The sequence below is a fragment of the Sus scrofa genome, chromosome 8 (assembly GCF_054392235.1).
Source record: "Sus scrofa isolate SSC_HxYL_T2T_F1_AM1 chromosome 8, Sscrofa_HxYL_maternal_Yorkshire_Landrace_v2.0, whole genome shotgun sequence".
Classification (NCBI taxonomy): domain Eukaryota; kingdom Metazoa; phylum Chordata; class Mammalia; order Artiodactyla; family Suidae; genus Sus; species Sus scrofa.
This window is the reverse complement of record NC_139390.1, coordinates 42,363,466-42,507,644: the sequence shown is the minus strand read 5'-3', so window position 1 is coordinate 42,507,644 and position 144,179 is coordinate 42,363,466. Positions and strand designations below refer to the sequence as shown.

Genomic DNA, 144,179 nt, shown 5'->3' with positions numbered 1-144,179 from the left:
TGAAGGGAAGTTTTAAAATGTTTAATCATGATGATATTTATATATTCGTTTATTTTGGAACATTCAACACTTAACTTTCTTTCTAAATTCAAGTTTATTCTGGAGTATTGTTAAATTTCATGAAGAAATGCTAACAGTGATTTTTCAAGCTGTTGGTGCCCTCCTAGGGCAAGACTAAGAGGCTAGGTATAGCAATATATATAGGAAGCATGGACTAGCTTCTCTTATTATTGGTGCATTTGCCAGGGAGGTTGCTGGAACTCATCTTTCTGTTTCTGTTCACTTTGAGTTCCTCCAGTTGAGTGCTGTGGTTTAGGGTGGTGCTCACCCACAGGAGTTTTGGGCCCAGTGAAAGACTTCTGGAGATGGAAGGTAGCTTGTCTTCAGCTTGTTTACTGCTGCTTGACAGAACTATCTTCCCTTTTGTTTGTTTAAAGCCTCATGAATGTGTTTTGAGTATACATTCTTTTCATTTCCTCGGTGTTAAAACTGGATGGATCTGATTACCTGGCTGTCAGGGAGAGTTACGTGCATTGCGGGTGCTCTCTGCACTCTACCTAGCAGCCCAGGTCTGCAGATGAATAAGCCACCTTGCTTCCTGGGCCGGGTCGAGTAACTGCTGTGGCTCCTCCCACTGCTCTTCCTGCTCTGCATCCTTCTCAGGGTAAGAATGGCTGACGGAGAGCTTCCTGCTTCCTGTTTGCCTCTGGGAGAGCACAATTCTAAATGGTCTGGTTTCTCTGCCTTTGGAAAGGCAATTGTCCTCTGCTCTTAACCAACCCTCCTGGGAAGTCACCTGCAATTCTTCGGAGGGCCTAGCCTTCTTGAGATAACACTCTGGTTAAGAATTCCCCACTGTGCTACTTGTTAGAGAAAAAAATGAAAATGGTCAAATTGCTGGTAGATTACAGCTATTGTTACAGCTGATTTGAGGAAGATGTTCTGGAGTGAAAATATAATCAACTAATCCTTTGACTATTTCTGTATTTTATTTTTTTATGTAGAAACTTGTCTTTCATCTGGAGATCCCTATAATACATTTTGGATTTACATTTTTAAAAGGAAAGAAATTATTTTTCTAGGTCAATCTGTTAAACTCGTGAATTTGAACAGACAAATTTTATGCCTGAGGTGATCAATGAGGATTCTCGTTAAATAATTCACTTTGTAAGAAGCCCATCAAAGTCATATTTGGAGACAGAAATTTACCTGTGATGGAACCCTTCTCCTGAGATGCCAGGCTCTCTGTACTCTGATTCCATTGTGTTCTTAGGATCTAGGAATCCTCTGTGCCTGTGAAGTCCATCTACTTACAACCTGCTTTGCCTTTTCCCAAACTCTCGGGCAATGTCCCTCAAAGTGGTTTAGTGTACAGCTGAATAAGCTGGAGGACTTCGTATAGCACAGGTTACTGGGCCTCACCAGAATTTCTGGTTCAGTAAGTCTGGGGTGAGGGCTGAGAATGTGCATTTCTAACAAATTACCAGGTGATGTTGATGCCGTGTGGTTCAGCAGCCACACTCTGAGGACCACTGCATTGGACCTTTGCTGAAACATCCATAGTGGACAGAATAATGGACCTCTGAATATGTCCACACCCCAATCCCCAGAACCCATGAATATGCTAACTTACACGACAGAAGGGACTTTGCAGATGTGACTAAGTGAAGGATATTGAGATAGGGAGATGATCTTCGATTATCCAGCTGGGTCCAGCAATCACAATGGGCTTGATAAAAGGGAACCAAAAGGATCAAAGGCAGAAAAAGGAGATGTGATGACAGAAGCAGAGGTTCAAGTGATGTACTTTGGAGATGAAGGAAGGGGTCCCAAACCAAGGAATTCAGGTGACCTTAAAAGATGGAAAAGGCAAGGGAACATTCTCTCGTGAAGCCTCTAGAAAGAACAGCACTCTGCCAACATGACGATTTTAGACTTGTAAGACTCATTTCAGATTTCTGACTTCAGAGCTATAGGATAATTAATTTGCCCTATTTTAAGCCACTAGGTTTTTGGTAATTGGTTTCAGTAGCAATTAGAAACTAATACAACATCCTACTCCATATTGCAGGCTACCTAAATTCTATCCACTTTGGCTCAAATGTAACAGAAGTCTACCTCAACCTTCATCTTCATGATGTTTTTTTTTTTTTTTTTTGTCTTTTTGCTATTTCTTTGGGCCTCTCCCGCAGCATATGGAGGTTCCCAGGCTAGGGGTCGAATCGGAGCTGTAGCCACTGGCCTACGCCAGAGCCACAGCAACGCGGGATCCGAGCCGTGTCTGCAACCTACACCACAGCCCACGGCAACACCGGATCGTTAACCCACTGAGCAAGGGCAGGGACCGAACCCGCAACCTCCTGGTTCCCAGTCGGATTCGCCAACCACTGCGCCACAACGGGAACTCCTTCATGATGTTTTTACTCAATGATTTCAGTTCAGATTCTTTTATCCTCCTGGGAATTCCTAGGGCATTTATTGTCTCAACTAGTTGTATAGATTTAAAAGATCTTATTCATTTAACAATTTGCTGTATTATAGACCTCAAGCTGAGGCTAACAGTGAAAAGCCAGAATTCCCACCCTTATGGACTTCCTAATCTATCAGGGGAGACAGACGTAGTATGACTACCTTAATCATATATATCACACACATGATTATGTTACATAACTACATGTGATAGCATATACACAGAGACTGTAAACTTCTGGTGGGAAGTTATACTGCTAATTTTTATACTACTAACTTCCTTAGTAATGGGTCTTTTTTGAGCTATGTTCATAATTTTAAAAGACTGATGGAAGAATTATGCTGTTCTTACATTAAGGTTACATGAATCATCATTTCAGAATTACATTTTATTTAGTGAAATCTTTTAAAATTTGAGAACAATTACACCTCAAACCAGAAATATTCCCCCTCAAAACAGTTGTGATAGCATTATATCACTGTATTTTTTTTTTACTAAGAACACATTTACTGGAGTTCCCGTCGTGGTGCAGTGGTTGACGAATCCAACTAGGAACCATGAGGTTGCGGGTTCAGTCCCTGCCCTTGCTCAGTGGGTTAATGATCCGGCGTTGCCGTGAGCTGTGGTGTAGGTTGCAGACGTGGCTCGGATCCCGCCTTGCTGTGGCTCTGGTGTAGGCCAGTGGCTACAGCTCCAATTCGACCCCTAGCCTGGGAGCCTCCATGTGCCGCAGGAGCAGCCCAAAGAAATAGCAAAAAGACCAAAAAATAAATAAATAAAAAAATAAAATAAAATAAAATAAAATAAAATTTGAGTCCATAGTGACATAGTGGAGAAGGGGAGAAAGATAAGAGGAATCTTTTTTTTGTTTGTTTTTGAACCCACAACTATACTTCATCATGAAAAGAGCATGGAACAGAAGTTAAAAAGCCAAAGATCTTGTTTTGAGGCCAGTTAAGTCTTCCGTAAAATGCATAAGTCTAATTAGATGATTCCTAAGTTTCCTTCGGATCTAAACCTCTGTGGTTTATAATCTTTTCTCGAAACCTAAAGCACAATGCCTTGCAGGTGAGAGGGACTAGATAAATGAAGTTGATCTGAGTGCTATTTTAGAAATATCAAAATGCTTTATAGTCCACACATTGCTAATGCATATCATCTTTGTTTCTAGAGAAAAATGGGATTCTCATATGCAAGGTAAAATGAATATTCAGACTTAGGATAAAATGACTTATTTGAAAATTAATTCAGGTGTGTTTATGTCCTGTACCAGATTAACATATATGTAATGTCTTTTGTTCTCTTTTAACTAAAAAAAGTAACAATGTCCTAAACACCTTACAGAATGAAGGATAAGCTGTTTGTGAAGTGGAGATTTGGCAGTCAGTGTGTCAGTTTGACAAATACAGGTTTCAAGAGATTATTATTCACTCTAGGGAAATTCTAGCATAAATTTGGATGCTTCTGGTAAGCTGAACTGTAGATCAGTTCCCTAAGTGGCAACAATTAAAATGGTGGATAAATTAAATATATATATATATATTTTAAGGCAACTGATACTTACCAAGACAGAGGTTAAGGTGCCAAGAGAGGAGAGAAACACAAAAATGGACCCAACTTTTGCAGCCAGTTTCTCTCTGAAGGTATTTGGTGATTCACAAATGGGGGATGAAACATGAACAAGTTGAAAAGAAAATGTTTGCTGAGAGGGTGAGTTTCTACCAATGTTATATGGCTGAAGAAACAATATTGGAATCTAGGGCATATGAAGAAAGAGGAGGGACTCTCATAAATAAAACATTCTAGGAGTTCCCACCATGGCTCAGTGGTTAACAAATCTGACTAGGAACCATGAGGTTGTGGGATCAATCCCTGGCCTCCCTCAGTGGGTTAAGGATCCAGCATGGCTACAGCTGTGGCGTAGGCTGGCAGCTGTAGTTCTGATTTGACCCCTTGCCTGGGAACCTCCATACGTCGCAGGTGTGACCCTAGAAAAAGATAAAAAAAGACAAACAAACAAAAACATTCCAAGCTTTCATTGAATCTTCAGAGTAAGGATTATGTAGAAAGAGATCACCTTTACAAAAAAAGAAATCCTTTTTCATGCCAGCTCAATTGGATTAATGTGATCTGCTCTTACTCTGAATACCTACTAGAAGCAACAGTAAATCATCTTTAAAGGATTATAATATCACACAAAGCCTAATGTTATCTCTGTAGCTTTTTATCCCCAATGTCTGGCAGTTTACCAGGCATACTAGCAGACAAAACCAAACGCTCAAGTCAAGGGGGAAAAAAAAACCCAAATAGATATAGACTGACAAATTATCCTGATATTTGAGGTATCAGACAAAGACTTTAATATGTTCAAAATATTAGATGATGTGTGGTCAGGTCACTAAAGATGGCTATTCTCATGCTCTTTGCACATTCCTGTTTAATTTAGTCCCTGGTAACTGATGAGCCCACCTGACATCAACTCCTCCTATAAATGGCAGCTTTCTTCTCCCCCAAGTAGTTAAGACTGCTACACTTGGTGGGGTGTCACTCCAGGATGCTTTGTATAAGACCCCCTGTCCCATAACCATTGTCACTGTCTTTGTCGCTGTCACTAGGCTCTTTGTTCAGTCTTGAGGATGGTCAGCTAGAAGGCTTGCAGGCCTGTGGGGTGCAGCCCAACAGATGGCAGGGTAGAAAATTTCAGCAGAGAACTGGAAACCATGAAAGAAAGTTAAACATTATTTTTACAATTGAAAATTTCAATAATTGAAATTAAGAATTCAGTAGATGGGTTTACAAAGCACATTAGAGCAAAAAAAAATTAGAAGAGTATATTTGGACTGAAGAATCAGGAGAAGATAGTATGGAAAATACAAAATTGAATGTAAGAGAGACATTAGGACATAATGAAAAGATCTAACACATGTATGATTGGAGTCTCAGGAGTGGAAAGAGACTAGAGCAAATGCAGTATTTAAATAATAATGAACATTCCTTGAAACTGATGGAAGATATCAAGCCACAAATGCAAAAATGCTATGGATCCCCAAGCAAGATAAATGTGAAAACTCACTCTGGGTCCTAGATTATCAGAATTAGTTACTTTGGCAAACTTCTTGCTTTCCCAACTAAAGTATTATAAATTCCACCTGAGTTGTAAGCAGAAGTTGTTGATTAGGATTGCTAGGAAAATTCCTTGAGAGAAATAGACACTGTTTCCTACCCTTTGTCTTTGCCCACTTCCTTCTGCTTGCAATGAGGCATGATGGCTGAGTTTCAGCTGCTGTAATTTGTTCATTATGCCATTGTAGTCGTTCACTTTATGTGACAACTTGGCCACAGTAACTAGCTTTTTGGTTAAACAGTAGTCTAGATGTTGCTGTGAAGGTATTTTTTAGCGGAGATAATATTTAAATCAGTAGACTGAGTAAAGTAGCTTGCCCTCTATAATGTGGGTGGGCCTCATCTGATTCAGAGAAAAAACCCTGGCATCTTTCAAAGAGTGGATTCTGCCTACTGTCTGCCTTTGGACTTAAACTGAAATATCATTTCTTCCCTGGGTCTCTCTCTACCTGTAGATTTTGGACTTCCTCTTTTTCTCTCTGGAGGTATAGATATACACATCTTATTGCTTTTGTTTCCCTGGAGGACTCTAACAGACACAGCCATGAAAGTCATGTGCAAAGGACAGTGGGGCAGAAATCTAAGTCTCTGATGTGTGTTATAGTCTCATACCAGATCTATACTGCCTCCCTTTGGACTAGATAACACTGTGTAAACAGCGTTTAAAAAATTACATGAATCATAATCAACTTTTCTTTTTACTCATACAATAGCAATACAAGGCAAAGGTCCAAGCTAATGCCATTTTCTTCTCTTGTTTGTCTCTGTCTCTATTTATTTTAACATATGCAAAGGGACAAGGAACATGGATTCTCTACTAGGACTTATTAATAATGAATGCCTGGAGTTCCCACTGTGGTGCAACAGGATCAGTGGCATCTCTAGAGTACTAAAACACAGGTTCCACCCTCTGCCCCGCACAGGGAGTTAAGGATCTGGCATTGCTGCAGCATCAGCATAGGTCACAACTGTGGCTCAGATCTGATCCCTGCCTGGGGAACTCCATATGCCATGAGGTGGCCAAATAAATAAATAAATAAATAAAAGAATAACCATGAATCTGTCCATCTGGCCAACTGATTCCTTCAGATTTGCCTGGTCCTACCACATTATGAGAAATTTCTCCTAATTGATATGGAATGCTTTTTACATGTAAAAAAAGAATTGAATACAATTCCCATCCATGACAAATGAAGTAAGGCATTAAAAACACATATAAAATATAGATAACATTTAAAACTATGGCTCAGGTATTTATTTTCAAATTCCTTTTAAATAGAAAAACCAAACTAGTGGAATATCACAAAATGAAACAAAGATATAATTCAGACAAACCTAAAACAAAGGAAGATTGATTAAAATCATTTAATTCACTCAGAGACAAAATCAAGGCTAGAAATTAAACTATATGGACTAGACTGTTTCATCTCTGTAGAATCAAAATAGTGTTACTGAACATATTTTTCTTCTTTCATTTCCCCTTGCTGTAGCTGAGTTCTTAATTGTATCATTAATGACAATGATCTTTTTTCTTGCTTTTAAGGAAAGATTTGGTCATTCCTGTAATGACATTTTTTTTCACAAAGTCTGTTGGAAGGACTATATAGATTCTCTTGTGACAGGTTTTTTCTGGATTCTGCAAGAAAATTCCACTACATGAACTCTGATGTTGATTAATGCTGGTCTAATAGAAATTGTGTTAAACTTTAGCAAAGTCACAAATAAAGGAGATGCTCTGTGACTAATTATTAACTATATGAGCTAAGCTTTATGAGATGCATCATACCTAGGACTGGTATGACTGGGAAAGGATTGTTGATTTTTTTTTTTCCAACAGACCCATAGTAATTTTTTTCCTAGGCTAACTATAAAAATTTTAAAGACTTTCTTTGAAAGCAGCACATTTTCTCTACTTGGGAGCTTATTTTACTGTTGTATGCATTATCTTAATCTTAAGAATTAACTGGGAAGTTCAAATTGCAAAACCACAGTGCTCAAAAAGTGTGAAGGCCTGGAGTAGAAAAGACTTTGAAAATCAAATACTGACCTGAAATTGGATTTCTTTTTTTTTGGTCTTTTTAGGGCCCCACCCCTGGCATATGGAGGTTCCCAGGCCAGGGGTCTAATCAGAGCTATAGCTGCCGGCCTACACCACAGCCACAGCAACTCGGGATCCAAGCCGTGTCTGCAACCTACACCACAGCTCTTGGCCACACCAGATCCTTAACCCACTGAGCGAGGCCAGGGATCGAACCTGCATCCTCACAGATGCTAGTCAGATTCGTTTCCACTGAGCCACGATGGAACCCCTGAAATTGGATTTATTTATTCTCTTTCCTTTAAATCTATTCATTAAAAATATTTGTTTTCTGGAGTGCTTGCTGTGGCATAGTGGGTTAAGAATCCAGTGTTGCTAAAACCATGGTGTAGGTCAAAACTGCAACTCAATTCAATCCCTGGCCCAGGAACTTCCATATGCTGTGGGTGTGCCGAAAAAAATGTTTTGTTTTCTGTTCTTTTATCTGTGATAAATACCCCCTGAAAGCCTTGTAGGTTGACAGGCCAAATGTACTGGTTGAATGAGATATCTTTACATTCACTGGCTCCATGGCATATTTTCTCACTTTTATGTATGTCTTATTCTACTATACCTTTCAACTCTTCCCATGTTACAGATAATCAGCTGATCTGCAACCCCCTTCAAAAATTTCCCTCTTACTGTGTCTTGTTGTTTTATCTTGAAAAACAGCATTTTAATAGCTTGAAAAAAAAAAAAAAACAGGAAGCAGAAACCATTATTACAGTTAGGAGAGACTGTGTCTATTTTATTAACTTCCTTTGTGTTTTTCCTTCAATGCTTGAAGTACGTTTTACTTTTTGACTTATTAAAATTATTTAAACTAAATTTTTTGGAAATTCCCTTGTGGTACAGTGGTGAAGGACCCAGCATTGCCACAGCTGTGGTGCAGGCCACAACTGCAGCTTGGGGCCCTGGGAACTTCCACATGCTGTGGGTGTAAAAAAAACAAAACAAAACAAAAACAACTAAACTTTGTGAGATAATTGTACATTCACACACAGTTATAGGAAATAATCACAGCAATCTTATATATTTTTTTTACCAGTGTTCCCTAGTGATAAAATCTTACAAAACTGTAACATAATATCATAATCAGGATATTGACATTGATAGTCAAGATTCAGATTTCCATCACCATAAGGATCTCTGAAGATGCCTTTTATAACTAAACTACTTCCTTTCTGCCCCAATCTCTGCTTACCCCCTGGCAATATTAATCATTCTATATTCCTGTAATTTTGTCACTTCAAGAATGTTATATAGATGGAACCATATAACGTAACATTTTGGGGTTTTTGTTTGTTCGTTTGGTTTTTTGCTCAGCATAATTCTCTGGACTTGAACATCTTTTCATGTAGTTACTTGTCATTTGTATATTTTCTTCAGTGAAATTTATCTTCATTTGCTTTACCCATTTTCTTATTTCCAACTTACTCATTTCTGCTGGTTTTGACTTTTGAGTTTTGAGAGTTATTTATACATTCTAGCTATTAGTTCTTTTTCAGACTTGTGGTTTGGGGACATTTTTTCCCTAGGCTACAGCTTGTCTTTGCATCCTCTTAATAGGGTCTTTCACAAAGCAAAAGTTTTAAATTTGATGGAGCCTGAATTATCAATTTTTCCATTTATGGCATGTGCTTTTGGTGTTTAGTCTATGAATTCTTTGCATAGTCCCAGATTCCATAGACTCCTCTCTTTTCCTGTAAGTTTAGGTTTTATACATTTTGAGTTAATTTTTATATAAGGTATGGGACTTAAATCAAGGTTTTGTTTTTTTCTTTTTTCTTTTCCTTCCTCACTCCCCACCCCTCCATCCCTCCTTCCTTCTCTCCCTCACTCTCTTTTTGCCTATGGATGTGCAATTTATCCAGCATCTTAAAAAGGCTAACTTTCCTCTACCAAATTGTTTTACTTCTTTGTCAAAACTAATTGGGCATATTTATGTGGTTCTATATCTGGGTTCTCTATTCTGTTTCATCTATTATATGCCTGTCCCTTTGACAGTATGTCACAGTCTTTATTACTCTAGCTGTATATTATCTCTTGAAATTGAGTAGACTAAACCTCCACTTTATTCTTCTTTTCAAAATTGTTCCAGCTATTCTAGTTCCTTTATAAACTTTAAAATTATCTGAATCTACAAAACAGTCTTGCTGGGATTTTGCTAGGAATTTCATTAAGCCAGTATATCATTTTGGGGACAATTGACATATTGACTGTAGTGAGTCTTCTAATCCGTGATCATGATATATCTTTCTCTTTATTTAGATCTTTAATTTCTTTCATCATTGTTGTGTGGTTTTCATTATACAAATTTTGTACACATTTTGTTAGATTTATACCTAAATATTTCATTTTATTTGAGTGATTGTAAATGAAACTATATTCTTAAAGTTTTAGTGTGTTTATTGCTGGTATATAGAAGTATAATTGAATTATTTTGCTTATCTTTTATCCTATGACCTCTCTGAACTTATGCATTAGGGATTTTTTTTTTTTTGGTAGATACATTGGGATTTTTCTTTTTTCTTTCTTTCTTTCTTTTTTTTTTTTTGTCTTTTTGTCTTTTCTAGGGCTGTACCCGAGGCATATGGAGGTTTCCAGGCCAGGGGTCCAATCAGAGATGTAGCCACCGGCCTACGCCAGAGCCACAGCAACGCAGGATCCAAGCCACATCTGCGACCTATACCATAGCTCATGGCAATGCCAGATCCTTAACCTATTGAGCAAGGCCAGGGATTGAACTTGCAACCTCATGGTTCCTAGTTGGGTTCGTTAACCACTGAGCCTCGACGGGCACTCCCACATTGGGATTTTTCTATATTGATGATTATATCATTTGAAAGTAAGGACAGTTTTATTTCTTCCTTTATGATATATGCATCTTTTATTTCCTTTTTATGTATTATAGCGCTGGCTAGAATTTCCAACATTAGGCTGAAAAGGAGTGCTAAGAGTGAACATCCTACCTTGTTACTGATCTTAGAGGGAAGGCATTGTCTTTCACCATAAAATGTAATGTTAAGGGTTCCCATCATGGCTCAGCAGAAAGGAATCTGGCCAGCATCCATGAGGATGCAAGTTCAATCCCTGGTCTAGCTCAGTGGGTTAAGGATCTGACATTGCCATGCACTGTGAAGTCATAGACACGACTTGGATCCCAAGTTGCTATGGCTGTGGTGTAGGCTAGTAGCTACAGCTCTCGACTCCTAGCCTAGGAACCTCCAAATGCCATGGGTGTGGCTATAAAGAAAGACTAAATAAATAGATAAATAAATAAATGTAATGTTAGTTGCAAGTTTTGAAAGATATTATTTATCAAGTTGAGGAAGTTCCTGTTTATTCTTATTTTTCTGACTGTATTGAATTTTGTCAAATGCTTTTTTTGTTTTGATTGATTGATCATGTGATTTTTCTTCCTGAGCCTGTTAATATGGTGGATTACATTGATAAATTTTCAAATATTGAACTGGCCCTCATGCCTGGAATGAATTCCACTTGGACATGATGAATAATTATTTTTATATATTGATGAATTCTATTTGCTAATATTTTGTTAATAATTTTTGCTTTTATTCATGAAGAATATTGGTATGTAGTTTCTTTCTATTGTACTCGTTTTCTCATTTTGATATCAGAGTATTGCTAGCTTTGTAAAATAAACTGGGAAGAATTACCTCCTTTTCTATTTCCTGGAAGAGGCTGTATATAGAATTTATATTAAATATTTTTGTAGAGTTCTCTACCAATGAAACCATCTGGATCTGGAGATTTCTTTGCTGGGAGTTTTTAAATTGTGAACTGAATTTCCTTAATATTTATATGCTATTCATATTATCTTTTTCATATTCTGTGAGTTTTGGTAGCTTATATTTTTCAAGGAATTAGTCTCTTTTGTCTAGGGAGTTAAACACGCACGGGTTTTTTTGAATATACTCTTCTCTTATTCTCCTTTTGATGTCTACAGAGTCTGCAGTGTTACCACTTTATCATTTCTGATACTTTTATTGTCAAATTTGTGTCCTCTCTTTTTTCTTTGTTAGTCTTAGTGGAGATTTGCCAATTTTGTTGATCTTTTCAAAGCATCAGCTCCTTATTTTATTGATTTTTCACTACTGTTTTTTCCATTCTCAATTTCATTGATTTCTGCTCTTTAATATTGCCTTCCTTCCTCCCAATCTACCTTCTTCTCTCCACTTTTCAGAGTCTCTTTATTTTTGTTTTATATGTAAATGTCTGGGGTTTCAGTTATAGTTAATAGAAGGAATAGGAAAAAGTATCTCTCCTCCATCTTCCCAGATTGTACTTTTTGTTTTCATGCAGATAATGTCCTTAGGTTTTTCTGACCTTAAGTCAAGTTCAAACTTAGTCTTTTCTGTGTTATGGGACAACCTTTGAAAATATGGATGTATTGGGAAATAGCTTTTTGTCATTTTTTTTTCATTCTTGTTGTGATGATGTTCAGTAATTATTGGAAATGAATAAGCCACAGAACTTAGGGCAGGGGGGTTCTAATTCAGTGCATATTTACAGGATTTAAAACTTTTCCTACACTTCTGCTTGAGGCTGCTGCTATCAGGACCCCTCCCAAATAGCTGTCTTCTTGGTGGGGAGAGGAAGGAGCAGTAGGCTCAAAAACATTGTTGTCAGCCTCTTTTCTCCTGGCCTCTTCCTTTCCTTCAGAATGATCTCAAATCTGGAAAGAGAAAAGAAACACCCTTTCATAATAGAGATAAAAAAATCATGCTTGGCTTTATAGAATTTATATATATAAATATATGCTGCAATAAGCATATATATATTATATATATATGCTGCAATAAACAGTTTTATTGCACTCATTTAAAGTTTTACATTAACTGGGGGTCGGTTTTGTACTACAGTGGTTCTTACTTTTTGGTTACCTTTTATCTTCTGACGTGCAAATCATGTCAAAGAGGAAGTTGTTTTTGCATATAATGAGTATAACTTGTATCCTAGGGGCCTTGAAATGCAGTTTACTAAACTAAATACAAAAGACAAGAGTCTAAACATAGATTTCTCCAGAGTCAAGCTCCTTCCTGTGAAGGTTTTAAAAAAAAAACAAACAAAAAAACTTAGGGAATTGTCACACTTCCCATTGTTATTCACACGCTTGTTTGGGATCTGATGGTGGCAGCTGCCAGAGGCCTGACATTTCAGCAGGGAGGAGAAGCAGGACAAGAGTTGAAGTCTCTGGGTCTGAGAAGCACTCTCAAATTCACAGTAGCCCTTAGACTCTCTTAAAAATGTGGTAATAGTTGTAGAATGTGGATAGATGATTCCTATAGTAGAACAAATTCAGTTACCTAACAACATGTCTGAATATTGCAGAATACAGAATTAAAATTCCACCAAATCCCATCAGTTACTTTGCACTCTGCTTCTCAAATGGCTTGTTGGCCATGGCTACAAGTACTATGTATCATGAAATGACACCATGTGCTGGGCACTATGCTTAGGAACTGTTGAGGATACAAAGATGAGCAAGACCCAGTCCTTGAATTTAAGGAGTAAATCATCTAGAGGGGAAATAAAAATGTGTACAAATGACTGCTGTAATGTGCTTGCAGTGAGGTTTCATGACACAGTTGTCACTTGAACTGAATCTTGAAGGATTGGTTAGTGGCTACAAGCACAAGTGTCTCTGGCTAATTGAAAAGGAAGGGGTGGGGGGGAGGAAAAGCAGGGAATCTATTAAAGACTGTGGGAGTAGCCCCTGAATTGAAATCAAAAACTGAATCTCCAAGGAAACATACCTTTTAGATTGATGTGTAGACATGGGTAGCTGGTTTTCTTTTTCAGAGCATGGTATGTAGGATGGGTCAACTCCGACATTATTGGGTTGGGTCTCTCCTCTCCAAGTACAAATTTCAAGGCAAGAGGGCCTGGTAGGTATGACTTGGATCATGTGTCCACCTCTTGGCCAGTGCAGTGATGAGGAGTCATTCCTTAGAGGATGATCAAAGACCAATGGCTCAGATGTTGGGCGGCATGAACCACAACCCAGTCAGGTGGAGGGAATAGCTGAGTTGCAGAGGTAGGGAAATAAGAAGCATGTTTGAGCAACAGAGAATCTAGTCTGTCTGGGGGGTGTAAGGCCAAGGAGGGGACTAAGGTAGGAGAGATGAGGAAGGAGAGGTGGATTGGAGGTGAGCAGTGGAAGGCCTGGGTCACTGTGTTTGGAAATGGAGACAGAATCAATGGCTGGGAGTGGGAGGAGCAGGTCTCTTAAGACCTAGTCTTTAAGAATAGTTTTCAGGGAAAGACTTGAGTTGTAAAGAAGGACTGGACTTAGGAAGGTCAAAAGGGGGTTGCTTAGGTGAAAAGGAGGAGAAATACAGTGTTGTTATACCTTACTTACCACTAAATGACATCAGCAGTGAGGACTTTCACACGTTTTCCCAGCAAAGAAGACAGGGCAGGCCTTATTTAACCCCTTTTAGTACCAGAAGGTAGGGAATCTAAGGGTCTGTTCTAGATCCCATGGTGGGAATGGGGGGCCAGGGCTCACCCTTGGGCCATCTGCTGGGGCCTCTGCAACACGTGAGATCTTGCAGCCACATCCAGCCGACTTTGCTTCCCTGCACCACAGGCAGGGACCCTTTTTTCCCACCACTAGGATGGTGCTCTTTGAGGTTGAAAAAACAACTCCAGTCCATCTGAATCATAGCTTGTGCCTGACGTGCTTATGTGGCCTGAATGGGGTTTTTCTTCCTCCCCCCTTGAGAGAGAGGATTTCCCAAGAGGAGTTTCAAAAATAACCCGTGGTCGTATTGAACCTGTGCTCAGCAGCTGAGCGTCCGGAGGATGATACCGTGGGAGGAAGCAGAGCAGCGGGGCGGGTAAGAACAGGAGGCTATGGAGAGTTGGGTTGCCTATATTTAAATCTCTGCCCTGCCTCTTACTAGCTCTTCCTTGACATTCGTCAAGATAGTTGCCTCTCTAAAGCGCAGTTTCTTCATCTGTGACATGAAATTAGTAAGGGATCGACCCCAAGGAGTTGCTGTGAGAATTAGATAATGCTTGTAGAGGCATAGTAAGTGCCTAATAATTCTGCCATCACGGGGATTGTGGTTATTATCTTAATTAAAATACGGTTGGAGAAGGAATCCAAATAGTTTTGTGACGTCTGAGCTCCAGTGCCATCTTGTGGCCAGGCTACCTCAGAATGTGCTATGGGCCTAGGTGTTACACCCTCAAATGACAAAGGGGCCTGCTGTTGTAGAGCTGGATGAATTGCTGCTATCCTGATTCAAAGGTGAGTCTTGGGCATGCAGGCCAGGACTGGGAATTTAGTGTGATCTTGTTACTGGCCTGAGTTGCATAAAGAGGACAACTTTGTTTCTGCAGACTGAAAAGGAAGTCAAACACTGGAACCTCTGGTGTCTTCTCTTTGCTGGCCTGGCCACACATGGGTACTCTGTGTTTCTAACAGGTGTAGCAGCCTCTCAGAGCAATGCCTGCTCCGGGGTGACTTGCTAGTGAGGAATGTGACTAGAGCAGTCATGTGGTTTGTAACTCATAAGTAAAATGACATCAGTGAGTTACTTAACCTCTTTAAGCCTCTCAGGGTGTGGAGAGAAGTAATACCTACCTCACAGGAGTTTCTTGCAGATGCACATCTGTGCTTAGCATATGGCCTGATGCATAGAAGTTGCCCAGTAAACATTAGCCATGCTTAGTTTTCCCTTTTTTTGATAGTTTTTTTATTGAGGTTTGGCTAATGTACAGTATTATATGTTGTAGGTGCACAAGGTATTGATTCACATTTTTTAAAAGGTTATATTCAGTTTATATATATTACCCATGTTATACAATATGTCATTGTAGCTTATTTATTTCATACGTTAATAGTTTGTACTTCTTAATCCCCACCCCTATCTTGCCCTTCCCCCCTTCCCTCTCCCCACTGGTCACCACTGGTTAGTTTTCTGCATCTGTGAGTCTGTTTCTTTTTTGCTATATTCACTAGGGTTTTTTTTTTTTTTCAGATTTCACATGCAAATAATATCATACAAACTTCTCTTTCTCCCTCTGACTTCTCACTTAGCATAATACCCTCCAAGACCATCCATGTTATTGCAAATGGCAAAATTTCATTCTTTTTTATGGCTGAGTATTATTCCACTATATATATATAATATATATATAATAAATATATATATACATTTACCACATCTCCTTTATCCATTCATCTATTTATGGACACTTAGGCCATTTCCATATCTTGGCTATTGTAAATACTACTGTTCTGAACATTGTGGTGCATGTATCTTTTCAAATTAGTGTTTTCATTTTTTTATATATACCCAGGAGTGAAATTGATAGTCCTAGGGTAGTTCTATTTTAAGTTCTTTGGAAAACCTCCATACTGTTTTCCATAGTGGCTGCATCAATGTACATTCCCCTTAGTTTTCACTTTCACAGTGGATTCTTACGTTAAAGGAAGACCTTTCACTCATTTATTCATTCAGTCAGTCAGTCGTTCAGTGTTTACATATTGAGAACCTACTCTGTACCAGGAACCCAGCCAGCTGAAGCTATGCATAAAACAGACTCAGCTCCTCATGGTTGGGGTGATGGGCATTACACAAGTGATGCCCAGGGGAGTTGGGTGTCACTGAGCTTAAGTTGTAGATTGAACAAAGGACCTTCCATGGAGCATCGTTCACATCACATTGTACATTTGTGCAAATTTACATGCCACTTAAAGTAGATGGCAGGTAAGTTTCTTGTTCTTAAAAAAATCAGCACATTACAATGATTTTTTCAGAAGATGAAAGTCAAGTGCTTTGAGGAATGAATGTGCTTTCCTAATTTGCCTAAAGACACTGTGTGGGCTGCTGGTGGACCTGGCAATTACATTAAAATATATTTGGATTCACCCATTATTAAAGCTTTGGTGGCTCAGGTGACCACTTTTATTTTGTTGAGGGGCTAAAGAGCATCCTGTTTACTTTTTTTTTTTTTTTGGTTTTTAGGGCCACACCCGTGGCATGTGGGAGTTCCCAGGCTAGGGGTTGAATTGGAGCTGAAGCCACCGGTGTATACACCATAGCCACAGCAATGCATGATCCGAGCCATGTCTGTGACCTACACCACAGCTCATGGCAACACTGGATCCTTAACCCACGGAGTGAGGCCAGGGATCGGACCCGCAACCTCATAGTTCCTAGTTGGGTTTGTTAACCACTGAGCCACAATGGGAACTCCAACCTGTTTACTTTTCACCTGTCTATATAATCGATGTAATTCTCCTCCTTTGCTCTTCCAGCTTTTCTCCACACTTGCTACATTTTCGGCCTTCAGTTCATAGGAACTTCACAAGCTGCTGAAGTCCTGCTTCCTTCAGAAAACCACTCTGCAGTGTGTATTAGAAACGGGATAATATTCCTAGGCTAAGTCCTAAAGCGGTGATTTTTTTGTGAAGGGCTTGGCGACGGGCATTGGGGAGAGGAGAAAAGAGCTATGCATGCTTGGGAAAAACATTCAGTATGATAATATATTAAGCAATATGTAAATCAGTATACTACTGTATACATGCAATATTCTGTATTTACTGAACAATAGAAAGTGTGCATTCTTTTCATTATACAATCAACAAAATGCAAAGCTCAACAAACTTTTCCTGCCTGGATGATAAATAGACTCTTAAGGGATTCTCAGAGAAATTCCCATACAAGGGAACATACTAAACTCAAAATATTTTTTCCATTTATCAAAATGGAAGGAACATGGATTAAAGTAAAATTGGGCAGGAAACCAAAGGCTGGAAAAGGTCTGTTTATCTGGCTTCAACTGTCTACTAAATGAACATCGCTTAGGAATTTCCAACTAAATAGCATAGCAGTGATGGTGATGACACTGATTTTTGTGCTAGGAGCATGCAACATGGTACCCTGTCTACTCCCCACCTCATCAACCAGGAAGGTAAGAAACACTTTGGTGGTAAGTCTGCAACTGTGGCTGCTTCTGCCAAGCTTGGTGACTTTCCTGGGTCAGTTACTCTTGTCTCTCTGGGCCCTGCATGCCTGCTTCGGTGCTGTTTGCTTCCTGAATTGCTGGCACCTTCCTTGATCCTACTTGGCAGCCTTTTTCATAAATTCATTTCCCTTCATTTTAAGCATGTTCTGCAGCCCCTGGAGAATAATTAAAAAGTTAATTTTGTAGTAGTTAATATTAGTGTAGCTCTTCAAGGTCAGAGTCTTCTACCAAAATCCTACTCCTTTTATATTTCCTTTTCAGCTTCCATTGTTGAGAGGTTCTGCAAAAGAGATTTCTGTTTACATACTGCTGGCAGGGCGAGAGCAGAATCTTTCCTACATAGTTGTGTTTTTTTTGAGGTGTTTTTTTTTTTTTTTTGACTTTAAAAAATTTGGCTGAAAATGTGTTTTGGTGAGATCTTCCTTTTCATTTTATTCTATGGGACTGGATTGTTGCTACTGGTCAGATTTTGCCTCAAAGTTATTAATTATTACTGACTACATTTTCAGTAAACCCTAGACAGAGATGCTATACTTTCAGAATTTCTTTTGAGGTAGTTAGGGAAGGAATAGTCACGTCTTTAAAATAAAACTGTTTAAGCGTTGGCCTTCAGCTTGTGTTCTTCACAGCATCACAGTTGTCTGAAACCTCACTTCCCTTCCAGCTCTCAATGGGCAACTTTGGTTGCATCAGATGCCACACTTAATCTCTCCTTCCTGAACTGTAACTCTGGTTTCTTGATACTCCGACACATCACCTCTTTATTCTCTGAAGGCTGGTGTTTTAAAGGACTGTACTTGAATCTATTTTTTGGTGGGGGTGGTGGAGGTGGGGGTGGGGGTGGTCGTTAATGTTCCTGTTTCCCCCGATGGCTCACACAGGAAGCTTAAGGCGTAATCAGACTATAAAATCCTGACCAGAGAGGCGATCGTAATTTCAGCTACAGACTAAGCAGATAACAGACGGGCGGCTATTCACTAATCAGAAAGATAAGGGAATGAGTTTGATTCCTCATTAAAAGCTTCATGGTTTAAGTCTTTAAAAAAAAAAAAAAAAAAAGGCCCTGGGGCTTTGCTTATTAAGTTACATAAACAGAGTGAAGTGCCATGGGGGAGAATGGAAACTCTCGGGGTGACCTATAATTAGAAAATTTCCATACAGAGAATAAAAACAGAGACTGTATGCCACTTCCTGACCCCACTCACCAATAGAGGCTAAGCCATTGGTGGGAGACAGATAAGAAAACACCAAGGAAAGGAAACCCGAGACATCGGCAGCTGGTTTGCTCTGACTTGACTCGGCCGGAGATCCGTGCACGGAACGTGCCCTTGTACCTTAAATCACCTCCGAGGCCACAGTAGCAAGAAAGGCTTCCTAATGCCAAACTCTATGCTAGGGAAGAGCCGGTTGTTTGCCTTGTGATTCCTGGATGTATGGGAGGGAATCAGAATCCTGCTCCCCCACTTAGGCATTTCGTGCCTTTGGGAAAATATCTTCACTATTCTGAGCCCTCATTTCTTCTCGTGTATCTATTTTCCTGCTCTGTGTCCCCAAAGACCTTAAAATGGGATGAGACTATTGACCCTACTGGTCTGTGGTAGGTTGCATGTGGCAGTAGATTGGTGAACTCTTTGAGGACTGGGATTGCAACACAGTGGCTAACATATAGTAAATGTTCAATTAATATTAACTGATAAAAAATATGTTTAAAGAATCCTAGTATGTCCGGAGAAAAAGGAACCCTTATGCAGTGTTGGTGGGAATGTAGATTTGTGTAGCCACTATGGAAAGCCGTGTGGAGATTCCTCAAAAAGTTAAACATAAAACTACCATAGCAATTCCACTTCTGGGTAGTTATCTGAAGAAAATGAAAACTTCAGTTTGAAAAGATATATGGAGACCTATGTTCATGGCAGCATTATTTACATTACCCAAGATACGGAAGCAACCTAAGTACTCATTGACTGATGAATTTATAATGAAGAATTGATAATGTGATAATGGAATATTACTCAGCCATAAAAAGAATGAAATTTTGCCACTTGCAACAACATAGTTGGGCCTAGGGAGTATTGTGGTAAGTGAAGTAAGTCAGACAGAGAATGACAAATACTGTATGACTCCATTTATATGTGGAATCTAAGAGACAAAACAAATGAACAAACATAACAGAAATAGAAGTCATAGATACTGAGAACAAACAAGTGGTTGCTAGAGGGAAGAAAGATGCAAGAAATAGGCGAGGGAGATTGAAAGGTACAAAGATTCGGTTACAAAATAAATGAGTCACAAGTATGAAATATACAGTGTGGGGAATATAGTTAATAATTATGTAGCACCTTTGGTGACAAGTGACAATTGGATTTATCACAGTGATAATTTTGAAATGTATAGAACCATCGAATCATTATGTTGTATACCAGAAACTAACATAATGTTGTAGGTCAATTATACACCAAAACAAGCAAAAAAAAAAATTCATCAAGGGAGTTCTCCTGTGGCTCAGTGGTAATGAAACCAACTAGTATCCATTAGGACATGGGTTTGATTCCTGGCCTCACTCAGTGGGTAAAGGATCCGGCATTGCTCTGAGCTGTGCTGTAGGTCACAGAACATGGCTCAGATCTTGTCTTGCTGTGGCTGTGGTGTAGGCCAGCAGCTGCAGTTCTGATTCAACCCCTAGCCCAGAAACTTCCATATGCCTTGGGTACAGCCCTAAAAAGACCAAAAAAAAAAAAAAAATTCATAGAAAAAAGTGATGGGGTGGTGGGGTGGGGGAGAGGAATGGATGAAAGTGGTCAAAAGGTACAAACTTTCAGTTAAAAGATTATTACTAGAGAAGTAATGTGCAACATGATAAAGATAATTAACACTGCTATATTATATGTGAGAGTTGTTGAGAGAGTAAATCCTAGGAGTTCTCATCACAAGGAAAGAATTTTTTTCTCTTACTTTCTTTCTTTCTTTTTTTTTTCTTCTGCCATCACACTGTACAATGGTTTATTTGACAATTGCTCTGTCCCTCCCAGGAGGGAGGGGATCTCCCATGACCCACAGCCTCCCCAGCTGCTCCCTGGATCTCCCAGCCTGGAATGGGCACTGGGGGGCCACCACTACAGTGGCTGAGTGACTTGGGACAGGTCTCCTCGCCTTTCTGTGTCGCCATCTCCTCTCTGCTATGGTCCCTCTGGGTTCCTAGGAGGGGCAGCTGAGGCCTTTGTCTCAAAGGCCTCCTGAGTATCCTGACCCCAGCAGCCTCCTTGGCCAGAAAGATGCTTTCAGGTTCCCTTCCAGGTCAACAAGAGCCATGCCTGGTGGGGGAAGGAAGAGACAGTTGCTCCCAGCCTCCTTCTTTCCTGGGGTCCTGGGCAGCACAGTACAAAATCTGGGCTGCTAAGGTGAGAGCGGGAAGGAGGACCAAGGGTGTCACAGGAAGTTCAGGGCCTCAGCCTCCAGGATGGTCAGATCCTCGGAGGGACTGAGGCCATTATTGCTGGGAGGTGAAGGTCTCGAGAAGGGTCCCAGGTGAGGACACCGAGGTGGTAGATTGGTTGAAGCCAGGGCTTGGGCTTCAAAGCCAGTGGGGGTCAGTGCAGGGCAGGGATAGCCAGCCCCGTCAGCAAGGGGGCACAGGCGGCCAGCCCAGGGTGCCCGGTGGTGGTGGGCCCAGAGGGGGGCAGTAAGTCACAGTCGGTGGTGTAGGGCTCCAGGCAGGCAGTGAAGCTCATGACGTGCGCCACGAAGGTCTTCTCCTGCAAGCTGTGCAGCAGGTGCACCCGAGGGCTACTTGTGAACTCCGCCACGTCCTCACCTCCGTGGGTCTCGCCACCCAGGGGCACAGCCGACTGCTGCCGGTACACCAGGCCCCTGCTCTTGGTTTCATCAACATCAGGCCTTGAGCCTCTGTGAGTTGTTATCCTGGGCCATTGCCATAAAGGATGGAGGTGTAGGATTTGCCATCAGAGGCTTTGCCCTCTGCCAGCCCAAAAACAGAGCTTCCACGCAATGGGTAGCCACCATAGGTGAAGACATAAGGGTGGTCGGCAGGGACCAGGGTCAGTGTGTCCTCTTTGCTAGTGAGCAGGCCAGCCTCGTCGATGGCGGTGTTGAACACAACTGCCTGGCTCAGTGCATGTAAGCTACGCCTCCATGGTGTCTGTGTTCACTGCGGCCTCCCTCCATAAAGATGTAGAAACCACGGGGATTCCTGCTCAGCACATGCAGGGCCACCTCCATCATCTCCACCAGGGATGGGTCCCTAGTGAGATTTCAGTCATTTTCATACTTCATGCCTCCTGGCTCAAAGAGGCCAATGAGGTGTGTTAAGCGGGGGTCCTGGGATGCCTGAATGAGCACTGTGTGCTCATTGGTGCTTGGCCTGCCACTACTTTCTACTCCTTAAATATTGTATCTCTTTGAGATGATGGGTGTTCACTAAACTTACCATGCTAATCATTTCATGATATACATAAGTCAAGTCATTATGCTCTACACCTTAAAATTAGACAGCACTGTACCTTAATTACATCTCGATAAAACTGGTAAAAAAATTCTGGTATTGTGACTGGCACATAGTAGGTGCTGGTTGGCCTTTTAGTCCTATTTCCCCAATAGAAATTACATTTTTCTCCCTTAAAAATATGTTGTCAATGAACTGAATGACCTTCAATACATTTCTTAACCTCTCTGGGCCTAATTCTTAATATGTAAAAAGAATTTAGATTCAGAAATCAAATCTACCCCCAATGGGGGCCAGTTTGTCTCTGATGAAGAAATTATGGCTTTGGAGATTAGCTGAAAAGCAGTGGGTATGAAAAAGAGAAGGCTTGTCATTGTAACTGACTCAAACTTTTGCTTGAAAAATTCTCAATTCCACCTTGGATAGTCCTGGTTTCTCCATACCCCATCCAGTTGGTGTACTTTCCACTCTCAAAAGTGTTCAGGTGTAAAAGGAAAGGTCCCCAAACCATGAATGACAAGGGAAACTGGCTGCCTGGCACACAGGCAGGACTTCTAAGCTCTCTGGCAGGAAGTAAGGCACGGTCTCCTATGCTCTGCGCTCGCCCGAGCAGCTGTCCTGCGGACCCAGAGAATCTCCAGCGCATTTAGAGGTTTCTAGGCCCATGTTATATGAGGAACACCATTAAGCTCTCACGAGATAGCTTTCAGATGCTTTACAATCATCAAGACTCTTCCAAGGGGCACCAGAGGGCCAAACAAGGGCCAGTGAGAGACCCACGGATAACAAGCATGTTAAGTTAATCTTGGCTCATCCATGCATTGCTGTCAATCCTGTGTTAGGATATGGGACTGTATCCACAGTGCACTGCCCACCTTTTTTAATCTTTTTTTTTCCTCGTCTTTTTAGGGCCACATCCATGGCATATGGAGGTTCCAAAGCTAGGGGTCCAATTGAAGCTGTAGCCAACGGCCTATACCACAGCTACAGCAATGCTGGGTCCTTAACCCGCTGAGCGAGGCCAGGGATTGAACCCGCAATCTCATGGTTCCTAGATGGATTCTTTTCTGCTGTGCCACGACGGGAACTCCCAGCACAAATTTTTAAAAGCTAGTGGCAGAAGGATAGAGAAAATCTGATCCCTTTTATCTAAAAATGCATCCATGTATGTAACTTTGTGTATAAACAGAAAATGTCTGAGTACTCGAGACTCTCATACTAAGTGAAGTAAGTCAGAAGGAGAAAGACAAATGCCATATGATAACCTTTATATCTGGAATCTAATATATGACACAAATGAATCTTTCCACAGAAAAAAAGCAAACTCATGGATGTGGAGAACAGATTTGTGGTTGCCAAGGGGGAGGGAGAGGGAATGGGAGGGACTGGGAGTTTGGGGTTAGTAGATGCAAACTATTACATTTGAAGTGGATAAGCAATGAGATCCTGCTGCATAGCAAAGGGAACTATATCTAGTCACTTGTGATGGAACATGATGGAGAATAATGTGAGAAAAAGAATGTGTGTGTGTGTGTGTGTGTGTGTGTGTGTGTGTGTGTGTGTGTGTGTATGACTGGGTCACTTTTCTGTACAGCAGAAATTGACAGAGCGTTGTAAGTCAGCTATAATAGAAAAATTCAAAACAAAGAAAATGAGTAAGTAGAATGGAAAAGCCGCTGTTAAGAGGAGATACTTCTGCAGAGTAGAATGTGGTAGAGTGGAGGGGGAGAGCTTTAACTTTTCACTTTGCAAACTTTCACACACTTTACATCACAAGCTGCTGTGATGTTTGACTTATCATGGATTTTTTTAAGAGCATAAATGAGAGAAAAGTTGTAATGATGGACACGTGATGTAAGGAAGAGAATTCAAACCAGCAGAACTCAAAGGAAAAAATGTCAGTTGCCTTTGGAAGCAGCGAGCTCCTCTTCCCTGGAGGGGCTTACTTTAATGGTTGCACTTATAACAATTTTAAACCATAATCCTTGGCCAAAAAGCAAGAATTAGCCTATTACCAGTACTTTCTGTTATTAGATTTCCTCTGCTTGCTGTTGTTTTATTATTCTTTTTCAGTCGAGGATTATCATGGGATATTTCCTGAGTGGCTGCTGAGTGTTGTAGAAATCATATTTACATACACAATCTCATTTAATTTTTACAATAATGCATGATGATATTATTATTATCTTTATTTTATTTTATTTATTTTTTTTAATTTTTTTTTTTTTTAGGGCTGTACCTGTGGCATATGGAAGTTCCCAGGCTAGGGGTCAAATCAGAGCTGCAGTTGCTGGCCTATGCCACAGTCACAGCAACATGGGACCTGAGCTGCGTCTGCAACCTACAGTACAGCTCACAGTGGTCCCAGATCCTTAATCCACTGTGTGAGGCCAGGGATCGAACCCACATCCTCATGGATACTGATCCTATTCGTTTCCACTGTACCACAACAGGAACTCCAATAGTTTTATTAATAGTTCCATTTTATGCATGAGGAAACTAAGGCCAGGAGAGGTAAAAGAACTTGCTCAGTGTTACAGAGCTAGCAGTGTGGTGAAGATTTGGGCTGTCAACTCTTTAACATCCATCCACCCCCCTTCCCTGTTAAAACCAAAAAAGTGACTTTTGTAATTGTCTCCTCTCTAAAGACAGTTTCTGATTAGTTTAAGCCAACAATCATAATAAAACATTTTAACATTTTCCTCCTCATTGTAACTGGTATGATGATTTAGAACTTGTCTGTGTGCTATTTGGGGGTTAATCTTGCTGAGAAAATGACCTTGACCCTGATGGGACAGGCAGGGTATTCTTTTGCCTGGGTGGGTGGAGTGGGAAAACACGAGGGGAGGGTGTAGAGATTGGAAATCTTACATATAGAATGCAAAGACAAAGGCGCCAGTAACAATCCTTCCTGATGTTGCAAATAAAATTGTATTCTGCCTGAAGACAGCTATTGTTCTGAGGAGGGCTTTTCTAAATTCCTTCGTTCCCCCCTAAAATACACAAAGGAAGAGGCCTTGCTTTCTTGACTAGGGATGAAAAAGCCTGGTTACTAGGTTTGTGGCTCTGCCATATACTTTACTGGGTAGTAAAGGAGTATTCCTGCCAAGACCCAAGGAGTGACAGGAAGAAGAGAAGTGGGCCAGAGAGAAAAGGGAGATGGGGAAAGGTAAGAAGCTGGCACCTGTCACCCTCTGGGGCTGAAATTTTTGAGGGACGATATGTGTTAAAAGCAACCAGAGAAGTTTCAGGAGTCTGAGGGCCGCGGACCTGTCCCTACTTCATGGGCACAGCCTAGGACAATTGTAGGCTCCCTAGGGAGGCCCTTGGTCCATGGAAAGACAGGGTGGCCTTTGGATGTAAGATCTGAAGGAGGCTTCTGATGGAACAAAGTTCCCAGTGCCCTGAGGTGCTGAGGCTGGCATAGCAGTGGTCCAGAGAACCCCATGGGCCGAGGCTGCAGAGTAGGTCACAGAGGTGGTCGACGGAGGCAGGCTGGCTGGCTTCCTCCTGACTCCTCATGCCTGTTCAGGGGCTGGAGGACACGTCAGTGGAAGGAAGAAAGACTCAGGCTCTATAAGACCCCTGAAGGCAGGAGTTGAGGGAGAGATGTTTGTACTCAAGATTGCAGAGGGAGGAGTTCCCATTGTGGCGCAGTGGTTAACGAATCCGACTAGGAACCATGAGGTTGCAGGTTTGATCCCTGGCCTCACTCAGTGGGTTAAGGATCCAGTGTTGCCACGAGCTGTGGGGTAGGTTGCAGACATGGCTCAGATCTGCATTGCTGTCACTGTGGTCTAGGCTGGCAGCTACAGCTCCGATTAGACCCCTAGCTGGGGAACCTCCATATGCCACAAGCATGGCCCTAGAAAAAATGAAAAAAAAAAAAAAAAAGATTGCAGAGGGACCCCAAAGTTGATGCAGTTTGAGCCTACTGAAGGCAGGTACCAGGCTACAGGGCTCCTACCCACCTAAGGAGAAGGAGAGAAACTCACCTCTTTCCCACTCATCTAGACCCCTCCAGCCAGGGAGGGACCCAATAGCTGAGAAACCTGAGGCTGAGCATTATCTGGAGTAGCACTGTCCGAGAGAACGTTCTGCAGTGATGTGGGCGTTCTAAACGTCCAGTATGGTGGCCATGAGCCATGTGTTGCTGTTAAACATCTGACATGTGGCTAGTGACCCTGAGGAAATGATTTTTTTTTTCAATTTTAACCATTTTTTTTTACTGTAAAAAACAATCTAACAACATGAAAAGAGAATTTAAAATAGAAAATATTTTATACTATAGCACAGGGAACTATATCTAGTCACCTGTGATGGAACACGATGGAGGATAATGTGAGAAAAAGAATGTATATATATGTATGACTGGGTCACTTTGCTGTACAGCAGAAATTGACAGAACATTGTAAATCAGCTATAATAAAAAACTTAAAAAATAGAAAAAAATACTGCTCATAATCCTTACACCCGTTTATAAAGTTATTTTTGTATTCTCTTTGAGTCTTTAGTCTCTTGTGTGTATATGTATATATATTTTACACTTTTTTCAATCATAGAACACATGCAAGATAAAAATCAACTTTTAATTATTTTATCTCTAGGGACATCTAGGAAGAGTGCTAAAATATTTCTGACTAAAGGGAAGTGAAAATAAATCCTATACCTGTGTAGGGATCTGATTTTAAATGTGAACTAATTAAAATTTAAAATTAAATAGCCTTGAGTGGCTAGTGACTACCTACCGGAGAGTGAATATATTAGAGGGGCAATTTAATGTACTGAAATGAACTATGTTTTAAAGCAGAAATGATGAAAAGGTAATGTTTCCCCTCTAGGAAGTGGTTATTGTAAAGAAGAATGGGTTAATTACAGATCAAATAAGGCACTTACCTCTTGTCTGTGTATCCAATGACTGTGAGATCCATTTGTGACCCCACTCAATATTATTGCTAATGAACATGCGCTCACTGTTGAAAAATCTGCCAAGTACAAATGAGCTAAAAGGAAAAATTAACATCTATAGTCCCACCACTTCCCTTTTTATTTGAAAAAATATCCATGCAGTTCAGTCACATATCTGTGCAGGTGTATACATATATGTGCATAATTATTTTAAAGCATGGCATCATAGTGACCTATTGTTTTGTAATTTGCTTCCCCCCCCCCCCCCCGATTATAACACAAATCATCCCCAAATGAAAGTGCTGGGGCTATCTTCAGTGTTTCTAGGTCATGAACTGTGCTTTGAATCACGTCCTGGTGGCTGAGTCTTTGTGCATAGTCTTAACCGTGTCCCCCTGCCTTTTAAAAATATCTCCACGGCTCATTCACTGTCAATGCACCCTGCTCTTTCTCTCCCTTAGGAGCCCCACCTTGCCCCTCAGTGACGGACCCAAAGGAGGATTATTTACCTCACCGGAGCCTGGTTGAGTATCTGTCTACCAGGATTGATTAAGCCTGGTGCGAGAAGGCAGGTCTCCCTCCTGGTTGGAAGTGGGGTTCTCCGTTTGTGTCCACATAAGATGTGAGAGGTAAAGAGGCCATACGGTTGTTTCCTGTTTATGGAAACCTCATCTTTCTTCACCTGTCCTTCCTGTTCCCTGCTTCCTGTTTCTGCCTTCTCGCCCCCCCAACCCCTCCTCCCCCGCAATTTCCTGCCCTGTGACTTGCCATGAGGCTTTTCTGAGCTCGTAGTGGGAATGTTTGAGAGGATTCCCACAAGGTAGGCTCATGGCGAATCCCACTTACTCAGCTATAAATTACTTACAAACCCCCCTCTCTAATCTGACCGATTTCCGCAGTTTAGAAATATCTCCCTGGGCTGACTCCATCCTCTCAGTGGCAAATCATGGCTATACCGTCATCTCTCTGAGACGGATCCATTAAATTACTAAACCATGACAGGAGTAAAAGGAATAGGAAAGAGTCATTCATTGCTGATAATTGTCTTCGTGTCGTATGAATCATCCGTCCCTATTTGTATGCCAGGGTGATTAAGAAGTTACTGTAAAGAATCACCATAAACATTATTCATTTTACTTTGAGAAAAGCAAGACATGCACAAGGCATGACGTTAAGAAAAACACGAAAAGGTACATGAAACGTAATGGTCTCTTTTAGCCTTATCCCCAGAGGTTTTTCTTTCCAGAGGTGACTGTCTATTGTTGTTATTGGTTTCTTGTGGAGGTAATTGTACCCTCCTGCCAATGTGTACACCGCTGCACTGCGCACGCAAAAGGCAGCTAGTCCAAACTGAGATGTGCTCTAAGTAGAAACCACACACCGTGTTTTAAAGAATGATGAAGAAAGCATGTGAAATATCTCATAAATAATTTTTGTATTCATTGCCCATTGAAGTGATAATATTTTGGATATTGTTAAGGGTACTTGTTTCTTTTTACTTTTTTTGTAACAACTAGAACATTTTATTATTTATTTATTTATTTATTTATTTATCGGCTGCAGTGTTGCAGTGGCTCGATGTGGGACTCAGTCCCCAGACCAGGCTGCAACAGTGAAAGCACTGAGTCCTACCTAACCCCTAGACCGCCAGGGAACTCCATAGAAAATTTTAAATTAACACATGTGGCTCACACTTGCAGTTTGCATTATATTTCAACCCAACTGGTGGATGCTGAGGTTATTTCCAGTTTTTTTCCCCCTGGTTTTCACAGATGATGCTGTAATAAATAGCCATTTAAATATCACAATGATGCACTTGGATAACTGGATCAAAGAATATTTTTTGTATTTTTAATTTTGACAAATGTTGTCCAGTTTTTCTCTTTAGAGGATGTGAGTTAACATACCCACAAGCTGTGTATGAGCTTGCTTATTCATACCCCTTACCTCCCTAACACCTGTATCACTCAAACATTTGGATCTTTGCCAGTCTGGTAATTGTCAGATAATATAGTTAGTTTAGACTGGTCATGTATGTTTAAAATATAGCTGAGAATCATAATTACTAATTTTACATAGCAGATTAGCATTTTCAAAGCATTTTCATGTTTTCTCATACAATTCTCATAATAACCTGGTAAGATAAGCATTTTACCTAGAAGCAAACCAAAGCTGAGATGAGGAGGGGAAATGAACCTTCATGTGTATGCCAAATGCTTTCTATGCATAAATTCATTGAATGTTTTTTTTTTTTTTTCAGGGCCGTGTCCACAGCATATGGAGGTTCCCAGGCTAGGGATCCAATTGGAGCTGCAGCCGCTGGCCTACACCACAGCCACAGCAACACGGGAACCAAGCCATGTCTGTGACCTACATCACAGCTCATAGCAACTCCAGATCCTTAACTCTCTGAGCTAAGCCAGGGATCGAACCCTCATCCTTATGGATCCTAGTAGGGCTCGTTAACCACTGAGCCATGAAGGGAACTCCATAAATTCATTGAATTCTCAACACAAAATAGAAGCAGCTTTTATAGGCTTTGTTATTCTCATTTAAGAGGAGGACACTGAGTTTCAGCATGACTAGGTGACCCATGGAAATCACACAGCAAATAGAGAGGGGTTAATGGTACAACTTTGCTGTCAGACAGGCGTGAGTGAACTACTTTGCTGGCCACAGAACTTGGACAAGTGTATTAATATGTACAATTAGGAGAATACAAGTACCTACTCTACTGAGGGGGTGTATATGCATATCTCACAATTAATTGAGATAGTGTATATGAATAGTTAGCACAGTGCTTGGCACACCGCAAGCCCTGAAACAAGTGTGTGTATGTATGTGTGTTATGTGTGTATATGTGTTTCTGTGTATGTCTGTATATATGCATGTGTATGTGTGTATATGTGCATGTGCGTATGTGTGTGTATACTTGTGTGTGTGTATGCATGCCAATGTTCAAACCCGGGTTCTTGGTTTCCTGAGCCCGCACCTCTTCATTTTCCCCTTTCCAGTGACTCAGTCCGTCTGGGCGGTAAGATTCAGGTTTCTGACCCAGTTATTCTCTTTGTGCCAGTTGGGGGAAGGGCAGGGGCAGAGGGGAGGGGAGGCATTTCCAGGTTTTCATGTGCCTGCCTCTTCCTCGCCAGCCAGGGGAGGCGTTGACCTTTTCTATACCTGATTATCTTCTTCATCACATGGGTCATGGGGAGGGTGCAGTATTGATAAGATGGAGACTCTTATGAGCTTTCTTTGATGTCTTGGAGCAAAACAAGGTGCAAGCCACGTGGACTTGTGAAAGAAAAGGTGTCACTTACACTGGGGGCTCAGGTGGACGTTGCCGATGGCTGAGCGACACTGTTGTTTTAGGGTAGCCTGATCATATGTAATTTAGATGGCTCCCCAATCAAGTAAATAATAGTCATCCAATAAACCACAGTTGTGAAATTGAGCAGAACCCTCTGTGAATTTAGAAGGGGCTTTATTCTTTCCCTTTAAAAAAAAAAAAAATGACAGGAAGTAGGTGATCAGGAAGTGCAGGAACAATAGCCTTTTCCTGGAAGAGTGGCTCTGAAGTGATGACTAAACGTTCAGACATGCTGGGCTTAAGCAGCAGAGGCTGAGGCCATGGCCACAGCGGAGAGGGGCCAGAGGGAACTTACGAGATGGGCAGTCTAGTTGAAGTGTGTTATTGACTACTCCCTACTTGGTGAAAATAAGTGAGAGATTATGGCAAGGTTACACTGGACCCAAAGAGCATCAAGTTGTTACTTGGTGAAAACTGCTACCTGGACAGAAGCCTCTAAACCGTTCTTAGTATCAGGCAGGAACAGCCAACAGCCTTTGTTTGCTTCAGTAAACATCCTAGAGGTTATTGAAACCTCTTAAAAATGATCGCTCCACCAGAAGACAGCGCAGGTCCATGGGTCTGTTGGTCTTCCGTCTTTTAATCCCCTGAATTCTGTGTTTTGAAAGACTTTGTGTGACTAGCAGCATTTATTAAGCCAAGAGTTGTTTTTCTCTTTATAATGAATCAGAATTTATAAAAGAAATAAACCTACCCCTCTGAATGTCTTATCAGCCTGACGTAACCAGTGTTATCACACTGTAGTTTGGGGCATGAGCAGATGCATAATGTTAAGCTATGCAAGGCCACCTTCTCATCAGCCAACCCATGATTTTTCCTGGGCCTTGTGAAATGCTGAAAAACCCTCTGAAGCCCCTCTTTCTAGCTCCTCAGACCCTGTAGTGAACCAGGAGCCTCTGTGTCTGTTTTGCAGGCATTCCTAGGAAAGGAGGAGATTCTTTTCTAATGGAGCATCAGATTCAAGGAACATTAATGTTTTTATTTCTTTGACAAATATTTAAAGATGAGAAAGAAGAAAATATTCATATGACCATTTAGACAAATTATATAAGAAGAGTGCCTTCTTTACCTCTCTCAATCCAAGTCCTTGAGGTACGGCTGTAAAAAAAGGTATATATTCTTCTCATTTATTTTTTGATTGTGCAATACACACACACACACACACACACACACACATATATCCCTGTTTTCTTAAACAGAGTAAGATACAGTTTGCTGGTTTTTATTTGATTTTCTACATCAGCACTTAGAATTATTCTTTTATAAAAATGGTTACAAAATAGTTGACATTGAGCAAAGTTTATAATATGCTGTTTATTCTTCAAAGCATCTCCAAGCCTTAACTCACTTTAATCCTCAAAACGACCTCTGAGGTCACCACTTTTCTCATTCCCATTTTACAAAGGGAAAGGATGAGGCCTTCAGAGGCCGAGTGATTGGCCCAGGATCATACAACATTCATGCAGCCAGGACCCCAGCTCAAGTAGTTTGACTCTGCACATAGTATTGCCTTGCTCACATTCGCAGCCACTGTGCCATGGAGGGACAGCCTAGTCAGCCTTTCCAGTTGTTTTCTTCTTTGTTATTTCAGTGCTTAATGAATACCTCTGCATACATCTTTCTGTCCTTTTGCTTTTCTGCTGGAGGTGTCATCTCATAGAAATGGGATTTCTGGGTCAAAGAATAGATGTATATAAAACTTCATTTAGTTTTTTAAGCACCTGCTAGGTGACAAACATATTTTCTCATTCACCATCAAATGGAACCTTCACAGCAATCTCATACATGTGTATCGTGATTGTCCTCCTAAATAGTAAAGGCTAAGCGATTTGTCCTGAATCCCACAGCTAATCAGTACATGAAATCTTAACCCTGGTCTCCCAGTTCCACATCTTGTGTGAATTCTACGGTACACAAATTTTTAGTGCTATAATCACAATGATTTTTTTTTATGTGTTGATTTCTTCTTGGGAGCCAGAATTTAAGATTAAACTTACACCAAGCCAGTCACTGCCATAGGGTCCCTGTTGTCTCTGTTAGAGAGGGGTTTGTGCTTCTAGAAAAAACAAGTATTTCTTTCGAATTCAATATTACTAGAATGTGTTGATCTTGAAAAATGATTCCTATAGCTTTTTTTCTTCTAGTTTTATTTATGTTTTATTTTTATTTTTTGCTTTTTAGGGCCACACTCGCGGTATATGGAGGTTCCCAGGCTAGGGGTCAAATCGGAGATGTAGCCACTGGCTTACACCACAGCCACAGCAATGCAGGATCCGAGCCAGGTCTGCAACCTACAGCACAGCTCACGGCATGCCAGATCCTTAACTCACTGAAGGGGGCCAGGGATCCAACCCGCAACCTCATGGCTACCAGTCGGATTTGTTTCTGCTGTGCCACAACAGGAACTCCTCTGGTTTTATTGAGATATAATTGACATACAGCTCTGTGTAAGTTTAAGGTGTATAGCATAATGACTTGACTTACAAATGAATGATTTGAAGTGAAATGATTACTAGAAGTTTAGTGAACATACATCATCTCATATAAATATAAAATAAAAGGAAAAACATTTTTTCCTTTTTTTTTTTTTTTGTCTTTTTGCTATTTCTTGGGCCGCTCCCGCGGCATATGGAGGTTCCCAGGCTAGGGGTTGAATCGGAGCTGTAGCCACCGGCCTACGCCAGAGCCACAGCAACTCGGGATCCGAGCCACGTCTGCAACCTACACCCCAGCTCACGGCAACGCCGGATCATTAACCCACTGAGCAAGGGCAGGGACCGAACCCGCAACCTCATGGTTCCTAGTCAGATTTGTTAACCACTGGGCCACGACGGGAACTCCCATTTTTTCCTTATGATGAGAACTCTTAGGATTTATTCTATTAATGGCTTTCATATATAATATATAATAGTATTGATTATATTAATCATTTTGTACATTATATCCCTAGTATTTATCTTTTAATGGGCAGTTGGTACCTTTTGACCACTTTCATCCAATCCTTTCTATAGTCATTCCTTTTTCTAATGTTTTAGCATGCCTTAAAGAGTATAGTCTATAGAATCTTTTCTTAAGTGTTTGCTAAGTGGACTTTCTAAAAAGAGAATCCTAGCTTTACTTAAAAATATAGTCTGGTCAAGGAACAACAGGTTAGGCAAAGTATGGATTTTCTAGGTTTCTTCTTTCTTCTCTTCATTTTTGTGTCATGTCACTGCTCTGCTATTTATCAATAACTTAACCTTGGGCAAGTTAAGCCAAATTTCCTCATCGGGTAAATGGGGATAACAGAAGTATCCCTTTCTGTGGAATTACTGTAAGGATTGAACCAAACCTTGCCCAGCATTTGACAGTGCGCCTGGCACATGAGAGGCCTGAATCAATGTTAGCAGGGAGCAGTAGCAACAGCCCAAGACGTCAAGAGTGGATAGTCTGTTAGCAATCAAACTGGGCTCAATATGCAAAAGTTTTCTGAAAGAGTTATGGAGAAGGCTTCTAATGATTAAAACAAGGTTATTTGGCAGCTGGAGCGAATAGGGTGAGAAGAGTCTAACATGAAATAAAACTGATCACCAAGCGGATGCCACAGGCAGCTCCATCTCAGTCGCCTTCCTTTGGAAAACTCCCTCCTTGTCCCCCTCCAGCATCTCTGACCAGCTACCATCCTGCATCCTCCTGTCGTCAAGGGTCTATCTTCAGCCTTGGCCATTTCTCATCAACAGCCTTTCCCTGGGGAATCTGTTTATGCTTGGGCGGTTGCAGAAACTTACAGAAAAATTAGGATGGAGAAGAAAGAAGTGATTTTATGTTATGAGGATGGGAGGGAAGTAGGTTGGGAATGCTGGCTAACTTGGAGGTGGGGGTAGAGCAGGAAGGCATTCAACTTAAAACGTCACCTTGTGGACTTGATTTTCACCATTGGCTTTTTGAATTCTTGGTTAATTGCGTCTTTTTGCCAACATGATAAAATGCTCCCCTTTTGCATTGGGGGGTAAGTTGATATGAATTAATCAGACTCTGTGAAGTGTGTTGAGGAGTATATGACCTATCTAGGTATGTGTGGGAGCAGTTCCACCAGATGTGAAAGTCAAATTCGTCAGTATAGTTGCTCCCTGCGGTGGTGGGGAAGGTTTATCTGAGAAAAAGGCCAGGTCTGTTGGCTGAAACAAGGCTTTGGGTTTTATCCATGGTCCCATATTCTGTGCATTTAATAATTAAGACTTGGCTCTATACCAGCAATGTGGAAGCCTCCGAATTACTATGTGGGAGTCTGGGTGAATAATGTTTTGATGCTTACTATTACCTGGAGATAACTATTGGGTCTGTAAGACTAGCCAAGAAATCTCATGAAGAGTGTTCCTTTGATGATATACTGGCTCCTGTTTTATTGTATTTGGTGCAATGATCTAATGAAAATAATTTTTACTTTTCTGGTTTATTTGTGAGTTCGACTGAGAAACTAAGGACCTTAATACTGATGAAAGGACCAGAGAAAAAATGAATGAATAAAAGCCTCCCCAGGCTCTGAGTGAAGAATGCTTTAGAGACCTCTGTGGTCTGGCCTGCCCAGTGCCCTTCTCTATAGAGTCCATATTTTTGTTTTGGAAAATCACATCTCCCTGACACTGATCCTATGGTTTGGATGGCAATGTCACTACCCTCTGGCTCTAGTGGGAACTCAGTTTCAACCAATGAGAACACCACATCCCTCCAGTCATAATAACTTATTCTGGGATTGGCCAATGCCGGAGCGAACAGAGACAACCCTGAGCCTCTTGCTCAAATCCTCGGGAGATCATTTCTTTCTGTTGGGGTAGCTAAGCTGGCAGCATATCCATCCAGAGCTGCTGGAAGACATCTTGCTACCACAGAAGGAGAACCTGCCAGAGAAGAAAGCCATCATCAAGGAAAGCAGAGCCTGGGATGGCTACTGATTCCTGATGACACCACATGAGTGACTGGATCCAGCCACACCTGAAGCCAGAACTGCTTGGATGTTTGTTATATGTACAAATAAAAAGCTTTTTGTTATTGTTGTTCAAGTCAGTAATACCTGGAGTTCTTGGCATTCTATACCTGGAAAGAAAGAATCTATCTATATACAAATGTATAGCCTAGAGAAATAAAATGTCAGACTATTCTGTTACTTTTCAGGGTGTTGGAAAAAGAGAAATATCTGAGAGGTGAGATTGTTTCCCTATTGGCTAGTTTCCAAACTGTGTCAGGATGAGGAATCATAGTCTTTTTCTTGTTCCCAAATGTGTCGCTGACAGCCACATGGTGTTCAGATAGCCAGCGTTCATGTAGAAATCCCATCTGTCCGGCCTCATTGCGTTCAGTGGATCTCTGTTTTGCAGAGACTGCTTGTCCCTTCCCTCTTTTGTCTTTGCTCAACACATCCTATATCTTGTCTGGAGCTCTGTGGGAGCCAACTTTCTCTTTTCACATGAACATCTCCCCACGTTAACGCATGAATCATGCTGACAATACAGGCTACCCTTATCCGCCAGGTCCTGAGGGAAAGGGAAAGCCTGGGAGGCTGAAGTCGCTGTATGACAGCAGTCTGAGAGGAGGGAAATCAAGACTGCCGAGACCGCAAATGCACACGGAGGTTGCCGATGTTAGAGGAATCATTTCCCCAGACAGCAGGGTTAGTGCCACCCATCTGTTGCCAGGAACCATCTCTTAGACCCTTGATGTGGGATTATAAAATAGAGTTGGCCTAAGGACAAGGGGGCATAGAAATTGGAACTTCCTCACTCCTCACTCTTTCCACTGTAGAAAACCATGCTCAATGGGTAAGAATGTATTTCATATCCTGTGCCAGGCGGCAATAGTCAGAGTGGGACCCAGCACTGGCCTGAGCATCTCTAGATTAAAGATGGAGAACTCAAGTGCCCGCAGGTGCCAGGCAGCTGGTAGAACTGGGTGAAGTGGCCTGGGTGGGGCCTGAGCCCTCGCTTGCATGATTAAAGGGAGCCGTCACTGTTCAACTCCATCTGAGGACCAAGGGCACGTACAGCATGAGCCCTGTGTTGCTGAATCTTATACATTTCACCAGAGGGCCTGGAACCCAGAAGTCATCAGTTTGTAACCACTGATTTGATAATAACATCAGTGATTATTCCAGGTGGCTGGATGTTGGGTTGATGTTTAAACCTAATTTAGTTTACTTTGAATAGAACCCAAAGTGTCGTGGTTTAAAGCATAGACTCTGGTGTCAGGCCGACCTAAGTTTGTGGCCTGGCTTTGACACTTACTGATGTCATGCCCTTAGCTAAGGAATTTAATATCTTGGAGATGCAGTTTCTGTATTTATAAAACAGGGTTGCATCTGCCTTGTGGGTGGGCTTGGGGGAAGCAGAATTTGAGGTTAAAGGACATGATATTCTTAAAGCTCTTATGCAGTAGTTTTGTAAAAGTGTAAAGCTTTCATAAATGCTGGTAATTCTCTGACAAGGACTGACAGAAATCCATGTAAGATGTTGTTTTTGTACTCTCCAGAAGCGTAAAGTCAGAGAGTATTGTGTAGTGATTAAGAGTGGTATAAATCCTGGAATCAAATTTTGCTCTCTTTCTAGCAATAAGCCTTTAGCCTCAGGTTTCTCATCTGTAAAGTGGACATCTAAGCTTATCTATTCCCAAAGATTCTGAAGATTACATGACCTCACACTTATAACCGAGTTAACATTTAGAAAACCTTAACATTTCTAAAACGTTTATAACAGAGCCTGGCACACAGTAAGAGCTACGGGAGTGAAATGTTACAATACCATGATTACAATGAAGTTTTAACAGCTCTTATAGGATTGTCAACTGAATAAGACTGTAAACATACCCTGAAACTTGTGGTTTACATTGTACCAACTTTAAAAATACCCAATGAAATTATTTTTAACTTAAAGAGTTGGAAAAGTTTACTATTATGAGGCCCACTTCAAATCCACAGTGAAAGGTATAAGAATGTAGAGCATAAAAAAAGAATGTGATTATGGCAAATTCTTTAAAAGCAGGTTTTACAAAACTCACCTAGAAAAGAGGTAGATTAGAAAAAAAATAACACTTTGTTGAGAGCCTGTTTTGGGCAACAGACATGATTAGGCCTAGACACAAAGCTAGAACAGTAAATGGGGGAGTTCCCTTTGTGACTCAGTGGCTAAGGAACCTGACTTGGATCCACGAGGTTGAGGGTTCGATCCCTGGCCTCCCTCAGTGTGTTAAGAATCTGGCGCTGCCCTGAGTTGTGGTGTAGGCTGGTTCAGATCCCATGTTGCTGTGGCTGTGGTGAAGGCTGATGTTCTGATTTAACCCCTAGCCTGGAAACCTCCATTTGCCCCTAGTCGGGCCCTAAAAATAGCAAACAATAACAACAAAAAGCAGTAAATGGGGAAGGTAAACCCCTCTATTTTAAGCCAGAGTCCACATACACTTCCCTATGGTTGGTGTGGGGCCTTTGCCTGAGATCTTTTTCTACCCTTAGAGGTTACCTGGTTGTGCTGGTGTAAAGGGGATCAGTACTGAGTTCAAAAGGCATGTAGGCTGGAGTTGCCCCTCAAGGTAGGAGGCACAAGAACACACCAAGGCTGGTTTGGGGAGCAGGCCAAGCAGGGAAAGGTGCTGGGATGGGGGTAGGTGCACTTGCTCACTGGGTTCTTCTTCCCAAAGCCTAGAGTGAGAGTGTGTCTCCAAAAGATTTTTTTTTTTTTTTTTTTTTTTTTTTTTGCCTTTTAGGGCTGCACCTGCAGCCCATGGAGGTTCCCAGACTAGGAGTCTAATTGCAGTTACAGCTGTCAGCCTACACTGCAGCCACAGCAACACCAGATTCGAGCATTTTCTGCGCCCTGCACCACAGCTCACCCGCCATGCGGGATCCTTAACCCCACTAAGCGAGGCCAGGGATTCAACCTGCAATCTCATGGTTCCTAGTAGGATTAGTTTCCACTGAGCCATGATGGGAACGCCGTCCAAAAGATTTCCATCTGAACTTCTTGGGTGTCTGAAAGTAGGAGAGACTGAGACCTACTGCCCTGGCCAGAAGCGTACGTGGGCCACGCAGCTCCGGGAGTGGGTGCAAAGGACTAGTGGAGAAGCGGAGTGACCTCGGGGCCTCAGGGTAAGGGGTTTGGAGGAGGCTCCCGCCCAGGTGAAGGCTGCTGGGTCCAGCGCTGGGACGCTGAGGAGCCCTGGCTGCCTCCTTGCAGGGCAACACAGACGCCAGATGGGAGAGGTGCTTTTCCTGGCCCTCGGTGGCGCTTGCCACAGAGATCAGATCAGGCTCCGGGACGCCCAGTTGGGACGCTCAAACAGAAACCCCAATATCGAGGCCTTCACGAGGTCACAGCGACCTGCAACCCTGCTGACCCACCAGAGGGACCTCCACCTCACCGTGCATGGGCCAGGGTGCCCTCCTGGCCCCTTACTGTATGCCCCAATTCCAAGCCCAAGGTGAGCTAACTGAAATGAGACTTTTATTAACCAAAAAGGGATGGAAAGTTAGGGAATTGGCCTGAGGTGGGCTTAAGGGAGGCACTTTCCAGCTGGAAAAGGTGAAAGGGGATTGTCTACAGAGCAGCTGGTGACACTTGTATGAAGAAGTAAGAACCATTTCATGTGTACGCACCTCTGATGAATGGAGAGACTTCATTCATCAGTTCCCAGGCACAGGCAGGGCTGCTTTTGCAGCTCAGCCAGAGTGGGTGATGGGGTAGGAAAGCTGGTTTACTTGTGGGGTGACCCCCGGAAGCAGAGTCATTTAACTTCCCTGGAACTCAGTTTCTCATTAATGTGAGAATGATAATGACGCCCTAACTACTGGGGTTCTGTTTAGGGACAGTGGAGGCAATTTCTGAGTGAAAGTTCTTTATGAACAATCAAGTACTGTATAAACCTTAGCTATTATTACAAGAATTTCAAATTCACTCCCCCTCGTGGTGTCTGATTCATCTCATAATTTAGGGTATAACTACGTAAAATGGAGAGCTGAATAGTCTGCTCAATTTAATAAATATTTATTGAATGACTCCTGTTGTAAGGAGCTGTCTGTAGGATTTGATCAGTGTGGATAGCTGGTCTGAATAATGTGAGCCTCCTTAATAATTTTGTCAGTGGCTTTTGGGAGGTTTAGGTATGTATTATTGACATGTCATCTTCGGCTGTTCAATTTGTTTTCTCCATGACTGCCTATTGACCTTCCATTTTTTTACTATGGAAAATACCTGTTATGATGATGAATAAATTGGCTTTGTTTCCATGTTATTTCCTAGTTCACTCTTATTTAGAACTGTAATTAAGTATTATTGAATGGTTTAATGTGAGATTTCATAATTCAGGCTAAGACTGACTTTATTCAGGGGAGAAATATAGTTTAATTATTTATGTTATTTCAGGTAGGATTATTTTTAAGTAGTTGAATAAAGTTAAATATATTGAATGTGTACATAAACTTGAAAACTCTAAATAGAGAAAAATCCTTCCCCAAACAACCCTATAACAGTTTGGAGAAGGAAAAAAACCTGAAGTTGTATTTTAAGGTGAAGGAATATACTCTAACTAGAATAATTTGTAATTTAAAGAGCTGACCCTGTAGCTTCAGTTCTACATTATAACCTCATTACAATTAAATCTAAAGAACTGTTTTTGCATATTGGAAGTCTAATTGCATGTATGATTTCTGCATAGTTTTAGAAGTATAATCATATATTGCCTCAGTATTATTCTAACAGGACTGACAGTCCTTAGAGCAGAGATTGTGCCCCACCACTCAGTGTCTTTCATAGAACTAAGCCCCAAACAATTATGTAATATATATCCTTGACTGGGTTAACTATCCAGATGCTTTTGTTGTACTGTGATTTGTTTCTGTTGGACCAGATACTGTTATCCCTAATTTAGCCAGATATTCCATTTTCAACTTTTTATAAATTTAAACCTCTTATTAATGACCCATGGTGTTGTCAGGCTTCTATAACAATTTCTAGGGGGTTATCATTCCCCTTCTTTGATCTTTATAAGATTAAGAGGATAAAGTTAGAATAGTTCAAAATGGCACTCATTGTGAATGACTTTGAAGAAATAAAGCTGGAGAAATATCTTGTAATTATGCCCAGCCAACACAGCCACTGTTCTCTGCTTCGGGTTGGTTTGTTTGGTTGTTTTTTTTTTGGTATTAAAGTATAGTTGATTTACAGTGTTGTGCCAATTTCTGTTGCACAGCAAAGTGTATATATGTACATTTCTTTTGTTATATTATCTTCCATCATGGTCTATCTCAAGATATTGGATATAGTTCCCTGTGCGATACAGTAAGACCTCGTTGCTTATCCATTCTAAATATAATAGTTTGCATCTACTAACTCCTAACTCACAGTCCTTCCCACTCCCTCTGCCCTTCCCCTTGGCAACCACAAGCCTATTCTCTGTCTGTGAGTCTGTTTCTTGCTTTGGGTTTTGATTTGAGGCTCATAGAACATCATCTCCTTAAAAGGAGTCATATTGGATGATATTTAGCCTCCAGGTTCAGTCTAGGGAAGGGGGCAAGGGGAAGTAAGAATAATGCTTCTTTCATCACTGATCACTTTGGTGACATCAAAGGATTAAGGGAAGTGTTTTTTCTTAGGCCTCTCACCTATTTCTCTGGTCCCTTCCTTTTCACTCTCCATAAAACTTATCTTAGAAGCCAGGCACCATTTGCCATGTGACAGCAAGGTGTGTGTAATACATGCTTTGATGGGTTTTGTGTTTATAACACAAATACATGGAGTTGTCATTGAGGCAAGGATTGCTTGCTATCAGGAGGTGCATCATGAACGGGGATTACCAAGGCTGGCCTGAGTCAGATTGTCTTGGCTCAGCTTTCTCTCCCCCTGGATATCTCTACCTTTACTTATGAGATTCCCACTTTTTTGTTGCTTTTTTTCTTCATTTTCTTTTCTAATCTCAACACTTCTCTGTGTAACTGTTTGTTTCATCCCAAGGGAAAAAAAATCTCTTCCAATTTCAGAGGGGTAGAGCTAAAAACAAAATGAAACGGAAAGCTGTTCAGATAACCCAGGAGGATTTTAAGACCCCTTTGTTATAACAATCCTTTTATGTTTGAAATATTTATTGGGCCTCTTCCTGGTCACGATCGGAAGGGAAACCTGAATTGGTGCCCTGTAAGTTGCTCAAGCAGACAGAAGAGTACATGTTTATAGTCAAGATGGTGCTTGATCTTAGAACGACAGGAAATGATTTTGCAAATCCAGATAAACTATTTTAACCTAGAAAGCATACATGCCAAACACAGTTTAAAGTAAACATAAAAATCCTTGTGTTGTGCCCCGTGGGTAGGTGGTTGGGAGAGGTAACACTTCTCTGGATGAAGGAAAATTTTGTGCTTTGACAGTTGCCTCTGAGTGACCTGTTTTGCCTGCATGTCCTCTTATAGGTGTGAGCTTTTAGATTTCCACAGTGGAGCAATGCAGAGCGAAAGAGTGGAATTTGTTTGAATGAATGAATGAATGAGCAAATGAGTGGGATTGCTCCTCCCCCACCCAACAACTTCTGAAGCTTGCATCCTATGCCAGAAATTGCGAATGCCTTCAAGTAGATCATGATAGATCTCCACTTTTCGTAGCAGTGTTGTACTGGTTTGGTATTAGTTCCCTTCTGAACAGGGTGAAGCAGGTATCTTAGTTACATTCTGCCATTCAGAAATATACTTTTTTTAATTTAAAGTTTATAGAGATGAATATTATAGGACGATATTATTTTTTTTATAGATGAATACTATGGAAAATCACTTAGAAAATTTAGAAAAAGAAGATTAGGGAGGTCAGTCAAGAAGGCTGGAGGAGGTGGTGACGGGTGCGGCATTGGTGGTGACAGCTGCGGCTGCAGTTGCATCTGCGAGTTGGGTTGCAGGGGCAGAGCATGCTATTAAAAAAAGATAAGGGAGAGGGACTTGCTCACCATATTCTAAAATTTTCTGTAAGTTAGTAATAAAACAATACACAGTATTCGCATATTGATCACTGGAACACACGAGAATCTGGAACAGAGCCGTGTTTATGCTGACTTTATACTGATAAAAGGGCATTTAAAATTACAAAATAGTTTTTTTCTTACTGAAGTATAGTTGATTTACAATGTTATATTAATTTTAGGTGCACAACAAAATGATTCAGATACGGATATACATGTGTATATGGATATGTATTTTTTCAGATTCTTTTACCATGTATGTTAAAATAAGATATTAAATATAGGAGTTCTCACTGTGGCTCAGCAATAATGAACTCAACTAATATCCATGAGGATGCAGGTTCAATCCCTGGCCCCACTCAGTAGGTTAAGGATCCGGTGTTGCCGTGAGCTGGGGTGTAGGTGGAAGACGTGGCTCGGATATGGCGTTGCTGTGGCTGTGGTGTAGGGCCAGCAGCTGCAGCTCTGATTTGACCCCTAGCCTGGGAACTTCCATATACAGTGGGTGTGGCCCTAAAATGACAAAAAAAAAAAAACAACAACAACAACAAAAAAAACCCTGTGCTATACAGGAAGTCCTATTTTTTTTTAAAAAAAAAATCTGTTGTATATATGGTAGTGTGTATCTGTTAATCCCAAACTCCTCATTTATCTCTTACCCACTTTCTCCTTTGGTAACCGTAAGTTTGTTTTATGTCTGAGTTTATTTCTGTTTCGTAAGTAAGTTCATTTGTATCCTCTGTTCAGAGAGTCGGGACTTCTGGGTGGAGGGCTGTTGGTGTCTGGGGAGTGAGATGCTGGAAGTGCATGCTTGAAAGCTACCTGGTAGTGATTTCCTGCTGCTCTGTTTCCTGGTCCTCTGAGCAGAAGATATTTCTCCTTTCTACTTTGTGACCTGGGATCCTTTCCATCCCTTTCTCTGCTCCTATTTAGGATGGACCTTCTGCCTCCAATTTCCATCTTTAAGCTAGAGTCCTATCTAGCCTTTGGGAGTGGAAGTCTTCCTTTTCTGCACTTGGGCCTGAGGCTTTTTTGAGTCTTTGTTTTAGCTTAGAGTGGGACTGGGGTGGGCTGATAGAAAAATAGCCATCAGAGTTCAAAGGTACCAGCGAGAGAACACGGAAAATGTGTAGATTAACATCATGAGATATTATCTTGCCAGTGATCTATGTTTCTAACTTCTCTAGTACTCAGGAAATGCAAATAACAATGAAATGACTTTTTCTTTTTTTTTTTCTCATTAGATTGGCCAAAGTTTAAAATATTGATAACATCCAGGAGTTACCATCATGGCTCAGCAGAAATGCATCTGACTGGTGTCCATGAGGGCCAGGGTTTGGATCCGACATTGCCGTGAGCTGTGGGGTAGGTTGCAGAAGTGGCTCAGAGCTGGTGTTGCTGTGGCTATGGTGTAGGCAGCTGTAGGTCCAGTTCAATCCCTAGCCTGGGAACCTCCATATGCCACAGATGCGGCCCTAATAAAACAAAAAATAAAATAAAATAAAATATTGATAACATCCAATATAGGCCAGAGCTGGGGACAGAATATCCTTATATATTTTGGGAGATGAATTGCTGAAACTTACTAGAAACTGTTTAAACATGTCTGTACCCATTAAAATTTAACTTGATATAAGCTATAACCTAGCATACATTTATGAAGTGAACCCAAAGAAACAAAAGCACCAGACGTGAATTTACTTACAAGGTTATTTGTTGCAGAATTATTTAACAAGGGGCTTTAGACAACCCAAATGCCTATCAAGAAATAATTAAATAAATTATAGTGCATTCATACAATAGAGTATCATACAGCTACTAAAAAGAACATCTTAACTCTATTATACCTTTCATTTTGTAAAAAAAAGTTAAGAGCTTTAAATATGGCAAATATGTTTATATTATATATGGGTATGAAAGTATGACAGATACACACCAGAGTGTTAATTTAAGGCAAATGTCATAAACTTCAGTGACTCCAGGGTCCAGGCAGAATAAATATGAAGCAGAGTGGACGCTGAAACATCTGAAGGCATAGGAATGGATTATTGCTAGTGTTATGGTCCTAAGACAGTGGCAGAGGTTGGGTTCCTCAGAGGAAGGGATCATTTTGGGGTCAGAAGAAACAAAATAGAACAATAAGTGGACATGATAGATAATGGGAGATGAGGTATCCCAACTGATGGCTTTTCTTTTTTCCCAAAATATTGGAGGAAAGGATTCAAAGGAAATAAAGAAGGCTTGGAGAAAGTTTTCTGCGGAACAAGAAGGAAATAAGTAGGATTGCCAAGGTCCATGTACAGCTGAGCATTAATTTAGAGTGGAACCATTACTTTCTGGGGTTTTTTTGGATTGGTATGAGCACCAGAAACTGTATTAAAAATGCATAAAAATTCCTGGTAAAGTAGAAGTTAAGATTTTTTTTTTTTTTTTTTTACTTTTCTAGCAGAAAAATTTGAAAGTCCAACATTAGAAAAAAATCTCAAGAAGTAGGAGTTACTTGCTCTTTCATATTGGAACATTTATTTTTAGTCGTAGAATTTTTAAAACAGCTTTATTGAGGTATGATTAATATACCATATACAATTCAGCCACCTAAAGTGTACGGTTCAGTGGGTTTTAGTATCTTCACAGATATATAAGCAACCACAGCCTCAATTAATTTTAGAACATTTTTATCTCCTTTAGCCATCACCCTCCCCTCTCCACCCCAAGTTTTTTCCCCCCTCTGGTCTTTTAGGGCCGCACACGCAGCATATGGAGGTTCCCAGGCCAGGGGTCGAATCAGAGCTGTAGCCACCAGTCTACACCACAGCCACAGCAACGTGGGATCCGAGCCTTGTCTGCAACCTACACCACAGCTCACGGCAACGCCAGATCCTCAACCCACTGAGTGAGGCCAGAGATTGAATTTTCAGCCTCATGGATACCAGTTGGGTTCATTAATCCTGAGCCACAGTGGGAACTCCCCCAACTTTTTAATCTTCCCGTCCCCCATCCCACTCCCTGCCCTGCATCCTCCACCCCAGCCCCTGGCAACAATTAATCTACTTTCTATCTCTATAGATTTATCTTTTCTGGACACTTTCTATCAATGGAATCATACGATATGTGGTCCTTTGTGATTGACTTCTTTCATTAAGCATAATGTTTTCAAAGTTCATCCAGGGGGTAGCCTGTATTAGTACATCAAAGGGGGATACCCTTCCCTGCCCCATTCTCTTTAGCCGTGTTGATGTGGAGAGTTTTGAGGAAATTTGCTCTGATAGGAGCATTTCGGTTTTATTTGATTATTTCCCGTATAACTGAGCACACTATTAATAAGATTGTTATCATTAGAATAGCACCAATTTCAAATTTTGGATTTCCAAGTCAAATGATAGAAGGAGCAAAACACAAAAAAATCACTAGAATAAAGATGCGACTACTCTAACAGCAAACTTTTCTCCTCTTCTCCAAACCTCCCTGACACAAACCTGAGGAAGTGGGTGCCCAGAATAGTGATCACCTGACCAGCCGGATGGTGATAGTGCCTTTTCACACTTACTGACAACCTTTTCAGATACACGTTTGGGAGAAAAGTCAGAACACAGTAAAGGTTTGCACCAAACCTGCTCAATCTCAAAACTAACCTGGGAATTGTAAATTAAATAAAATACGGTATATTGTCAGAGATTGATGAGCAGATTTTAACATATGAACAGTAGTCAATGTGAGTAAAGGTGTAGAGAAACAGAAGTTCCTGTCCTGGTGCAGGAGAAATGAATCCGACTAGGAACCATGAGGATGCAGGTTCCATCCCTGGCCTCACTCAGTGGGTTAACGATCTGGCGTTGCCGTGAGCTGTGGTGTAGGTCACAGACAAGGCTCAGATCTGGCATTGCTGTGGCTGTGGTGTAGGCTGGCAGCTGTAAGTTCTGATTGGACCCCTAGCCTGGGAACCTCCATATGCTGCGGGTGTGGCCCAAAAAAGCAAAAAAAAAAAAAAAAAAAAAAAAAAAAAAAAAAAAGAAAGGTGTAGAGAAACAGCCAAACTTATAAACTGTGGAAGGGGATATAAATTGATTCAGGGAATGATATAAAAATGTGTATAAGACATTTCAGTGCACAAGCCTTATGACTCAGCAAGATAGGACTCTGTCTTACGGAAATAATCACCCATGAGAAAAAAGACATGTTAAAGGAGGTGCATTGAAAAAATGTGAGACAACTTAAATGCCCATCACTACCGACATGAATGAGCATATTTTGATGTGTTGATAATATCTATATCTGATATGAAAGGCTCTGCAAGGCGTATTGCTAAGTAAAAAAAAAAAAGTCAAGTCTCAATGTATTTTGTACAATCCACTTTTGGAAGTGATAACACAAAAGATGTACAAGTTTGTCTACGTATCTGTATGTATAATAGAAAAATACAAACCAAACTGCTAGCAGCACTTATCTCTGGGAATGTATGTGTGTGTGTTGGGGGGGAAGGAGGATTGGTGGTTGGAATGATGGTGAAGGAGTAACACACATTACTTCCTAAATAATAACAATAATAATTGTTAACATTTATGGAACATTTAACTACATGTCTGTCAATATAACAAAAACTTTATATGAATAATCTTAATCCTGACAACCACCTGATAAGGTAAGTATCATCATTATTGTCTGAATTTCACCATTAAGTTAACTGCATCACAAATAGGTGAAATAATTTGCTTGAGTGATGCAGCCAGGAAGTTGTGGTGCTGTAAACTGAACCATGGTACCCTGACTCTAGTGACCATATTTAGAACTTCAGTTTTATCTATTTACCCATATATCCATGTATCCATCTACCCATCTATCCATTACCTATCCACCTATCATCTATGTTTATCTATCTATCTATGAATCTATGAACCTCTCTCTCTCTCTCTCTCTCTCTATATATATATATATATATATATATATAAAATCTATCATCTATCTACCTATCTACTTTCCTATATGTCTACATGCCTATTTATCTGATACCTTCCTACCTCCTACCTATCCTCCTCCATCTGTCTTTTCTGCCACCCTAAGATTCTTGAGCTGTCATAGAGAAAATTAACCCAGTTTTCTACGTATATCATTGAGGGACAATGTAATTGATGAGAATGTGCTGAGTTTTTCAGAGAAGAGCACAACTGACAGGTGATGTAATTGATTCTGATTTTTACCACTGTGAGGGAGAATTGCCTCATTCAAGGACAGTTGTGTGATGGCCCAGTTGGCCATAGATCACTGGATGGAAGAGAAAATGCAGCCCAGTATAATCCATCCCCCTAGCTGGCCACTGATCCACAGAACCAAACATTTCATAACAAGGAGAAAACATTAGTGACCCTCTCCATTATTTCTGCCAGAATCTTTTAGTGGCAGATCGGTATTGCAGTCAGGTTTTCTGACTCTGGGTTCAGAATTCTTTCCACTATATTATGATTTTGGATTGATGACACACACACATATCTTACTTCCTATAGGATGTAACAGACAGATGGATACACAGTGCTGACCCATTTCTGTATTTGGAACCCACAAACTTATGTATCTTTATCTAAAAGGAAAGAAAGGACTGAACTGCTGGTGTTGAATGATGTTTTATCACCAGCTTTAAAGGTTTGGGCATATATCTCCTTAAAAAAAAATAGAGAGAGTATGTCTCCTGAAAAGTTAAAGAGGTCCAGCTAATTCCCTGGGGGTTACCTTTGACTATGTAAATTAGCTAGTTGGCTTTTGTAGAGACTGGCTCCAAAAATTTGTTCCTGTTAAACAAGAAAACCAGCTTGGTGGTATGTTAGGTGCTGGTGTGGTCAGACGATGGCTGGACATGGAGTAAATCATCTGCAGAAGGCATGGGCAGCTTGATGGAAGCACGGTGATGGGTCCAGGACATAGAGGTGGGCAGGATGTCATTGTCAGCTAAGCTCATGTGCAGGTGACTGCCCCTGGGCAGAAAAAAAGGTCAAGGGTCAGGAAACATGTGGACCCTGAGGAGAGCAGAGAAAGTACTGAGTCTAAAACACTTTTCCTGACTTTATTCAAGCCAAGAGGAAGGCAAAGGGCTGTGTCAACTAACTTTCCCTGAACTGGTGCATCAGCAGAATGGGCTAGCCTCTCTCACTCCACTCCTGATCCCACACGCAGAGTTCATGGCTGCCCTGTTCGGAACTCCAGCAGGCAAAGGAGCGGAAAGGCCACTTGGACACCTGGAACCCTTCAGTCTTGCTCAAGAATGGCAGCTATCACAGTATGTCATCAACTAATAGAACGTCACAGCAACCTTTGTCCTCTCGCAGTGTATGATCAGTTGTATGAGCATATTTCTTCAGCTTTGGAATTCTAAGACCTTGAATTATGTATTAGTACCAAGAAGTCAAAATATTCAGCGATGTGTTGTTTGAGGAACTTTTGATTTTCTGTGAGGGAATGACCAATAACCTTAATTTAAAAATCTCTATGTAGGGACCATTCTTCATGCCTAATGGTTCATTTTTATGACCCTTTTATTAACATTCCATCTCACTTTGAGTGAATGTCATTAGGTCATTTGTTGCCAAAACAGAGTATCTGAGGAGTTCCCATCATGACTCGAGGTTAACGAACCTGACTGGGATCCATAAGGACTCGGGTTTGATCCCTGGCCTCACTCAGTGGGTTGAGGATCCAGCATTGCCCTGAGCTGTGGTGTAGGTCACAGACATTGCTCAGATCCTGCATTGCTATGGCTGTGGTATAGGCCAGCAGCTACAGCTCCTATTTGACCCCTAGCCTGGGAACCTCCATATGTAGCAGGTGTGGCCCTAAAAAGACAAAAAAAAAAAAAAAAAAAAAAAAAAAAAGAGCATCTGAGAAACAAAAACAAGATGTTCACCTTATATGCGCACATGTAAATTCATTAAACTATTTTTAAAGCGTAAATGTGATATATTTTTAAAAAGCTCCACCAGCACAGAAAATAATAAAATGAAAAATAAAAGTCAGCTATGATTTCACACCTATCACATTGTTAAAAATTTCTCACATTGCCTCCTGGGATTGCTTCTTGTGTGGGTTGCATTCATGACATGCACATGTCCTTTTTTGTTTTAACTAAATGGGATCATACGAGACATTACTGCTTAGCAGTTTATTCTTTTCCATTAGCAACGTATTTCATTCTTCCTTATTGATAGATATTAATGTTGTTTCCATTTTCAAGACCTTTTTAATTACCTAACGTTGCAATGAACGTCCTTGTTATAGGCAACTTTGCAGACTGTGCATGTGTATCTTCAAATCATGACATTTTGGTGCTTGTTACCACAGTTTTCAAAAGCAAAGTTTTGAAAACTGGAAACAGAGCCTGAAGGCAAAAATAAAGAGTATGACATATCTCTGGATTTCTCCTCTTTAGTCTCTATCCTCAGTGGCTATAGATGATTGAAAGCTGACTTTAGGAAAAGAAGAAGAAAAGAAATATATTTAGGCAATATGGACAAGGACTTTCTTGGGTGTCATTTCTTCAGCTCTTAGGAGAGATGTGACTTGGTATTCTTTATCCTGGAAAAATATTTAGAAGAAAGTGATTTCATTTGTCACGAAATAGGCTATTTTTTTTTCTTCTTCACGTCTTAGCACCACTGAAGTTTTCCTTCCCTTCCAACCCTTGGTTTTTGTTCCTTCTAAGGAATGCCTACAATGCTTTTGGCTTGTTCTGGAAGTTTGACATGCTATGTATTTAGCCTTATAGATTTGTTTTCTGATGTACATATTTTGACTTGTGAATCTTATAAACTCCTTCAAGACAAGCTTGGTACCTTGCTATATTCCTGTAGCATCTCGGCAGCAATGTGCAGTGCTTTGGGAATGGTAGTGAATACTTAAGTCATTTTATAACATGGTTTCTCTAGACTCTAAAGTCCTACTTTATTTTTTATTCAGTACCCTCTGATGCATAAGGGAAATATTTTTTCCACAGCCCCTTCCTAAGGTGGACCGGTGCTTGGCATCCCATTTCCCAATCTGTGTTTTCAAGGTCTGGGTGGACCCAAACACGACATTGTGGTAGACAATGACCATGAACCTTTGTTTTGTTTCCTCTCCCAGGTCAGGTGGCCTTCGCTGGCACATAAGTAGAAACAGATGTCGAGAAGGGTAAGGAGGTCTGCGGTGCCAATGCCCCAGTTCTGGGAAAAGGAAACACTTCACAGAGAATAGGTGCCACCTGTAGGGGTTATAGTCTGCCAAGCGAAACCAGTTTGGCTAAAGATAACTAAAAACAATTCCCAAGAGTATAAGGTAATGTTTGTTTATGCATGACATTGAATGAGGGTGTGTGTGTGTGTACGTGTCTGTGTCTGTGTGTGTACCTGGGGCTCCACTCCAGTGAAGCCTGTTGACCTAGTTATGAATTCCAGTTGTGGAAAGAACACTTTTTATTTAATATTTCACCTGTTTGGAAGAACAGAGTTGTTAAATCTATTTCTAAAAGGCCTAGAAGACAGAATTTTAAATTTCCTTCTTTTCAGCCATCTCATTGAGATTTGTTAAACTATCCAAACAGGATTTGGGGTTTTGAACTATGCAACTTTACACAATGATTAAATATTGCTTAAAACTTCCTCCTAGAAGAATTTAGTTATATTTGGAGGATGAGTTTTACCCAAGGCCATTAGATGGAATTTAGTGTAAAAGCCATGTCTCTTTGAACAAGTTACTAGGCTTCTTTGGGCTTTGGTTTCCTTATCTGTAAAGTGGTCTTAATAATTCTGCATATCTCGTGGGGTTATTGAGAAAGGGGGATGCTCTAAGATAGTCACTGAACGTAGCACAAAAGAAGTCATCTATTGGAATGCTCATCGTGGCTCAGCAGAAATGAATCTGACTAGCATCCAGGAGGACACAGTTTGGATCCCTGACCTCGCTCAGTGGGTTAAGGATCCAGTGTTGCCACGAGCTGTGATGTAGGTCACAGATGTGGCCCAGATCCCGTGTTGCTGTGGCTGCGGTATAGGCCGGTGGCTACAGCTCCAGTTCAACCCCTAGCCTGGGAACCTCCATATGCTGCAGCCGTGGCCCTAAAATGACAATAAATAAATAAATAAGTAAATAGGAAGTCATCTATTATTGCTACACCTTACCACTAAGACCATTGCGACAGCAACCACCACCACCACTCCAATTGTTCATCTTTTTCTCTCCACTTTTTCTGCTTTCGTTCACAAAGACCTTCAATAATTTAATGTAATCACAAAATTCCATTGAAATTTGTGAAATAGTCCTAGATACAGGCATCCATAATTTTCCTTGTTGCTAGAATGTGAATCCTGAGGCCAGATGCCATGGGACAATCACCATATTCAGAGTCCAAGGACTTGGATTTAGTTCCTGCTGTGTCACCTAACCAGTGTCACTTAGCGACTCTGGGAAAGTTGCCACATTTTTCTGGGCTTTTGTTTCCTCAACTGTAAGATGCAGGTGAGGGAATGAGTGAGATGATTTCTAAGGTGACTTCTGGGAGCCGCTTGGGAGGACTTGGACTATAAGATCAAGCTGTAGAAAAAAAAGCACTATAATATTTTATATCACCAGCTGAACTCAATTGTTACTTTATTTACCAAAGAAATTTATCTATTACAGAGATACAGTTTAGATAAAAATTAAACAAAATATGCTGCTTCACTCTTTGCTGAAACTCTAGGGCATTCTTTTCTCTAGTATATGCATTGGCAAGTAGGATAGAGCTGTGGGAACTACACATTTATATCTAAGAGATAATATGTTATAATTGAAAATTCCAAACATATACAGAGGGCAAAGTTTCATAAATCCTTATTTACCTATTGCTAACCTTCAGTCATTATGAACTCCTGGCCTATCTTTTTTAATCTATATTCACATTCATACCTCACTTCATTCCAAATTAATTTTAAGCAAATCCAAGATAATGGTATCATTTCGCCTATAAGTATATATATGGTACAGAAAAATAAAAGAGAACAGAACAATTCCCAACTAATTTTATGAAGCTGCCATGGCCATAATTAAAAAAAAATAAAATAAAATGATATTGCAAGGAAAGTAAGCAATGGACCAATATCCCTTCTAAACATAGATTTTTAAAAATCCTTATTAAATCAAATAAAATCTAACTATATATAGAAAAGATAGCACATCATGTCCAAGTGGAGTTTATCCCAGAAACGCTTTTGGTGCAGCATTCAAAAATCAATAAATACAGCTTGCCAGTACAACCATACAATTGTCCCAACTGATTCCGAAAAAGTGTTTGACAAAATTCTACAAGCATTGATGCCTTAACCCACTGAGCGAGGTAAGGGATCCAAACTGTGTCCTCATGGATGCTAGTCAGATTCATTTCTGCTGAGCCACGATGAGCATTCCAATAGATGACTTCTTTTGTGCTACGTTCAGTGACTATCTTAGAGCATCCCCCTTTCTCAATAACCCCACGAGATATGCAGAATTATTAAGACCACTTTACAGATAAGGAAACCAAAGCCCAAAGAAGCCTAGTAACTTGTTCAAAGAGACATGGCTTTTACACTAAATTCCATCTAATGGCCTTGGGTAAAACTCATCCTCCAAATATAACTAAATTCTTCAGCCTGGTTAAAGGAATCTATGAAGTCTTACAATTTCATACTTAATGATGAGGGTCTGCATGCTTTCTTCTCAAGCGTGGATATGAGGCAGGGGTTTCTACTCTCATCACTTCTATTTGACATTACATTGGAGATCCTAGCCTACATAAGAAGACAGCAAACGAAAAGCATACAGATTAGAAAGGAAGAAATAAAATTGTCTTTGTTCACAGAAACGTGATTAACTACAAAGAAAATCCTAAAGAATCTACCAAGATGCTACTGGAACTTCTGTGTTAGTCTAGCAAGAGCACAGGTTACTAGGACAATACAAAAAAATTTAATTGTATTTTTATACAGTAGACAAGAGCAATTGGAAACTAGAACTTAGAGTGGCATCAAAAAACATGGAATCCTTTGAGGTTAATCTCTCAAAACATGGCCAAGATTCAGATGCTTGGAGTTCCTGTCATGGTTCAGTGGTTAATGAATCTGACTAGGAACCATGAGGTTGCAGGTTCAATCCCTGGCATCGCTCAGTGGGTTAAGAATCTGGTATTGCTGTGAGCCATGGTGTAGGTCTCAGATGTGGCTGGCATCCCACTGCGTTGCCATGGCTCTGGCGTAGGCCAGCGGCTACAGCTCCGATTGGACCCCTAGCCTGGTTATGCTGCGGGTGCGGCCCTAGAAAAGACAAAAAAAAAAAAAAGATTTGAATGCTGAAAACTATACAGCACCAAGAAGAGAAATTACAGTCAAATCTTTGATGATTCCCAGCGACCCCTGTCTTTTGTATATAAGCTCTGAGTGTTAATGTCCTCTGAATGTGAATGAGGCTGAAATGTGTAATAGGATATTGTGGACATGATAGTGTATGACTTCCAGTTCCAGGTTGTAAAAGACACTGTGGCTTCCACCTTACTATCTTGGGTCACAGCTCCCATGTCTGAGGACACAGGCAGCCCTGAGGAGACTGCCAGCATTCAGTGAGGATCTGAATCCTTCTGCCAATAGTCATGTGAATGAGTTACCCTAGAGATGGAGTTTTCAGCTGCAATCAAGCCTTCATATGACTGCATCCCAGGTTGACCTCTTGCCTGTAACCTTCTGAGTTGGAATTAGAACAACACAGCTAAACTGCTCCCACACCCCTGAACCACAAAAACTCTGCCGTAATAAATGCTTATTGTTTGAAGCCACTAGGTTTTAGAGTAATTTGTTATGTGGTCATAGAAAATGAGCACAGGTTTTGGAACCTGGAAATTGAGGTGTTGCCACAACAAACATTTTTAGAGGTGGGAATGGCTTTCAAATGGGGCAGTTGGTACAGGCTGTCAGAGCTTTGAGAAGTGTATTAGTGACAACCTGCGAAATATTGAAGAGATGATTGGGTGCTTTTTATGTTTCATTCTGTTAATATGGTGTATCAGATTAATTGATTTTCCTATGTTGAGCCATCCAAGCATCCCAGGGATAAATTCACTTGGTCATGATGTGTGCTCCTTTTAATGTGCTGCTGAGTTTAGTTTTCTAGTATTCTGTTGAGGATTTTTGCATCAGTGTTCATCAGGGATATTGGCTTGCCATTTTCTTGTGTTGTTTTTGCCTGGCTCTGGTGTCAGAATAGTGCTGACTTCATAAAATAACTTTGGAAATGTTCCCTCCTTTGCAAATTTTTGGGAAAAGTTTAAGAAGGATTGGTGTTAATTTCTTCTTTAAATACTTGGTAGCATTAAATTTAAGTTATGCCACTGAGTAAGTTCTAGAGATCTGTTGTATAATATCATGCCTGTAGACAGTATTACTATATTCTACACTTAAAAATATTTGAAGAGGGTAATCTCATGTTATGCGTTCTTACCACAATACATTTTTTTTAAGTAGAATAAAGTTAAAAAAAGAGAAAATTGGAGCTGAGCACAGTTAAAATTGCCTGTGCAGCAGAACTGAGATTCTAATCTTGGTTCATCTGGCGCCAAAGCTCCCACTCCTCGACTACATCACTGAACTTCCCCTTCAAACAAATATGGGAAACTGGAAGAGGAAAATATCCTTAGAACAAGCCATTTGAAACTAAATACAGTACGTTACTCCATCGGAAATCAGTTTAAAGAAAACAATGGCAGCCTTTACTTGTAAGGTATTATTTTACATATGTATGTAAAATATAGTCCCCCTTCACAGTTTTTGGGAATATATTTTGAGGGACTTTCCCCCTTTTCAGTCATGGGGTTAGTTATTTAGGAGCTTATTATGAAGAAAGGATCTATGCTGAAGAAAAGAACAGGCATCAGTGAAAAAAATGGCAATCAATATAAAATAAAAAAAATGTAATATGGACCGGGAGTTCCCATCGTGGCTCAGCAGGTTAAGAGCCTGACTAGTATCCATAAGGATGTGGGGTCAGTCTCTGGCCTTACTCAGTGGGTTAAGGATCTGGCATTTCCCCAAGCTGCAGTGTAGTCCTCAGATGCGGCTCGGATCCTATGTTGCTGTGGCTGTGGTGTAGGTCGGCAGCTGCAGCTCCAATTTGACCCCTAGCCTTGGAACTTCCATATGACACAGGTGTGGCCTTAAAAAGAAAAACGTAATATGGACCAAACCCCATATATTAAATTCCACAAATTTTTTTTATTAAATTATTACCGCGTGTGTGTGTGAAGAACTATATAGAACTATATATTAAAAAGGAATACTGGAGTTGCCACTGTGGTGCAGTGGGTTAAAGGATCCTGCTTTAAGCATGTCAGGATGGCCAGGTGGTCTAAGGTGCCAGATTCAAGCTCCTGCTTCCCAGGATCTGGCTTTGTTGCAGCTGCGACATAGGTCACAGCTGCAGCTTGGATTCAGTCCCTCACCTGGGTATTTCCATATGCCAAGGGGTGCAGCCATAAGTTTTTTAAAAAAGAATATTGATGAACTTACTAGCAAAAACATAATGACATTTGAAAAACCTGCCAGGTAGGGCTTAAATTAAGGAAAATATAATTGAACAGGAAGGGCAGAAAGTTTAGCAGAAAGATCAAAGTTGTTGCCTCAGAAGACTATTCACTCAAACAGTAGAGTTTCTAAGAAACCTGGAGGTCACTGTTCCCTAGCAGTCTCAGCAGAAGCCCAGGGGAGAGAGACACTGACCCCAGAGAAATTTGCGGATGTGGATTTTGACTAATAGAGTGAATCTCAAGAAGAGCTGTAGGAGAACTGGGAAGTTTCAGAGGATTCGATCCACAGAAATGTTACCAGTTTAGATGGATACCCACTTACTGGTCCCATTTCCTCATCGTTCCACAGTTTTTCTTCCTTTCCCTTTTAAGACTGTGATTTGCAAAGCCAGAAAGATAGAGATTTAAATCCTGGCTCTTCCATTGACTGCGTGGGCTGTCAAGGAGACTTAAATTTTCTGAGTCTCCTAGGATTGTTTTGAAGAGAAAAGGAGATAATGTATAAGAAAACATTTTGTACAGCGGGTTCTTAATACACTTTAGCTTTTAAAAAATGAATTATTCTTGATAATTTATGGCTTCTCCTAGGTCAAGATCCTGCTTTGGCACAAATCCATGAGGAAGAAGGGATTCCAGAAAAACTACTTCATGCTGTCTGCACAGTACAGAGAAGGGCAAGCACTTCTATTTGTATTCTCTTGCCCACCTGGCAGATGAGATGTTCTTAAAGACATCTCAAAATTAGAGAAGATGTGCATGGCCCTAATAACTTTCTAAAAATCTGAAATTTAACCTATTTATTACATCATAAATTTTCAATGAAAATCCTAAAAAATATAAAATAATATAAAGTTATAAATGAAACCTCTTCTATTTCCCATTTCAACCTGGTCCTCAGGAGTAATTTTTTTTTCTTTTTCTTTTTTCTTTTTTCTTTTTGCTTCTTAGGGCCACACCCTACAGTATATGGAAGGTCCCAGGCTAGGGGTCGAATCAGGGCTGCAGCTGCCAGCCTACACCACAGCTACAGCACTGTGGGATTGGAGCCCGGTCTGAGATCTACACCGCATCTCACGGCAATGCTGGATCCCTGACCCACTGAACGAGGCGGGGGATTGAAGCCACATCCTCATGGATCCTAGTCAGGTGTGTTATTGCTGAGCCACAATGGGAACTCTAGAAGTAATTATTTTTAAGTTTCATGGGTACCCTTCAACAATTTTCTTTTCTGCATATATGTATAAAAAATATTCTGTGATTCTTGGGAATTCCTGGGTAGCTCAGTGTGTTGGGGATCGGGCATTGTCACTGCTGTGGCATGGATTCGATCCCTGGCCCAGGAACTTCCACAAGCAGGTGTGGCCAAAAAAAAAAAAAAGTATACTGTGATTACTGAAGAACATTTAAGTCATTCATATTTTTCTCACTAAGGAATAATCACCGTTAATTCTGTTGTGTATGTATGAATCTACTTTCTGTAAACAAGACATTTCAAACTTTTGGAAACTCAAGCTCATAGAGAATTTTAGAGATGCTGGTACTCTGGAGTCTTCATCTTAGACCCTGAAGAATTCTTAGAACTGAATACAAAAGCTAGGACTGCATATTTTTCCAAGTCAATGGAATTTGGCCTTTGATTTTAGGAGCTAAGGAAGGCTGAAAGATGACGTCACCTACCACATTGTGTTCAGCGGTGTTTCTAGATCAGAGAAACTTTCATCTTTCTTGAAACTCAGTTTCAGTGTCTTCCCAACCTCCCCCAAGCAGTTCTTTCATTCAAAAATAGCATTTAACAAAAAGCATAACTCAGAAAGAATGGAAGAATTGCTTCAATAAACATAAAAAGCTTATCTTCTGTTTGAAGCTATAATTCTTTCTATCAAAACAAATTGTTGTTCCCAGAGTATTGACTTCAGACTCGTTCACTTCCTTGACATTTTCTTCAGCAGCAGATAGGGAACATTTCGAGTTGTAAATATTGGATTGTACTTTGACATTCTCTATTGAGGAGGCTTTAAAATATTTTTATGTTATAGAGTTTCTTACTTTTGGAAAGCTCACTGTGAATCATGGCAAACACCTTAAAATATACCGCCACCTCATATTAAATAGATGTTTTTGGTTGAAAAGTATTTAAAAGTATTTTTAATAATTTTGAGTTTGCTAAGAATTATTTTGTTCTTATGAGCTACACTTGTTAAACTTCTCACATATTTTTTGTACTCTTTAGAAAGCTTACTGTGACTATAGTACCCGATGCATGAAATAGTCCTGAAGATGTAATATTTTCATTTCAAGGTTTTGGAGGAATCTTTTCTGTTCTCATGAATAAGAGTTTAACACAATGTATGTCTACTCCGGATGCACATTAGAATTACATTTGAACACACAAAAAAGTATCTGTTGGGCAGGTTTTCCTCTCAGAGATTTTGATTTGATTGAAGTAGGATGGTACTTGACTAGTATTTGTTTCAAAGCTCCCTGGACCCACAATACTGAGCCAGGATTGAGAGCCACTCTTCTTGATGCTCATAAACAAATTCTCTAGTAAATACAAAAGTAAATAAACTAATTTGATAAATTCAAAAATAAAAATTAAATTATAAATGCACAATATAGCCTCTAATAAAAACCAAACAGTATATCTAGATCATCTACTTTTAAAAAGTCTAAAATTTTGTTTGCATAAATATGTCATAATACCCTGGCTATTAAAAAGTGAATTAATAATATGCTGAATGAATAGGGATCGCTCAGAAATCTTCCACTTGTACTCAAGGAGAAGGTCTCTGGTACTACAGAGGGTTTCCTGGTACAGAGTGTGGGGTTAGATCTCATGGTGTTGACATCTTGGGAAGACTCTGTTGGTCATGTGCTAGGAGAGATTCTGGCCTGCTGAATTTGGTTGTGGAGAATCTTTTCAATACTTATTCAAGATGCAAATAAGCAAGCTCTGTCTTTACTGGCTAATGACTTGTAGACTGCAGACACAGAACTGGGGTGAATAATGTCATAAGGGCCCGTAGAGTTTTATGAATTCCGTCTTGTGGAAAGGACAGCATCAAGGAGTCAGTTGACATGCTGTGTCAAGAATTATTGTTGGGAGCATCTCCAAATGTGACTCAGCATCAGTTCCTCGTGGTATATGATTATGAGGTGGAAAACATTAAATATTTGATCAGGTCAGAAAGATGAGTACTGAGACCAGGAGGATAGTTTTGGGTGAACACATGACATTGATGGATTTTTGAATATATTATTCAAGAAATTGAGCCAAGAGATGATCCAAACTTAATGGACAGTTTAATATAAGAATAAATTAGAAAAAACAAGTATGGGAGTTCCTACTGTGGCTCAGTAGGTGAAGAACCGGACTTAGTGTCCATGAAGATGCAGGTTTGATTCCTGGCCTTGCTCTGTGGGTTAAGGATCCAGCATTGCAAGCTGCAGTGTAGGTCACAGATGTGGCTCAGATCTAGTGTTGCTGTGGCTGTGGTGTAGCCCTCAGGTGCATATCTGATTAGACCTCCAACCCTGGGAACTTTCATATGCTATGGGTGGGGTCATAAAATAAACAAAGAGAGAGAGAAGAAGAGGGAAGAAAGGAAGGAAGGATGTTAGGAAAGAAGAGTTGACAATATTGAGTCATGCCTGGCATGGGAGGACTGAAAGACAAGAAGTAGCTTTTTAGTGACTATTTTACCAAGAGGTGTATATTATTGAGAGATGAACTAGCATGAATCTACTTTAGAGTGTTGCTTTAGATTCACTCTACCTTGGCTCAAATCCTGGCTCTGCACATGGTAACAGGCAAGTTACTTAAACTCTCTGAGCCTTAGTTTCTACCTCTATGAAGTGACGATAGTAATAATACCTAGTTTGTAGGACAGTGGTGAGGATTAAGGGAGTCAACACATGTAAAGTGCTTACAACAGGGCCTGACTTAACACATATTAGTTGTTTTTATGATGTGTTATGATGATAACATTGGATGAAGAGGGAATGCTTCAGAGGAAGAGTAAAAAAAGCTTGTCTTCGGTTTATTGGAAGGTAAGTGAAAGCAACTATGAAAACTACTCTCAACTTATCAATGTCACAATATACTGAGAAGACAGATATGCATACTCAGATAATTCTGATATCAAGCAGGATGCCACATACACTACAACTGATGTAGAATAATGTGTTCTGGAGTATGAGGGGGCAAAGGTGTCATGAGTTGGTTGTTGCCTTGATATTCATATCCTTTTCCTTTCTACAAAAACCTTCAGATTTTTCTTTGAGAAACACTCCCTCCCATTTCGATGGTGTGGTTTTGATGTTATAGACTTCACTCTTCATTGCAAGGGTGGACTCTAGTTAACTTAAGCCTTTTGGCATCCCTCCTGTCTACTATGGTCTGAATGTCTGTGTACCTGCTGTGCTCCCCCCGCCCCGCCCCAATTCATATGTTGAAATCCTAACCCCCAAAGGTGATGGCATTAGGAAGGGGGGCATTTGGTCAGGAGGGTAGAGCTCTCACGAATGGGGTTAGTGCTCTTATAAAAGAGACCCTCACAGAACCCCTGGCCCTTTCTGTTCTGTGAAGATACACTGAGAAGTTAGCAGCCCCCACAAAGGCCCTTACCTAACGAGTCTGGCACCCTGATCTTAACTTCAAGCGTCCAGAATTGTGAGACATTTCTCTTGTTTGAATGCCTCCCAGCCTGTGGTGCCTCGTTAAGCAGCCCAAATGGACTAAGACACTGCCCCTTGTAATTGGTGTAGAGATGAGTAAATGAGATGCAAAGAGATGTTTGCTGAGGACAAAGACTCTCCCTCATTATTTCTCAAGAACTTCTGGCAAAGAATTTTCTCTTTCCATGGGCAGGGTTCACACAGAAAAATAGGACGACACACTGTGATTTTAGATAAAACCATCTGCTATCAGCCCCTAACCAACAGCAACATGACATACATTTAAGCCAGATTGAGGGTTTTTTTTTTCTTTTCTTTCAATCTAAGACATCCTTAGAATTGCAGGTAAGGAAAGAATTATTCATGTGAGCAGGGAAGGAGTGATAGGGGTTGGGGAGACTTCTTCAAGCCTGGTTTTCAAGGGACCCCTGTCTTCTATAGGCTGATATTGGAATAAACTACATTCTCAGCAAAGAGAACATTTTATGCACAAGCCTGGAGACAAAAGAGTATAAAGCAATTTTTTTGGCAGTGGCCAGTGGACTCTATGACTGGAATATATGGTATTTCTATGGTATATGAGATGATAAGCTGGAAAAACAGGAAGCAGGCAAAGAATGCAGCCCTGAACACCAGGCTTAGGATTTGGGGCTTAATGCCGTGTGCAAATGCCAACTGTCAAAGATAAAGGACAGATGAACCTTGTGGTTTAGGAAGATAACTTTGGCAGCAGAGAGATGGATGGATTGGAAAATTCCAGGAAAAAGGAAAAATGGTCATGAATCAGGGAAGCTTGATGAATGAAACTAGGGAGTGGAAATGAGAGATGTAAAGAATGTAGACGAGATTGGGTTTGGGTGGAAGAAAGAGGACAGGGGAGTAACACGGCTGCAAGGTACAGAGCATAAGCATTTAGAAGGACTCTGCAACTGAGTAGGCTACAGGAGGCAGCATAGAAGTGAGTAGACAAAGGATTCAGTTTTATACACTTTGGATTTAAGAGATTGGTGGAACATACACATGGAGATGTCCAGGAAGGGCTGGAGACTAGAGTCTGGAGCCAGCGTAGGGATTAGAGCTGGAAGGCATAACTTTGCATGTTATCCCCATAAAGAAAGAGTTGAGGCACAAGAAAGGTGGGGAATGAGATCCCTGAGAAAGTCATGGAAGAGGAAAAGGGATGACAACCAAGAAGGATTTAAAGATTCTCTGTGTTTAGGGTTGAGCAAAAGAGCTTAAGCTGGTGAAAAGCGTTGGCTGGAGAGGTAGGCAGGTACAATGTCATGAGCATCAAGCAAAGAGAGCTTCAGGTTGGGGTGGACAGTGGAATGGATGTGCTGTAGTTGCTGGGCAAAGTCGGGACAGAGAAGAAGCTATTGTATTTGAGAAGAGAAGAGGAGGGATGATCTCTCCCACTGCACCACTAGGGAACTCCAACATCTCTTTCCAAAAACCTTTATGATGAAGAAAATGTAAAAGTAACCAACAACTAAGTAGCTTTAGGAAGAAGCAGGGTCAAGGTCCTTATTCTTTAGGATAAGGAAATATAAGTGCTTTTATAAATCATCTAAAGACCATTTTGGTGTCTGATATTTTTGATGTGTTGCTTTGTTACTAGACTCATTTTCTCCACATCTGGAACTTCTATTTATATTATATGGTCAGATGCATGAAATGACTCCCTTATGGCCTTTCATCTGCCTGTAACCAGCCTGACCAATTTTTGGATGATTATCAGTTAGATCTGAAGTTGTATTTTTGTACTTTATTTAAAACTTTCTCTCTGTGTGAGGTGTTCCTTGGTGAGTTGATCTGCTTAGTTTTATTACATACAGCAAAGCAGTGATGTATTAGAAATGAATGTTCAGAAACACACAGAAAGAGCGTTTTTATTTGTGCCTCAAGGGACTACTCACCAATGTTTTGGAAACTCTGGAAACCAAATCTATATATCAAGAATATAGAACTTTCCTGCTGTCATTGATTAGCTCCCAGTGCTGGTAAAGCAACATTACTGAGAAACGCTATTCTGTAGAAGTGTGAACAGCACTGAAAACTAATTCATCTAAACTGGAAGACGATAGAGTCTTCTTTTGAGGGATGAGTGACTTACATCAATTCTCCAGGGAAAGAAAGCATTTGTTTTTGCACTATTCAGTTCTTTGAAAATTTGATAAGTTTTTAAGAGAGGAGATGGTATTAATTCACTCGAAAATGGTTACAGTCTGCAAAGGGCACAGACATGGAATGAAGGTCACACATTTTTTTTTTTTTGGTTTTTTTGGTATAGCACATGCAAACTTTATAAATGCTCTTTTTATTTTTCTTTGTTACTCAACCGCCCCCCCCTGCAAACTCCAGTCTTCACTGATTAATAAATTAAGAACTTCCACCCTGTGTCTATGTTGACATTGCATGTAGTTCTATTTATTCCAGCAAGTTGCTTTCTGTAAATATGATTGTGATGGATCCCTAAGAAGCTTGTGATCCTGACGGGTTAAAAAGTGAAGAAGAAACAAAGAACGGCAGAAAGGGAAATAATAAAAAATCATTTGAACTTGAGCGTATTGAGAGGAGAGGATGCACAGAGACTGTGCTAGGCGTTGAGAACCCAAAAAAAGATTTAACCCAATTCCTGCTTTTGAGGAAGAAATATTTACATAAACATAGTCATATTATCATATAAGTGCTGTGTTTAAGAAAAGGAAAGTATTTACCTAACTCTGTGAATAACAAAGTAGTCTAAATTAATTTGTCTAGGATAAAGTATACATTCAGCATAGCTCTGGATATATATATATATATATTTTTTTTTGTCTTTTTTTGTTGTTGTTGTTGTTGCTATTTCTTGGGCCGCTCCCACGGCATATGGAGGTTCCCAGGCTAGGGGTTGAATCAGAGCTGTAGCCACCGGCCTATGCCAGAGCCACAGCAATGTGGGATCTGAGCCGTGTCTGCAAACTACACCACAGCTCACGGCAACGCCGGATCCTTAACCCACTGAGCAAGGGCAGGGACCGAACCCGCAACCTCATGGTTCCTAGTCGGATTCGTTAACCACTGCGCCACGACGGGAACTCCAGCTCTGGATATATTTATTAAGTGTATGGCTATTATTTAAATGTGACTATAAGAATGATTTGTAAGAAACATTTTACATAGCTAGCCCACTAATTTGAACTCCCATAGTATCTTTGATAACAGCTCTATTTAATTATATATATCATAAGTATAGAAGGTACAGGGTACATGTTATTAAATAAGTATCAACATCATGCATTAAACCTTAACCATCCTTCTACACTCAACTACCTGCTCAGTAAGATTTAACCTCTGCCTATGTCTTTGGGGGAGGAGCTCAATTCAAGAAGACAATTGAATGAAAAACTAATAAAATATATACTTGGGAAGGACATTTAAGCTGGGTATTGAAGAACAAATAAAAGTTTTCTAAAAGACTAAAGGACAAAAAAAAAAAAATACCCCAAGTGCACAAGTGATTATGTGTGTAGCAGAAACTGATTTTCTTTGAAAGGGTAAGAATCCGGCTGGGTTGGTGGGAAGGGGGGAATAGTTTCCTGGGGTGGAGGAGATCTAGTTACCTGCCTTTAATTCTGCCTTGATTGTCCATTGCAGAGTGAGTTTCCTGAATCACCCCTGGCCTTCCATCCCCCTTGGGAAAAGGAAGCTATCATCTTGGAAAAGCTGAGGAAGCCAGTGATATCAATTGACTCAGCTTCATCCCTTGAAGAAGACAAATCCTCAATAAGAAACTGTATGTGCTTGGAAGAGTCCTCGGATGTTCACTACTATCTGTTTTTAAGTCTGGGAATTGTAGGATTTTGGGAAAATTACTTAAACCTTCAAATCTCAATCCCCTTACCCCCAAGGAAAATAATATCTTCTCCTCTGAGACCGTAAAGATGACAATAAGATAATCCACGGAAAACACCTGGCACATAATAAGTGCTCCAAAAATGGACTTCTTATTAGTTTAAAAAAGCAAAGAGTATCTTGACTTTTAACAAATCATTAACTAACAGTGAGAAAACTATGGAATGATTGTTTGCAAACAGGTAAAACAACTTTTTCTTTTTTGCAAGACTTGGGAAAGCAAAGGAACATTTCCTTAAGGATAAGCAATTTCTTGTCTTCACACTTATTTTTCAGGAAGAATGGCTACTATTGCTTGCTGGCCTCATATGACATTGCAAGGATGAAGCAAGGGGTGCAGTGAAGCATTCAGAACAGCGCCTGCTCATAGGATGTGCCCCAGTGAGTGCTGGCTTTTATATTTCCTCCCATCCTCTCTGGTGCTGTGTGGATTTTCAGTGAATTATTTAAATTCACTGCATGCTTTCCATTTTAAAAATTGTTATATTTATCCTTGTGAGGTATAACAAGAAACCGTATGGGTGAGTTTGGGGAGGGCACATAGGCAGGTATATGTATAGTAATTGAGACCCTTCCTGCACAGGTGGCAAGTAATGATGTTCTGAGTCATCTGTTTCACCAAAAGGATGGGGAGTTTATCTTATATTTATTAGAAGATAAGACTTTTATGAATGAAACCAAACACTGATGGAAACAACCAAGGCAAGCCTGGCTTTGCAGTGACATTATCTTTTTTTCCTTGAATGTACAAATATGTTTTAAGTTAAAAATAAGTCACGTGGGGAGTAAAGCATATATGGGTGTGTAATGAAGGTGGGTAATGAAAGATAAAGGGTGCTTACCATCTCCCAGTGCGTGACAGTCATAAGTACAATGGGCTATGAAATCCTGCCAACATCTGGCAATGTAGTCAGGGCTCTAGTAGTTAGAGCACAAACAAATATTGGAAACAAATTAAGTGAAACAAGCAGGAGAAAGTGTCATGCAAGTGTGTAATCAAGAAATGGCAGTAGTTCTAGCTTTGGCGCAGCGGGTTAAATATCCAGCCTTGACTCTGAAGCCGATCCCTGGCCCAGCACAGTAGAATAAAGATCGTATGCCACAGCTGTGGCATAGGTGCACCTGAAAAAAACAAAAATCAAGACAAATGGCAGTGTTTGAAACTCTAACAGCCACTAGAAGAGAGCGCTGATCTTTTTTTCTTTCTTTCTTTTTTTTTTTTTTCGTCTTTTTGTCTTTTCTTAGAGCCCTACCCATGGCACATGGAGATTCCCAGGCTAGGGGGCAAATCGGAGCTACAGCTGCTGGCCTATGCCACAGCCACGCCAGATCCGAGCCACGTCCATGACCTACACCACAGCTCAAGACAACACCAGATCCTTAACCCGCTGAGCGAGGCCAGGGATCGAACCCGAAACCTCATGGTTCTTAGTCAGATTCGTTTCTACTGCGCCACGATGGGAACTCCAAGAGAGAGCTGATCTGGATTTATATATATTTTTTTTATTTGCAAAAGTTAATGTTTTCTGATTTTGCAGAACTGTTATAGAGATATGTGAAGTAAAAAGTGCAAGTTCACATCCGCCTGACTCTGCCTCAGCCATGTCCCAGAGGTAATGCAAAGACACTGACTGTGGAAAAGTCCATGGTATTATACAAGACGAGGCAGCACTTTGATTATAGTTATTTAAAACAGTTTTTTTTTAATCATGGAAAATTTTAAATGTGTAAATGTACAAAGAAGTGTAAAATGAGCCTCTATATACTCATCATCTAAGTTCCACAGTTATTAACCTCGTGGGTGCTAGTCTTCCTATTTACTTTTTAAGATATGAAGTCCAAAATACAGGTGGTGATGGAACTGGAGTTGGCACCGTAGAGTGTAATGTATGCAACGTGCTTTAGTGATTTGAACGATTTACATGCTGGGTGCACAAAGCCTGAAGAAACAGCTGGAGATACAGAACACTCTGTGATTAAGTTAAATTTGCCCTGGGTGGAGCTATCGTGAGGACTGCTCATTTCTGCTCACGTTGCCTATATTTTCACCATCATAATTCTAGTCTCTCTCAGGTAGCGCATAGTAGGTGATCAGAAACTGCTGTTGAAGAAATGAGCTTTATTTGCCATACCTGTCGCAGCAACAGGAAGGAGACCATGCAGCATGCTCTAGTTAACCTTTGCAGAATGCTTCCTGATGTGTCTTGGGTGCTTACTATGTGCCAGGCATCTGTGCTCACCAGGTGTTAGGTCATGCTGTATGTGCAATAACTCGTTCCATTCCTGCAAAAACCCTAGGAAGAAGCTACTGTTATCATCTATTGTTTCCTAGATATGCAGCCAGGAAGTTGGTCAAGATCACGTGGATAGTAAGGGGTAGGCCCGGGAGGTAAGCCCAGCCAAAGTGGCCTCTGTATACTTAGCACCGCTCTTGGCTGCCTCACCCCCAAAGGTGTCTGAACACAATTTATGGGGCACTGAACATACTACTTTGATAGGTAGCAATCTCCCGTGTACAGCCTGATTAACTCACAAATCACTCCTTTTGCAGCAGTGCCAGATAACGGGAGGGTGTTACACATGGAACACACTTAAAAAAAAAAACAACAAAAAACAGGATTTGTCATTTTTCATGAACTCAAGGCACTTCTAAGTGCTGTGTGGGAGGGAATGTGGTAGACTGATTTCATTGAGCCCCTGCCAAATTCTGGTCTTGTGGCCATCAAAGACGCATCATTTCCTCTAAGACTTCTAAAGGGGGCTATTACCATGGGCCTGCAGGTTCTGGTTTGCATTCAGAGGAGACACTATCTTCTTGAGTGAGCCGTGGAAGAGGAAGTGTCGTGAATTGTAAATAAAGCTGAGAGAGAATTGTTTGGAGATGGAGATGGAGAAAAATTGCCTTCTCTGAACCAGGTTCCATCTCCCTCCCCCTTATCCAGCTTTGCCAGAGCCCATCCTGTTTTCCTTGCTAAGTTTACTTGCAGGAAGAGAGGCGTTTCTTTAAGTACACCCCTGGCCCTGACAAAGAAATACCTCCTAGGTAAAATATTAGACCATCTGTACAGTAAAACACTATGCTACTGTGAAAAGAATATGATGGCACTGTGAGGGTTGATATAGAATGATTTCAAATTATATTTTATAGTGAAAAAGCCAACACTCAAACAATATTTATACCAAGGCTACTCTTTGTGGAATGAGGAGTATGATATACCTATATGTGCATAGAATTTGCTTGGAAAAAAAGGAAAGATAAAAATGCTTGCCTCTGCTAAAGAAAGGACTTTTCATTCCAAACCTTTTCATATTAAAAAATTTTAAACCATATACATTCATTATATTTCAGAGTTATAGTATTTCAGTCATCAGCCTGACAAAATAGAAGAGTAAATACAGTAAATATTTTTAAAATAGTGGAAGAAAAGCCACAGTACATTAATTGTGTACTTCAGGAGGAGGAGAAGTTTGGAGTAGATGTAGAAATAAAATATTTCTACCTCTTCATCTCCCTGAAGGATGGTCCTTTAAGCTGCCTTTAAAAAGTACCTGAGGGAGTTCCCTGGTGATCTGCTGGTTAGGATTTGGGCTTTAACCGCCATGACCTGGGTTCAGTTTCTGGCAGGGGAACTGAGATCCTGCAAGCCTCCTGGAGGAGTCAAAAATTAAGAAAGAAAGAAAGAAAGAAAGAAAGAAAGAAAGAAAGAAAGAAGGAAGGAAGGAAAGAAAAAGAAAGGAAGGAAGGAGAGAGAGAGAGAAAGAAAGAAAGAAGGAAATGGCAAAGCACCCAGGAAGTAAGAGATGAAGGGATCTGGAAGATTCCATATAATAAGGTTAGGAGACATCTGCTGTCACCTCCCAGGTGTGGGGAGAAATGGAAAGAAAAGAAGAACCAATGTGGTTAGGAAGAAATCCATGTTCTCCTCTGAACAGAGCCACAAAGAGTAGTGAGTTTTGGCGACACAATGTTCTCAGGTGCCCAGGGTCTGGAAGCTTTACTTCACTGCCTCTCCAGTGAAGACTGCTGGCAGCCTCCTTGCCCTTGGCCTAAGTGGGTCTTGGCTGGAGGCTCTGCTCTGAAAAGGCTGAGGAAGCATCATGCTAGGGACTTCTGGTCGGTAACACGGTGGACAGATGGCCTTTCTTGCAGAGACCCTCACACACGCCGCGGGTATGCCAGAGCCTTGAGTACCTCCAGCTCCCCGCAGGCCTGAGGTAGGTTTTTGGGTAAAGCCAGGTAGAGGGGGAGGGTCTCAAATTTAAATGCTTTGGGGAGCAAGGGGGGTAACAACATTTGAAGCCACCAGGCATAAGGAAATAGGGGGAACTTTGGAGAATTGGGCAAGTTAATATTCGAACCAAAGGAATTCAGATTCAGATTTTTAAACTACAACTGCACTGGCCAAGCAAATCACTTCTACTGGCCGGAGTCACTGCCGGTTTGCGATCCTGCATTCATCTCTGCTGCGTATTCGCTTCTCCCTTGCTGCCTCAACTTGCTACAGATCCCCAGCCTGCTCCGCAGCCACTCCAGGCGCGCGCGGCGCCCAAGACCATCTCAAACTTTGGCGCGCCTCTTGAGGGCGCAGTGTCCCTTGCTGCCTTCCCAGTGTTTCTCCAGCATCTCGGGATGGGGGACCGCAAGCGACTGAATCTTGGCGAAGCTCAGAACCCCTGATGGACTACATATTCTTTCCTACAGAAATGGAGTTGTTGCGCCAGGGTGGGGAGACTAGGGGACAGGCGCAGTCCGGAGCGAGAGGGGAGCTCGGAAGATTCTATGGGCGTGGGAAGCGCCGGATCCGCGCCCGCTGCCCGGCTGAGGGGCGGGGGCCGCTGCAAAGGGAAGCCCCGCCCCGCGTATCCCCGCCCCCTCGCTCTAGAGTTTCGGCCTTGGCTCCCACCCTGCACTGAGTCCCGGGACCCCGGGAGAGCGAGAGGTGTATGTTTGTTTTCTCTGCCCGCGCGGGGCAGCGCTTGCTCTCTTCAGAAAGCCCGGAGCGGTCGGACACTTGGGATAACTTCTCCTACCGGCCCCCGCAGACGCCCTTGCAGCCGCTACCGGAGCTGGGGCATCCTCGCCCTGCGCGCCCCGGAGCCTTGCGCTGCTGTGCGCGTTCCACCTCCGCGCCTTTTTCGCGGAGCAGGACCAGGGAGAGAGAACCTGCGCCCAAGTTCTGGGCACTGCGCCCAGCGCGAGGTGCGGGATGAAGAGCAAGGCGCTGCTGGCCCTTGCTCTGTGGCTCTGCGTGGAGACCCGGGCTGCCTCCGTGGGTAAGGAGCCCACTCTCTAGTAGGAAAGCGGAGAGGTCGGGTGCGGGCGGAGAGATGGGGATACGGAGAGGACCTGGAGGCCGGACCTAACTCGGAATCATAGCGCTGCAGAGATGAAAGTGACTTGACACTTTGTGTTCGTTCATTTACCAAAGAGGAAACAGGCTCAATGCCTGGCCCAAGATTACCCGGCGAGTTGGTGGTCTCCTGAGCCCAGTTCCATTTCCACGACGCTGGCCCGAGACAGGGGCCTGGGCTGGAGCGTGTCCCGCGGAGCTGATACGCTCTTGGGAGGCGGGAGTGGGAAGGCGCCCGGGGCTGGCAGGCAGGAGGTGCCCCCGCAGGCGGGAACAGGCGGCGAAACGTTGTCCGTCCGGCCGCGCACACCATCCTATCCTGGACGCGGGGAAGCAAGCCTTTTAGGGACCACGAGCCGGCTTGTCCGGATGGCACCGGGCACTTAGCTCTGCCTCTGTAGAAGTCGAAAAGGGACTCAGTCTGCTGGTCCCTTTGGTTCGAACTCACATACACACCCAGTGTATGAGGTTGAGGGGCCAGGGGAGATAGACATTTTTTCTTCTTCCTGGGGCGGGATGCCTCTTTCCTCGAAGAGAGAAACGGAAAATCGGGGCTTGGACCTCTGTCTGTGACAGCTTCCCAGTGTCCCAAGTCATAGTCACCTTTCTATGGAAAACAACTTATCTTTCAAAACGCTTTTGGTCCTCTGGGTAAGCACATGGTCAGAAGTTCACGTTCTGAAAACTTACTCTAGGAATTTGGTACCTAGATTTGGCGCCACTCACCACTCTCCTTGCTGTCTAAAATTTCAGTCTCCTTCAGGATTAGGAACACACATGCTCCTGATGCAATAAATATTCTCTCTCTCTCTCTCTCTCTCTCCCTCGCATCTTTTCTGTGGCCTCAGTTTGCTGACTTCTAAATTTCCTTGGAGGGTGAGAAAGGGGAGAGGGTGAAAAGGAGAAAAAAAGTTAAATGATTCAGGGGAAATTCCTTATAAACTAAAGAATCACGTGTCTTTTTAAAAAAGACACAAGCGTATGCAGTAACAAAATCATCTGTCTATAGTTGCTGAATTTTCTTAATCATGACTTGGTTCATCCAGGCCAGCTCTACTAGGGACACTTATTTGTCCCTGACAAGACCTCCTCTCCCCCTTCACCAGGAGAGAATGAAGGTCTGGAACATATGGTTTGTTCTGTATCCCACAAAGAAGTGAGTTGCTTTTAAGCCTGGGGTGTTTCATAGCACAGCAGTAGTAACTGAAATGCCCTGACTATAATGATGAGGTTGCCCTTTTGGAGTGTGTGACTTGCTTAATTGGATTGGGCTATAATTGATGCCATCAAATTCTAGAGACAGAGGCACTGTTGTTTTTCCTTCCTGTCTTTGAGCTGGAAGGGTAATAGTGCACAAATGAATTAATTTTGGTTATGGGATTTGAACATAGAAGAGCTTTTTATTGAGTAGCAGCATATTACTTAGAGTTATTTCTTTAGAACTTTCTGAAGAGCAGGACTCAAACTTGCCAGTGAAAATGAATGAAGCTTATTGGAGCAAAAAGAAATTGAGCATTGGTCTACAGATATGAATTTGAAGTTATCATTATTGATAGCCTTGTTGAATAGTTTTTTGTTGAAGACATGTCTCTAGAATAGTGTGGTGTTGTTTTGGCTCTCTATGAATGGAGAACCTTTTTTTTTTTTTTAACATAGGAAAGTGTGTCTAGAGTGTGAGATAATCTGTGGCAATGATTTATGAGAGATCTTCAAGAATCTCTTAGTCTGATGGTGGGGTGGGGTAAACAAAGCTTATTTAGAGCTTAGTCTTTGCTACCATTTTTTCTTCACGTGAATGTGCCCAAATAATGAGTTCTTTCTCATTTGGGACATCTTGCGAATTGTACTGTTACTGTTTTTGATGTGTTTCTCAACCTAGTGTTTCCCAGTTAAGATTGGTCTCTGTGCTCATCCCAATGAATTATTTTCATCTTCCTTCTGTTCGACAGAGAGGGACTCCGTTATTGGAAGAGTGTTCTTTTGCTTTTTAAACACTTTGCTTCATCATTTGCCTACTTTGGGGACAGCTATTTCCTTCATACTGAAAAGTGCTATGCTGATTAACTAAGCATGACCTCCCAGACCACTCGCTATCCAAGAGGGGCCTGCAGACCATGTCTGACCGAGTCATCTGAAATGCTTGTTAAAATGCAGATTTGTAGGCCTAGGAATATTCTGACCCAGCTAATGTTTAAGAACCACTGCCCCAGAGTTCCCACTGTAACTCAGTGGTTGAAGAACCCGACTAGTATCCATGAGGATGCAAGTTCGATCCCTGGCCCTGCTCAGTGGGTTAAGGATCCAGCATTGCTATGAGCTGCAGTGTAGGTCGCAGACCTGGTTTGGATCTGGCGTTGCTGTGGCTGTGGCTGCAGTGGTGATTCGACCCCTAGCCTGGGAACTTCCATATGTGGCCCTGAAAAAAAAAAAAGAACCACTGCCCCAAACATACATTAGTTCCTATGACAATTAGTTTCTGAGATTTATTGATATGACAATGTCCAGTTTTTTAAAAAAATTTGATATTGATCAACAAATCTACAGTTATGTCAGCAACCTGTTTTGCACCACTGGGTGAGTGTTTGAGGACATGTGCAATCAGTTGTTCATTTTGCCTGCAGCTGTTCACTTTGAGGGCCACAGATTGAGCGCTCTGGATATTTGCACTGGACATTTGCTCATACTCTGTTTACTCATATGTGCTAATACTCTCTTATTTGCCTAACAATGTCAGTGCCAGTTTAGGCCTAGAGAGCCATTTGTTTTTAGTAGATGCGAGTTACAGATCATACGAAGCTTGGGTGCTTACCTAGGATCAGTCACTTTTTAGGGTGGTGTTTTGACGATCTGGATGTCAGATAAGACCATAGCATGGTAGACAGTTTTTCTTTCTCTGATACTTTTTCAACACCTGGTAGCTCTTTGCTGGCAGAGAACTCAGTGTTCTCGCTGTGGAGTAACTCATGGCAAGGAATCTGCCCCATGATATATTTAGGTAAAGATGTTTCTTGTGCTCTAAGCTGGGTATTGGGACAAGCTCCATGCTGTGATTAATAAGTTGGGGTTCCCCAATTGCAATTTTTATCATTACCCCTTTTAAGTCCTGTTCTCTGGGAAAGAGTATATGAATAGGCATATTATATGACATTGGAAAATGTTTCTTTCCTCAATTCCTCTTGCCTAGTTTTAATGTGCAGTCTTTCAACCTTGGCAGTTCAGTTACCAGAGGAAGTGCACTAGAGAATTGATAAAGGAGAATGAGACAAGGTCATGGACTTTCCCATCCCCCCCGAAGTACCTAGATGAACTGTAAAGAGCCATCTCTAAGTAGTTTCATTAATCAGCAGTTTAGTCAAATGTGTGCATCCTATGTTTTATAAGAAATGTCAGTGGGTCCTTTCCCGGGGGAGTGAGATCATCAGATGAAGGTTCATTTGGTTTCAATGTCCCATATCCTTTTGTAAGACCTTGAAGTTGGCAATGCAGGAAAACAGGAACTCCACCCTCGCTCCATGAATTGCAGAACTGTTGTGTTGGTTTATGACCATCTGCCCATTCTTCCTGTTATGACACAGCTCATGAACTTTTACTGGGAATGGTGAAAAGTAAATTCACAGGTTTTATACAACGAATTGCTGAAGAGGCCTTTTAAAGTATAGAGTGTGCATTGTTTATGGAAGGTGTTTCCTATTGGGTCTGACTCAGTGGCAATCACATTCGTTTATTTAATTTGTTTCTAGGTTTGTCTAGTGTTTCTCTTGATCCACCCAGGCTCAGCATACAAAAAGACATACTTACCATTATGGCTAACACAACGCTTCAAATTACTTGCAGGTAAGGATTCATTTTGGATTCACATTTCCTGTGTTAAATATCTCATTGTTCATTGAAGGAAAAATACTTTCCACATAGCAGAATTGTAAAAGAGTTGTGGTAATTGTTTATAAGTATTGAGGTTTCTAAGAACTGATGTGCTATGAAAAAGTAAGAAAGTGAGTATGAAAAAGTGAAAACTTTTTCTCCCCCAAATTCTGTACTGCCATTTCTGCTGGCATTTTTTCCCATTATCCTCTGCCAGCACACACACACACACACACACACACACACACACACACACACACACACACACCTTAATAGCCAGTATAGCACCTGGCATATAGTATGTACACACTCAATAAATATTGAATAAGTAAATGAAATTGAGGATGTACTTTTAGAATTAAAGAAGTTGGGGGACATATTTATTATATGCAGAATGGCTCTTGGATATCTGTTTTGTGGATATCTGTTTCGCACTTTTCACGGACTTTATGGTAAAATTCTGACTGTAGTAGCAATTTAATAATCAGCCACTAATGTTACTGAGTGCATATCATGCTCTGGCTTCAAGTTATGGCATATTTATCTGTCAGCAGCTAACAAGAAGTGGTGCTCTTGACTTTTGCTAACTAGGGAAATAGGCCTCTTTGTCAAGAAGAGGGGGTTTTAACATTTTGCCTCCCAGCCCCTACCTCAACATGAAAAGTAGAAGACCTCAGGGTTCAATCTCGTGATTATGCATATGACAAGCCCAGGGGCTTCTCAGGATCAGTGTGGGTTTTGGCAGAGATGATGGGTGGAGGTGACCTTGCCCTCTGAGAAGAGTGCTGATGGTCCACAAAGAACCTTGGGGAGCTTATTGCCATTGTTTCTGCTTGATGAATGCCAAGTGTTCAGCACAGTGACCCAGGTCTATTTTCACTTGCCAAGTGTAAAGGATATACTAATCCCTTATCAAGGGTAGGTCACCAATACCCAGCCCTGGGGAAAAAACCCAGTAACAGGTGCTGTTTCTCTAGAATTGCTATTTCAAGATGCACTTGTCAGTAGATTTTCCTCTTACCCACTCTTGACAACAAAGGTTATTTAAAATCCCTCAAGATCCCATGCTCCCTTGATGTCCTAAAAAAGTGATGCAGTGTGTTAACTCTGTTAATGTAGCTGCATCTGTGTGGAAATTTCAAGCCCTTTAAAGAAAGGTCAGTGATGTTATGTTCTTGGTGTTGACTGTCTTCTTTGGGGCTTTGTAGAGAAATGCTGCAGTAAAAGTAAACTGTTTTTTTGTTTGTTTGTTTGTTTTTGTCTTTTTGCCATTTCTTGGGCCGCTCTCGTGGCATATGGAGGTTCCCAGGCTAGGGGTATAATTGGAGCTGTAGCCTCCAGCCTATGCCAGAGCCACAGCAATGTGGAATCTAAGCCGTGTCTGCAACCTACACCACAGCTCACAGCAGTGCTGGATCCCTAACCCACTGGGCAAGGCCAGGGATTGAATCCGCAACCTCATGGTTCCTAGTCGGATTCATTAACCACTGCACCATGATGGGAACGCCAGTAAACTGTGTTTTAATACCATCTTTCCAAGGTCCTAGGAGGCCCTTGGACAGTTGAGTCCCCTTCCTGCCTAACATCACCTCTTACTCTCCTGACAGCCCATTCTAACCTAGCTACTCTGGCTTCCATGCTATTCCCCTAATACTCTAGGTAGGCACCCACCCTACCGCCTTGACCTTTGCTGTTTCTTCTGCCTGAAATTGTGTTCCTCTCGATATTCACAAGGCCCACTTCATTGAGCCCCTCCCTCCAGAGCTCTTCCTTTTATACAATACATTTCATTTTGTTTGTTTCAGTTTTATTGAAGGGTACTTACTTTTTTATTGCCTGTCTTCTCCAACTAGAATGAGGTTCCAGAAAGGCATTGCTTTTGTCTGATTTGTTCACTGCTGTATTCTCTGTCTTTAACAACACTTGGCACATAGCACACACTTAATAAATACTTGTTGAATGAATGAGTGAGTTACTAGAAAACTCAGGAATCCCCTAGAGGTGATTTCTGATGCTGAGACTCTGGCTTTTTGTCATTTGCCCATACAACCTGTCATTGTTGGTAGAGGCTGTGAATCTGTCTGTTGAAGAGTTTAAATTTCACAACTAAATCTCTTGTTCTCTTAGAAACAACCTCATAGTAAGGCATTTCACATGCATATTTGCTTGGATGACTTTTTCAGGGGTCAGAGGGACTTGGACTGGCTCTGGCCCAACAATCAGAGTGGCTCTGAGGAACGAGTGGAGGTGACAGATTGCAGTGACGGCTTCTTCTGTAAGATGCTCACAATTCCAAAAGTGATCGGAAATGACACTGGAGCCTACAAGTGCTTCTACCCGGACACTGACATGGCCTCTGTCGTCTATGTGTACGTTCAAGGTAAGTGGTTCAATGGAATTTACTTCCCAAGTTGATTCCAAGTTACAAGACACAATAGGTGCAAAGAAGAATTGAGGACAGCGAAGGCTGGTTCTAGAGGCTGTCTGCTAACAGGAATATGCAAACTCCTTCTCTCCAAGGCCTCCCCTGAGAATAAGACTTGTCCTGGAGCTTGGACTCCGTGCCATCTCTTTTGCCCAGTTAGTCGGGTTCTGATCTTTATTTCCAAGGGACATCTGTGTTCACACTTGGCTATGGAGATTTCTAAGAAGCCTTTCTGATGTTTGAGGGAAAAAGTCCTGAAATCCTTGAAAAGCAGATTCAGGGGTGAATTACGGCGAGGTTTCTGTGAGAGAGATAGGTTATCTATAGCAGAGTCGGAGATTTCCCCAAGAATGCAGAGGGGGTCGGCCCAGGGTGCTGGAGCATTTTTGTACCTAGGAGCTTCTCTTTTCCCCACATAGGCTTTATAAAAAACCATTTGCACACATTTGTGCAAATGAAGACACTGCCTCAAAGGGCCTTTTGAGAACAGTATTTCTTCCTTTGCTTGGGTGGTCTGAGATCCTGGATTACATGCCGTATCATTTAGAGTTTGTAATGTGAGATTTATACTGTGGAGACCAACTGGACATCCAGGAAGGGTAAAATCCATGTCACATGTATTTATAATCTGAATTTTTTCCTTCTTTTGTGTTTCACAAATCTTATAGTAACTTAATTTTCCTGGGAAAACCTGACCCAATCAATGAGATACCAATCTTATAATTTTTGTGAATATAGGTGTTGGATAGCGTTTTGCTTAGATAGTCTAAATATGTTTCTTTTCAGTAAAGGTGAGCTTTTTAGACGTTTTATTTATGCATTTATATACCTCTTTATACCCCAGAGGATTGGAAGCAGGTGAAGATGGCTTAGACATTTTTTTTTCCAGAAGCATCTTTTACAGAACAGGCATTTCGTCAGGTTTGGGAAACACACTTGCCTGTCTCCATTTCCATTTCAATAGTGCAATATGGTCAATGCAATGGAACAATGGAGGCCACATCAAAATAACGTATGTCACTCCTGGATTGCACAATGTTTGAGAATTACTTTTGCCCAGGGTAAGCACAATCTAAGACAGAGCTTGGCGCCCGCCTCCTCCCCTCTGCAGAATTTGAAAGAAACAAGGCTCAGATCTTGGAGAATTTCTGGCTCCTTTTGATCTGGCAGTCTTGGGAGATCAGGCTTTCTCAGAAGATTGCAAGGATTTCCTGCTTTCAGACTGTCTGGAAATACTACAAGATGAACCTCTCCCATAATATCTCGTTATTTCCTTCTCCCCGAGTCAGGAAACCTGGAGACATGTGAAAATTCATTTCATGCAGTTACAGTAAATATTTTATTTTGAGAGGATGGGTGGTTGTTTGGGTTTCTTTTGTTTATTTCCTTTTTTTGGGATACTGAAATAGAACTAATTTACTGAATAGCTTTAGTCTTACGTCAAGGGGTTAATTGAGCTTCCAAAGGCTTGCTCTGTAAGCAAGCTAGGTAATATTTCATAGCATGTGAATGAAAAGTAGGAGTATTAAGTACTGTTTATTTGTGCACTGCCTGTCTTTGGGTATACCATCAAATTCTGCTTCCTGTCTAAGCCTAATGTTTTAGGAGGTGAGCTGTCCAAGATTTTGGTTATGAAATTTAACAATGGAAAAGAAAACATTGAAGTATTCCCTATGGACAGTCCTTTAGTATCCCCTCTGGTCCCCACCTTACTTCCTTAGTCTTCTGACCCCATTCCCTTCAGCAATGGATGGAGCCAGGAAGTGGGTCTTGGCCTCATAAGATAATGGCTATGGCATGTGGTGGGCTGGATTGGCTGCCTTTCTGTGCTTTCCAGCTGGGAAGGAAATCAAACTTCTGCTGTTGCAGGGAATTAGCTGCTTTTCTCCCCTTTGGTTTAATTAACTCTTTCTTCACTTGAAACAGCCATCCTGAAGAGCTCTGAAGGTCCTTGGTCAGGTGTGTTGGGGATAGCGGTAGGAACCGTTCTCTTTCTGAGATTTCAAGCATGGCTCCACACCACATCAACTCTGTCTCTGGGGAAAGAAGCCAGTTCCCAGAAGCATATTAGCATCATATAACAATGTTCGAATGACATTAGAATCTCTTTTGTTTTTTCTCAGTCTTTGCCATGGTGGCTTTTCAAGTTTTTGTCATCGAAGATACTAAGTACTCTTGACTTTTACACTAAATACAATAGCTATTAAACATTATTTTTATGAAGATTCTTTTATCTAGTCTTCACGATCTTAAAATACATAAAGCTTTCTCTTGAATAACTCAATTTCAAATAGTTATTTCTTTTTTTTAAAGATCCTTTGGGAGTCATTAATCCATTTTCATGACATTTATATTACTTGCCTCAAGAGAGAGAACATGAATTTTTTTAGCATCAATAAAACTCAGTAGGTAATCTATATAGATTTCACTTTAAATTTACTTTAAAATTTATGTATATGAAAGATGTGTATGTGAAAACATATATTAAAAAAGACGTATGCTCCTTCATTAAAAAAAAAAAAAAAACAATGATCAATCTGCTTCCCTGTGAAGCCTGTAAAGTAGACTCTACTTATTGATAATCCTTGAGAAAGCCACACACACACACACACACACGCGCGCGCGCGCGTGCACACACCCTCTCTCCTGTAGCATGCCCTTGGAGCTAGATGTGTACCAGAAGACCTAACTCTGGATTTCCTTGCCCAGTGTGAAATGTCATTTCTAACCATTCACTTCTCTGGTTAGAGTTTATGAACCTGAAAGATGACCACCTTTTCTAATAAATGCCATTAACTAATGGAATTACATTTTTCCTCTAGATTACAGATCTCCATTTATTGCTTCTGTTAGTGACCAGCATGGAGTTGTGTACATCACTGAGAATAAAAACAAAACTGTCGTGATTCCATGTCTGGGGACCATTTCAAACCTCAATGTGTCCCTTTGTGCGGTAAGTTACATTTCCTCCCATCATTTCCTACCCTTTCATAATTCTAAGATACTATTAAGATGGGTAGACTGCTTATAACATTATATATGTATATATATATATAATGTTATATATATAGTATGTATTATATATAACATTATATATAGTATATATTATATATGTTATACATATATATTGTATATATTATATGTAACATTATATATATGTATTGTATATATTATATATAACATTAAATCAATAGTGAGTTTGAAAGATCCTTTGGGAAGGGTCAAAATGGCAATAAATACAACCAATTTGCATTCTTTTTTTTTTTTTTTTGTCTTTTCTAGGGCCACACCCACGGCATATGGAGGTTCCCAGGCTAGGGGTCGAATTGGACCTGTGGCCACTGGCCTATGCCAGAGCCACAGCAACGCAGGATCCGAGCTGAGTCTGCAACCTACACCACAGCTCACAGCAACGTCAGATCCTTAACCCACTGAGCGAGGCCAGGGATCGAACCCTCAACCTCATGGTTCCTAGTCGGATTCTTTAACCACTGAGCCACGACAGGAACTCCCAATTTGTATTCTTAGAAATAAGATAAATTCCTCTGTGTTCATGGTTTTCATTTTTGGATAGCACGTGATGAAATGTTTACTATGTCTATTTCTACCCAGAGGTATCCAGAAAAGAGGTTTGTTCCTGATGGTAACAGAATTTCCTGGGACAGCAAGAAAGGCTTCACTATTCCCAGCTACATGATCAGCTATGCAGGCATGGTCTTCTGTGAAGCTAAAATTAATGATGAAAGTTACCAGTCCATTATGTACATAGTTGTGGTTGTAGGTAAGAGGACAATTCCTTTCCATATCATTAATATCAGACAATAAAGACTGGATTCATATATTAAGATCCCGGTGGACAAGGGAGATTGAAAAAGATATTAATTCAAAATGTGGTGTTAGGCAATTCATTAACTCTTCTCTACCCAATAAACCCATGTGCGATTGAGTTTTTCTCCTTTCTTACAAAGACCAAGGATGAAAAAGAGTTCTGTTATGGGAACATATTTTACAAAAAATTCAATGTTCAGAGCATTGCTTGCCATCAGTTCTTGGGCATTAATTCTTGTAATTCTACCTATTTTACAGAAAGTTTAGTAGCTTACTAAAGCTGTCCCCATCACCTCTCAACTTCTCAAATTTCACTGCTTTTCTATCCACTGGCCTATGGCATCTTCTAGACTCTTCAGGGCTACTTTGTAAATCTCTGTAGGCCATTTTCCTGGGAGTTACCAGGTATTGGGAAGGCCACAGGGAAAAATGAGGTGACACATTTTGACATTGCATCATTTCTGAAAAAAAAAAAAAAGTGTGCCAAGCTATAGATTTGTTTTCCCTCTCATCTTCTGTTTTTCTAATTGACTTGCTCTAGGGTACAAGATTTATGATGTGGTTCTGAGCCCCCCTCACGGAGTCGAGCTGTCTGTTGGAGAGAAGCTTGTCTTAAACTGTACAGCAAGAACTGAACTAAACGTGGGCATTGACTTCAACTGGGAATACCCTTCTTCGAAGGTAACACTAACAATTCAAAGCTAGACCTCTAAATGCTTTGATTATAAGCTCCCACGAAGTTTGATTGAGAGAGATAGCGATCTCTTTGGCCAGATAAAATGTAAGGGCTTTAACTCACGCTGACACACACAAGTGCACACACAGGCACACACACACGTTTTAAAAGAACTACAGAATATGTAGCACCCATGGGAAAAAAAGAGGCAAAGCCAAGAGCTCTGTCCAGGCTGTGAAGATTGGTTTTCTCTAGGTGATTATGTCTTTCCTGGTTGCATTACCTCTATGTTCTTCAAAGTCCTTGATCTCTTTTCCCTATAAAGGAATTTCTTTTCTAGAGGAGGCATGAGACACACTTCTCCTTAAACAGTGGTCATCTTTCCTTGTGTTTCTGTAGTTCATATTCACCTCATTTCCATTATGTGAGGTTTTAAAATTCCTAATTTGGTTGGCTCTATTTATTTCTCCTGAAACCAAATATATGTGTTGTCTGCAAGATCTGACAAATTTTGCAATTCCTATTATTAGCATCAAAGAGTGTTCACCAAGGGCCAAGACCTTTGTGGGCATCTAGACACTACCTGGTATGTTATGCCAGACTTTGGAAGTTCAGTAAACTCTTTTTCAGCATCAGCATAAGAAACTTGTCAACCGGGACCTAAAAACCCAGTCTGGGAGTGAGATGAAGAAGTTTATGAGCACTTTGACTATAGACAGTGTCACCCGGAACGACCAAGGGAGGTACACCTGTGCAGCTTCCAGTGGGCTCATGACCAAGAAGAACATCACGTTTGTCAGGGTCCATGGTAAGCTGAGATTTCCTTTGGAATCATGCTATGCCTTGAAAAGTGAGATAATTTAAATAAATTTCAGTCCCCTTAGTGATTCCTACTTTGTTCCTTTGAAAGATTTTTTTGAGCTCCTCCTAGGAAGGCCACAGGACGTAGAGCATAGCTTGAGTTCAAATCTCAACATTAAAGATGAGCTGAGCTGAGCTGAGATAGTAAGTGCTCACTAAGTTTTACTTGTTGTTGCTATTGTTATTATTGCTATAATAAGCAGAGGGCTATTATCTAAGATTGTGTTTATGTTTTACTTTAGTTGTAAGGCTGAGAGGGCTTCCTTGAATAAACATGACCTTTGCAATTGGGGAAACCTGTATTTAGTTTACTTTCTGTAGGGCTTTGAGAAAATAACTTAATTTCTCATTTATTCCCTTTCACTCACATAAATGTCTCAGTTTAGGTGATAATTTGTATGGCACCTAACTTGTAGGCCTTGGTAAGGGTTTGGATTTTATAATATGGGAGTGCATAGAAAGGTTTTGAGCAGAGAGAGACATGCTCTGGGTTACATTTTTATAGGATTTCTGTGTTTTTTGTTTTTTTAATGTGAAATACTTTAGGGAAGTAAGGGCAGAAGTAGACTAATTAGAATGCTAACAGCAGTCATCCATTGGAGGGATGATGGGTGGCTTGGGCAAGGGTGGTGGAAGTGGAGGTGGTGAGAAGTGACCTGGTTCAGGGTATATTTTTGAAGATACAACCAGTAGGATCTGCCTATTGATTCCCTGAATATAAGAGAAAAAGAATGGAAGACGACCTTTGAGTTTTTGTTGTGAGAAACAGGGTGAATGGTAGTTTTATTAACCAAAATAGGGGAAATAAGGTGAGGAGTCAGATTTGGGGACAAGAGGGTGGGTGGCTTCATCTGGAGATGCCCATTAAACATCCAAGTGGAGATTTTAATATATTAACCTGCCAGAGAAGTTGGGGCAGGAGCTATAAATCTAGGAGGAAAGTAATTGGCCCTTTATGCTTGAGACAAGAGGAAGGTGTGGATAAAGAGAAGAGGTTGAGGCCTGAATCCTGGGGCATCTGGGGGTATGTGTAGAGTGTCAGGGAAGCAGAGGATAAAGCGCACCCAAGGGCCCTTGGGGGGTGTAGAGGAAGCCTCATGGAGAAGAAAATGCTTAAACCGAGTGAGATTTGAGTGATCGGTGGACTTGTGGAGTTCACTGAGGGAGAGGGAACAGCTAAGGCAAGGAGGTGAGGGAGAAGTTGGAGGGTGACCTGTAGACGGGTGGGAAGAAGACTCCACAGGGACCCAGACCCCCACCATCTGACTCTTCACTGGAAGTGAAACACTAAACCAAAATCTGACTCTTCACTGGAAGTGAAACACTAAACCAAAAGGCCATTTATAAGAAGTTAACATTTATGAGAAAACTTATTTTTATTTTCTTCCAGAAAAGCCTTTTGTTGCTTTTGGCAGTGGCATGGACTCTTTGGTGGAAGCCACCGTGGGAGACCGCGTCAGAATCCCTGTGAAGTACCTGGGTTACCCTCCCCCAGAAATAAAGTGGTAACTACTGAAAATAAATGCAAAGCATTGTTCCACATGGAAGCAAATCCCCAGAGGGTACTGATTCCTGTTTTGTTCCCCCCTCCCCAAACAGGTATAAAAATGGAAGACCCATTGAGTCCAATCACACAATCAAAGTGGGGCATATACTGACTATCATGGAAGTGAGTGAGAAGGATACCGGAAATTACACTGTCGTCCTTACCAATCCCATTTCAAAGGAGAAACAGAGCCACGTGGTATCTCTGGTTGTGAATGGTAAGTCCATTCATTTTTCCGGAGCACTGCTGTTGAAATCAGGTGTGGGGCCATGTGCTCTGGATGCATTTGCTTAAGAGGCCACGAGAATGAACCGTTTGGTGGTCAGATGCAAAACTCAAGTAGATGGTACAGCCAGTGGCTAAATGCTGTGGAACAAGAGTGTCTGCAAGTTGCACTACCTTTTATTTGTGAACCTGGCACTCAAATGTGTACAACTCTTCTTGAATTTTGTGAGACGCTTATAGTTTGATGTCAGGGTTGATGTAGCAGTGATGCACAGGCAGATTCCAATGCATAGGCATTTGCAGGAGGACGTCGTTGGCTGGTTGGAAGCTTTGTAATTTTTTTAAGTAATAGGCTAGGTAGGATCTGACTCTGAGGCTATAAAAAGGAGATACTAAGTTTTTGATTTAAAGTGATTTGAACTTTATTTTTCCAAATGGGGAGATGTAAATAAGTGTTTTGCATGAGGGGAAAAGGGCCTTATGGTCAAGTAGGTGTGGGAGATGCTAGGGGGGTGGATGTCGTATGCCGCCATACGCCGGCGGGGAGAAACATAGAGTAGCCAAGACTTAATAAACTTACTTGACCAGAGTTCCCCTACCCCACACAGCCTTTAATATCTTGCTCCAAACAGAGTTTGGGAAATTCTTCTCTATTGGAATTCTTTGTGCTTTCTACTGGCCCAGCAGATTAAGACTTCAGGATCTTGCGAGTTCTCATCATGGCTCAGCAGTAATGAACCCAACTAGTATCCATGAGGATGTGGGTTCGATCCCTGTCCCTGCTCAGTGGGTTAAGGATCCGGCATTGCGGTGTAGGTTGCTGACGCAGCTTGGATCCTGTGTTGCTGTGGCTGTGGCGTAGGCTGGCAGCTGGAGCTCCGACTGGACCCCTAGCCTGGGAACCTCTGTATGCCTCGGGTGCAGCCCTAAAAAACAACAACAAAAAGACTTGAGGATCTTCTCATATGACCTTAAAGTGCTTCCCCAAATATCCTGCCAAGCTCTGTATGTGTGCTGAGCTTGGCTTCATTTCTTTGGGGCATCAGCTTCAGGGAGTATTTTTAACATAATAGTTTCCAGAAATGTCATTTAGAAGCCACTCGAGCGTAGGGGCTTGGGGAGTGGAGAGAAGCAGGGAGGCTAAGTAGGGTGGGCAGAAGGAAATGAATAGGAAATAAAGATGTAAAACTGGACAGGGAATAATTCCATCTCACCCAGGAAGTCACTAAATATTTGATTCACTCTAGCATTTACCTTGCTCTATTATGCAAATGTAAAAGAGGAGTCATGTTTTGAAGGTATAATCTGAGGCTTTAGGTTGATAGTGATGAGAAATAATTTCACATGAATGGCTTCGAGTCAAAGAAAAAAAAGAAAGAAAAGGGGAGGGAGAAAGAGGGAAGACAAGAAAGGAAAGGAGGGAGAGAAGGAAGAGAATAAGAAAGGAAGGGAGAGAAGAAGGAAGGGAAGGAGGGAGGAGGAAGGAAGAAGGGAAGAAGGAGGGAGAGAGGTGTGCGGGGTGACCTTGGGCAAGTCATTTCACTCTCATTATCTTTCACTTTTCTCATGTGTAAAGTGGAGGACAGTAATAGTGGTTGTGAGGATTAAATGAATTAATTGATGTAAAGCACTTAGAACACTGCTCACACATAATACATGTATGTACTGGATTAATCACCACTAATTTTTTTTCACTGAAGCTTGGTCTGATTTGTGAGATTGAAAGGACTATCCTTATAACATGGTTTTGAAAAAGTGAGGCACAGGGTGGCGAGACTTGCACAAAGTCACTCAGTTTATTAATTTATTGATATTATTAAAATCATGAACATCACTCTGAATATCATTAGAAGTCAGGTGTCCTGTCTCCCAGTCGACATGTTCTTTGAAAAAGCAAATGGGGGCAAAAATCCCATGTTTGGAAAGACAAAGGCTTTAATTTCTGACAACATCTACTTTCCATGCCTCGTAGCTGATTTACAATTCAAAAGCTGTCTCTCTCATCTCCAGTCCCACCCCAGATTGGTGAGAAATCTCTGATCTCCCCCGTGGACTCTTACCAGTACGGCACCTCCCAAACGCTCACCTGCACAGTCTATGCTGTTCCTCCCCCGAGCTACATCCACTGGTATTGGCAGCTGGAGACCGAGTGCTCCTATAAGCCCACGTGAGTAGAGCCACACCCTCTTTTTTCCTGTCCTTTTGTGTTTTTAAAAATTTTTATTCTTTTGTTGTATGTTTTAGATCCCACATGTAAGTGATACCATACGGTATTTGTCTTTCTCTGTCTGACCTATTGACTTAGTAGAATAGCCTCCAGTCCATCCATGTTGCTGCACATAGCAAAATTTCTTTCTTTTTTATGGCAGCATAGTATTCCATTGTGTATATTGTGTGTGTGTGTGTGTGTGTGTGTGTGTGTGTGTGTGTATCATATCTTCTTTATCCATCCATCTGTTGATGGACACAGCCAAGCTACAATATGACCCCATTCTAAGTAGAGAGGGCTCTCTCTAAGAAAGTCACTCCTCAAGTAGTACCTTTAATGTCCCTCCATCTTTCTCTGTGGTTGTTTTTGGGACATGTTTTTCTTCTAGATATCCCACTTCGAGATTAGCTAACTCTCTCGTCATATTAGCCTTCATGTCCACCTCTGCAAATGCCGTTTCTTTGTTCACTTTGTTTATGGCCAGTCTTTGGCTTTTCTGTTTACCAATCAACCAGTGACTGTCACAATCTCCTTATCTGTGAGAAGGTCCATCTCAGAGGAAGTGCCAGTGGATGCAAGAGAACGATAGACCTTGGAGTCTCAGGCCTGGCTTATCAGGTCCTAACACAAGTCCAGACATCCTTAGGAAAAAAACAACAACAAGTCACCCACCACCACCCTAAGCAGTTCACTTCCTGTTGTTGTTTTTGAGATGGTCTCTCCTAGTTTCTTCCTCAGATGCTGACCATTTCCTACACAAAGGCCACAGTCCCAGGGAGATTACTTTAAGAAGCCCAGTGGCTTCTTAGTTTCCTTGCCTTCCTTTGAACTAAATTAACTTGAATTGTCTTGTCGATCCAGTTTATGAATGGAGGTTTGTTCCCAGAATAGCTGCTTCCCTCCTGTATCCTGAATGAATCTACCTAGAACCTTTTCCTTCGTTGCCGAGACCTATTTTTAATTGGCGCCAAGTCTCGTAACGTGGTAGGGTGGGTTGGAAGTTATTTCTAAGAACATCATAACCTAAGTCTGACGCCTTTCCTTGCTATGGATTTGAATTAAAGAAAAATTCAGTTATGATATCATCTGTTGCCTCTTCTTTATATAGCCAAGCTGCCCTAGCGACAAACCCATATACTTGTAAAGAATGGAGAAACGTGGAGGACTTCCAAGGGGGAAACAGAATTGAAGTCAACAAAAATCAGTTTGCCCTAATTGAAGGAAAAAACAAGGTGAGTCTGAAGTTCTTTAATTGCAAAATCTACCTCTCATTTATGAAAGGATGGAGCGAAAGCAGCGTAAAGTAATATGTGAGGAATATTCGAGATTGATCCTCAGGTAAGTTGGATGATAAAATACTAGCATATTAAGTCAGCCTGAAAACCATTGACTTTTAGAAGCTATCTTCCTGCTACCTTATCAGAGAAGAATAAAAACATATACCATTGACTCAGTACATCGGTTGTATGCTAATTCTGATTTTGCAAACATGAAAATGTGTGTAATGTTGTATTAAAACACATTCGTTCTTTCCTGGTTTCCAAAGCTCATTTTGTATGATGTGTGAGCTGTACCAGCATAATTATAATTGCACAGATTTGAGCACGGTCAGTGCTGGCATATGAATGGGGTAGGCAGGTCACGGCAGTTGTGGGGACGCTGAATTTTAGTCTGAATGCACATGCATAAACACAGCCTCTATTGTTTATGGCCTGAGATTTGTTTTTTTTTTTTTTTCACAGACTGTAAGTACCCTTGTTATCCAAGCAGCCAATGTGTCCGCTTTGTACAAATGTGAGGCGGTGAACAAAGCCGGGAGAAGAGAGAGGGTTATCTCCTTCCATGTGACCAGTAAGTGCTTCTGGGGGGCTGGGCTGTCCATAATCTGTCGCCCTGGGCCCTCCTGTGAGTGGTATGGCTTTAGGAAGGGGACTTGGATGGATAATTGAGGCTTTTGCTCATCAATCAGAACGCCTCAGGCAGCTCCTGGACTCCCGTGACATCATTGCACCTGACGCAGGAGAGAGAACATGAGTTCACACCTGTCTTTGAACCTCAAGTCCTGTGTCACACATTTGTCTCTGAGGTCAGAGCCTAGCACAGTGCTTGGCTTTTCGAATTTCAGTCAGTTACGTATGGGCTTGCTGCTGAACAGTTGATGAGCTTGGGTTTGGGAGGCAATTGTAGTAGCTTTGGAGCAGTGTCCTCCCAACGATGCTGATTTTGTTGTTCATCTAAATTTTATGGCTGAGCTTTACCTGACTGACCTGGATAAAATATTTCAGTCTGGGCTAATTCATTGTCATATACATAGCTTTCTTGTCAGTGCGTGTTCTATATTAAGGAGGAATTATTATTATTATTATTAGCTTTGCTTTTTGGGCCTCACTTGTGATATATGGAAACTCTGAGGCTAGGGGTCGAATGTGAGCTTCAGCTGCTGACCTACGCCATAGCCACAGCAATGCCAGATCTGAGCTGCATCTGTGACCTACACCACAGCTCACGGCAATGCCGGATCCTTAACCCTTTAAGTGAGGCCAGGGATCGGACCTGCATCCTCATGGATACTGGTCAGGTTCGTTTCTGCTGTGTCACAATGGGAATTCTGAGGATTTATTTATTTATTTATTTATTTATTTATTTTGTCTTTTTGTCTTTCTAGGACCACACCTGTGGCAAATGGAGGTTCCTAGGCTAGGGGTTGAATCGGAGCTATAGCTGCTGGCCTACATCACAGCCACAACAATACCAGATTTGAGCCACGTCTGCGAACTACACCACAGCTCATAGCAATGCTGGATTCTTAACCCACTGAGTGAGGCCAGGGATCAAACCTGCAACCTCATGATTCCTAGTCTCATTCGTTTTCGCTGTGCCACGATGGGAACTCCAGAATTAATTTTTTAAATCCCATGTTATGATTATATGCTTTGAATTTGTTTTTTAAATCTTAAAAATCATGGTTAGAACTCAAAGTGAAGAGTTCATAAATATTTGAGGCATTCATTTACACTTCCACATAATGTATTTTGGTAAAACAATGCATCTTGAAACCCAAATTGTCCAGTTTGGTTGTTTCCTTGCATCCCATCATCTGGGAATGCTACAGGTTCATTTCTTGTGGTGCTTTACTGCAGACTAAAGGCAACAAGAAAGCAATAGCACTCTGCCCAAGTTAAATCACTGCCTTCTAACCATGAGTTTTACATTTCAGGGGGTCCGGAAATCACTTTGCAACCCAGCATCCAGCCAACCGAGCAGGAGACCGTGTCTCTGCTGTGCTCCGCGGACAGAACTATGTTTGAGAACCTCACGTGGTACAGACTTGACCCACAGGCTCTGCCGATCCACACGGGAGAGCTGCCCACACCTGTTTGCAAGAACTTGGATGCTCTTTGGAAAATGAATGCTACCATGGTCTCTAATAGCACGAATGACATTTTGATCATGGAACTGCAGAATGCATCCTTGCAGGACCAAGGAGACTACGTCTGCTTTGCTCAGGACAGGAAGACCAAGAAAAGACATTGCGTGGCCAGGCAGCTCACAGTCCTAGGTAGGGAGCCAATTCTGGGGTATGCCTTAAACTTTCAGGTGCGGTGCGAAGATTGTTCTCTAGCGCTTATGAAGTAGACTTGTCAGCCCTTATCTTACCACAAGTCCTCAAAGCAGAAGGAAGCCAGTCATGGTGAAGTGATGTATTAAAAAGAGAAACTTAAGTGGTTCTCTCCAATCCTGATGGTGGGGTCACTCACTGTTGCCTGCAAGGGATTATCCTGAACCAGGGAAATTTCTGCCTCATTCTTGGGCATTCATTTATGCAAATAGGCACATATTTGTGGAATGCCTACCACGATCAGGAGGGTGCCAGAGTGGTGAATAAGTGGACAGGGCCGTTGTAGTACAGTGAGGTCTCTGTGTCCATGAGGACAGGGAGTATTTTCTGCTTTACTCCTTGCTGAGTTCCAGATGTAGAACAGAGTGGCACCTACGAGGAACTTGTTAAGACATCCGCTGCCTGAGGAGTGTGATGATGGGGCTAAGACCTGTGCGAGCCCGTGGGTGGGGGCTGCTACACTTAATACCTGGATCTCTGGGGTGCAGCTCATGGTCAGCGAGAGGATCATTTGAGTGAGCAGAGAGCTTTGTAAATTCTGCATGAAGCCACTCTCTACCCTTCTCTAACCTTGTGCCTTGCACAGAATCCGTGCAGCTGAGGCTGTGTCTCTGGGGAAATCAGGCAAATTCAGGGAGCTTATCTCTGTGCCAATCCCTTTCTTTTTCTCCTCTCCTTGGTGTTCCCTCCCAGTTTCTAGGGCACATGTGAAGAGAAATTGCCTAGAGAAACTAATTTATACCAAAGTTTTAGAGGAATAGTATCTTCAATGTTATCAAATATAGGTATTTGCTTTTTTAGAGCTACACCGTGTGATATGGAAGTTCCTAGGGTAGGGGTTACATCAGAGCTGCAGCTGTTGGCCTACACCAGCTCGTGGCGACGCCAGAGCCTTGACCTACTGATTGAGGCCAGGGATCGAACCCTCATCCTCATGGATACTAGTCGGGTTCTTAACCCACTGAGCCACAGCAGGAACTGTGAGGCCTTGACATATTTTAAGAGGTATCTTCAGACAGGCACTGGGAGCAATTTTGCTAGTGTTAAGACTCAGATGGCAGAAGAAGAGATATTTTAGGGTTATGATAGCCCAGGGCTCCTCACATCACACCACATATATGACCATGGTTTTTCTGTTCCCCTTGGTGACTGGTCTGGTTTCAAGGTAAAAAATTCAGAAAGAAATGTGAAAGAGGTTCCTGGCTCGCCAGGCCCAGGCAATATGTGCTCACAATGAATGGGTTTGCCTCCCTCAGGACTTCTAAGTTGTTTTCCAGAAATTATTCTTGGAAATAGACTAGTGTTCATTTGCTTAAACCCCAGTATAGTTCACTGTTGAGGTAATCTCATCTTGCTAAATGTTGAAGTGGATTCTTTCAGCAGAATTCCTTCCCAGGTTCGATTGGTTTGGACAAGATATTTCCACAGCACTTTGATGATTTGTAGGAAAAGATTAACTCCAAAGTCATCCTATACGTTTAAACAAGCACCCATGGGCTTCGTTTTCTTTTCATCTTTGGATTTCCTTAAGGTGTCATTGTTGTATCTTGTTTTTTAGTGGAAATAGTACTGGACTAGTCTTTTAGGCTCCCTGGATTCTGTTATGAGTTCAACTGTTTATTTAGTTACTGGGTCTTGGACAAGGTGTTTAACCCCCTTCGACTGCAAAATAAGGCTAATACTGCCCACCATAGGGTTGATAGGGAGCAACAGAAAGAGTAAAAATGGGTTTTGTAAGAAGAACCAAATAGGTGGCTGTGGCTGTGGTGTAGGCTGGCAGCTGTGGCTCTGATTCGACCTGTAGCCTGGGAACCTCCATATACCGTAAGTGCAGCCCTAAAAAGCAAAAAAAAAACCAAAAGGGACCAAATAAATATAAGGCATTCTTTGTTTTTTGAATTACACTGAAGTTATGCACTTTCTAAGAGAAACATGGCAGAATTCTCGGGTGTCCCTGGCTGGAATTTATTTATTTATTTACTTATTATTTATTTATTTATTCGGGAGGAAAGTCCATAAGGGTGGCAGCTTTTATTTGTGATGTGATTACCAGCTCGCATCACTAATATGAATGTCTAAGAGATGCAATATAATCTGTCTGAACTTGTTGACTGGATTCATTTAATATTGCTTGGTGACCAGCGGTAGTGTTATCGATCTCTCTGTATTTTCAGCTTAGTAAATCAACAGTTTACTAAATGGTTTAGTAGTTTACTGATACTAAAACCACTTCAAAAGCTGTAACTAAATGTCCTATGATTTTTGTGTGTGTGTGTGTGTGTGTGTGTGTGTGTGTGTGTGTGTGTGTGTGTGTGCGTAGAGCGCATGGCACCCGCGATCACAGGAAACCTCGAGAATCAGACGACAAGTATTGGTGAAACCATTGAAGTTTCCTGCACAGCATCTGGGAATCCTTCTCCACAGATTACATGGTTTAAAGATAATGAGACACTCGTGGAAGACTCAGGTGATTAGAGCATGCTGTCTCTCTTTTGGTTGCAGAATTTTCCCGGAGACATTGTCTAACATTCATGTTATTAATGAATTAATAGTTTATATTGCTCAATTAATTAGTTCAGTTAATTAGTTTATATTGAGGTATAGTTGATGCACAATACTATTTAAGGTTTAGGTGTACAATGTAGTGATTTTCAATATTTAAATATTGTATTCCATTTATAGTTTTTATAATATATTGGTTATAGTCCCTGTCCTGTATGACATATCCCTGTAGCTTATTTTATACATAGTAGTTTGTACCTTGTAATCCCTGTCCCCTATCTTGCCCCTCCCCCTCCCTGTCCCTACTGATCACCACTGGTTTGTTCTCTATATCTGTGAGTCTTATTTCATTTTTGTTGCAGTCAGCCTAGGTTCTTTTTGTTCTTTAGATTTTCAAGAATAAGTAGTATCATACAGCATAAAATCTATACTGTTGATTGATGTGTTTTAGGCAGAACAAAAAGCAGTGCTAGTGCCCATGGCCTGGCTCATTTCATAGACTCAAAACCCTGGTGTTCAGAGTCTTGCTGAGTCTCATGGCAGCCAGGGTGCTGAGTCAGCAATTGAGCCTATATGACTCTTTGGCATTAGAGAATAGCCCAAGATAAAGGGAAACCTATTTTTAGTTTTTTTTCCTTAAAAACTCCACCAGAGCACATCATCAATAAAAAACCATTTTCCTCCTTTTGTAGGCATCGTGCTAAAAGATGGGAACCGGAACCTTACTATCCGCAGGGTGAGGAAGGAGGATGAAGGCCTGTACACCTGCCAGGCTTGCAGTGTGCTCGGGTGTGCAAAAGTGGAGGCGTTTTTCATAGTGGAAGGTCAGTGGGAAGTCATAGACACTTCTGGTGGTTTTAAAAAATGAGCTTGTGTCTGCCATGTGTACTCATGTCCTTTGCACAGGAGAATTATGGGTAGTTTTTAATATTCTCTGTATTTTGTAAGTTTTCTACTGTAAGTGTATATTATTTTAACCAGAAAACATAATGAATGCTATTTTAATTCTGCTCACATCACATCTCTATCCCTGCAGTTCTCATTGTGGACGAATTCTTAGCCAGGCAGGCGGAATGTCCTCCTTTCCCAGATTCTTTCTTCAATTGAATGGTTCAATTAACTTGTTTCAGAAATTACGCTTCTATATTTATTAGGTAGAATTACTGCCTAGTCATGAAAATCAGTGCTATCTAGATAGGCACAAGGGTTCATAGTTTTTATTGGACTAAAAGTAATTAAGATTCATTTGTGAACAATAGACCATTGCTTCTCTGAGATGGAAAGTTTTGGGTTCTTATCTAAATGTGCATGCAGAAATGATGTGAAATCTGCCATTTTTTTCAGATGGGAAAGGTAGCTTGTGAAAGAATACTTTATCTTCAAAAGTGTATTCCTATGTCTTTTTAAAAATAACCCATCTGAGGAACAATGAAACTGTATTATCTGGGTGAAGGAATGGTATTCAAGCGGAAGGAGAGGAGTGGTGATAGACGGAGGAAATGATGGATTTCTATGAACTCGTTGTAATTTGTCTCTCAAAGTCTATATTTTAGTCCCTTTAATCTGTCAAATCTATGTTACCAAGTATCGCATCTCAATACATTGACTTCTTTTCAAATCTGCAGGCTTATTACCATTTCATAAACTGCATTCGCAAATACAAATCTCAAGTGACATGGTGGTTTTATCACTTTCAAAGTGCTTCATGTTTTAGGGCAAGTCCTCAGAGAGACTTTCAGTTCTCTCCCCTGCTCTGCCTCAGCTCTACTAGCTGTCTGCAGCTGGTTACCGAGGCCTAACTAGGTAACCTTGGCTCAGAGATTAATTACCTTTACTTCTCACCAGAAGAGAACACTGAGAAAGGAAGAAGTCAGTATTTAAGGCTCCTGGGATTCCCAGTTGTTAAGATAGGAATATTAATGCACCAACTTATAGAGACAGTTGAATCTTTGAACTTTTTACTAGGTATAGACTTTTCAGTCTCTATGTGTAGGAATTCCTTCGGCGAGACCACCAGAGAAAGAAAATCTACTTCCGGGCATATTTGGTGGTTGTCTCTCAACTGTAACTCTTATTTTGCCAACTAATTAATCACTTGTCTTTCTGCCTACTCAAGGCTGCCTGGGCGGCTCTCACAATCTGTGGCCTCTTTGATTCACGCACTCTTCCAGTGGGAGACCCTAAGTGATAATTGCTTCCTTATCACCACTTTGCTAATCACTCTTAGTTGAAAGCCTCCTCTGGGCTTAATTTCCCCTGTTCAGAGCTGTCTTCCATCCATGCAGTCCTGAGCATCTACAGCTTCCCTTGCTGACCTCTAGCCTTTTCTCTTCTCTTTCCCTTCAGAAGTGGTTTTCAGCTCTCATTGCCAGGCCGTATGGGAGACGCTCACCTCAGCCCTCTCTCTTTCCTCACGGAGGCTCCTGCCACACAAGGATGGGGTTAGTGTCATGTTAGCTGGTGTTGGACAGACCTTGTTTAACTCTTGACCGTTCCACCAACTTGCTGTGTGTCTTCAATGGAGTAACTTAACCTCTCTGAACTTGCTTCTCCATCTGAAAACTGAAGGTTGTTGAAAAGACTAAGTGACATGGCATATTTAAAGTGATGAGCACCTAGTAGGTGTGTGGTCCCCAGTAGTCTTCTGGCCCAAGACTGCACTTATTTCTCTACTTGTTTTTTTTAAACAATCCTTCCTCAAACTTCATGCAGATCAAAGCATAGACTATCAGCATAAAACCAGACATTGATCTTCCCCAAACCAAATACTTCTCTAATCTTCTCATAATCTGTTTTCTTTTCATCAAAGTCTACTCTTCTTCCACACACTTTCTGTTTGTCTTTTAAGATATTAGTATTTCTGTCCTTAATTACTTTAGCATTTTATCTTTGGAAGTGTTCATGAGCAGTGTTTTGCAAACTTTAAATTGTTCATCGAGAATATTATAAACTTCATCCAAGTTAGAGTTTTGTGACGACTATTAGCTGGAATTTTTCCTAGTTGGTAAGATTGAGATTTTGCTTTAGTATTGAGCTTTGTCATTTTCTATCAACAGGTGAGAGTTTCCAGTTGTTGATGCTCATTCATTTGTGTCTTTCCAGGTGCTCAGGAAAAGACAAACTTGGAAGTCATTATCCTAGTAGGCACTGCAGTGATTGCCATGTTCTTCTGGCTGCTTCTTGTCATCGTTCTCCGGACCGTTAAGCGGGTAACAAAATAATTTCCCTTCTGTCCCATGCATGTTGGTTTTCGTGATTAATGAAAGCTGACTGGGGTTCTTTGAGTTGATTCTTCCCATTGTTATTGGCTCAATAGACACAATTTTTATTTCTATACAATTGCATTCTTGCCTTTGGCTGGACCACTGGGCTTTAATTGATAGAAGCAACCAGAGAAGAAATGGGCTTGGTCTGTCTAGTGTAATTAACATTTAAGAATTTAGTTCTGAGCTCGTTTGGGGGTTGAGGGGCCCTGGAAGCAGGATTATAATAGGACTTCTTTCACACTCCATGAGCCGTTTAGAAAATGAGACACTGAGAATGGGGCTTCTATAAACAACAATAACAAGCACACAAAACAACAGCCAACAAACAGGGTGTGTGTGACTGGAAGGAGTAATGCTTTCCAGGCCAATGGAGGGGAACTGAAGACGGGCTACTTATCCATCGTCATGGATCCAGATGAACTGCCCTTGGATGAGCACTGTGAGCGCCTGCCTTATGATGCCAGCAAGTGGGAATTTCCCAGGGACCGGCTGAAACTAGGTGCGTTTTTCAAGTGATGTTGATTGGATGCTAGGTGTACCAGGCCAGCTCTTCCTTTTTTAGGACGATGACAAATCTAGTCTATTCACATGTTAGTCACTTAGAAGTATGGTTGGTATTATCACCCAAAGCAGCACATTTGGAGAGTGAAAGGGGAGATATTAAATCTTTAAGCCAGAACAAGGGGGCCAAATGGACTGTCCATGATAAAGTGGGATGTATGGTTACCCTGTAAAGTCAGAACCTCTGCCTCTCACTTTGCTGGTGAAATAGTCCAAGTCTGTTTTGTTGTTGACTCTAGGGAAGCCTCTTGGCCGTGGCGCCTTTGGCCAAGTGATTGAAGCAGATGCCTTTGGAATTGACAAGACAGCAACTTGCAAGACAGTGGCCGTAAAAATGTTGAAAGGTAGGAGTTCCCATTGTGGCGCAGTGGTTAACGAGTCCGACTAGGAACTATGAGGTTGAGGGTTCAGTCCCTGCCCTTGCTCAGTGGGTTAACGATCCAGCATTGCCATGAGCTGTGGTGTAGGTTGCAGACGCGGCTCGGATTCCGAGTTGCTGTGGCTCTGGCGTAGGCCGGTGGCTGCAGCTCCGATTAGACCCCTAGCCTGAGAACCTCCATATGCTGCGGGAGCGGCCCAAGAAATAGCAAAAAGACAAAAAAAAAAAAAAATGTTGAAAGTAAAAGCAAAATTAAATGGTGATCTATCCCTCTATTTGTTTCAGCCCATCTTTAAATATGATGAAAGGCTTGTGTTAGTGGCTCTGTGGTTAGGTGGGCCCACTAGCCAAGCATATAGCTGGACTATATGATGCCTTTGTGCAAACTGGATACAAAGTTCCTCTTTTATAGGCTCATGCCAGGGTCCACAGCCTGGCTGGCAAAATTGGGATGGATTTCAGCTCTCCTGCTGCTCCACTTGCCTGGGAAGCCCTTGTGCAGGACACAGCTTTGTACAACTGTATTTAGTGGCCTAAGGATAGGAAAAAAATACCTTGGTTACAACAAAATTGTTTCTTTGTGTACTATGGTGCATTAGGGAGATAATTATAGACCATCAAAACACAGAAAAAGAAATTTGATACCATAAGTAAAAATAGTAGCATGACCAAAAACAGTGTGTTCCCTAGAATTGGAATATGTAAAAGATTTTCACATATAAAAGATGATATGCAAAATAAGAGTGGTTGTGCTGAGGGGAAAAGGATTATGGGTGATGTTTTGGAAATTCAAAGTTTCATGAACAATTGTTAAACCTACTGGTCTTACCATTTTCATTTGGGGAGGCGATGCATATATGATTCTTTGCTAGAACTGCATTGAGCTTTCACTGATGGGGACAATGCTACTGACCCTTGGCCAGTAGGTCTTGTGCATTGTGAAGCCACCTCTCTCCTTTTTCCTCTTTTCCCCTGTGCCTGAGGGGGTGTGTGATTTGGAGGTGGCTCCCCAGGACCTGAGGTGTGGACCGTGTCTGTGAATTGGAGGGAAGTACACCAGTCTGTACAGGATCAAACGCACAGTCTTAGCCTCATCAGCCTCATCAGCCTCATGTGCCAACTGGCTTTGCCAGCTGGCTCTTGTTAGTTTCCTGCTCGGCACAGGTTGGTGGGAACTTCAGCACAGCCCCTAATACATGAGGATATTTAATACGTGGTGTTGCTTCCTTACGAGGAAACACTGAAATAATCACGCCCTGAGAAGCATAGTAAACCTGATATGTGGAAATCCAGTTTTTTAAAAGAAGAAAATCTAGACATGATTTCATTTGCAGATGTATTCTCCACTTTGCAAAAGACCTCACAATGGCTTCCTTCAAATATTCAAACACTCTGGGTTCATGTAAAGAATTTGATTTAGAATTCTAAAATATAATTTATATTTGACGTGCATCGTACCTCATCTGTAAATTGGGTTACAGTTGCATTGCCCCGGAGGATTCACTGCAAAGATGCCTTCAATGGGGTATTTATCTGCTTAAGGAAATGCCCGCATGTTTGATCGCCCTCTTGGTTCTGTATTTGTAGAAGGAGCAACACACAGCGAACACCGAGCCCTCATGTCCGAACTCAAGATCCTCATTCACATTGGCCACCATCTCAACGTGGTCAATCTTCTGGGTGCCTGTACCAAGCCAGGGGGTGAGTGTCTGTGGATGGTTCTGGTTGCCTGATTTTGGCATCTGCTTTTCTGCTGGTGTCTGAGAGAAACCACCCAACTCCCGTAGTCTTGATTTCCTTAACTTAGGATTCTTTGGCAGATTCCTAGATAGAAATATACTTAATGGGCACTATCAATTATTCTAGAACTTCCTGTGAATTAAAAAAGATGCCACATTCCTATAGTACGGTTTGCTGCTTATGTCATAGGTGTCCAGATGAGGAAAGCAAACATCCCCCCAAATGTGAAAGCAAAGGACTTTAAGAGTAGTTCCCCAGAGTACCCATCATGGCTCAGTGGTTAGTGAACCCAACCAGCATCCATAAGGATGTGGGTTCGATCCCTGGCCTCTCTCGGTGGGTTAAGGATCTGGCGTTGCCGTGGGCAGTGGTGTAGGTTGCAGATGTGGCTCAGATCCAGCGTTGCATTGCTGTGGCTGTGGTGTAGGCCGGTGGCTACAGTTCCGATTCGACCCCTAGCCTGGGAACCTCCATATGCCACCAGTGCCACCCAAAAAGACCAAAAAAAAAAAAAAAAAGTAGTTTCCCCTAAAATGAAGTCATCATAGGTAGTTGTGTTGAAAAGCAAGTGGGTGGATTTTCTTCTGAAATTTGGTTAATATTTTGTGGAATTGCCTTTTGGAAAAAGAAAAGCTACAAGAGAAGGGAAATTGCAACTGGTTGATTTCTGTGATCCATTTTCCAGTGTAGTTAGTTTCATAGCCTCTGCTATGATTTTTTTTTTTTTTTTGGCTCTTTGATATGGTAAACAATTGGTGAGAAACATGAGTAAAAGCACATTTTCCCTTCTGCTGTGCCGTCTGCAGGGCCACTCATGGTGATTGTGGAATTCTGCAAGTTTGGAAATCTGTCCACTTACTTAAGGAGCAAGAGAAACGAATTTGTCCCCTACAAGGTATGTCATTTCCCAGCTCAGCTGTGGCCATGCTGTAACATGGAGGAGAACTCAAAGTGGTCCAGGTTAATTTTTTTGTTAAAATTCTGTGAAGAAACGTGTGAGGAGTCTTTTCATGTGACCTCTTGATGGTCATAACCTCCTCTTTTACTTTCTGAAGGACACATACTTCTTGTGTTTTATTTTTGTGAGTCTAATCCTACTGACCCACTATAGATTGGGATGATATGGATTGGGATGATTCTGAGGATGAGGAAGGTCGGTGTGGTTAAGGGACAGGAATGACAGGTGGAAGGACAGCTCTGGATGATTCTGTCTCTACCTTGGCCATATTTGACCCTATGGAGTGTCCATCCCCCTATTAAAAGTGTCCTGATGTTGCAAGTGCATCTGAGTGAAACTTGAAACAAGGCTCTTCTCTCTTGAAGTGAAAAAGAAACCAGGCTTTGTGGATGAAAATCTATTACGTACAACACTTGTCCCACGTCTCAGCCTGGAGATTCCATGGTTCTGAAATTGATGTACCTCTTGTCTTCCTTCCATAGTTGGCTGCATTTTAGAGATTTTCTGCTACTCAAGGAGCGCATGCCTTTGTTTCTTTCTAGACTAAAGGGGCACGGTTCCGGCAAGGAAAAGAATATGTTGGTGAGATCACTGTGGATCCCAAACGCCGCTTGGACAGCATCACCAGTAGCCAAAGCTCAGCCAGCTCTGGATTCGTGGAGGAGAAATCCCTCAGCGATGTGGAGGAAGAGGAAGGTACCTGTTGTTGCTTCCTCTGCACCTAATGATGCTCTTATAGGAACAGACCAGGTGATAGGGTCTTATGAGGAATTTTGTCATGGAACAGTCTGGTACTACCTGAAAGAGACCTAAATTTCTAGAAGGCTTCCATTCAGGCTCCCTCAAAGCGAAGGGTGGAAGGCCTAAAGAAGCAGCGGGCTAGGTTGGGAGGCAGAGCATGGCTAGCCTGAGAAATCTCGGTTCCCCAGGAGAGCTAAGCAGTTGGCAGCAGTCCAACTAATGCCCTTCAAGAATTAGTTCAGCAATTATCAGTGGGACAGGTTCAGCGCCACCTTCAGATGGGCAAAGGAGGTGCTCTGGTGGTTCATCAGCCTCCCTGTTACCTGCTGAGGTTCAGCCCCATCTCAACGGAAGTCCTTTTGTTGATCATACCCAACCTTCTGCAAGGCAGCATGGGCATCTGCTGTTTCTGCCCCAACCCTAGTGGCTTATCAGGTCTTCCACCTTGTTCAGAGGCATCTTGGCACATACACTTTTCTTTATCCACTTATGCTTCCAATGATATTTCAGTGCTCTTTATGAGTGGTGCTGTGTCCCCAGCCTAACTTTCAGGGCCTCCTCCAGCTTCAGGATACATTCTCTGTCTGCCTCCCTCAGAAGGAGCAGAGAGAGCTCCGTGGAGGTAGGGATGGGGCTTCCTGGTATCTGACTCTTCTTGAAGCATGAGCTTAGAAGAATTCAATCATGAAATAGTGGGAGAAACCTGCCTGTGTGTCCTTTGTCAAAAGGCCACAGATAGAACTGAAAACTGACTTCTTTCCCATGGAAGCTGAGCAAGCAGTGTGAGGCTAGAACTTGGCCTAGAAAAGCAGGAGGAGGTTGTCTTGGCCTCACATAACCGGGCACACACTGAGCACGCATCTCTGCCCCATCTTCTCTCATTGGTTGACCAGTGAGCTGGAAACCCAAAGGCTTGAGGGAGTCTGTTGGAATAAAAGGACGGTTGGCCTGGAATTTTTGCCTCCATTCTTCCTTTGGAAAATGAAGGACTTTCACTAATTATTCATGGAGAGCTCTCCAGCCCTAAGCATAGAAAGTCATTGAGCAAAAGGTTCACAGCCTTTGTCATACTTACAAGCTTCTTATTATAATGGAGTTTTCATTTGCTCTGGTATTTGTCTCCAGGAGAGAAGCCATATCTTATCTTATCTGGCCAAAATTAAGAGATCATGCTGAAACACCCATTAATGTCTTGGTGTTTATTTGTACCAGTTGCACGGAAGTAAATACCCCAAATTTATGTAAATGCATCTTTCTCTTGATGTTCCCCGTTATTTTCCATTCATATCTTTGACGGAGAAAAACATCCTCGCAAGTCAGATTGAATGTATTTACAGTGCTTTCACAGCTTGAAAGTGAGAGAAGTAAATGTATTTCTGGTATTTTTAGTTATCTGTTGTAGGTTATAATTTGACCTTTGGCCTTTACCCCAGGACAAAGCCTGGAGAGCAAAGATTCAATGACCCTGGATATTGTTGTTTTATTTTTAGAGTTCTTGATATGAAGCTATTGTTTATCCCTCTGGGTACGTGAAAAAAACAAGAGTTTAAAAAAGCAAATTTGTAAAAGCCATCTTTTGCCTCCCTGTTATCTACCAATTTTGCCTCTTGGATTTGTTTATCCACTTTGGCTGACATGGAAAAGCCAGTATTTTTGCAGAGGGGTATGATGAAGGCTGAGAATATACCAGGATTCAGTCCTACTTGCAGAAGAGAGAAGCATTTTCTGTCTGCTTCTATTTCCTGAAATTTGACTTCCAATTTTTAAAATGAAGCTTACACAATCCAATTTAGAAACAAATAGTTTTGGTTGAAATACCCATTTCTGTCCTCCTGCGTCTCTGACAGTCTCAGAAGATCTGTACAAGAACTTTCTGACCTTGGAGCATCTCATCTGTTACAGCTTCCAAGTGGCTAAAGGCATGGAGTTTTTGGCATCGCGAAAGGTGAGACAAAGTATCTCTTCACATCATCACAGTTTTGGACATGAGATGTTCAGGGTCAGCCATGGGTGCTCGGTGGGGACCGTAATTCATTCGCCACCACTCTGGGGACTGTTAGAAGAGCTTGATTCAGGAGGCCCCATTTCTGCTCATTATGGGGATATTAGCAGTTCATGAAATGAGCTCATGTGATAAATATTCGTTGAGCCTCTGCTCAGGGCAGGACACTGTGTGAGCAAATAGGCTAAACTCTCCACCTTCATGGAGGTTATATTCCAGTGGGTGAGACACACAGTATAAACCAGTCAGATGGGAGTAAGTGCTATGGAGAAAAAGAAGCAGTTAGAGAGTCTACAGGAGTGGTATGTTTGTAAGTACATCTGCCTCTGTGTTTGTGTATATCGATTTTAAACAAAGTGGACGCAGAAGACTTGAGGGGAATGTGACATTTGAGTAATGGCCTGGAGGAGGTGAGGGGCTGAGCCTTGCAGATATCTTGGCCCAAGAGAGTCTATTTTTAATTTATTTTACATTCATCCCTCTCCATCAAAAGGTATTTGTTCATAGTATAATTAGAAACCAGGAAGGACAGGCTTGAGATGACAGCGATTGAAAGAGCTAAAATTAGAAAAGTAGGCCAAACAAAGGCCGAGGTGGGTACGTGACAAGTTACAAACATTCCAAAGGTTGTAAACACAGGGGAGGGAGCAGCGTTGAAGTCGCTCTCCTGGAAAGGGTAAAATGGACGGTTTTACCTTCAACAAGAAAAATCCGAATGAAGTTTCAGGAAAAAGGATAAGTTGACAGCATGCCTTTGCTGCAGCCGACTGGGGGAAGAAAGACTTGAAGTTTTGGGGGTTTTCATTGTTTTTTTTTTTTTCCTAAATTAGAGTGAAAGCCCTCACCCTTTTCTTTTCCTGAAGTTTAATGCTTGTCACAGCTTCTAGAGCCCCAGGCTGTCGGAGGTTTCTGCCTGAGAGCTTGTGTCTTCCCTTTCCCAAGAGGAAGGGAGAGACGTGGAATCTTAGAAGAGGATTTTCCTGAAGAGAAAGGACGTTTACCCTTCTTGAAGATTCTGAATTTTTGATTATTTTTTAAAGGGCAGAGTGCGCCAGTTCACTGTCGGGGTTCCTTTGACAGGAAGGGGCTGGAGGGGGTGGATGCAATTAAGAATGTGTTTCTGGTCACATCCACACATCCCTTTTGCCTGGCACCACATATGGTTTCAACTTTCCTTGCGTATAGTTTTTAAAGGCTTATGGGAGTTCCCATGTGGCGCAGCAGAAACGAATCCTAGGAACCATGAGGTTGCAGGTTCAATCCCTGGCCTCCCTCAGTGGGTTAAGGATCCACATGGCTGTGAGCTGTGGTGTAGGTCACAGAGGTGGCTCGGATCTGGCGTGGCTGTGGTTGTGGTGAAGGCCAGCAGCTGTAGCTCCAATTGGACCCCTCGCCTGGGAACTTCCATATGCTGCAGGTGCTGCCCTAAAAAACAAACAAACAAAAAAGGTTTACAGTTACAGTTTAACACAATATTGGCTATATCCCCATGTTGTGTACTATGTCCCTGTGCCTCATTCAGAGGAAAGCGCTACCCAGATGTGAGCTGTGTGTGGGGGTCTGTAATGCCTGGCTCACACAGCACTCCACCACTGACCTCGGAATTCTCATCTAAGCCTTTCATTCATGTTTTTTGTTGTTGTTGTTGTTGTTGTTGTTTGGGTTTTTTTTTTTTTTTTTTTGCTTTTTAGGGCTGCACCCTTGGCATATGGAAGTTCCCAGGCTGGGGGTCGAATCGGAGCTACAGCTGCCAGCCTACACCAGAGGCTTAACCCACTGAGCGAGGCCAGGAATCCAACCCACATCCTCGTGGATACTGGTCAGATTCATTTCCTCTGTGCCCCAAGGGGAACACCTCTTTCATTCATTTCTGCATGTTCCCTGAGACTCTTGTACTCTCATAAACCTGTCAGGTGGAGATAAAGCTTCTTGGTGTAGCAAGTTAGGGGATGTGGGGAAACTGAGGAGCAGAAAAGAGTGGAAGGAAAGCCAAAGAGAATTTAGTTTTCCTCTTTAGTGCACTGGAGAATCCACAAGTGAGAGGCTGCTGTGCTTTCATAGACCGCTCTGATAAGTCAGCATTTTGAAAACAGGGTGAGCCCCACTGGGAACTGTTTCTCAGAGCTAGTCCAGCTTCAGTAACATATGGAATGGAGAAACCAACAAAGGCACCAAATCAAGGAGGGGCCCCTTGTTTCTGATTTCCGTGCATTCATTCAAAATAAGCCCCATTCTGGGGCCTCCTTAGAATAACACGTTTTAACCGTATATGGTGCCAGGCAAAAGGGATGTGTGGATGTGACCAGAAACACATTCTTGATTGTGTCCGAGAGAAGTCTATTTATGACTCCCTCATCATGCTATAACTTAATGATTTAATCCCAGAGTCTGGGGCTGTTTATGGACTAAGCAGATGTGTGTCTCCGTGAAACGCACAGGCTTTTTTCTTGAGGTGTTGATACAAGATGTAAACCCAGTGCTTGTTAATCAGTTGATTTTCTGATCTGGTTCTTTTTTCTTTTTCTAAAGCATGAGGTCACAACAGATGCAGAAGAGATCAGGGCTGCCAAGCTAGTCCTAATGCACACGATTCTTTTTGCAGTGTATCCACAGGGACCTGGCGGCTCGAAACATCCTCTTGTCAGAGAAGAACGTGGTTAAAATCTGTGACTTTGGCTTGGCCCGGGATATTTATAAGGACCCGGATTACGTCAGAAAAGGAGATGTAAGTTTCAGATTCCTCTCAGCAAGCTTCAGGCCCTGTGTCTGGGGAGAAAAAAAGTTTCTTCTTCAGCTGTTTACTAAATGGGGTTCTCATTCCTTGTCTTTTGCCCGCCCCCTCCCCCCCAGGCTCGCCTCCCTTTGAAATGGATGGCCCCAGAAACAATTTTTGACAGAGTATACACCATTCAGAGTGACGTGTGGTCTTTTGGTGTCCTGCTCTGGGAAATATTTTCCTTAGGTAAGTCCCTTCTCTTTGTCCCTCCATACTCCATAAATAAAAATACAAAAGGACAAAAATCAGTGACTCTGTGGAGAGTTCCCATCGTGGCTCAGTGGTTAACGAATCCGACTAGGAACCATGAGGTTGCAGGTTCGATCCCTGGCCTTTCTCAGTGAATTAAGGATCCGGCATTGCTGTGACCTGTGGTGTAGGTCGCAGACACGGCTTGATCCTGAGTTGCTGTGGCTGTGGTGTTGGTTGGCAGCTGTAGCTCCGATTGGACCCCTAGCCCAGGAACCTCCATAGGCCATGGGTGTGGCCCTAAAAACCAAAAGCCAAAACAAAAATAAAACAAAACAAAATCAGTGACTCTCATGTGCCTTTCCCTTTCCTGAATTCCACCTTTATCAGGGGAAATTTAACTTGAAAGCTTTGGGGTTGTAAAATTTTTAAGCTTCTACAAAGAGTACTTAAAAAAAAAAAAAAAAGTGGAGCACCCATTGTGGCTCAGTGGGTTACAAACCAGACTAGTATCCATAAGGATGTGGGTTTGATCCCTGGCCTCTCTTAGTGGGTTAAGGATCTGGCGTTGCCACAAGCTGCAATGTAGGTCACAGATGAGGCTTGGATTTGGTGTGGCTGTGGCTGTGGCATAGGCCGGAAGCTGCAGCTCTGGATTCGACCCCTAGCTTGGGAACATCCATATGCCCTGGGCGCAGCCCTAAAAAGAAGAAAAATAGGAAGGAAAGAAGGAAGGGAGGGAGGAAGAAATGGATATAAATATGAAGAAGATGTTCAAGCATCAGGCTCAGGGCTTTCTGCAAGAGAAAATCAAATCAATAATATCCCACCCCTGCTTTCTTCTAGGTGCTTCTCCATATCCTGGAGTAAAGATTGATGAGGAATTTTGTAGGCGCTTGAAAGAAGGAACTAGAATGAGAGCCCCTGATTACACCACCCCAGAGATGTAAGACTTTATAAGCATTTTTCCATCCCTCTTCTTTGCTCACAAACGTTCTCCCTGCCCAGGAGACTTTGCATTCTATGTACACCTCCCTCGAGGCTCAGTCGTGTCTCAACGTCTCAAGTACAGAGTCATCCCTCTTGAAGTGACAGCACTTTATCTCTACCAACCAGTCAGTTTTCACCAGGTGTTGACTTGGAGTGTTTCCTTTTCTCTACACACACCTGATGCTCCACGTGTCGGGCTCTGTGTCTCACAGTTTCAAGTCCTTATTTACTCTCTTAGCTCATGGTAGACTCTTGATAAATGTTTACTTATTCAAGTGCTTATGTTCACCATCAGATCGGGAGGAAGGAGGCCGTTAATGACATCCGTGTTTTGCTTCTCTAGGTACCAGACGATGCTTGACTGCTGGCACGGGGAGCCCAGTCAGAGACCCACATTCTCCGAGCTGGTGGAGCACTTGGGAAATCTCTTACAAGCTAATGCTCAGCAGGTTTGTGACCTCCATCCAAGAGGCTTCTGCAAAGCGTACTTAGGTGTCGAAAGCTCCTCTGCTGCCTGGACTGTCTCACAGCCACCACGCTCTCCTCTCAACTATTGAATAAGGAGCTATATTCTTCCAGATCTAAGCAGTCATGTTTTTCTAAAAGCTATCATTACCCTTTTGGACAGATGAGACCCTGACTCATAACCTGGGAGCGGATCCCTTTTATTTTTACTGATGAGTATTTTGATGTCTTCAGATGTTCTTCTAAAGTTTAAAAACAATAGCGAAAAAAAAAAAAGTCAAAAACCAAAAAAACAAAACCTAGTTGATCCACCAAATATATCAACAATAGACAGAATTTCAAGGACTTTTAAATACATTCTTCAGGCAGAAGCACATCTGGATCCTGCAAATTAAATGGCTTTTTCCTCGGTAAAATCCCAGGCCTCCATAACTTCCACTGGTGGACTTTAGAGTTGTAACCTTTGCCGTTAGAAAGTTATTTAATCCCCAGTCAACACCTCTGACTACAGTGAATGGAAGCCAATTTCCTCCTGCTTTTCTTTTGAAGCGCTGGGGGTGCGGGGGGCAGTGGGTCAAATCTGTTTTTTACCAATAAACCTTCCAAACATTTAGAGGTATCAAATCGCCCTTTATTTCTGTCTCTTGATGAAATAATGTGAAGTTGTACAACTTTTTCTCAGAAGACCCATTTTCCTGCACATTTATTGCTTTTCTTTAGACTGTCATCACTTTTTCCATTGCCTTGAAGTACGGAGGCTGAAATTGGATGACATGCCCTTTAAAGGCCCTGGCTCGTGTGGATAGGGCTTCGTGAAGAAATGATTTCTCAGCTCTGCGGAGCTCTGCTGCATTTATAACCACAGCCTGCTTTGTCTTCATTGTAGCCATAGGGCTCTGGGGTCCCCTTAGCATCTTGTTTGGGGTTCGTTCCTTTAATAAACTTCCACGCACACATCCCTTTCCAGGGCCCTTTTATTTTGGACCAGCCGTTTTTTGAACGTTGTCCTGAAGTTTTACATTCAGATAGGAAAGCTAACATTCCCTGCAAGCAAGGAGCCCCCGTGGCCTTTGTTTTTTTCATGAAAAGGCTCTCGAAGGCCTGAAGCCATAACAATAGCATGCTGTGTTTATTGTTTCAGGATGGCAAAGACTACATTGTTCTTCCCATATCAGAGACTCTGAGCATGGAAGAGGATTCCGGACTCTCTCTGCCTACCTCACCTGTTTCCTGCATGGAAGAAGAGGAAGTGTGTGACCCCAAATTCCATTATGACAACACAGCAGGAATCAGGTACTCTCTAAGGTCAGCATCCCCTGGGGGAGGGCCTTCGGGGTCCTCTTGGGGAAGGGGATGGAGGAAGGACGTTGTGTCAAGCTGCCACATTTCCACCTGCACACTCACCCTTGGCCCTGAGAGGTCCTCCTTGCAGAGAGCCTGGGGAGGTACGTCTGCCCATCTGCGGTCCACATTGCTGCCGCAGCTCTTCCTTTCAGGATTCTAAGCCCTGCAGCTGCGAATAGCTGGAATGCCACAGTTTGTTAAGCTCCAGAAAAAGAGACCAATTTTACAAAGACATCTGTATTTAAATTATCCCCATGTACTCTGTTATTAATGTGAATTAAATGGCTTAAGCAAGATGCAGGAAGGGCGAGTTCTGTTCATATATGAAGACACACTTTTGCCTCTCCGGCTAGGATGCAGCGTGCCGTGGGGCTGCGTTCTGAATTTGACTGGACAGCACATCTTCAGAAGCCCCTCCCAAGTCTGATTTTCAGCATTTTATTTGCAAAATGGGACTTTGGGGCTTATTTAAAACACATGCACTGCAGAATTTTCCTGATCTGTAGAAGGGTTCTAAAGACAGCTTTCTTTTTATTCTCTCCCAGCACCTGTGCATAAGGAAAGAGTTGGTATGGTTTCTACAATGAGATATTAAAATTGCCTTTTACTAAGCCCGGGACTCCTTCACCATTGCTTTGTTCCTGTTCCCACCCCTTTGGGTGTTTTCCTCCTGTAACTGGACCCCTGACAGCTTGGGCCCAGCCTGCCTGTGCTGTGGCTGCAGGGAGGCACACGGAGCTCTAAGCCTTGGCCAGGTTGCCAGATGGTGGGGGGGGGGGCACCCTGGACAGTTCACCCCATGGACTCAGCCAGGGAGGGTGGCAGGAACCCTACCGTGGGAGAGAAGGAAGCTCCAAGGGTGGAAGCCACCTGGCGAGCTGCTCATTCTGCTGGTGTCAAGAGCTTTTGGCCTTTTTCAGGGAACTCTTTCTTATCAAATTTTGCCAAAGTTAGGCAAGGTAGAAACTATTACCTTTTATGATGTCCATGTCGAACATGAGACTCAGAGCACTTACCTGAGGGGAACATATTATTGTGATGAAAGACAGAGATTTTATATTTTTTTATTTTTTTAAAGTTATAGTTGATTGACAGTGTTGTGCCAATTTCTACTGTATAGTTGATTGACAGTGTTGTGCCAATTTCTACAGTGTTGTGCCAATTTCTACTGACCCAGTCATACACACACACATATATATCTTTGCTTATATTAAAAGACCCAGTTTTTTTGTTTTTTTTTGTTTTTTTGTTTTTTGCTTTTTAGGGCCTCACTTGCAGCATATAGAAGTTCCCAAGCCAGGGGTCGAATTGGAGCTGCAGCTGCCTGTCTACGTCACAGCCACAGCAACATAGGATCCAAGCTGCGCCTAAGAACCTACACCTCAGCTCACGGCAATGCCAGATCCTTAATCCACTGATCGAGGCCAGGGATTGAACCTACATCCTCATGGATACTAGCCGGGTTCGTAACCCTCTGAACCACAACAGGAATTCCCAAAGACCCAGATTTTAGAGTCAGACGGAACTGGGTTGGATGCCCAGTCTGCTCTTTGCAGCTGTGACCTAGGGTCAGTGTTCTGCGTGACCCAGGCGACTACACAAGTGTTATACAGAAGTGATAGCTTTGAGAATTATATGGCATCGTGGGTTTCTAAGTGCTCGGCACCTAGAAAACACTCAGAAAAAGATGCTATTAAGGGAGCTAGTTAAAGTCACATCCCTAGGATGAATACAGTTCCTCTGATATCGAACTCATGGCTCTCTTCTCCCGGGCCAGGGGGGAGCCTCAAAAAGAAAGAGTCATGAAATGAAAGCCTGGAGTTAGTTCCACTCCCACGTTTGAAAAGTCTGACTTCAAGTCCAGCTGGCCTTCTGGTATAGTAATGACGCCCAAGACATGGTTGCCTTGTGCTCTATCAGAAAGACATTTGATTGTGAGCTGTGTCCCTTGGGTTTTCTCTGGCCAGGTGGGGTGAGGACCCGTGCTGGCAGCCTCTTGGCTCGCTCAGGCCCTTTGCATATGGTGCTCAGAGTCAGCGAGTCATGTGTGTGTGATGGCAATGCCAAATGCGATGCTGGCTCTGAAACAGGGCTGCTAACATTTATCCCCAGAAGCATGGACAAATGTGACACCACCCTCCCGGCACAGGCCTGGCTCCTATTTTCTGTATGTGATTTTTGAATTGATCTTTCCAGTCCAGTTTCTCTTTTATCCAGTCGTAATTCGACAAATAAAGTGGAAATGGGAGTCTTTGGTCGGCATCCCTGCTCAACCCCTGCCATCTCTTTTCCCTTTTATAAAAATGAGACACTCCAGTCACATTTGAATCATCATGGTGAAAAGAAAGGCAGATTGGAGTCATCTGCCCACAGCACAGTTCATTTTGATGCTCTCTTTGCGGTTCTGCTCCCCTGGGAAGGAAGGAGTAAGGCTGGGATGCCTCTCGGGGCACTTGTTCTGTTACCTTCCACCTTCCCAGGCAAGAAGAAGAGCCAGGGAGTCTTTCTGCTTGCTTGCTCCTTATAATTTTCAATTTCATTGGGTTATAAGTAGACCTGGATAGAGACATCCCTGTGGGAGCCCACCTCATGTTGTTTTTGCTCCTTTAAACCATTTTCAAAAATATTTGTTTGAAAATATTGTTATCGAGAGAAGAGGCTGAGGGGCATGTGGGGGAAGGGTGAGGAGGAAGGACCACTCGAGTCTAGATTTAGCTTTGCCTCTAATCTCCCCTGTGGATCAGCTCTGGCCCCAAGTCTGTATGCTTCCTGCGAGAAAACACATCTTAATTGGACTCATCTTTCTTGGAGGGCAGTTTAGGGACCATCTGTGGTTGCTTCCCCATTTCCCCTGTGAGTTTCACCTCCCACTCCAAGCAGCTTAGCAAAGATTTCTTTTCAGTTCTCTCCCAGAGAAAGGTTTCTGGCACATACCTTTTTTTTTTTTTTTTTTTCATTTTGGTTAATTGCTAGTGATGATTTAAATGCTCCTTGTAGATTGATGCATGGGACAGCCTGCTGGCTAGATGTTCCTGGATTTGGCTCTGGTATTAGACGGCTTTTGTCTGTCTCTCAGCCCATAGCTCCCCTCCTTCCCATCCCCCTCTCATTGGATCAGTGCCCACGGGGGAAAGAGCAGGGCTGGGCACATGCTAGGTGCTTAATGAAGACTTGAACAGTCATATCCACTGCTCTCTTCTTCCTTCTCCTTCCTGATGCTTTTCCAAGGGGGTCAATGTGGATTAAGATTAAAGTCCAACAAAAACAACCTCGCACAGGCTTTAGAGTTTGAGTCCTATTTCTAGCCATTCCCTCCCTAAGCCTTAGCTTCCTTATTTCCAAATAGCAAATAATAAAAACCTATTTTGTAGGTTTGTGAGGAGCAGTGGCAACGATGTCCATGAAAATGCCTCATCGACTGTGAAGGGCTGAGCAATGTTTAGAATGACTGGGCTCAGAAATCAAGGAGCTGGCCTTTCTAAGGCAACGGCGTTATTGCTCAGGCTCACTCTAGTTGGTGCTATAGCCCAAATACCTCTGAAATCTGTCCACTTTTCCAGACCCTGTGGGCATCACCTTTCTTTAATCAGGCTGCCCTTCTTCCTCCTAGATAAGTGGAGCAGCCCCTTAATTGGTCTCATGGTGTCTGGTCATACCTTCCTTAAGCCAGAATCATTCTGCTAAAAGGTCTATCTGACTTGGTCAGTATCATGCTTAAAATCTTTCAGTGGCTGCTTGTTTCCCTCAAGATAGTAATCCAGATATTCCAGTTAGTGATTTTGGACAAGTTTCTTAACCTTTCTCTCCCTTAGTTCCTCATCTGAAGGTGGGTTGATGATATCCACCAAGAGAAGTGCTGTTTGCAAAGATGTCATGAGACAATGGTTGAGGAGCATTTAGCACAATGCCTGGCACACGGTAGGGTCTCATTAAGGGCTTTCCGAATAAGTGACTATGGGACCCATAGTTTTTAACAATCCCCTCTCTTAGGGACTGGACTTGGGAGAAGTAGGCTTTTTTTCTCTCCTTGTACATTATGTCCTCTTTCCAGGGGAGTTTTCTGTGTGAGGATGTCACTGGTCAGCCTCATTCTCTCTTCTCTGTAAGCGGAAGGACCCACCTTCTGGGGCAGTATAGGGAAACTTGGTTTTCATGATCCTTCTTTGCCTAAATGAATCCTCTCTTCACTTGGTCACAGGAAACACCCGGGATATGTAACATATCCAGAGGGGTGCCTGAGGGTGAATTTTCTGCCCCTTCCTGTGAAAGGGACTTCTCTTCCCTCCACTTGGTCTGATTTTAACAGAATCACTCAGACGCCCCTAAAGCCACATAGCAGGGAAAGATAGGTGATGTGTTGACTGACAAGTCCTATTCTTGGGACTCCTGCAGGAACCTTTACCCTTTGGAATTCAAAGGAGGAAAACAATCTTTGGTTGATGGAGCATCGTTCTTTCTTAGACCCCCTTACCACCCACCACTGATCACCTCACCACCCTCCACCTATCTTTGTGAGTGAGGGAAGGAAAGCTATTGCCAGTACATTTTAAAGGTGGGGCAACAGGGGCATAGAAATGTATTCATGACTTTCCCAGGTCTGTGTAGACTGTGGTAGACTTTGAAATAGACAAAGTGACTCTCAGCCCCAACCTCATGGGCTAAAAATAGGAGATTGTGAGAATCAGCCCACCTGCTCCTCTACCCGTTAAGCCTCTCTTACCTGTAGAATGAGAAGGTTGTCTCCAGATCCTGCTGGGTTCCGCATCCTTTACTAAACCCCGGTGAGATTCAGTGAGAACTGCAGGTGTTTCCTCTGCCCGTCTTCCATGGACTGGTTTCTCTGTGGGTGTTGCCTAGAAAAACCTGCCTAGGAGATGGCCAGAAAGATGTGAAACACTCGGTAATATGCCAAGAGCTCAGTGGAGGAATCGCAGGCCATCGGGAAGCCAAGCAGAAGGCAGCTGACCACCGAGTCTGCTGTTGTTGTCCACAGTCCAGCCCTGGACCTCAGAAGTACGATTCAAAGCAGAAGGGGCTCATCCAGGCCCCTCAGTTATATTATACTTTTAAATGGACTTTCACAGGAAATTAAACCTGCAGTGTGTGCTAGCAGAGAAAGATTTTTGTTTTGTTTTTCTTTTTCCAGAGGATGTTTTGAAGGTCGCTATTAAACTTGTGGTTGAAAGATAATGAACTTAGGTATCACTTGTGGAATCTGCAGCCAAATATCCCACCACTAAAATATAAATATTTGTTCTTTTGCAGTCAGTATCTGCAGAACAGTAAGCGAAAGAGCCGGCCTGTGAGTGTAAAAACATTTGAAGATATCCCATTGGAAGAACCAGAAGTAAAAGTAATCCCAGATGTAAGTACATCTTTTAAAAATAGACTTAGGAATAATACGAAAGATGAAACGTTAGCTAGATAAATATTAGCCTAAGCCCTAGAGTCTTGGAGCCTCATTCTAAGGCCATCTTTGAGGGTGTGTGTCACGGGGTCATTACAGACATGGAACTTATTGGGCCCCCTTGGTTTTTCTGTAAGTGGAGCCCCTGGTCTAAGGTTCAAGACAGTCTCGCTTCATACTGCATTCTACTCAAATGTAAATAGTATCGTTGTGGAAAGAGGGATGGAAGTGGGTCTCCTCAGCTGCCTCTTCCTCAATTCCTCTCTTCTTCTAGGCCTGGATCTATTTCTTGGAGGCAGTTGCCTCCTCCTCTAGTCTGCACAGTTTCTGGCTATGATACCTTGACCTCCCTCTGCAGAAAATGGCAATGTTGTCTGATAGATGGGTTAGGAAATCAGTTTAATTAAGTGGTTGGTCGGTGTCCACGCTCAGTCAACTGTGCCATCTCCTTGTCTCTTAAAAAGGACAGCCAGACAGACAGCGGGATGGTTCTTGCATCCGAAGAGCTGAAAACTTTGGAAGACAGAACCAAATTAGCGCCATCTTTTAGGTAAGGCTCAGCCAAATAGAAAAGACACATTTCAACAGGAACTTTTGGAAAGAGCTTAGGACTTTGAGTGTAGGTCCGGAGTCTTCCCATTTTGTGTCTTTGTTGGTTGGGCAGATTTGCATCAACCTAATGAATAAAGAACAGGAACAAATCAAACAAATTAACTGGCAAGTCTAAAAAAGAGTCTAAAATAAGAGGATTTGGTCTGTTTTATGAGAATTTATGAATACTGGGGAATTTCTGAGCGTAGCTACTATGGTCAGTGGTTTGCGTGGTACTGGCTAAATAACAGAGGGCATTGGATGTGATCCTTAAAACTAATAAGATGATTAAAGTCTTTGTGGATTCTGCTCTGAAGAATTTTCAAACTTATATGGCAATGAGTCCATCTATTCTTAAGTATGCTATGTAAATAAGCCAATATTTATTTATTTAAGATACTTTAATGTTATTGGCTGAATTATTAAGTACTTAATTGTGGGAAAAATACTGACTTTTGTTTTGAATATAATTTCCCCCATGTGGTTTTGTAGGAATTTGTAGCTGTTTTGACTAGATGTACCTGCTTTTAACTTAGCAAATAAATGAGGCTCTGTGTTTATAAGAATAATAGGAGGCAGAGGAGTTATTGATTTGTTAGCAAGTTCATTCTGGGTGAGAATAAAGATTCTGATCTACTTATAATCTAACGCTTAGGCAAAACGAGACTTCCCATGGGTTATTGAGTGATGCTCATATAAAAAAAGAAACCAAAAGACATTAAATTGTGCTATTGTGCGATTTTATTGTTTGTCTAGGCCCACGGTGAGAAATTGTGAGAGCCAGTCATATGTTTCATTGATTGATTCAAAATACATTTGTTCAGCAATGACTATGTACTGTGCCATTGTTTGAGATACTAAGTTCAATTTATTGAAGTTGGATTGAAAGAAAAATGCATTTCTAATTCTTTGAAATAACTTTAAAACAATACATGAACACAGAGTTAATATAGTTCTTTTTGCAGTTTTTAACAAGAATAACTTGGTAAAACACCTAAAAGGGGGGGGGGAACCCACACCTCAGAATGGCTTAAGAGCTGCACAGCCTACACTAAGCTACAGAAAGCATTTTTAAACTTTGACCGTCTGTCACGACTCTGTACCATTGAAAACGTTCTCTGGTTGCTGCTGAGTGATCCTGGTCCTCTGTCCTTTCAAAGAATGTGGTTTTGATGAGCAAAGAGCAGTTTTTGACATATCTGGCATGACTGAACACACACACACACACACACACACACACACACACGCACACACACACGCATGCTTCAACTTACTAAAATTTAAAGTTGCTCAAGCACTTTATTAACACCATACACAGGCCTTGTAACTGATTAGTGTGTGGGGAGGGCACCCGTGGACGTTCAGGACATCCCAGGTTCCTTCCACATCGTGAAAGAGTCCCTTTGGCTCCTATCATTGTATACAAACTTGTCAATCTGCGAGGCCATAAAAAGGTTCCATTGGTTGGAGCTTTTGCATAACTCAGAAGAACCGCCTTTCATCTTGTCTCAGGCTTGAAAAGACTTGGATCTGGATAAGAGGACTTATCTGAGACTCTGAATTCAGGCTAGTACCTGAAAGAGGACCTAGTCTGATTAACCCTGATATGTTGATGAACGAGCGGGGGAGAGAGAGAGGCTGGTGTCTCCAGGGAATCACAGCCCACGCAGGGTTGGGAACATGGTGGAGATAAAAATTAAGATGCAAAAGAACTGCCTTCTCTCTTCCAATTCATCTGCTTGCTCTCTCTTCTGCAGCGGCCTGATGCCCAGCAAAAGCAAGGAGTCTGTGGCATCTGAAGGCTCCAACCAGACGAGTGGCTACCAGTCTGGGTATCACTCGGACGACACGGACACCACCGTGTACTCCAGCGAGGAGGCGGAACTTTTAAGGCTGATGGAGATGGGGCCGCAGGCTGGCAGTGCAGCTCAGATCCTGCAGCCTGACTCTGGGACCACACTGAGCTCTCCTCCTGTTTAAAGGAGCCACCCACGTCCCCCCTGTCCTGGAAATCACATGAGAGGTGCTGCTCAGATTTTCAAGTGTTGTTCTTTCCACCGCCAGGAAGTAGCCACATTTGATTGTCATTTCAAAAAAAGGACCTCGGACTGCAGGGAGCCAGTCCCCTAGGCATTTCCTGAGAAGATGCTTGTGACCCAAGAATGTGTTTGTGTCTTCTCCCAGTGTTGACCTTATTCTTTTTTTTTTTCATTCATTTAACAAGCATGTATGATGCCCCCTGCTGAGGGTCACCCCGTGGGTTACGGCAAAAGCAATTCAAGAAATGGCTTCATCCTCCAAGAAGTAGCAGTGCCTGGGGAGCTGACACCTCTGTAAAACTAGAAGAGAAGCCAGGCGATGGAAGTGCTTTAGGTGTTGAAGACGGGAAAGACCTTTAGGGCTGAGTCTGCCTAAGAAGCTTTGTTTAGGATGTGGGTCCTGAGCCAAGTCTTCCTTGTGGAGCTTGGACTGATGGAAAGGAAGACACTGGCCTGCTCTGAGGGCGCCCCGGAGACTGCACATGCTTTGTGTTGGCTCTGGGGGAGGTGGGCACGGGGTCTCTTAGGAAACGTAAAAGCTTGAGATGACTGGTTTTAGAAGGTTGCGTGTTCTTCCCATTTGGGCTAAATGAGAGTTCCTTGTGCTGTTTCCGACTCCTAATGAGAGTTCCTTCCGGACTCTTACGTGTCTCCTGGACAAGCCCCAGGAAGGAAATGATGCAGCTTTGGCTCCTTGTCTCCCAGGCTGATCCTTTATTCAGGACACTGCAGGGAAAGGACATTCAGATGGAGGCTCCCTGTCGCATCAAAGATTTCTGACTGGATAAACCAATTTCTGGTTTCTTCTGGCTGAGTACCCACATATCTGTCCTGATGTGATGTGTCTGGGCCCAAAGACAGTAAGGCTGAGTATCACGCTGTGGTGTCAAAGCCTCAGGAAGGATTTTCCTCTCCTGCTCCTTCTCCCCTCCGCGTCTCCCCCTCCCTTCAGTATATACTGACTCCCCCAGCCAGTCAGTATTCTAGTAATTTGGCCTCTACATCCTAGTAAAAGCGGATTTGGTTTGTTCATGTGCTGAGTAATTTTTAGCCAGTTTTCAAAATTATCTTGTAGCCAAAGTTATAACAACATCTATGATATCATTTACACTTTTAACATATAAACCTCTTTCTAATGGTTTCTGCCCTTCTTCTTTCCTTTTTAAAAAAGAAAATGTATTTTTTCATTGGTACCATAGTGTGAGATGCTGGGACCCATGACTATAAAACATGCTATGGCACATATATTTATAGTCTGTTTATGTAGAAACAAATGTAATATATTAAAACCTTATATTATATATAATGAACTTTGTACTATTCACATTTTTGTATCAGTATTATGTAGCATAACAAACGTCATAATGCTTTTAGCAATTGATGCCACTTTATTAAAAAAAAAAAAGCAAAAAACTTGAAGGGATCCCTTTGCAAGATTGCGTTACTGGACCTATCATTTCTCTCACTTCTAAAATCAAGGAGGGGGACTCTGACATCACTTCCATGGGGCTGTTTTTTACTTTCACCAAGGATATTTTCATAAAATGTTTATATGCTTTATAAACCAATAAATGTGGGGTTTTTTTGTTTTTTTTTTTTTTTGTTGTTGTTGTTGTTTTTTTTTTTTTGCTATTTCTTGGGCCGCTCCCACGGCATATGGAGGTTCCCAGGCTAGGGGTCTAATCGGAGCTGTAGCCACCGGCCTACACCACAGCTCACGGCAATGCCGTATCGTTAACCCACTGAGCAAGGGAAGGGACCGAACCCGCAACCTCATGGTTCCTAGTTGGATTCGTTAACCACTGCGCCACGACGGGAACTCCAGTAAATGTGTTCTTAGTAAAAAAAAAAATACAGTGATATAATGCTATCACAACTGTTTTGAGGGGGAATATTTCTGGCTGGAGGTGCATTGTTCTCCCCGTGTCTTCTTCATCACATGGATAATTCACGCACACGTGCCCTCATTATATTCCAAGCACTTTTGAGATTCTTAAAACGTGGACTGAAAGAAATAAGTATCTTCACAGTATTTGTGGCCCTCTAGTAAGCCTGTTAGAATAGCCAGCCATGAAAATCAGGGGGTTAGAGAGCCTGTGACAGGTGGCCAGACCTGGCAGGGCAGAGACAAATGAAGCATATTTACAGTTTTCTCTCTCTCTCTCTGTCTTTTTTTTGGGGGGCCATACCCATGGTATATGGAAGTTCCCAGTCTAGGGGTTGAATCAGAACTACACCTGCTGGCCTACACCACAGCCATGTCAATGCAGGATCTGAGCCTCATCTTCGACCCACATCACAGCTTACGCTGGATCCTTAATGCACTGAGCGAGGCCAGGGATGGAACTCATGATACTAGACAGGTTCGTTACCCACTGAGCAATGACAGGAACTCCCTATAGTTTTCAATAATGCTTTATTCTGTTCTTTCAGTATCAGAATCTCAGATCCAACATTGCCATTTTGAGTGATTACTTTTGACTGAATTCAGTGAGTGGAGCAATCTAAAGATCATTGTCACCAAAGTGTGGTCCTACTCTTTGTGGATCTTTTTAATACAAGATTTTAAAATGTTTATATCAGCAAAAGATAAACCTATCTTTTTTTAATGTCTTCTAGATTTTTAAAATCATATTGAGGGAGGTGTTCCCAATTCCAAAATAACCCCAAATTCTAAATTGTTCTTCTTTCATCATATTTAAAACCATTTGGGATTTTTTTTTTCCATATATGGAGTGAGGTAGGGATCTAGCTTTGTTTTCTTCGAGCAGTTGTCAATCATGGAAGCAGCATTTATTCAATATATCTCTTTCCCCCCATGTGCCCCCATGGTTGGGGACACATACATTATACCACTTTTCAAACCCTATCTTCTGAGATGTTCTGTTTATGATGGGAAGAGGGTAGCTCTGGGTGTGTGTGGTTCCTGGGGACCACACTGACGGATTGGGCCACTGGCTCGAGGTAGTGGAGCAGGGTCTTCTGACAGATGTGACACTGTAGGTCAGGTTGGTCCTGCCTTTCCCATTGTTACAGTGTGGTCAGGTAAACGAATAGACAAAGAGTCTAGGTGATTCAAGAAGGAAAAGAACTCATAGAGAAACAGATTTTCCTTCATTTTAGGAAAAAGAGATTTTGTTTCTCATAAGCAGCCCCTGGCACAGTCTCCAATGCCAGGAATTTGGATTCAGTTGAGACTTCACACTTTATAAAGAAATGCTTTCAGCACCTCAGGCAGCATGATTAGGAGGTGAGGTTTGGCCGTCTCCTTCTCTCTTCTGTCTTCCACGCCCCTTGTTCTTAGCTCCTTTTCTCTCCTCATTTGCCGCTGTATTGATGAGAATTTTGTAGCTTTTTAAAGTGCTTCCTGTGTGATCTTGTTCTCAAGGCTTTCATGGGAGGCATTCGGTGTGTTTTAGCAGAGGCCACACCATCTCCCCTTGGCTCCTGGCATCTCTCCTTTTCTCCCTTGACTGGCTTTGGTCTTCTCCCTCTTCTCAAACCCCTTTGTCCCCTGGCCTTCTGTTTCTCTCTTGCCACTAAACTTCCTCTTCTGTGAACTCTCTCACCTTCCTCCCAGCAGCCTTTCTCCTAAAACACATCACAGGAGAGATGCAAGCAGTTGGAAGCTTAAGTTCGTTACCCATGGACTAACTTTTTCTATCAATGAACATTCCTTTGTCTGTTTCAGTGAAAGAAGAAAAGTAAAAATCTCAAACCCCCAACTTTGTAGTTAACCCAGTTTTCCTGCCTCCCCCAGGACATCTTTCTTGCTACCTCTTCCTCAGATATTTCTCACCCAGGTGATAAAATGTAGGCAAACCCAGAAGGCAAAACCTTTCAGAGAGTAGCTCTTCATACTCATCTTTCCACATTTGTGTGCCCTTGTCCCTTTGGGACACTTGGCATGTCAAGTCCAGGCTTTTAGGTAAGTAGTAAGCACAGATCAAAGGGGGTTCCAATGTGTTTTTATAAAATTGCATTTTCTACATGTGTCTCTCCCACGAGAGGGTTTAGACAAAAGTGAAAATCTGGGCAATATTTGTGGAAGCAATTTCAAGTCCAATTTTTGGGGAGAAAGTTGCAGAATACCTTAAGTAGTGCAGGTTCCAAAGTAAAGTCATTTGCTCTGATTTTGATCAGAATGGAGAAAAGTAGAGGGATCTGGGAGGAGCAATGCAGAGAGAAGTATAACAGCCAAGTTGGCCTGAAGTTCCGGAGCTAAAGTAGTAGAACATACCAGGCTCAGCTGAGGTCTGACTCAGAGATAAGCCTTCTGAGTTAGGAGGAAAATACTTGAAGGAAGACTATTGATAATACAAGGATTACAGTAAACTGTGACAGACAGCAAGTGACTGTTAGTGAGAAGACATCAAATTGTACCTTAGATTTTATTTTCTTTACAACCTATGACCTCTGAGTAGCTTCTTGACACCTGTAAAATAATATTACATTCAACAGTTTCACTCATAGTTTTTGGTTTGAAAATAAAAGAATGAAAACATACAATTTAATTTTTTATGTTAGGCTCACCTTTTGTTTATTCTCAGTACTTGAGAACTTATAATCAGTGTACTGACCACTGGTGACAGTATACCCCCATACTTTAATTGTTTGAAGATCTCAACTTTTTGATACACTGCAATGGGAAAAGGGCAGGGAATAAGAAAGCTGAACTATGCTGCAGTTTTGTTCCACTTTTAGCTCTTTGTCCTCTTCCTTCTCCAGGAAGTAACTTTTGGGGGAATGAATCCAGGAAAGTGTGTTGAGTTCTTCAGTGTTAAGGATACTCTCACTGGCTGATTCTGATCCCATGTGTACTTCCCAGGATATGGGGTAAGAAAGGACTCATCCAGAGCCTTTGAACCACTGTCATGGGGAGAGGTTTAATGGGAGTCTGGTGCTTTGCATGGGGCATCTGTCTAAGCTGAAATGACTTATCCTAATCAAGGGGATTGAAAACATTGTTCACTGCCACGGAGAGAGCAGAAATGGACATGAAAACCCAGATCCAAAGTAGAGAATTCAGGCTAGATACATAATGAGCAATGACATTCTACATTCATCCCCAAGCTAGCAAGGGCACTGGCAGCACATATTGGGGAAAAGCAAGGCCTTCCATAGAAAACAAGTACCAAAGATTCAGCCCTTAACATTAAATTTTAGCAGGTAATATTTATTTGTTTGTCTGTTTGTTTATATTTAACTGTACTTTAAAAATGCTGCAATGGGAGTTCCCATTGTGGCTCATTGGTAACAAACCCAACTAGTATCCATGAGGATGCGGATTTGATCCCTGGCCTCACTCAGTGGGTTAAGGATCCGGCATTGCCCTGAGCTGTGGTGTGGGTCACAGACTTGGCTCAGACCTTGGATTGCACTGGCTGTGTCATAGGCTAGCAGCTACAGCTCTGATTTGACTTCTAGCCTGGGAACTTCCATATGCTGCAAATGTGGTCCTAAAAAAATAGAAATAAAAAATGCTACAATGTGCCAGATACTCTTCTGAAAAGAGTTTAATATTAACTCATTTAATGAATAGGTACCCTAAAGCAAGATTTAGGCATCACAGTGCAGACTAGATGGCAAGCCAGAGTAGGAGACATAAAGGGATACTCATTGATGGATTCTGCAAATGTTTGTTAGGTGTTTACTGTGTGCCAGGCATTTATTTTGTGCCTTAGCAGGCACAAAGGTCAAAACAGTTTTCTTAGTTGCATGGGTTAAAAGTTATCAACAGGACCGTAGAAAGAAGAACTCCAATCTTATTCCAGAACGCTCTACATATCCTTATTTAACTGAGCACAGTTCTTATTACTGACTCATTCTTTATTCAGCCATTCTTGAAAAAAGACCCGAGTTCAAGAACACATCTAGGAAGAGTAATACATGGAGTATTCCATGGGGAGACTTAACCTGACTTTAGAGTCAGGATGTTCATGGGAAAAACCAGATAAAAAGCTATCTTACAGAAGATGGAGGCTTAGTTTTGTCTGATTCACCTCATGTCGAAAAATTTGCATTTCACTGGTAAAGCAAGATGAGATTCTGACAATGTTTCCAGGAAAATTCCATGTTGTCAGGCATAGTACAACAAACTAGAGGGAATCTTTTGTTTTGTCATAAGTAATATTGCGTTGACCTTTATTCTGCTGTTCTACATTTTAAACTTTAGATGAAAATCCAAAGTATAGAAAGAATAAATTCTGTCATTGTCATTAGTTTTACTAGGCATTCTTCAGTGGGGATTATTTTATATAATGACTTACCCTTGGGCATTAAAAAATATTATCAAGTAAGCGCAACTTTTCAAAATGCATCTGTTTTACAAGTCAAAGTGCAAACCGTCCTTCTGCGTAAACTGTCTTGAGAATCTTTTAAGCAGCATGCACTTGAAGTCAGTAGAAATGAATTTTCAATCACGGATAATAGATCATGATATAACTCTGTGCCTCCCCCTCCACCCATCTAATATAGTTGGCACATTGCCTTGAAGACCTGTCATGAAGAGAGGAAAAAAAGATCCTCATTCTTCCCTTATCACCCCATTCATCAATAAATTTCAGTGTCCTTCCCAGCTTTCATTCTTGCCGTCTTCTGTACTTCAGGAGGCTTATTGCTTCTGACTGATGAACAAGACAAGACAATGACATGCCAGAAACCATTCCTGCGCCAGCTCTTACAAAGCTAGTTGATAATGTTCACTTTCAAAAGAAGTACCAGTAAGTATTAATTTTGGATGAAATGCATGTTAGAGAAAATTTCATCATGATAATGTAATTTTTAGATTATTGCATATTATGGGTTCAACTTTCATTCTGTTTCTCTCTTTCATGGTGATAGATGTCTCAAGTAGCTCTGCAGTCACTCAGATCTGAATAGCTTGAAGGGCAGAGAACTGACATTGATTGTGAGCCCCTACCATATGCCAGGCATTGAGCTCTGCACTCCTCATCTCTTATCTCATTAAATCCTTGCCGTGGACTCTAGTGTGAGGTGCTAGTGTCGCCATGTTACAGGTGAAGACTGGCAGTTAAGATTCGAAACTCTGGTAGGCAAGGTCATGCCAGGATTGAATCCAGTCTCCTTAAACCATGGGGACATGTTCATTTTTGAGATGAGAAGCAGGATGGGATCCTCTCTCCTGATGGAAGGCAGTGAGCTGGCTCATCCTTTGATAAATCAACCAATGACATAAAAGGTCCATGTGAAGGTGAACTGGTACCTTTAAGTGTCTTAGTTAATATGTGTTGGCCTCCATATTCCCATCTTTCAGGCAGCTTTATCTGTATAATAAATCCACTTGGAGGAAATCTGACTGCCAGAGGGAAGAAAATGTGCTACTTAGTAGCTGTATAGTCTTGTGCAAGTTACTTAACTTCTTGGGGTCTTACTTTCCTCAGCTGCGTGAGGATTAAATGAGGTATGTACCTAAAACACCCACCCTATTACCTGATAAGTGGAAAATAGTCAGTAATGGTAGACATTTTCTTATGATGATGCTGGCAATAGGGAAGTTAGATTTTATAGCTTGTTGAATGAAAGTTTGCAAAGATTGTTAATGAACAAACTGACAAACTAGATGGAAGTCCCTAATGGAACTTTCTGCTGCCCTTGGTCCTCTAGGTTTGAAGACTGGCACAAGCACTCATAGCATGAGGAAAAAATTACTGGAGGGCATGTTCCTCTGTAACATGTCAGAGTCAGGATTCAGGAAAAGCTCGCTGGTCATTGACTCAAACAAAAGGCAGATCCAAATAAATTAACTTGATTTTTCTGCACAAATTTTGGGATGGGGCACCATGGCTTAGTGATAGCTTTAAATTGGTTTACAAATATCAGTTTGCCAAAAATCAACTGGCAATGACCACTTTGCTAAAAATCAGTTGGTCAGATGATCAGTTTGTTCAATGATTCACTTATCAAGTTAAATTAATTAATCCAAACTTTAAGAATTGTCTATAAAGTTTATATAAATTTGTATTGAAGATGTCTGTGAGGTTGTAATGGACTGGTTAGCACTCAGTTTTCATGACTGAATTTTATGGAAAGTTCAAATTTTCAAAAGTTAATGGATACAGGCTTATATTAACTATGAATACTTTTAATCATTTTCAATGATTCATTTAGATTCATCAATTTCAGCATAAGATTGTATTATACATTTGCCATTTACATGCAAATTCTGTAAAGGGATCTAAACTAATCGCATTCATATGAAATGCAGAACTTTTCTTACTAGCTGCTAGAAATGTAAAATTAAGGCTTGTATGCCAATGGAGGCATTGTTGAAATGACATTCAAAGCAATCAAAAGAACTCAAGAGTGTCTAGAGCAATTGCATTATACTAAGAATGTTAGTTTCATCAAGACAAGAATTTTTGTTCTGTTCACTGCTTTATCTCCAGTGTCTAGAACCTTGTCTGGACAATAATAAGCACTCAATATCTGTGGAATGCAATGATAACATTGACCATTTGGTAAATGGAATTTTAGCCAATTGATTCTCAGCAAATTGATTTTTAGTACTTTAATTTGCTTTCTTAGGCACCAGCAAGAGCAAAATAACTGAGTGTTTTCAGTTGACTGTGTTTTCAGAATATATGGGGGTTTCCAAAGAGGTGAGGGAATTTTTAAGTTGAGTGACTAGGTAAATATGCACAGATCAAGGGAGGGAGTTGTCCCACTGTCTCCAAAGTGGTCAGACCAACTTGATTGTGACACTCCATTCTTTTTTTTTTTTTTTTTTGTCTTTTTGCCATTTCTAGGGCCGCTCTCATGGCATATGGAGGTTCCCAGGCTAGGGGTCTAATCGGAGCTACAGGTGCTGGCCTATGCCAGAGCCACAGCAACTCAGGATCCAAGCCGCATCTGCAACCTACACCACAGCTCACTGCAACGCTGGATCCTTAACCCACTGAGCAAGGCCAGGAATCGATTCCACAACCTCATGGTTCCTAGTCAGATTCATTAATCACTGAGCCACGATGGGAACTCCTGGCACTCCATTCTTGTAACCACACTTAAGAGACAACCTGACACAGGTGCAGCATACCCAGGGGAGGGTGATGAGAATGGTCTTACATGAAGAATGGTTAGGAAACTGGAACTGGAGAAGATTTAAGGGGGTATGCAAGAGCTCTCTTTTAATATAGGAAGAGGCTTCCAGGGAAAGTACTGACTTTCTTTTGTGTTCCTAAAGGGCATTTAGACTTGTGGATAAACTATGGGAAGAGCAGACTCTGGGTCATCTGATGCCCAGTCACATGTCCTCTCCTTTGTACCTCACAGATTCTCCCTTCCCTGGAATAAGTAGAGATTGTGCTGCAGGTTGTTGGAGAGGAGTTAAGGAGTTAGAAGGAGTTGAGCATCAGAGTACCAGTTGGATCAGCCAGCTCCCAAGTTCCCTGTCTGCCCAGAATATTAGAGATCAAGAAGCTGGGCTCTACACAACATTGTAAATCAATTATAGTGTAATAAGGAAAAATACAATTGAAAGGCGAAGAAGAAGAAGGAGAAGAAGTTGGGCTCTTGAGTAAGACAGATTCCCCCCTGTTTGGATTTTGGCTCCACCATATACTAGCTGTGTGATCAATGTGCAGGTGAGTGACCTCTCTGAGCCTTTGTTTCCTCGTTCATAAGAGAGGTAACAGCAGTACAGACCTCAAAAGATGTTGTGAGGATTAAAGTGATGGATGTAATATCTGGCGCATAACCACTCAACAAGTGCCTTACCTATTATTATGAATCAATGGGAAAGAATGCACTATAACTTCTTTTCTTTTTTCAAGAGGCGATAACCAAGGTGTTAGTCTCCCATTGTTCAAATAGACACTTCTAAGAGCTCACCAAGTTCCTCGGAGGGCAGGGAAGTGATTTTCTTGTTTTCAAAATAGCTACTTCCACAGCCAACGCCCAGATATATACACAACCCTTCAGTCTTTGCCGTGGACTCCAGACTTCTGCTTTGTTCAGGGGCCTGGGCGGAATGGAGACAGGAAGAGGTGCTGAGACACGGAGGCCGAGGAGCTGGGGTCCAGGCTGGGTTAAGCGGGGAAGTGGCCCATGAGTCACAGGCTGGAAAACTCCAGCAAGGCCCGGCTGGCTCCTGGGCTTCACACACTGGGAGACATTTCCTGCTCTTTGCACTCTGCCGCCCCCCTCACTCAAGAGCTCCTCAAGACAAGGTCTTTAAGCGAATTGTTATAACCCAGGGAAAGGAGTGTTTCTAGTGTCCGCCAAGGCTAGGAATCTCCCAAGCCTTATGAAAATTGGGTGTGAGGTAAGTTGGTGCTCTGGCCAAGGCCTATTTTGCCATTTTGGCAAAAGCAACAGGTGGTGTTGACTGGTTTCCTCAGGGGCTGGAGGGCTGGCTTGCGAGTGAAAAAGTCAACTGTTACTGTCAGAAAATCCTTCCCCTGCACCCCTCTGGAAAGGGCAGAGGCTTCACTTTGATTTTACATAGGTGCTCATGAATCCCCTGACCGCACATGCTCAAGCTGCCCTGGTCCCCTGGGGAGAGGAGCTGAAGGGGGCGGGGGCGGGGGGTGGAGGGGTGTTTATCATCTCAGCTGGGCTTGGCCTTTGACAGGTTTATGGAGGACAGAAGGCAGGGAGGCCACTCCCCCCTTGGCTTTGGCCTCCCGACTGGTTTAGCAGGGTCCCTGTTCAGGCCCCTGTTCAGGCCTGCAGACTGATTAGGCCCCAGACTCTCCTAGGGTCATTTGGAAATAGCACAGGCCCTCCAACATATGGCCCTGATAAAGATCTCCCTCTCAGAGATAAGGTGCTGTTTAAGGGAATCTGAGGAAGCCCGGGTTTGTGGCCATAAAGCTGCACAATGTAAAGTGTAATCCCTACACAGCTGTAATTAGCTGTGAAGCAGATGAAGCCGTGAGGTAGGGGTACTCTGCTGGCTCATAAATTACCAAGAGTCCACCCCAGGGGAACCGAGGGCAGGGATCTTTTGCTGCTCGATCATCAGAATGGTGACTGATGATGGATGTAGAGGCAGAGCTTTCTGCAGCTTCAGCAACCACTGGGGTCCAGGGGAAGAAGGACCTGGGAGCGGGGGACAGCCACAAATGACCATTTGTTTCCCTGATACAGGGAGGGTGAGTCATCACTGAGGAAGGCTTTTAAGCCCTATCAGGGCTCCATGTGGCCTCCAGCTCACTCAGTGTTTCCTGCTAACACAGGGTTTGGCACTGAAGTGTTAGGTTGCCAGGTGATCTTGGCAAAGGCAGAATGTGCCTCCAGTGGGGCCAGGTGGATGCCTGGCAAGGCCTTTAAAGTTGCATCTGTTGGAAGGAAGGACATTCTAATTCCCATTTCCATGTACCAATGGCACCTCTTTACCACTTTCATTGGCTTAATAGAAATAATAACAACAGCAAAAATAATAATTAGTAAATTATGAAGATGTTACTCTGTGTTAGGCAGGGTACTAAGCAGTTATAAATGCAGTTCTCATAACAACCCTGTGAGCTAGGTACCAATATTATCATCAGTTTACACATAAGGAAGCTGAGGTTTAGGCAGGTTAACTTATTTGTGCAAAAGTGTCATTAGCAAGAAGTAGTGGATCCAGGCTTGTTTTTCTCCTTCTTTCTTTCTTTTTATTATAGTTGATTTACAATGTTCTGTCAATTTCTGCTGTACAGTAAAGTGATCCACTTACACATATATAAATACATTCTTTTTCTCACATTATCCTCCATCATTTTGCATCACAGGTGGTTAGATATAGTTCCCTGTGCTATACCATATGACCCAGCAATCTCACTCCTCGGCATATATCTGGACAAAATTTTCATTGAAAAGATGCATGTACCCCTATGTTCATTGCAGCACTATTCACACAATAGCTAAGACATGGAAACAACCTAAATGTCCATCAACAGATGAATGGATTAAGAAGATGTGGAATATATACACAGAGGATCCAGGTTGTAATCCCAGAAGCTGATTCAAGCGCTGAAACTCATCATACATACTTTAGAACCCATTAGAAACCTCTCTCTACTAGGCTTGTGGAGAAATCTGCCATTCCCCAGACTCCAGTTGGTATCAAGACCTATCAAAATGAAGATATTATTAGAAAAGTACATTGGTAGAACCCATTACACTACAATCTTCTGTCTCCCCTCTCTTTGGCAGCCTAATTCAGTCTGACCTTCAGAAACTCATTTGGGGATTTTTCTTCATCATTAACTTTATGTTCTTTGGGAACGTTCTGAGATGGTATAAGAAAAAAGCCATCAGAAAAAATATTTATAATTATGTCTTTGAGTTATTTTATAGATATAGGGTTTTTCAGGCAAATAACCAATGACTGGGGTAGGATGCAAGGAAAAATCATTGTAAGTTAAGATTTGGAGTTTTTAAGCAAAATCTGGGCAAGTCTGTTTCTTTTGAATTGGCCAGCTAGCCCTGCAATAATCAGGGAGTTTGTGTGCCTACACAGGATAAATGCCTAAGGGTGGGTGGTTGGCAGGCTATATCACTCCACCTTTGCAGGTGACATTCTCTCTCTTCTGGTCTCCTCTGTGCAGCTTTCCAATCAGAAATATTTGAACAATTGACAATATCTGATCTGAGCCTCCAACGTGCGTTCTCTGTTGAGGCAGACTGTGATGTAACTGCTCTGTGCTGTCTTTAAGATGATGGCTGGATCTTCCATCACTGACTCATGATGGAAGATTCCTAGAGACTGATTCACTCTAAGCAGAAGCTTTATTGATCTCTGAAATGACAAGTCTCCCCACGAGGCACTTAATTAAAAGTTAGTCTCTGCCTACTACCGACCTCCATAGCCTGCTAAGGTTCTTAGTCTACAGGCTTCCTCAAACCCTGCACTGTATGTAAAGTGCAGAGTCTGTACAGGGAGACTGCACTAAACCTTGAGCATTTAGCGCATCAGATGATGGAGTTTGCGTGCTAGACCTAGGATGGTGAGAAATTTATGGCTTGTGGCCAGCAAGAACCAGGTGAGACTGGAGTAAAGTGTGACCAGGTCAGCCAGGCTATGCTGAAATGAAAACACAGCTTACTCCATATCTTATCAATTGCCATTTTGTGTGATTTAATACAGACCAGTATTAAATTTTTTAAAAAAGTATATGGGGTGGGGGTGGAGTGGAGCCGGATGGAAATCTAAACTCCATGGTACTCATTTCCAGCACCTTCAGATAACATCCCACCAGGAGCCATGCGGAGGCACTTAGGGTAGCTGTGCCCTAAGGCAAAATAATAATCACAAAGGGATCTTTACATTTTCTGATAAAGCTCCCCCTGTAGCTACTAGCAGAAGCCGATGAACGCCACCTTTGAGTTAAGCACTAAAAGCAGCAGGGAGTGTTGAGATAAACCACCACAATTATTAACTTACTTGCTGTTTAAGGGCAGGAAAACCATCAGTGCTGTGGTGGGCCCGACTGGGTTCCCAGAGCGATCCCGATCTCGTCGTCTTGTGGGCTCAGCTTATTGCGTCCTATGGGCAGCCTGCAGCTCGTGTTAATTGTACAGCCATCCCTATGAAGGGTCAGTCCCTGAAAGGTGCAGGTTTGTCCCTCCTCAGAGAGTTTGCTTTCTAGGGCCTCATTAGGTAGAGTGGTGGTTCAGTTTGAAAATTGTTACTCTTTTTTTTTAATCGAAGTATAGTTGATTTACAACGTTGCGTTACTTTATAGTGTGTAGAAAAGCTATTGTCATACATACATATATATATTCTTTTCTACATTTTTTCATTATGGTTTATTACAAGATTTTGCATATTCTCTGTGCTATACAGTAGGATCTGTTGTTTATCTATTTTATATGCAGTAGTTTGTATCCACTAATCCCAAACTTCAACTTTATCCCTCGCCACCTCCTTTTCCCTTTGATGAACATAAATTTGTTTACTATGTGAGTCTGTTTCCATTTCATAAATAAGTTCATTTGTGTCATATTTTTAGATTCCATATATAAGTGATATCATATGGTGGTTCTCTTTCTCTGTCTGACTTACTTCACGTAGAATGGTAATCTCTAGGTTTATCCATGTTGCTGCAAATGGCATCATTTCTTTCTTTTTTTGTGGCTGAGTAATATTTCACCATGTCTATATACATTTTCTTTATCTGTTCATCTGTCACTGGGAGTTTAGGTTGCTTCCAGGTCTTCATAGTGCTGCTATGAATAATAGTGTTTGCATTTGTATTAGAATTATGCTTTTCTCTGGATAGATGCTCAGGAGTGGGATTGATAGGATGTTGTATGTTTAGTTTTTTAGCTTTTTTTTTTTTTTTGTCTTTTTGCCATTCTAGGGCCGCTCCTGTGGCATATGGAGGTTCCCAGGCTAGGGATCGAAACGGAGCTGTAGCTGCCAGCCTACACCACAGCCACAACAACGTGGGATCCGAGCCGTGTCTGTGACCTACACCACAGCTCACAGCAACGCTGGATCCTTAACCCGCTGAGCAAGGCCAGGGATTGAACCCTCAACCACATGGTTCCTAGTCGGATTCGTTAACCACTGAGCCACAACAGGAATTCCTAGATTTTTAGCTTTGTGAGGAACCTCCAAACTGTTCTCCATAGTGGTTGTGAGAATTTACATTGCTACCAACAATGTAGGACAGTTCTCTTTACACCATTTCTGGAATTTATTATGTATATATATTTTTTTTATTTTTTATTTTTTTTGCTTTTTAGGACCAAACCTATAGCATATAGAGATTCCCAGGCTAGGGGTCAAATCAGAGCTACAGCTGCCAGCCCCAGCCACAGCCACAGCAACCCAGGATCCCAGCTGAGTCTTCGACCTACACCACAGCTCACGGCAACATGGAATCCTTAACCCACTGAGAGGCCAGGGATTGAACCCGCAACCTCATGGTTCCTAGTCAGATTCATTCCTCTGTGCCATGACAGGAACTCCTATAGATTTTTTCATGATGGTCATTCTCACCAGTGTGAGGTGATACCTCTTTGTAGTTTTGATCTGTATTTCTCTAATAATTATCCATGTCAAGCATCCTGAAAATTGTTATTCCTATTTGTGGCTCTATGATTTTTTTCCACCACGTATCTCATGAGATACCTGTGTCCCCCCTTCTCTTCCCCTCCATTGTACCCACCACTTGTCAGAAACAGTGCTTTTGATGGTTTATATTGAGAACTGATGCACCGGAAGATTTAATTCCCAAGAACTTACTGAACTCTTTTAAGCAGGTCCTATGTATTTATTAGAGCTTCCTTGCTATGAGTGATTTTATGAGTATACTTTCAATGAAAAAAGCTTTTTGAAGCTTGTTGGAAATTTATAAAAATGGAATGTATGAAGATCCTAATGCACTAGTGACCTCCCATCATGCACCAGCTGAAACAACAAGATATTCTAATGTTGTATTAACTTGAGGGTCATACCTAAACTCAACATTTACTAAAATATAGTAACTGCTACATTAAAACTGCTCTTCACAAAATACTTTTTAAAAACATAAACACTTTAATGGAATGATTGAGTAGATTCATTCACATCCTTAACCCTTGTTGTGTTACAAATACACAAAGTCACAGGGAACAGGCTTGGGGTGGGATTCGTTGGACGCCCAAGAAACAGATGTGAGTAATGAAGCATTTTAGAGGCAAAGACTAGAGCCCAGGAGGAACTTGTTTGGAAAAAACCCAAAGCAAAAATCCCTGCATGAAGATTTATGGAGAACAGTGATGGAGATATATGTGAATGTGTCTTTATATGTCAAAATGCTTTAGGTGTAATGAACAGAAAACCCTGACTCAAATGGGCTTGCTCCTGAAAGACCCTGCCTTGACTTTGGAATAACCTGAAATTCTGATACACTGTGAAAGTTAAATACTGATTTAAACAATGAGAAAATGTGTTAGTTCACATAACAACAAGGCTAGAGGTGGAGCCGGCTTCCCTTGCTCTTCGATGCCACCAGAGACCCAGGTTATTTCCCTCATTCTGGTTTTCTATCTTCAGCAAAAGTTTCAGTGTCACACAGTAAGCAGGGTGGCTGCAGTAGGTCCAGAGGTGACAGTGTGAGTAAGAAAAGGAGACACCATCTCATCCCTGGCTCTCTCTCAGAGGCAAGCAAATGATCTCCACCCACACCCTGGACTTCAGCTAATGGCTCATTGGTCAGAGTTGGCCTTTTCTGAATCAGTCACTGGCCAGAAGGCTGAAATTATCCTTAGATCAGTCAGGATGCCCTTGTAATGAAGGCGGGATGGCCAAAGCTTGCTTTGCCATGAAGCACAGGACTGTGGGCCTGAATAAATTGGGTTTGTTAAGAAGGAAAACGAAGTCTGGATGAGGGAGGCTGTTCACTGAGTGATGAGATGAATTGGAATGACTTGTTTGGTTTTATTTTTCTTTTTACTGTTTTTTTTTTTTTTTTTTTTTTTTTTGCTTTTATAGGGCTGCATCCACGAGGTCGAATCAGAGCTAAAACTGCCAGCCTACACCACAGCCACAGCAACTCAGGACCAGAGCCGCATCTGAGCCCTACACCACCGCTCATGGCAACACCGGATCCTTAACCCACTGAGCAAGGCCAGGGATGGAACCTGAGTCCTCATGAATACTAGTCGGATTCATTTCCTCTGCAGCATGACAGAAACTCCTGCTTTTCTTTTTTTTCCAAGTCACAAAACTAACATAAGTTCTTTATACAAAATTTTTTAAATTCAAGAAATTAAAATCACATATTTCTTTCTACATAGTAACATTATATTATGTATGTTTTAACCATACATATTTTAAATATATGTTATATATATTTAGCATATATATGTATGTTTAGAATACATATAGGTAGAAACCAAATATTAATAACACAAAAACATATATTTTGTGTATATGGCTGTATGTATATTTTAGATCTCCATGTATATATATATATATATATACATAGAGATGCAAGGATATAATGGGATAATAACATTCATGGTGTTTTGTTAAGTTTGATTTTTCACTAAAAATATACTGTGAATATTTCCCCATGTTAGTAAATACTCTTCTAAATTTTGATTTTTTTTTTTTTTTTTTGGCATGCAGAAATTCCTGGGCTAGGGATCAAATCTATGCCATAGCAGTGACAACACTTGATCCTTAACTGCTAGGCCACCAGGAAACTCCTTTAAATCTTATATATATATATATATTTTTTTTAAAATATATATATATATATATTTTTTTTTTTTTTGCCACACTGCAGCTATGGAGTGCCTGGTCCAGAGAGCAGATCCAAGCTGAAGCTGCCACTTACACCATAGCTGCAGCAACGCCTGATCCTTTAACCCACCATGCCTGACTGGGGATTGAACCTGCATCCTGGCACTCCAGAGATGTCACCAATCCCATTGCACCACAGTGGGAACTCTCTAAATGTTGTTTTTTGTGGTCACGTAGTATTCCATTGTTAAATGTGTAATAACCAGTACCCTGTTATTTGACATTTTTCCCGTGTTTTTACAATTATAAATATTAATTTGATTAACATAACTCTGTCACTTTTTTCTTTCATTTAGAGATCTATTCCTAGAGGTGGAGTGGCAGATTTAAGGTTAAGGGCATTAAAGGCTTTAATGACTACTGCCAACGTATCCACTCATATGAGTGGTAGAATTCTTAGGAAAGCAACTTAGAGAATGTTTCTGGTCATGTGTATCAAAAACCTTAAAAATACTTACAACTACTATCCTGTTCCGGTAATTTATGCTGAGGAATTAATCTGAACTAAACAAAAGTAAGAAAAGGTTATCTGCACAAAGATGTTACTGGCAGCATCCTTTATAACAGTAAATTAAAAAAAAAAAACAATCTGAACCCTTTAGTAACACATTACTGGAAGGGTGCTTGGAGATCACCTAACTCTTACTTTTCAGCTGTGGAAAACTAACACCCAGAGAATTAAAGTAACTTCCTTAAGGCTGCACAGAAAGCTTTTCTAATCTAGAAAAGCTCCCATTCTAGATTACAGCAGGAAACTTGTAAAAATTCAACTTATACCTCTCAAAATGTAAAACTTTTTCATAATGAACACTCAGCATTTAATGATTTGATCTTTTTGGTGGGGAAATCAAGGTTTCATAATACAATTTAAGTGTTTTTGCCCAAGCAGGAAATATTCAAATTATGAAAATTTTGCAAATGTAAAATTTCATCAGATTTTAAAGCATTGAAAAACTACATATCCTATCTGAGATTTATTGTACAATACCTACATGAAAGTAATATTTTTAAAATTAGAAAATATGAAAACATTTTTAATGTAAAAGATATACTAAAAAGAATACTCTTTAGGAGTTTCCACTGTGGCTCAGTGCTAACAACCCTAACTAGTATCCCTGGCCTTGCTCAGTGGGTTAAGAGTCTGGCGTTGCCTTGAGCTGTGGTGTAAGTTGCCGACATGGCCTGGATCCTGCATTGCCGTGGCTGTGGTGTAGGCTGGTAGCTGCAGCTCTGATTTGACCCCCTAGCCTGGAAACTTCCACAGGCTGCATGTATGGCCCTAAAAAGCAAAAACAAACAAACAAATAAAAATAATGCTCTCCAAGAAAATCTACCTATTCTGAGTAAAATAAGACATGAATCACTGTTTCTAGTTTCTCATCAAATAACACAGGAATTCAGGAGGCACTAATTTTAAACTGCCCCAGTCTTCATCTTCTATGTTAACTCTAATTTAAATTCTTTAAAATTAGTATTCTTTAACAATTTTTTAAATCTTATCTAGATTTAAAAACATTATCATTTTTGTTACCATTACTTTATGTATTCATTTCTTCCATTTTCAATATTTATTCTTGCATATATTCTTTTCCATGAGGATTTATGTATTAAAAACTTCCTCAATCTTTGTTAGTCTAAAGATGTCTTTATCTCACTTTCAATCTTGAACCATCATTTAGCCAGTTAAACATTTCTTTCTTAACATTTTTTTCGTAACTATGAATTATTATTCCATTATCTTCTGGTGCCTATTGTTGCTGATGAGATGTTTGCTGTCTGTCTAATTGCCATCTTTGGAGATAGTTTTTTTCTTTGCAGATTTGAGATGTTTCTTTTTGAATTTAATGTTTGTAATTTTGCTACAGTGAGCCTAGCTGTAGATTTATTTTTATTTATATTGCTTAGGACCTGGTGTGCTCCTTCAACCTGAGGTGTCACTATTTCTTCATCTCCATAAAATGCTCAGCTCTAATCTCTCTGAATATTTCCTCCCTTCTTCTCTCTGTTCTCTCCAGAATTCTTATTAGACGGATTGGAGATTGGAGATTTTGTTCTATCTTCCAGGTTTCTTTGATTTTTCTTTCACATCTTTCATCCCTTGGCTCTCTGTATTGCCTTAAGGTAGTTGATATTTCTGTGCTTTCATTTCCTACTCTGTGGCTTGTGGACCAAATAATTCTCAAGAATCATAGAAGGGTCAAATTAGTTGAAATGGGCAACCTCAAAGGTGGTGTCCAATAATCTGGAGGAAAGAAAGAAGAGGGAGATGAAGCAGAAAAAGGAGAAAGAAAAGGAGAAGAAAAAGTGAATGAAGTTAGCATACCCAATATTTTCTTTATTTTTTTGAATGAAATTTTATTGGAGTAGTTGACCTACAATCTTTCAGGTGTACAGCAAAGTGAATCAGTTGTACATACGCATATGTTTTCTTTTTTAAAGACATTTCTGCAAATCAGATGCTTGTGCAACAAAAGTGTTCCAAACAATGAAGAATATCCGTGCTTTCTATTTGGAGATTTATCCAGAAAAAAAGACGAAGTCTGCAGTCCATCTATTTCAATATGTAAAACAAATTTTTTTCATAAAGGTGAATATGTACAAAATAGCTCAAATTAATGTCTTAAGACATTAATTGAGCAACGCTATTTGTGAAATCTATTGATAAAATGTTATGAGACAAGATGTGATACTTACAGTTAGTTCTTATTGTTGAAGTCCATTTATGTGAAGTCTTGAGAAAGGTAAACCAAAAATATGTTGTTTTGGAATATGTACATACCTATTAAAACTGTAAAGAACAACTAGAAATTTTTTTTATCACTAAAATTTGGATAGTGACCAACTCTGATGATGGAGCGGGGAATGTGATTTGGGAATGTGTTCCAGGGGGCTTCTGGAACAATGGCTATATTCAGTCTCTTGAATTATGGAGTTCCCACTGTGGTGCAGCAGGTTAAGGATCTGGTATTGTCTCTGTGGCAGAACAGGTTTGATCCCTGGCCCAGTGCAGTGGGACAATTGGGCATTGTCCCAGCTGTGGCTCAGATTGGATCCCATATGCCGAAAAAGAAAAAAAAAAACCTAGAATTAGATCATTGTTTTCAGAAATGGATCTCTTTTGGGATCTGGGTATCAAGATGGATAACTTTGTAAATATTATTTTATCTGTCCACATAATTCTTACACACTATGCAGAATTATGATATACATCATATTAAAAAGAAAATATATACGAATTTAATTTTTATCAGTTTTCCTATCTAATGATATATGTCTTCAGGAACAGAACTTTGATTTCTTATACTGAACATGTATAACATGAGGGTCTAGTTGTAACAGCTTGATATTTTGACTGGCATAGAAATCCCTCATCCTAACTCAAACCCATGTATTAGTAGATATTCATTCCAAAACAAGGTTGCAGCTTGGAGGAAGGTTTTCCACATGGGAAAGAGAGACACTGAGTAGGAGTGGTAGATTGTAGTGAAGACATATTTTAGGTACATCCTGATTCTTTGCAGGATGAGCTTCTTCCCAGGGGTCTATGGTTCCCCTGTTCCCATTTGGATGCTATTCTTAGACTGTTATTTAGGCATCCTTGTGATCAGAGTGGGCCCATTTATATATGTCCAGTGTTCAAACAGCCCTTCGTTGGAGAGAGGATCAGGCCCTGGAGTGTTTGTTGAGGGCACAGAGAAACAACAAACCCAAGCAATGTCCTTTCATGAGACCAAATATTTTTTTGTGGTGGAGAATAACTATTTCTACTAGAGTGAGGAAGAGCTTTCTGATTTGGACAGACTTGAATTCACTAGAGGGTGAGGAAGGGAGAGGCCAAAGGCCAGAGAGGATGTGCTTCCTTCCTTCTTTTAATTGTTTAGGTAGTTACTACACACACACACACACACACACACACACACACACACACACACACGGTCTAGAGTAGGTGTTTGTCAAGAGTAGATTCTCCATATATGCACATGGGGAAAAGCAACCTACCTAGGTAGTAATCTTCTACATTTATTTATGTGTTATTCTGCACAGAGCACATGTACCTTATTCTGTGATAAGTGTTGTAAATTGTAAATAAGCTTTGGAGTCCGGCAGTATACATTTGAATGCTTTGGGTCTTACTGGCAGTATATCATTTGGTAAATTTTTTATCTCAGCTAAGCACTGGTTTTCTCATCCCATTTTTGCCTTTCAAGATTATTGCAAAGATTGGCAACAGGGTAAGGTGTTTAACATAGTCCCTAGGGGAGTTCCCTGTTGTGGTGCAGCAGAAGCGAATCCGACTAGTATCCATGAGGACACAGGTTCAATCCCTGGCCTTGCTCAGTGGGTTAAGGATCTGGTGTTGCCTTGAGCTGTGGTATAGCTCATAGATATGGCTCATATCCAGCATTACTGTGGCTGTGATGTAAGCTAGCAGCTGTAGCTCTGATTAGACACCTAGCCTGGGAACTTCCATATGCCACAGGTGAGGACCTAAAAAGCAAAGCAAAACAAAGCAAAACATAAACACAGTTCCTAGCTCCATAGTATTTGCTTAATAAATAGTAGTGGCAGTGGTCATTAGCATTTTCGTTGTTCTCTTACTGGAAAAAACGTATTAACCATTTTGACAAAGACATAAAATTCTATAAACAAGATTTTGCTGGAAGTTGTTTCCGCTGATGCTGAATAGAGAGAGCAGTTGAAATGTGTGTGTCATTTATTTTGAAATTTTACTCCAAGATTTGCAGTAGGAGGGAACATCATTCAATTCATTAATTTGTTCAACAAATATTTAATGGGGCTTTACTTTGTGCTACACACTGCCCTAAAATGCTGGAGATAAAATAGTGAGCAAGATAAATAGGTTTTCTGGAGTTAATAGTACAGGGAATTTTTCCCCCTTATGTCCTTTTTAGGGCCACATAAGAAACATCCTTTGGACTGTATTAGAATAATGAGATCCTTTGAAATGTCCATTTGGAGACCTTATCCCCTTAATAGATCTTTCAGTCTGAGTGCCTTGGAAGCAATGCTTGCTGCATTTGGGGATCCTTAGCTCAATTCCAAACAGGCCACTAGCCACAAACAGGCCATGGTAAATTCAGGCAAGGAAATCTACAACTTCAGGAACCTGAGCATTTCCGACCTATTCTGGAAGGATTTGAAAACCACTTAATATAGACATCCTGTAAAATTCCATTCTACTGGGATCTTTGTTTAATTGGTTTTCACAGAAGCATTTTCTTCTGTCTATAAAGCAAGAATCACAGAAAAAAGACCAACTCCATAACAACTCACTCACTGCCTGCCCTCCCCTTCCCCTTTTCTTTTTCTTTTTTTTTTTTTCTTTTTAGGCTGCACCTGGGGCATATGGAAGTTCCCAGGCTAGGGGTGGAATCGGAGTTAGAGCTGCTGGCCTACACCACAGCTACAGCAACGCAGGATCTGAGCTGCCTCTGTGACCTACACCACAGCTCACGGCAATGCCGGATCCTTAACCCACTGAGCAAGGTCAGGGATGGAACCCCTGAATCCTTGTGGATCCTAGTCAGGTTTGTTAACCACTGAACCGCAAAGGGAACCTCCCCTTTCCCTTTTCTAAACAAAATTTTTTCGCTCCCCCTTTTAAAAATTTTTTTCCAGCCTTTTACCATGAAAAATTTCAAGCCACGTATAGCTGAGAGAATTTAGTGCACCCTCCACCTAGAGTCTACCATTAATATTTAACTGTATTTGTTTTATCATGTATCTCTTTATCTATTTATCCCTCTATCCATCCATTAATGCATCTTTCCTTTATTGCACTGCAAAGTAAATTTCAGGAGTCGCTGTTTCCCTATAAATACTCAGTTTGCACACCATTAAGCAGAGTTCAATATTTGCAGTTTTTTCTTCCAATGTCAAATATACAAACAAAAACATCACAATTAATCTTAAGCATATATATACTGATTTTGATAATTCATAAACTTGCATGACTGAAACCTCTTTCAGGCTATAGGACAGTTACCATCAGGCCCAGGAAGTTGTTTCCTGCCCTTGCAGATCAATTTCTGCCACTTCCCACTCCCACGAAAGTCAACCATGGTTCTGATATTTTTTTCCACCATAGTTTTCCCTGTTCTGTAATTTTGTATAAATGGAGCTGTATGGTATGTACTGTGAGGCTTTTTCCACTCAGCATAATATTTTTAAGTTTCAACCATATTGTTTTGAGTATTAGAGGCTCTTTATATTGCTAAGTAACATTTCATTTTATGACTATGACACAGTGTATCTGTTTTCCTATTGATAAACAACTGGACTACTTCCAGTTCCCAGCTTTTTAAAGTAAAGACACTATGAACATTCTTGTACAAGTCCTTTTATTTCTTCGGGGCAAATACCTAAGAGGAGAATTGCTGGGTCAATAAGATACATATTTAACTTTATAAGATACTGGCACACTGTTTTCCAAAGCAGGAAAGTTTACAGTCTGTCAACACATGCATGAGAGTTGCAGTTGTTTTATACTGGGGGTTGGTATATTTTTGCTGTTAAGGGCCAGAGAGTGAATATTATTGGCTTTGTGAGCCATATGGTCCCTGTTGCAGTTACCTAACCCTATAATGTAAAAGCAGCAATAGACAATGTATAAACATGAATGTGGTTGTGTTATAAGAAAACTTTAATTACAAAAATAGCAGTTTGCCAATCCACCTCTATATCCTCAACAGACTTTGATGTCAGTCTTTTAAATTTTAGCCTTTCACATTGATGTGAAATAGGATGTCACAATAGGAATTCCAGTCGTGGCTCAGTAGAAGAGAATCTGACTAGCATCCATGGGGACACAGGTTCAATCTCTGGCCTTGCTCAGTGGGTTAAGGATCTGGCTTTGCCATGAGCTGTTGTGTAGATTGCAGACATGGCTCTGGTCTGACATTGCTGTAGCTGTGGCTGTGGCTGGCAGTTACAGCTCTGATTTGACCCCTAGGCCAGGAACCTCCATATGCCAAGGGTTTGGCCCTAAAAAGAAAAAAAAGGTATGTCACTGTGTTTTTTTGTTTGTTTTTGTCTTTTCTTTTCTTTTTTTTTTTTTGGTCTTTTGCCATTTCTTGGGCCGCTCCCGCAGCATATGGAGGTTCCCAGGCTAGGGGTCCAATCGGAACTGTAGCTGCTGGACTACGCCAGAGCCACAGCAATGCAGGATCCGAGCCGCGTCTGCAATCTACACCACAGCTCATGGCAGCGCCGGATCCTTAACCCCTGAGCAAGGCCAGGGATCGAACCCGCAACCACATGGTTCCCAGTCAGATTCGTTAACCACTTAGCCACGACGGGAACTCCGTCTTTTTGTCTTTTCTAGGGCCGCATCCACAGCATATGGAGGTTTCCAGGCTAGGGGTCTAATGGGAGCTGTAGTTGCCGGCCTACACGACAGCCACAGCAATGTGGGATCCAAGCCGAGCCTGCGGTCTACACCACAGTTCACGGCAATGCAGAATACTTAACCCACTGAGCGAGGCCAAGGATTGAACCCGTAACCTCGTGGTTCCTAGTCGGATTCATTAACCACTGCACCACAATGGGAAATCCCTATAAGTATGTCACTGTGTTTTAATTTGCACTTTCCTGATTACTAATATCTTACAAAGAGTCTAAGTCTTAAGCCTGTTTTAAAGCATACTATTTATCACTGAGCTGTTGTTTTTTATGTTCTGGGCATAATCTTTTGTTAGATCAGTGAATTTCAAATATTTGTCTTAAAGTCTGAGGATTGCCTACTCATTTGTTTGGCAAGATCTTCCAATGAGGATAGATTTTTAATCCGTAAAGTCCAATTAATCACTCTTTTCCTATGGTTATGCTTTTTGAGTACTACCTAGTAAAGTATTACTTACCCCAAAGTCATGTATTTTTTGCTTTCTTCTGGAAGAGTTATACCTTTTGTTTTTACATTAAAGTGTATCATTCACGGCAAATCATTTTTGTGTATGTTGTGAGATAATGAGTGAGAGTCTTTTCTCCCCAGAGAATTACACAGTCTGTCCAACAACCAACTTGTTGTCTTTTTAAAAAGACACCTTTGCTGAAAATCAATTGACTGTGTATATGTAGGTCTATTTCTCAATCCTTTCATTCCACTAATCTATTTGTCTATCTTGACACCAATACCAGTACCCTATTGTCCAGGTGAGGAACTCCACTATGATATTTAATGGAAGAGAAGAGTGTAGACAACCTTATTTTGTTTCCAAACTTCAGGGGAGGAGTTGATATTTCAATATTAAGTAAAATGTTAGCTTTAGGTTATTCACAGGTGCTCACTGTGACAAAGCCGTTCCTCTCTGTGAATAGTTTGTAAATAAGTCTTATTTTTTTCCCCACGAATTGATATTAAATTTTGTCAAATAATTTCTCTGTGTCTAGTTACACGATCAAATGATTTATAGCCTTTATTTTGTAAATGCGATGATTTATACCAATTGATTTTCTTATGCTAAAACAATCTTGCACTTTGAGATATACTTCATTTGGTCTTGATGTATGATAATTTTATTTATATTATTGGATTTATTTGCTGGTAAAGAATATGTGTCTAAGTGTGAAAGATAGTGACCTATATTTTTTCCTTCAAATTTTGGTATTGAAACTTGTGGGAGGCATTTCCATTGTGGCTCAGCAGTTAGCAAAACCAACTAGCATCCATAAGGATGCAGGTTCCACCCCTGGCCTCACTCAGTGGGTTAAGGACCCAGTGTTGCTGTGAGCTGTGGCTCGGATCCTCTGTTGCTGTGGCTCTGGAGTAGGTTAGCGGCTACAGCTCCGATTGGACCCCAAGACTGGGAACCTCCATATGGCGCGGGTGAGGCCCTAAAAAGACAGAAAAAAAGACAGACACACAAAAAAATTTGTGGGAAAGATTTTAATTACAAATTCAATTTCTCTAAAATACATAGGGTTATTTAGATATTCTATTTCTTCTTGTGTTGGTTTTGGTAAGTTGTGTTTTTCAAGGAATTTGTCTATTTCATCTAAATTTTCAAATTTATTAGTTTAAATCAATTCATGTTATCTCCCTATTTTCTTAATATCTCTGTGATTTGAGTAACATGTCCTCTTTCAAGTCAGGTATAGGTAATCTGTGTTTTCTTTTTTATTGTTGTTGTTGTCAAGTTTTGCTAAGGGTTTTTTGAATTTTTTAATCCTCTTAAGGACCAACTTTTGTCTTTGTTGACATTCTCTATTATTTATCTATTTTCTGTTTTATGGATTTTACACTTGTCTTTATTATTCCTTTTTTTCTTATTTTTCTTTTCTTTAGCTTCTTAAGGTGAAACATTAACTCATTTATTTTATTCTTTCCTTATTCTCTAATGTATTTTAAGCTATGAAAATTTTCCTAAGCACTACTTTAGTCATAATCCATATATTTTGAAATATTATATTTTCATTACCATTTAGTTAAAATTATTCCTAATTTTTCTTCTGATTCATTCTTTGACCCAAGACTATTTAGAAACATGTTGAAGTTTTTTAAAGACTATTTTTTAAGAGCAGTTTTAGGGTCATGTCACTGTTGAGAGGAAGGTACAGAGATTTCTCACATGCCCTCTGCCCAAACATGCATAGCCTCCCCCATTACCAACATCACTGAAATGACACATTGGTGGTCAAGGATGCATCTACACTGGCACATCATAATCACCCAAAGTCTAGAGTTTACTTTATGGTTCATTCTTGGTGTTGTACATTCTGTGGGTTTGGACAAATGTATAATGACATAGATCCATCATTATAGTGTCATACAGAGTATTTAAACTCCCTAAAAATCATATCGGCTTTGCCTGTTTATCCCTGGAAACTACTGATCTTTTCACTGTCTCCATGGTTTTGCCATTTCCAGAATGTCATATCGTTGGAATCATACAGTATGTAGCCTTCTCAGATTGACTTCTTTCACTTAGTAGTGCATATTTAAGGTTCTTCCACGTAATTTCATGGCTTGGTAGCTGATTTCTTTTTAGTATTAAATAATATTCAATTGCCTGGATGTAGCATAGTTGATCTGTCCATTCACTCACTAAAGGACATCTTGGTTTCTTGCAAGTTTTGGAAATGATGAGTAAAGTTATCATAAACATCTGTGTGCAGGTTTTATAGGACATAAGTTCTCACCTCCTTTGAGTAAATACCAAAGGTTGTGATTGCTGGATTGAACGGTAAGAGTATCTTTAGTTTAGTTTTGTAAGAAACTGGCAAACTGTCTTCCAAGATGACTGTAGTATTTTGAATTCCTATCAGAAATGTATATGATTTCCTATTACTCTACACTCTTGCCAGTATTTCATGTTATCAGTGTTCCAGATTTTGGTCATTCTAAGAGATGTGATAGCATCTCACTGATGTTTTCATTTGTATCTCCCTGTTGACATATGGTATGGAGCATCTTTTCATATGCATATTGCCATCTGTATATCTTTGGTGAGGTATCTGTTATGGTCTCTGGCCCATTTTTTAATCGTGTTTATTTTCTTGTTATTGAATTTTAAGTGTTCTTTGTACATTTTGATGAGAGTCTTTTATCAGATATGTCTTTTGCAAATATTTTCTCCAAGTCTATGGATTGTCTTCTCATGCTCATTATCTTTTCCAGAGAAGCTTTTAATTTTAATTAGGTCCAGCTTATTCATTTTTCATGAATTTTGCCTTTGATGGTACATGTAAAAAGGCATTGCCATACCAGGATCATCTAGATTTTCTCCTACCTGTGTTATCATCTAGGAATTTTATAATTTTGCGTTCTACACTTAGGTCTGTGATCAGCTAGGGTTGATTTGTGTGAAGGTTGTAATGTCTGTTGTCTAGTTGTTTTTTTTTAACACATGAATGTCCAGTTGTTCCCACACCAGTTGTTGAAGAGACTATCTTTGCACCATTATGTTGCTTTTGCTCCTTTGTCAAAAATCAGTTGACTATATCTATGGAAAGCTATTTTTAGCTCTCTATTCTGTTCTATTTGTCTCTTCTTTTGTCAATACCATGCTATCTTGATTACTGTTGCTTTATAGTAAGTCTTAAAGTTGGGTAGCATAAGTCCTCCAAATTTGTTCTTCTCCTTCAATATCGTGTTGGCTATTCTAGGTCTCCTGCTTCTCCACATAAACATTAGAATCAGTTTGTGTATCAATATCTATTAAATAACCTTCTGAGGTTTTTATTGGAATTGCACTGAATCTTTAGATCAAGCTGGAAAGAACTGACATCTTGACAATATAGTCTTTTCCTATCCATGGACAAGAACTCTCTCTCCATGTATTTGGTTCTTAGATTTTGTTGATCACAGAGTTTTGTAATTTTTCTCATATAAGTCTCCAACTATTTTGTGAGATTTGTAAGTATTTGATTTTGGAGGGTGATAATGTAAATGACAAAAATTTTCAGGATAATTGGCACACCTTTCAAAAGAATCTTCTGAGATGGTCTTGATCATCCGATGGAAGCAAGATAGCAGCTGGTTCAGCCAATAGATTGTGTTTGTGTAGGGTATCAGAAGTAGTGAGATTTTGTATAAACTTCCCAGCTATGTTGGCTCCATTAATGAAGTATCTTTCACCCTGATAAGCTCATCATTCTCTCATTATCTGTTATAAGAGACTGTATATGGGGGAGATTCAGTGAAGTTATGGAATGGAAGACTTGAGGCTACTTGACCTTGAGATCTCATATTGCATAAGCAGCATCAAATGGTGCACAGGCCAGCATCCCCCCTTCAGATGAAGGTCATTATTTGCAGGAAAAAAGGAGATACCCATATCCCAAGGACCACAGGTATCCCATTTTACCAGAATGATTAAGTCAAACTTCTGGGGCCCTCTAAAAACCACCTGCCATATTTCAGGGATAGTTTTCTTCTACC

The 144,179-nt window shown here is 41.4% G+C and overlaps 1 protein-coding gene and 1 long non-coding RNA gene across 4 annotated transcripts; both read left to right on the top strand.

Moving 5' to 3' along the window:
• The first annotated feature begins 69,396 nt into the window (after positions 1 to 69,396).
• On the top strand, positions 69,397 to 116,626 carry KDR (kinase insert domain receptor). 2 transcript variants are annotated; one of them, XM_003128987.7, is made up of 30 exons: positions 69,397 to 69,758; positions 73,576 to 73,669; positions 75,880 to 76,076; positions 78,944 to 79,074; positions 79,734 to 79,902; positions 80,491 to 80,630; positions 81,256 to 81,433; positions 82,877 to 82,991; positions 83,086 to 83,249; positions 85,268 to 85,424; positions 86,575 to 86,698; positions 87,209 to 87,317; positions 88,684 to 89,025; positions 91,406 to 91,552; positions 92,280 to 92,411; positions 94,690 to 94,796; positions 95,217 to 95,352; positions 95,654 to 95,758; positions 97,381 to 97,494; positions 98,340 to 98,428; positions 99,034 to 99,187; positions 101,080 to 101,177; positions 103,837 to 103,959; positions 104,085 to 104,196; positions 105,046 to 105,145; positions 105,533 to 105,638; positions 106,796 to 106,947; positions 112,264 to 112,363; positions 112,870 to 112,955; positions 114,754 to 116,626. In XM_003128987.7, the coding sequence occupies exons 1-30, from the start codon at positions 69,692 to 69,694 to the stop codon at positions 114,974 to 114,976; spliced, it is 4,071 nt and encodes a 1,356-aa protein (XP_003129035.3). In that variant the 5' UTR covers positions 69,397 to 69,691; the 3' UTR covers positions 114,977 to 116,626. The 2 variants fall into 2 exon arrangements, with proteins under 2 accessions (XP_003129035.3, XP_013853397.1); XM_013997943.3 differs by having other exon boundaries at positions 106,796 to 106,959.
• A 47-nt stretch (positions 116,627 to 116,673) lies between these two features.
• On the top strand, positions 116,674 to 132,076 carry LOC106510374 (uncharacterized). 2 transcript variants are annotated; one of them, XR_002346635.2, is made up of 4 exons: positions 116,674 to 119,871; positions 121,644 to 121,757; positions 124,327 to 124,637; positions 131,465 to 132,076. It is a non-coding gene; the product is annotated as an uncharacterized LOC106510374 (long non-coding RNA). The 2 variants fall into 2 exon arrangements; XR_001308824.3 differs by lacking the exon at positions 124,327 to 124,637.
• Positions 132,077 to 144,179: the final 12,103 nt, after the last annotated feature.

Bases quoted from the DNA above. Each gene is read 5' to 3' on its own strand.
- KDR (XM_013997943.3), top strand. From the start codon at position 69,692: ATGAAGAGCAAGGCGCTGCTGGCCCTTGCTCTGTGGCTCTGCGTGGAG. The intron at 79,075-79,733 runs GTAAGTTACATT...ATTTCTACCCAG, and splicing joins TCAATGTGTCCCTTTGTGCG to AGGTATCCAGAAAAGAGGTT. The intron at 101,178-103,836 runs GTGAGACAAAGT...TTCTTTTTGCAG, and splicing joins AGTTTTTGGCATCGCGAAAG to TGTATCCACAGGGACCTGGC.